The sequence below is a fragment of the Homo sapiens genome, chromosome 9 (assembly GCF_000001405.40).
Source record: "Homo sapiens chromosome 9, GRCh38.p14 Primary Assembly".
NCBI lineage: Eukaryota > Metazoa > Chordata > Mammalia > Primates > Hominidae > Homo > Homo sapiens.
This window is the reverse complement of record NC_000009.12, coordinates 14,579,685-14,723,863: the sequence shown is the minus strand read 5'-3', so window position 1 is coordinate 14,723,863 and position 144,179 is coordinate 14,579,685. Positions and strand designations below refer to the sequence as shown.

General features: G+C 36.4%; 2 protein-coding genes and 1 pseudogene across 33 annotated transcripts, besides 6 other annotated features; 2 read left to right on the top strand and 1 right to left on the bottom strand.

The window, feature by feature from the left end:
• Positions 106-1,043: an enhancer, noted in NCBI's record as "OCT4-NANOG-H3K27ac hESC enhancer chr9:14722819-14723756 (GRCh37/hg19 assembly coordinates)". NCBI's record gives its function as "activates a minimal SCP1, AML or CMV promoter by ChIP-STARR-seq in naive and primed H9 embryonic stem cells {active_cell/tissue: H9 hESC(naive and primed)}" and the evidence as "EXISTENCE:reporter gene assay evidence [ECO:0000049][PMID:30033119]".
• Positions 1,044-1,983: an enhancer, noted in NCBI's record as "OCT4-NANOG-H3K27ac hESC enhancer chr9:14721879-14722818 (GRCh37/hg19 assembly coordinates)". NCBI's record gives its function as "activates a minimal SCP1, AML or CMV promoter by ChIP-STARR-seq in naive and primed H9 embryonic stem cells {active_cell/tissue: H9 hESC(naive and primed)}" and the evidence as "EXISTENCE:reporter gene assay evidence [ECO:0000049][PMID:30033119]".
• Positions 1,131-6,538, top strand: CER1 (cerberus 1, DAN family BMP antagonist). 2 transcript variants are annotated; one of them, XR_001746419.2, is made up of 3 exons: positions 1,131-1,698; positions 3,478-3,878; positions 4,948-6,538. XR_001746419.2 is itself a non-coding variant. In NM_005454.3 (2 exons), the coding sequence occupies exons 1-2, from the start codon at positions 1,192-1,194 to the stop codon at positions 3,772-3,774; spliced, it is 804 nt and encodes a 267-aa protein (NP_005445.1). In that variant the 5' UTR covers positions 1,131-1,191; the 3' UTR covers positions 3,775-4,140. The 2 variants fall into 2 exon arrangements, 1 of the variants encoding a protein (NP_005445.1); NM_005454.3 differs by lacking the exon at positions 4,948-6,538 and having other exon boundaries at positions 3,478-4,140.
• Positions 29,927-30,427: an enhancer, noted in NCBI's record as "H3K27ac hESC enhancer chr9:14693435-14693935 (GRCh37/hg19 assembly coordinates)". NCBI's record gives its function as "activates a minimal SCP1, AML or CMV promoter by ChIP-STARR-seq in primed H9 embryonic stem cells {active_cell/tissue: H9 hESC(primed)}" and the evidence as "EXISTENCE:reporter gene assay evidence [ECO:0000049][PMID:30033119]".
• Positions 30,432-135,067, top strand: ZDHHC21 (zDHHC palmitoyltransferase 21). Of its 31 annotated transcripts, XR_001746285.2 has the most exons (13): positions 30,432-30,635; positions 33,479-33,527; positions 43,702-46,566; positions 49,479-49,677; positions 50,936-51,034; positions 61,538-61,649; positions 64,977-65,115; positions 83,852-83,968; positions 104,182-104,225; positions 104,766-110,864; positions 113,836-114,014; positions 120,965-121,146; positions 131,336-135,067. XR_001746285.2 is itself a non-coding variant. In XM_047423334.1 (12 exons), the coding sequence occupies exons 6-12, from the start codon at positions 49,524-49,526 to the stop codon at positions 104,896-104,898; spliced, it is 798 nt and encodes a 265-aa protein (XP_047279290.1). In that variant the 5' UTR covers positions 30,432-30,635; positions 33,479-33,527; positions 40,135-40,297; positions 43,702-43,831; positions 46,460-46,566; positions 49,479-49,523; the 3' UTR covers positions 104,899-112,793. The 31 variants fall into 31 exon arrangements, 17 of the variants coding, with proteins under 17 accessions (XP_047279290.1, XP_047279289.1, NP_001341054.1 ...); XR_001746284.2 differs by lacking the exon at positions 120,965-121,146 and having other exon boundaries at positions 134,245-135,067; NR_148715.2 differs by lacking the exons at positions 113,836-114,014; positions 120,965-121,146; positions 131,336-135,067 and adding exons at positions 35,561-35,617; positions 101,173-101,323 and having other exon boundaries at positions 43,702-43,831; positions 104,766-112,793.
• Positions 30,501-30,570: a silencer, noted in NCBI's record as "silent region_19776". NCBI's record gives its function as "represses an Ori minimal core promoter by ATAC-STARR-seq in GM12878 lymphoblastoid cells {active_cell/tissue: GM12878}" and the evidence as "EXISTENCE:reporter gene assay evidence [ECO:0000049][PMID:35858748]".
• Positions 30,651-30,790: a silencer, noted in NCBI's record as "silent region_19775". NCBI's record gives its function as "represses an Ori minimal core promoter by ATAC-STARR-seq in GM12878 lymphoblastoid cells {active_cell/tissue: GM12878}" and the evidence as "EXISTENCE:reporter gene assay evidence [ECO:0000049][PMID:35858748]".
• Positions 126,032-126,563: an enhancer, noted in NCBI's record as "H3K27ac-H3K4me1 hESC enhancer chr9:14597299-14597830 (GRCh37/hg19 assembly coordinates)". NCBI's record gives its function as "activates a minimal SCP1, AML or CMV promoter by ChIP-STARR-seq in naive H9 embryonic stem cells {active_cell/tissue: H9 hESC(naive)}" and the evidence as "EXISTENCE:reporter gene assay evidence [ECO:0000049][PMID:30033119]".
• On the bottom strand, positions 129,679-130,286 carry CDCA4P1 (cell division cycle associated 4 pseudogene 1; annotated as a pseudogene).
• Positions 135,068-144,179: the final 9,112 nt, after the last annotated feature.

Here is a 144,179-nt window from a genome sequence, read left to right as displayed (position 1 = left end):
ATCGGACTCTATTCTGGGGTTTCAGTTTTCTGGACGTGTTTCTTTTTCGTATCCTAGGCTGATTCATGATAGTTTTGAATGATAGTTATTTTTCAATTTTTCCTTTGATCCCCGAAGACTCTTATTTGTGTCAATCTTTATTTAGCCTGGCCATCAATTAGTGTAAAACAAGGGGAGATGATGTGGATTCAATAAGGTAAGAAACTGACTAGCCAGCGTCACACACAAAGTTATCAAACCTGGTTCTTAGAATCCACGTTCTCATGTCTGGCTCTTTGTTCAAAGGGAAAAAAAAATCAATAGGATGGCTGGAGGGAGACATTTCCCTATCCTCATTGAAGACTGATGAGCTGTCAGTCTATTACGTGGTATCCTGTTGAGGAACATGTGAACAATTGGAAGAGTTTATCTGATGACTGACCAGTTGTGAAATTTAGCACCCATTAATTGATTCTTAATGTGAGAGGATTAACTTGGGAATTGTGAGTTTCTACGTGTGGAAAGGAAAACATATTCCCTTTACTCAGTTACTGTGCAAAAATCAATAACCCCAATTTGCATGTAAGTAAGAAACAATATGTCCCTTGCTCAAAAAAATTAACATCCTTCTAGCTCTTCCTTTCTTCTCCTTACAACTTTGATATACTTCTTCGTGTGTGTGTGTGTGTGTGTGTGTGTGTGTGTGTGTGTGTGTGTGTGAATAGCCTTCCTAAAGGCCTGGGCTTTTTCTAAATGTATGCCTTTAATTTTTATCCAAAAACTTCTCTTACAGCAACATGTCTTGTCTATTCTATTCCAGCACAAGGCAGATGCACAGCAAATGTGAGCTGACTCTAGTCCTTCTTCTGAAAACAGCCATGGGAAATTTAGGCAAAGAATGTGTTGTCTTTGCTAATACTGCTCTTTAAGCCCCAGACATAGCTAAACTCTTAGCTAATTACCCCCTGGGTCCCAGGCTTTCACTGGGGCCTTTTAAAATACACAAAACCAAAGTGACGGCAGGAGGCCATTAGCACTACATAATTCAAGCAAACAATAAATGTGTTTATTCTGCCTGGCTACTGACCACCTGCCTTCCCATCCCGCCAGGCAGGTATCTATATATACGATTTCCTTTTTCCCAGTCCTGCAGAGAATGAGCCTCTCCTTTGGGCCTCATCATTTACAAAAGAAGCTTGGGCCCCTGACAGCATGCATCTCCTCTTATTTCAGCTGCTGGTACTCCTGCCTCTAGGAAAGACCACACGGCACCAGGATGGCCGCCAGAATCAGAGTTCTCTTTCCCCCGTACTCCTGCCAAGGAATCAAAGAGAGCTTCCCACAGGCAACCATGAGGAAGCTGAGGAGAAGCCAGATCTGTTTGTCGCAGTGCCACACCTTGTAGCCACCAGCCCTGCAGGGGAAGGCCAGAGGCAGAGAGAGAAGATGCTGTCCAGATTTGGCAGGTTCTGGAAGAAGCCTGAGAGAGAAATGCATCCATCCAGGGACTCAGATAGTGAGCCCTTCCCACCTGGGACCCAGTCCCTCATCCAGCCGATAGATGGAATGAAAATGGAGAAATCTCCTCTTCGGGAAGAAGCCAAGAAATTCTGGCACCACTTCATGTTCAGAAAAACTCCGGCTTCTCAGGGGGTCATCTTGCCCATCAAAAGCCATGAAGTACATTGGGAGACCTGCAGGACAGTGCCCTTCAGCCAGGTATGTGTTCTGGGGGGAGAGCAGGTAAGAGTTTGCAGGTGGTAGTGGACAGCTGGGATGGATGGAGAGTAGGGGAAAAGGCTGTCAGGAGCCTGACTCTAGCTTAACTACAGATTTGGTCCTTGGGCATTCATCATAGGATTTGGCAAAGATTAAGTTTCCTTCTGGCCTTTCCATTTTTTCTTGGCATTGTGGAAATGCTGCAAGAATGATATGATGATACTGTCAATATCAGTAATCATTCATTCACACTGAAGACACAGAGCTCTGTTTTATTTATTTATTTTTGCATTGGAGGTGATCTACTCAGAGATATAAGTCAGACTGTACCCTCAGTTAGGAAACTGAGAATTTAGAGTAATCACCAGAACTCCTCTGTAGCTATCTTTCTGCACTCTATTAATATGTGGATGAGCAGGTCAACTCCATTTGTTGATAAAGTGGGGTGCATTGGACTCCTTCCCAAATACTCTCATATCCATTTACGATGGTCTTAATCCCCATAGTCCATACTTAATTACTTTATAGGTTTATGAGGGACTTCTTTAATAGCTTGCTAAAGCTATCCCACAACCTCAAAGTACGTTGAGGTTCTCAGGCAAAAGTTGTCATATCATTTCTAGTATTATGATAGCAAAAAAGTGATTTTCTTTCACTTATTTTCTCATATGAGCTTTTTAAAAAATCAATCTTGATGTGAGATCATATCTCCTCCCCTTAGAAGTACCTTTCTCCTGATTCATGTTGTGTTGGCTGATTTGTAGTTATTATGATCAATTCCATGCTATTAAGACAAAGGGACATCCTACTGTCTACTTCCTCTGGCAATATCTACATTCCAAATGTTAAATTAAAATTGAGAACTTGCATTAGGTCCTTAAACATGAAGATATTGAACCAAAAACATGCAGGGTAGAGTAAAATTTTATAGTCGAGTAATGCTACCCAATTAAGCAAGCAATAGAATAGGGCAATTGACTGTTCAAGGCAGTTAAGTATTCTGCCTGAAAAGGCAAGGATATGTAGCAATGGCAAGTCAATTATCAAATAATAATGACTACTCTGTTGGCCATGTGCAATTAGAAAATTACCCCTAAGAATCAGGCAATCAAATTTCTTTTGAAATTCTTCTTTTGAATTCTATTGCTAATTAAATTAAAACTAAGATGTTTGACTCTTACATATTTTGAAAGGCATATAAAGCTAGGTGCTTGGAGTTATGAGAGGTAAAGGTGATGTAATATACAATGATTTGCAGGCATATGCATTGTAACTCTGCTTGCATACAACTTCATAGACTTGAATGTACTACAGGTCTTGCAGAATAGGATAGAATTAAACCTAGAATGTTCTGATCTATTCTACGATCAATGTAACAAATATGTATTGGGAGCCTACTATGCACAAAGCCCTGTGAGGAATAAAAAAGTAAGGCACATTACTTATGTAAGATAATTACCATTAGAATTTTTCAATCGCTCACATCCAATTAGACAAAATTGCTTAAGGTTTTGCACGAATAATGTAGAGTAAAATATTTTTTATGTTAACTTAGGGATTCCCTAAAGGCTGTTTAATAATTTACTCAATAAAGAAAATTTAATTGAGGTGGTTCTGTGCCCTTATAGATACCATCACTTGCATATTGCAAATTGTATCCAAAATTGGAAAGCTTTGAAATTTTTAAATTATCCTCAGATTTACAGTCCATAGCTTCTGCATTATGTGTGTTAAAGAAATAATTCAAAATAACGTAATGGAAATGTGTTTGCTTTTTAGACTATAACCCACGAAGGCTGTGAAAAAGTAGTTGTTCAGAACAACCTTTGCTTTGGGAAATGCGGGTCTGTTCATTTTCCTGGAGCCGCGCAGCACTCCCATACCTCCTGCTCTCACTGTTTGCCTGCCAAGTTCACCACGATGCACTTGCCACTGAACTGCACTGAACTTTCCTCCGTGATCAAGGTGGTGATGCTGGTGGAGGAGTGCCAGTGCAAGGTGAAGACGGAGCATGAAGATGGACACATCCTACATGCTGGCTCCCAGGATTCCTTTATCCCAGGAGTTTCAGCTTGAAGAGCTATCCCACTATTACCTTTGAAAAGCAAAACCACAACAGCAAAGATGCTGATTATTCAGTCTGAAAATGTTAAGTGGGTACATAACATTTTCAGGGAAAGGTGACTTGAAACGTAGTTTTAAATTAGAACGATAGAGGAAATGATATTAGTCTAGTTATTGGTACACGTTTGAGACCTTGTCTCAGCTCTGCCACTAACTAGCCGTAGAATGTTAAGTTGTAAAACCTTTCTCCATCTAAAGATTTTCATCTATAAATGACGGACCCGACCTAGATGATTGCTAAAATCCTTTCCACTACTAATATTCCGTGATGCATTTTCTCCAAGTTTGGGTAAAAGCCCTCCATCTAAAGAAGGAAAAGAAATAAGCGAGACCATAAAAATGGGCTTCTTTAATGTGTGTCAAATCACCAGCAAGCAAAGAAGCAAGATAGAGAGGGAGGAAGGAAGGAAGGAAGGAAGGAAAGAAGGAAGGAAGGAAGGAAGGAAGGAAGGAAGGAAGGAAGGAAGGAAGGAAGGAAGGCAGGCAGGCAGGCAGGCAGGCAGGCAGGCAGGCACGCAGGCAGGCAGGGAGGCAGGCTACGTGAAATATTTGTAGGAAAGATTCTCATACTTATAGTTACTTTTGCAACCCAAACAGTGTTTTACTTGACTTCTATCTGATGATTAAGTCTTTCCACAGATGTAAGGAGTAACTTGCTTGGTTGCCTCCTTTTTAACAATACTCCTCATATAAAGTACTTAATGTCAGGTCTCTGACTTTGAAGAAGGAACAGTGATGTTAATTTTAGTAGTTTATATAGGGAAGAGGAACAATCACTGGTAGCCAAACAAGTACCTATATTATGAGGAAGGAAAAATACATGACTACTACCAGGTTTAGAGATCAATCCAGAGATGCTAATGAAAGTAACCCCCAAAAATTCAATCTTCAGGCAAAATTATTTACTCACATGCATTTTGAATTAGGTAGTAAGGTTTCTATGTTTGAATGACTGTTTTTTGCTATTTAATAAAACTTTGTATTATAAATTTTATTCAGCAAGTACCAAAATTACAGGTTCTGAAAATATTCTGGATATTTTAATGCATTAAATTTTAGTATATGAAGCATTCTGAAAAATGTTCTTATATTTTTCCCTTACTTGTTTTGTCTCATAATTTAAAGGTACTATCAGGAGATAACCTAGCTGGAAGCATTTCTGGAATGTCTTCATAGACTTATGACACTGGACCAAGGGTTTCTTCTGATCTGTAAGCAGCCTTCTGTTTAAGTCTCTCAATCACCTCTCTCCTGTCTGTGTTAATTTTTACACATATATGGTACAGAACTGCCTTTTCCCAGCCAGACTGCTTTTTCTATTAAGTTATTCAAATTTTTGTTCCTAAAAATTATTTTAATAATTAGGTTTCTTTTACTTTTAGTGCACACACATACACACATTTCCCAGAATAACTGTTTTTTTTAAATAAATCAATTTATATTTTAATTCTATTCCTCTTTAATCACACCATCTAACATGACATTCCAAAGAAGCAAAGGCATTTATATTTAGTGTATATTTTGTAACACATCAACATGAATGTGAGTTACACAGATGCACACATGGCATTTACATTGGAATATATTATCATACCCTTTGGTGGTCAAAGGCAACCTAGCTGGCCAAGATATGCTCATAAGGATAAAATTGTTAAGCATTAATGATATCTCAGCTGGTCAATATATTTTGGTGCCAAAAGCTATCAAACAGCTGTCATGATTGCAATCGCCTAACCCTGATTATGAAAACCTATCTCTGCCAATTGGACTGTCCTTCTCCTCCTTACATGCTTGTAAATCCGTTTCATCCATCCTTGCAAATAGACTCTCAAGCCCAAACCCCAAACAATGATCTGTTTTATTCAAATTTTGGTCTGCGCTTCCCTTGCATGTAAATTCTAGATGGGATAGTTGATAGTGGTATCAAACCTTACATTTATAGAATAATTGCATGAAATTCAACAAAATTGCTCATATTCAATCATTTTTACTTACAAAAAAGGCAATTTACAAAGGTTGAACATAATATGTAAGACTGTAAGAAACCAAGAGGAAAAACACAAATATTGAACATTTATTAAGTGCCAGATACTGTGCTGTCTTTTACAAGAAGTTAACAATTTAATCCTCACAAAAACTATATAAAGTAGGTTATCACTGTATTTTATGGGTAAGAAAAGCAAGCCTTTAAAAGTTTCAGAATTTGCCTAAGAGCATTTGGAGAATATTTTCTATTTTGGATTAAAATATTTGCTCATTTGTTCTTTGTCAGTTTATATTGAACTCTTCCAGGTCTCTTGCCTATAGGCTTCAAAGCAAATTTCTTTTTACCACTTACCTAGCTCTCCTATCTGAAGGATTTTGATGTTATATCTCAAAAGAGAAATCATCTCTAGGTCAGGTTATCGGCCAAATATTTCCTTGACTCCGTTGGTCCTCATGGCACACCTCTTCATAAATCCTGGTCTCATTTTCCTCTCATATAAAATAAGGCTGGTAATAATTACCTCAAAATTATTGTGATGATCAAGTGTACATAACAACACTTCAGAGAACTTTAGATCCTGTAAAACTACAAGGGATTAATTTATTCTTTTCCGTTCAGACCTTCTATTTTTTAAATTTGTTTTGAGAAATTGAAAACACACGGAAAAGCGCAAATAATAATATAACACTGAAATTCATATAAACGAAATAAATAGTTACTATTTTGTCATCTTTTGCTTCTAGTCTTCTTTTAAATAAGCCATTTCAGATATAAGTAAAGTTCCTTCTGACCACAATACTGAGTCTTATTCCCTAAGCTTTTGCCTACAAAACACCACACCACTAAAAATTCCTGCTTATACTTTCAATTCCCTTCTATATTTTTGCTAATTTATATATACTTCCATAAACAATATGTAGTATTATTTTTTATATGCACTACTTTAGTCAGCATGTATTTATTTGTCCATCAACTATGTACGAGATACAGCTCTAGGTGCCATGAATACAAAAAGGGAACAAGTCAGACAAGATCACTGCTCCTATAGAGCTTACATTCTATTGGGGGAGATATGTAATTTGAAAATCAATCAATTCATCAATCAATCAATTCAAAAAGAAAAATATCAGATGGCTATAAGTGGTATGCAAATAATTAAAATATGCTAGAGATTGATTAGATTAAGTGGTCTCTGAGACGGTGACATTAAAGCTATGTGTTTTGAATTATGTACATGATATTCTCTATTAATTGTTCTATAATGGCATTTTTCACCACACATAATTCTTGTTTGTTTTTACAAAGTTTTGAGAGGTTTTTTTCCCATCTATATTTTATCTCCATTCTAGAAATTAAGTATTCCTTACAGAGAGTAGCTAACCTAGCTTTGATTTTCTCAATCTGCGCAATTTCTTTGACCTGTCAGTTTAATTCCTAAATAAGACTTTTATTTATCCTCTGAATTTTTACAGATAATTTAATTTATTCTATGCAAGACACTGTGCTAAGAACCTTGGGATATTCCAAGATAAATAAGACACATTTCCTGCCACGCTGGAGCTTACAATGTAGTAGCAGAGATAATGTATGCAAATTTTAAGGCAATGATAATAGTACATTTATAAGGACTACTAATTATTGAGTTCTTACTATGTGCTCAGATGCTTTATATTTGTTATCTCCTAGAAGTGGATATTTTCTACTCATTTTTTTTGACAAGGAGAATGAGAGTTGGAGGGGTTCATTCATTCAGTCCACAAATAGTTATGAATGTCTATGATGAGCCTGGTCACTGTGCTGGGGACAAAGAATATGAATAAATGAGTAGAGGATTATCTAAATATAATCCCTGACTTTAAGAATCCTACTGTCCAGGAACAAGTAACTGCATGTTTTTGCTACTTGTTTACTCTTCCATATATTCTAGAATGATGATCTCTCCATCACACCCTACCCCCAGTCTCAAACACCACTATCCCAGTGAAGCCTTCTTTAACCCTCAGACAAGTTTGGGTTCACGTCTAACATGATTTCATGACACTGAAACCTTTGTTTTATAGCACTCATATCAGCTTGTAATTATATCTTTATTCTGGCCATCATTAATTAAATTATAAGGTCCATGAAAACAGGTATCATATTGCAGGAGGTTTCTTTCAGGATTGTAATCAGTGTCTGGAAGGGGCCAGCACACAGTAGGTACTCAATAAATATTTTTTGTCTGTATGAAAGAAACAATATCAATAGGTATCATCTACTGAGGTTATGTCATGTGTCAGGCACTGTGCCAAACACTTTCTATACATCATTTTATTTAATCCTCATGAAACCTTATGAGGAATATTTATAGATAAAGATGCTAAGGCTCATATAAATAAACTTTCCAAAGTATCACTGTTAGGGAATAGGAGAAGCTGAATGACTCCAAAGCCTAAGCTCTTTCTTACTAAGTTATATTGTCTCAAGATAGCAAATATGGAAATATATATATAATATAAATATTTATGTATACATATGTATGCAAATATACGCACATATAAATATAGACACGCATATAGATACATACAAATCAAAGTTAAAGACCTAATACTAATCCATCCCCTCTCTGATTCCCAGAGCCCATTATTCATGCCTGTCTTACGGCACCTATAACAGTGAGGATGTTTCCAACTCCAGTAGCAGGAAATACAGCTCGGAATGTATTAAATTAAGAAGGAATGTACTATGTCTCTAACAAGAAGTCTGGAAGGCAGCCAGTTCCTTAGGTGGTCAAGTCAGCAGCTCTACCATTCCATCAAGGACTCGGGTTCCTTTCATCTTTCTGCTCTCTTACTTTCAGTGTGTCTTCTACAAGCTAAAACTCCTCTCAGTCACAACATGGCTACTGCAGTTCCAGGCATCATGCTTCACTATTCACACACGAATGTCTCTCCCACTTCCATCCCTTTAAAAAAGCTAAATAAAATCAGTTATGTCTAGGATAATTGAGCAGTGGAACAAAATCAAGGAATAAAGAGCAAATGGCTGTTAGGCCACAGCTGTTGCCACTTTTTTATTAATTAATTAAGTATTATTATTATTTTTATTATTATTTGAGATGGAGTCTCACTCCGTCTCCCAGTCTGGAGTGCAGTGGCACAATCTCGGCGCACTGCAACCTCCACCTCCTGGGTTCAAGTGATTCTGCCACCTCAGCCTCCCAAGTAGCTGGGATTACAGGGGTGCGCCACCATGCCTGGTTAATTTTTGTATTTTTAGTAGAGACAGTGTTTCACCATGTTGGCCAGGCTGCTCTCGAACTCCTGACCTCAAGTGATCCGTCCACCTTAGCCTCCCAAAGTGCTGGGATCACAAGCGTGAGGAACTGCACTCGGCCCACTTTTTAATTTATCATTATTTATTTACCTGTCTTATCTTTCCTTCTAGATTATAAACTCCTTAATGGCAAGTCTTTATATAATAACTTCTGTATACCTTAACAAAGTTTACATCTTTGTTACCCTTCTGTTCCTAATATATGCTGTATGTTGTATGCTTTATATTTACATACATACATAAACATATACACATATACATAAAACATGATTTTAATGTTTTATAAAGGGGTAAATGCTCAATACATGTAAGCTAAATGGACGAATTTTGGGAGACACTCTTAGAAGGATGGGTTAGTGTACATAGTGTGGGAAGCTTTGAATAGCAGCCAGCACATTTTAAGAATGTATGGGGAGTTTTTGAGCAAATTAGGAAGGTATGAGGTTTTTTTTTTGTTATTTTTTTGAGACAGAATCTTGCTCTGTTGCCCAGCCTACAGTGCAGTGGCATGATCTCAGCTCACTGCAGCCTCAGCCTCAAGTGATTCTTCTACCTCAAGCCTCCCAAGTAGCTGGGCTTACAGACATGCACCACCACGCCTGGCTAATTTTTGTATTTTTAGCAGAGACCCGGTTTCACCATGTTGGCCAGGCTGGTCTTGAACTCCTGACCTCAGGTAATCCGCCTGCCTCAGCCTCCCAAAGTGCTAGGATTACAGGCATAAGCCACCGCACCCAGCCGGTATGGGTTTATAAAAATAGTTTCAGAGGGGCTCATGAACCCCCCTGGAGTGTACACAGATGTGTGTATGGGCATACTTCAGGGGAGAAGGTCCGAAATTTTGAGGAGCTTCTCAAACAATTTCATGAGCCAAACATTTTACCAGCGGGTATAATAAATGAGAGAAAGCCTTGAGTCCAGTTGAGCCAGAGAGCTGGAAGAAACCTTGGAAATCATGTGCATAAACCTCTTCAATTGGAGCTCAGAAAAGTTGGGTTTCTATTTTGATAACAGAGGATGAATTTTAAATACACGTTAGTGGGTCCTGTTCACCTTGTTGAATCTAATACCCACATGCAGGAGTTTGCAGTGGTGAAATGAGTGAGTAATAGTACCCTGAGCAAAGGAATGGACTTTCCTGTAATACTAGTTTTCCAAAGCGAGGATTCATTTATCCACCCACATTTCCAGGGGAGAGTCAGATTTTCATTTTGTGGGTTTCCTCCCTCTTACACTGTTTTGTTCCTCCTCCTTTCCTCCAAAAGAAATAATCACCAAGGACCCACCTATGGGTGGGGACTTGGTTAATAATGTTTTTCAAGGAAGTATGACAACTTCTTCTTTTCTGCCAACTAAGGGAAACATGCCTCTTTCATGTCCCATATACAAAAAACAAGAATTTCCAATAAGCGTGTTTTATAAGTCACAATGACATTATTAAAAGGAAATCTGCAACCTGCCCAAACCTAAGACAAGAAATAGGTGAAAACTTAAATGGATAGACAGAGCCAACATCCTACTCCAGCTCAGGTAAATCACTGAAGGCATGCCCTCTTCAGGTCTGGGATCCACCAGATTGAATAGCGTCTTTGAACCTTGAAAAATAATGTCCTGTAGCTTTACAGGATTATGAAAACATAGTGTAAACTTATCATTGAAGGGGCTCCAAAATGTGCATATATGAGCAAAAAAAAAGACCCTATACCCCATTCTCCCACTTGTCCTTAAAGGAGATTATAAATCCTTTGATAGCCCTAAGAAAAACTGCAAATCGGGTAGAATTTTCTTTGGCATTCACTTTTCCTGCTTCTGGCCTCTGGTCTCCCCCTTGGGCTCCCTTCTCTTTCTTATCCTCATTTCAGGATATTCAAATTATCTTTAATGCCTCAGGGCTCCTAATTTAAGTCTATTCATCCATCCAGCCCATTGATGTATTAATTCAGTTATCGTTTATTTAGAGTCTATTGTGTCAAGCACTGTGCCTATTGGAGTACTAAGATGGCTGACAGGCTCCTGCCCTAGAGAAGACAGAATTTTCCTGGCTGAGAGTTTGGGTTTCATTCTATAGGCAAGTGCTTTTGAACCTTGGCTGTGTATTAAAACTACCTATGAGCTTTTAAAACACAGAGAGACTGTTCCAATGGGTGAAGATGGCTTTTGGGGATCAGCAGGCCTTAGTCTATATATTTTTAAAGCTTCACAAGTGATTTTGCTGCAAGGTCAGATAATGGTGAGGTAGGGAGCCACTGAAGAATTCTCACCACATGAATTCTGCACTCCTGAGCAGATTTCTTCTAGAAAGAAAATATCGTGCTGTTCTCCTAACCCTTTTTGATCCTCCTGTTGTTTTCCACTGAAACTCTCTTCCAGGCCCTTATAGATTTCAGTTCTACACAATTAAGGAGTGACATTACTCCTATCCATTAACTTAATTGCATTTTTAGCTCAGAGGAAATAAGGGTCTTTACCTATGTTGATTTTTCTCCTTAAAATAAGTTGCTCTTTAAACAATTTTCTAAATTGACATTAAATTATACACATTTACTGTTTATAACATATTGTTTTTTAGTAAATAACATTGTGAAATGACTAAATCTAGCTAATAACCATAACACATTACCCCACATAGTTACCTTTTTTTGTGGTGAGAATACTTTACGCTTTCAGCCATTTTTCAAGAATACAATGTACTGTTACCTGTATCCCCATGTTGTACAATAGATCTCTTGAACTATTCCTCCTAAGGGAAATTTTGTCTTTTGACCATCCCCCAACCTGTTCCCAGCAACCATCCCAGCTCCTGGTAACCACCATTCTACTGCTTCTATAAGATCTTTTCTTGTTTTAGATTCCACAGGAGTGAGATTGTGCGGTACTTGTCTTTTCATGCTTAGTTTATTTCACTCAACAGAGTGTCCTCCAAGTTCATTCATGTTGTTACAAATGACAGGCTTTCCTTCCTTTTTAAAGTTGAATAGTATTCCATTGTGAGTATATACCACATTTTCTTTCTTCATTTATTTATTGATGTACACTTAGCTTAATTCCATATTTTAGTGATTGTAAATAATGTTGCAGTAAACATAGGAACGTAGATATCTCTTTGACATCCTGATTTTATTTTCTTTAGATATATACCCAGTAGCGGGACTGCTAGGTCATATAGTATTTCTGTTTGTAGTTTTTTAGGGAACCTCCACATTGTTTTTCATAATGGCTGTACTAATTTACATCCCCACCAATAAATAACGTGGTAGTTTTTCCACATCCTCACCGATGCTTATCTTTCATCTTTTTGATAATAGCCGTTTTACTAGGTGTGAGGTGACATCTCACTGTGATTTTAATTTGTACTTCCCTGATGATTAGGGATGTTGAGTCTTTTTTTCAAATGTCTGTTGAAGATTTGCATATATCTTGTGGAGAAATGTCTATTCATATCCTTTGCCCATTTTTAAATTGGATTACAGTAGCTTCCCCCTTACCCACAGAGGATGTTTTTCAAGATCCCCAGTGGATTCTTGAATCAGTAGATAGTACAGAACCCTATTTATACTATTTTTAAAATTTTGACAACAGAGATGGCTGCTAAGTGACTAAAGGGCAGGTAGCATATATATAACATGGTTATGTGGGAAAAACAGATGATTCATATGCTGGGCAGATGAAGCCAGACAGTGCAAGATTACATCACACTTCTCAGGATGGCACATGACTTAAAAATTATGAATTGATTATTTCTGAATTTTTCCATTTAATATTTTCAGACTGTGGCTGACCACAGGTAACAAACCACAGAAAGCAAAACCACAGATAAGGGGGGACTACTATATTCATTTTCTTGCTATTAAGTTGTTTGCATTCCTTACATATTTTGAGTATTACCCTTTAACATATATATATTTTGCAAATATTTTCTCCCATTCTGTGGGTTGTCTCTTTACTCAATTGATTGCTCCCTTTCTATGCAGAAGCTTTTGTTTGATATAAACCCATTTGTCTATTTTTGCTTTTGTTGCCTGTGCTTTTGGGGTCATATCCAAAATAAATCACCGCCCAGACCAATATCATGGAGCTTTTCCCCTCTTTTCTTCTAGTAGTTTTATAGTTTCAAGTCTTACATTTAAGTCTTTAATCCATTTTGAGTTGATTTTAGTATGTGATATGAGATAAGGGTCTAATTTCATTTTTCTGCATGTGAATATCCAGTTTTTCTGACACCATTTACCTTTCCCCATTGTGTGTTCTTGGTGCCTTTGTCAAAAATCAGTTGGCTGTTGTTGCATGAATTTATTTCTGGCCTCTCTATTCTGCTTCATTTGTCCATGTGCCTCTTTTTAATGCCAGTGCCATGCTGCTTTGGTTACTATAGCTTTGTAGCTTATTTTGAAGTCAGGTAGTATGAGGCCTACAGCTTTATTCTTTTTGCTCAAGATTGCTTTAGCTATTTGGTGTCTTTTATGGTTCCAGACAAATCTTAGGATTGTTTTTTCTATTTTGTGAAGAATATCATTTGTATTTTGATAGAGGTTGTGTTGAGTCTGTAGATCTCTGGGCAGTATGGACATTTTAACAATATTAGCTTTTCCAGTTCATGAACATGGATTATCTCTCCATTTATTTTTCTTCTTCCAATTATTTCATCAACATTTTACAGTTTTAAATGTAGAAATGTTTCACCTCCTTGGATAAATTTATTCCTAAGTATTTTTTTTTATAGCTTTTTCAGATGGGATTATTTTCTTGATTCCCTTTCCAGATAGTTTGCTGTTAGTGTATAGAAATGACATTGGTTTTTATATGTTGATTTGTATCCTGAGACTTTACTGAATTTGTTCATTAATTCTAATGGTTTTTTTTGATGGAGTCTTTAGGGTTTTTTATATGTAAGATCACATTATCTGCAAACAAGGATAACATAATTTCTTCCTTTCCAATTTGGACCCCTTTCATTTATTTATCTTGCCTAATTGCTCTGGCTAGGACCTTCAGTAATATGTTGAGTAGAAGTGGTGAGAACAGGTATTCTTGTCTTGTTCCTGCTCTCTGGAGAAAAAAGCTTTCAAATTTTCTCCGTTGAGTGTGATGTTAGCTGTGAATTTTTCAGGTATGGCCATTATTTTATTAATGTACTTTCCTTCTATGCCTAACTTTTTGAGAGTTTTTATCCTGAAAAGGTGTTGAATTTTGTTGAATGCTTTTTTGCACCCATTGAAATAATCACATGGATTTATCCTTCATTCTATTAATGTGATGCATCACATTTATTGATTTATGTATGTTGAACCATCCTTATATCTCTGGGATAAATCAGCTTGATCATGGTGAATGATCTTTTTTATTTGCTCTTGAATTAGGTTTGTTAGTATTTTGCTGAGGATTTGTGCATCCATGTCATTAGTGATACTGGCCTGTAGTTTTCTTTTCTTGTTGTGTTCTTATCTGACTTTGGTGTCAAGGTAATGCTGGCCTGAAATGAATTTAAAAGTAGTTGTTCCATTTTGATTTTTCAGAAGAGTTTGAGAAGAGTTTCTATTAGTTCTTTAAACATTTGATAAGATCCAGCAGTGAAACCATCAGATCTTAGGCTTCTTTTTGATGGTACACTTTTAAACAATTTTTATTTTAAGTTCTGGGATACATGGGCAGAGGGTGCAGGTTTGTTACATAGGTAAACATGTGCCATGGTGGTTTGCTGCACCCATCACCTAGGTATCAATCCCCACATGGGATTAGCTATTTATCCTGATGCTCTCTCTCCCCCTGCCCCCTGACAGGTCCCAGTGTGTGTTGTTTCCATCCCTGTGTCCATGTGTTCTCATTGTTCAGCTCCCACTTATGAGTGAGAACATGTGGTGTTTAGTTTTCTCTTCCTGTGTTAGTTTTCTGAGGATGATGGCTTCCAGCTTCATCATGATCTACAAAGGACATGATCTAATTCCTTTTTATGGCTGCATAGTATTCCATGGTGTATATGCACCACATTTTTTTTATCCCATCTATTATTGATGGGCATTCGGGTTGGTTCCATATTTTTGCTATTGTGAATACTGCTGTAATAAACATACATGTGCATGTATCTTTATAATAGAATGATTTATATTCCTTTGGGTATATACTCAGTAATGGGATTGCTGGGTCAAATGGTATTTCTTATTCTAGATCCTTCAGGCAGTAATAAATAGCCTACCAACCAAAAAAAGCCCAGGACCAGACGAATTCACAGCTGAATTCTACCAAAGGTACAAAGAGGAGCTGGTACCATGCTTTCTGAAACTATTCCAAACAATTGAAAAGGAGGGACTTCTCCCTAACTCATTTTATGAGGCTAGCATCATCCTGATACAAAAAACCTGGCAGAGACACAACAAAAAGGGAAAACTTCAGGCCAATATCCCTGATGAGCATCAATGTGAAAATCCTCAGTAAAGTACTGGCAAACCAAATCCAGCAGCACATCGAAAAGCTTATCCACCACAATCAAGTTGGCTTCATCCCTGGGATGCAAGACTGGTTCAACGCACACAAATCAATAAACATAATTCACCACATAAACAGAACTAATGACAAAAACCAGATGGGAGAATTTTTTTTACCAATTCAATCTACTTACTCATTATAGGTCTGTCAAGGTTTTCTATTTCTTTATAATTCAGTCTTCGTGGGTTGTATGTGTCAAGAAATTTATCCATTTTTCCTAGATTATCCAATTTATTGCTATGTAATTGTTCATAATAGTCTCCTATGATTCTTTGTATTTTTGCTGAATCAGTTGTAATATTTTCTTTCTAATTTATGGTTGTATTTGAGTCCTCTTTTCCTTTTCTTATTCTAGCTAAAGGTTTGTTGATTTTTTAAAAATCTTTTCAAAAAGCCAACTCAAAATTGTTGATCTTTTCTATTGGTTTTTAAGTTTTAACTTCATTTGATAATGCTCTGATCTTTGTTACTTTCATTGTCCTACTAACTTTGAGCTTTGTTTTTGTTTTATAAGTTGTAATGTTAGGTTGTGTATTTAAGTTCTTGCTTCTTTTTTTGAAGTAGGTGTTTATTTCTTTAAATTTCCCTGTTAGAACAGTCTTTTGTGGATCCCATAGGTTGGTATGTTGTGTTTCCATTTCCATTTGTCTCAAGAAACTTTGTAAGTTTCTTTTTAACTTTATCATTGGCCCATTAGTTGTTCAGGATTATGTTGTTTAATTTCCATGGATTTGTGAATTTTCTGAAGTTTCCACTGGTATTGATATCTAATTTTATACCATTGTGATCAGAAATGATGGTTGATAGGATCTCAATATTCTTAAATTTGTTAAGACTTGTTTCATGGTCTAACGTAAAATCTATACTGAAGAATGTTCCATGTGCAGTTGAGAAAAATGTGTATTCTGTAGCTGTTGAATGGAATGTTTCATATATGTCTGTTGGGTCCATTTGATCTACAGTGTAGTTGAAGTTCCGTGTTCCCTTATTGATTTTTAGTCTGGATGATCTGTCAATTGCTGAACATGGAGTGTTAAAGTCCACTACTGTTATTGTATTGCAGTATATCTCTCCCTTTAGACCTATAAATATTTGCTTTATGTATTTAGATGCTCTGGTGTTGGGTGGGTATATATTTACAATTGTTATATCTTCTTGCTAAATTGATTCCTTTAATATTATATAATGCCCTTCCTTGTCTCTTTTTATGGTTTTTGACTTAAAGTCTGTTTTGCCTAATATACATATAACTACTCCTGCTCTTTTTCTGTTTCCATTTGCATAGCATGTCTTTTTCCATCCCTTCACTTTCGGTCTATGTGTGCACTTACGGTGAAGTGAGTTTCTTGTAGACGACATATCATTGGGTCTTGTTTTTTTTAAATACCTTCAGTCACTCTATGTCTTTCAATCGGAAAATTTAATCCATATATATTCAATGTAATTATTCATAGGTAAGGACTTACTACTGCTATTGTGTTGTTTTCTAGTTTTTTTTTCCTAGATCTTTTCTTTCTTCCTTCCTCACTTGTGGCTTTGTGGCTCTTTCACTTCCTTTGTAGTGAAGTGATTTTTTCTAGTGGTATGTTTCAATTCCTTGTTTTTTATTTTTTGTACATCTACCGTAGGTTTTTGTTTTGTGATTAACATGAAGCTTACAAAAAAACATTTTCTAGTTATTGTAGGTTATTTTAAGCTGATAAAAACTTAACTTTGATTGCAAAGCAAAACAAATCCTCACACTTTTACTCCACTCCGCCAACATTTTGAATTTTTTATGTCACAATTTACATCTCTTTGTACTGCATGTCTCTTGACAAATTATTGTAGCTCTTATCATTTTTAATAGTTTTGGTTTTTTACCTTCATTCTAAAGATGTAAATGATTTATCCACCACTATTACAGTATTAGAGTAGAGATGGTCCTCAACTTACAATGGTTTAACTAACAATTATTTTACTTTATGATGGTTTTATTGTGATGTAACCTTATCACAAGTTGAGGAGCTTCTTATGACTTATGATGGGGTTATGGGTTCTACAGAATGTGTGTCACTTAGCACCGTTGCAAAGTCAATAAATTGTAAGTCAAACTATGATGAGTCAGGGACTGTCTGCTGTGTTGCCAGCATTAAATGCGCTTTTAACCTGAAATTTTTTTTACTTACAATGGGGATATCGTAACCCTGTCATAAATTCAGAATACAGATGCTCCTGAAATTATGATGTGGTTATGATGTGCCCATTGTTTCAGGAGCATCTGTATTCTGAATTTGACTGTGTACTAACTTTTACCAGTGAGTTTTATGCTTTTAGGTGTTTTTGTGTTATTCATTGTCATTCTTTTATTTAAGCTCGATGAACTTCTTTTAGCATTTCTTGTAAGACAAGTCTGGTGGCAATGAACTCCCTCAGCTTTTGTCTCTCTGGGAAAGTATCTCTCCTTCATTTTTGAAAGACAGCATTGCTGGTACATTATCCTTGATTGGCAGGGTTTTTTTTTTCCCCTTCAGTAATTTGGATATATCACCCTACCCTTTCTTTGCCTGTAAGATTTCTGCTGAGAAGTCTCTGCTAGCTATACTGGAACACCCTTATATGTTATTTGCATCTTTTCTCTTGCTGCTTTCAAGATCATCTCTTTGTTTTGGATTTTGACAGTTTGATTATAATATGTCTTAGGGTATTCTTATTTTGATTGAATCTGATTAGAAACCTTTGACCTTCCTGTACCTGGATATATTTCTCCAGATTTGGGAAGTTTACTTCTATGATTTTTTTAAACAAGCTTTCAGCTCTTTTATCTTACTCTTCTTCTTTGGTTCCTTTGACTAGAACATTTGTTGTTTTGATGTCCCATATATCCCATAAGCTTTTTCCATTCCATTTCATTTTTTTTCTCCTGGAACTGCATAATTTCAAGTACTCTGTCTTAGAGTTCACAGATTCTTTCTTCTGCTTGATTAAGTCTATGACCTATTGCTCTCTACTGAATTTTTCATTTCATTCATTGTATTTTTCACTTCTAGGATTTTGTTTGATTCTTTAAAATTATTTTAGTCTTTGTATTACATTTTTCATTCTGGTCACTTGTTTTCCTCACTTCATTGCATTGATTCTCTGTTTCTTGAAGTTTGCTGAGCTTCCTTAAAATGATTATTTTGAATTATTTGTCCAGCAGTTTATGCATTTCCATTTCTTTAGAGTCAGTCATTGACCCTTTATTTTGTTCATTTGATGATGTCTTGTTTTTCTGATTATTATTATTATTATTTTTTGAGACGGAGTTTTGCTCTTGTCATCCAGGCAGGAGTTCAGTGGCGTGATCTTGGCTCATTGCAACCCCCACCTCCCCAGTTCAAGTGATTCTCCTGCCTCAGCCTCCCAAGTAGCTGTGATTACAGGCGTCAGCCACCACACCCAGCCAATTTTTGTATTTTTAGTGTAGACAGGGTTTTACCATGTTGGCCAGGCTGGTCACGAACTCCTGACCTCAGGTGATCCCCATGCCTTGACCTCCCAAAGTGTTGGGATTACAGGTGTGAGCCACTGCATCCAGCCTTTTCTTGATTATTCTTATTCCTTGTACTCATGTGTTGATGTGTTTGCATTTGAAGAAATATGTGCTTATTACAGTCTTCACAAACTGACTTTTTCTGAGAAAGTTTTGCAGCAGGCACACTGCTACAGTGTACCAGAAGCCCAGGACCGATGCAGCTGGCATAGCACTGGGAAACCCCAGGCTTCTGGCCTGCCGGAAGCCCAAGTCCCACTATGGCTGGTTCAGCTTTGCCTGAAGCCTGGGGCCTGCTGTGGTTGGTGTAGTGCTGAGGCACACCAGACGCCTGAGGACACTGAGGGTTCCCTGCTGCTGAGAGCTGTATGGAGCCCAGAACCACTAAAGTTGGCCTGATGGTGATAAAGACATTGAGTCCACCATGCAAGCCTGAAATCTGGGGTAGTATGGACATGACTGGTGCTGAGACTCATTCTGCAGGGTCTTGTGTAAAAGACTGTGGGGGAGTCTTCCTGGTACTGAATTTTACAATGGTAGGCCCAGTGTTGGGGCCCGGGAGAATGTCCTAAGTTCATTTACCTCTCTTTCCCCTAAGTGGACAGTATCTGTCTCTGTGCTATGCTGCTTGGAGTTGGGAAGGGGTGACACAGGTAATGTAAAACTCTCCTTTCTACCCTCTTCAATGTATCTTTTCTTATTTTTGTGCTACAACCAGGCACTGTGATCTCTCATATGTTTTTCTTAGCCCTTGTGAAGGTATTTTTGCATGTGGGTAGTTGTTCAAATTGATGTCTCTGTTGGGGGACAATCACTGGAGAGTACTACTCTACCATCTTGCTCCATCCTTCTTCTAAGTTGCACTTTTTATCACGTAGTCATTACACTTATTCTTCCATCAGTATTTAGCATTATAATTCAATAATTTTCAACTATTATTGGCCCTAAAACTTACTTCAGGCACTTACTGGCAATGCCTCTTTCTGGGTTCCATACCCAAGGATGCTGATTCAGTGGGTTTGGGGGTATGCTCAGATATCTGAGTTTTTTTCCCTTTTTAGTCATGAAGATTTTAAAACCAAGCTGAAAAAAAGTACCAAAAATACTTCTATACATTCTACCTTAATTCAACAATTTGTTGGCATTTTGTCATATTTGCTTTATATCTCAACTTGTATGAATGAGTGTATATGTGTATTCACTACATATTTCTGTATTGTTTGAACATGTGAAAGTAAATTTCAAATATCAAGACACTTCCACTTTTTTTTTTTTTTGAGACGGAGTCTTGCACTGTCACCTGGGCTAGAGGGCAATGGTGCGATCTTGGCTCACTGCAACCTCCGCCTCCCGGGTTCAAGCGATTCTCCTGCCTCAGCCTCCTGAGTAGCTGGGATTACAGGCACTTGCCACCATGCCCAGCTAATTTTTTGTATTTTTTTTAGTAGAGATGGGGGTTTCACTATGTTGACCAGGCTGTTTTCGAACTCCTGACCTCATGATCCGCCTGCCTCAGCCTCCCAAAGTGCTGGGATTACAGGCATGAGCCACTGCGCCTGGCTGACACTTCCACTTTAATACTCCAGCATGCATCTCCTAAGAATAAGAATATCCTCCTATATAATTAGAATACTATAATCACTCCTAAGATAATTAACAGTATTTCCAAACTATCATCTATATTTTGCATTTTAACAGAAGATTCTAGACCTAGTTGTCTCTCTCTCAAGTACAGTGGGACAAGTTTCAGATATTGTGACAGACCAATGGGGAAGATTTTGGGGGAGCAAGCAGCAGGTCTTATGAGACAACCCAAATAAGCCTCAAGTTAGCTTTGGGTTGACTTCACAAAGTTCATCAGACAAATGTGCTATCTTGCCAGAATGGCCACTGCACTTGACACACAGTCTAAGCTAACGCAGATAGGTCATGTGGCTTCTAGGAGCCACTCCTACACACTGATTTCAACTATAAGACAGGGGAAACACTCTTTCCTTCCCTAGGAAACTTCAAAGAAAATCCTCCTGCTCTCATTTTCATAATAAAAAGTTGACTGGTGAATGTACAAAAAGGCATCCATGTAATTAACTATATACCCTGGTTTAAGTGATAAAGTTTGCTTCAGTGTAAATGATCAGTCAAATTACTCCCCTCTGTGATTAAAGAGTTAAAATTGTGGCCCAGCGTCATGCTCCAGGGCAGCTGTAAGAAATAGAGATCATGGGCGTTGTAGTGTGATAATTCTGCATACTCTCTAATATTGTCTTCATAAAATAGCATCAGCTGCTGCTGCATATGGTATAACTTTAATATGCTCTTTTAATATTTACAGTATGCCTATAAAAGATTTCATGATGACAGTTGGTGGTTCCCGTGGTAATTAATAAATGACAGTACAACTGTGATCAGATGGTTTTAGGAAAGAGTCTCTCAGAATGCTGGCTTTCACAAATCCAGGCCTGGGGATGATTTCTGGGGGCAGGGTTTTCTAAACCTGAGGTTGACCCCATGTCGTTATTTGCCTATGTGGTTTTGTAGAGTTTTATCTCCAGGTTCTTCCCAAACAGCAAAAAGTGGGAAAGAAGACAGAGGAGTTAGTAAGAAGGTTGCCTGCTAGAGCAGATATGAATTTGGAAGTGACTTTTTTGTTTTTGTAATGCAGTTGTAGTGCAACTTACTCCTTGACAAAGAATATGTAGATATGTGTGAGTTTGGTAGGTCTTGCTACCTGAAGCAGCATAGGTAGTTAATAAATCCCACATGTGGTCAGTGTCTTCTAAGTAGTTGGTCAATCTTTTACCATTGATTCCACTGAATTCTTTGATAGTGTTTGCTTGCCTCAGGCCATTCATCACCACACTTTGAGCCCGTATTGCCTATGGGATTTTCTCACGCATCTCTATTTGCTGTTGCATCCATGTGAACCATGTTTTTTATCACCTAAGGCTGAGGCTTCCCACGATGTGTCAAAAGGTGAAATTCCAGGTGGCCTAAATTTTCCCATTTATTAGGTGTAGGTACAATGAACTCAAAGCAGGTATGTTGAATTATTATAGTATATTTGTAAACCAACAAAAGTTAATTCTATAAAGTGTTTTGGAGCCATAAGATATAACAGAAAGTATTTCTTTTGTTACTTTTGGTACCAGGATTTTCCTTGAAGGACTTGGAGATTCATTTCTGTATTCAACATTCTCTTCACCTGAGCAAAGTGAAGAAGTACTGTCTCCTTCTGCCTTTTCATCTCCTTTCCCAGAGCTCAGCACTCTCCTCTTTCCTTTGACTTTCTGAGAGCTCAGCACTTCCCATTCTGTGTCCACATGTAGCTGAGGGTAGCCATTAGATTGAAGCTCTCAGCTTTCCTCTTCACTCTTTCAAAATCTCCCACTTGGGTACTCTCTGGCTCTTCTTTTGCTTCTGACTTTGAAGATTAAGTAGCTATTCTCCTAGCAAAGAGAATCCTCTTATCTGGACTCTTGATTCTACTGGTGCTCTTGCCCCATACTTTAACTCTTAATTCTAACTTGTCTTTCTTCTCTTTTTATGATCTTATCTTAGAGATAACTCATGCTTCCTCATCCTAAAACACAAACAGGAGACAATCCATTAACTCATTTCAAAACCAGCTATGCCTACTGTCTCTATTTCTAAATAATCTCTCTTCTCAGTTTAATTACCTAGTTATTAAAAATCTACTCTTGAGTTTTCCAGGAAAATCCTGCTCACTAAATCTAATGGTCTTTTCTCATGCCTTATGTTCAACCTTTCTTCAGACTTTCAGATCCCTGCCTGTCCTCCACCAATTTCCTCCCCTCCCTGGACTTTTGCAAACCCTTTGGTATCAAAGACCAGATATAGATCCCTCCTCCAAGGGCCTGCCAATCACTCTCATTCTTCCTTTGTACTTTTTAGTTTCATTGTATATTAATTCAACCAAACTACTGGACACCTATAATGGATATAGAGTTGTGGGAAGCAACGGAAAGACAAACACAAATAAGACTGGATATGTTCTTTCCTGGAGCTCACTGTCTTCTGGGGAATATTTATAAGCAAACAGATCATTACAGCATGGTAAGATCTGTGATAGATGAGTCAAGAGAATCCTGTGGAAGCCCAATAGAAGGTGCCTAAGTTAGTCTGGTTGTTCAGCAGTAAGAGACTACCAGAGATCTGAAAGAGGAGTGCAGAGTTAGCAGCTGAGAAGGCAGGGAAAATGATGGGCCAGCAAGCAGTTTAGTGCTACTGTAACATACACTGGAAGGAAAAGCAGAGGAAGGAGTTGAGAGATGGCAGCAGAGATGAGACTGAAGAGGTCAGATTGTTAAGGAACTTTTATGCCACGCTAAGCTTTCATTTTACAATAAAGACATGGGTAGAGTGATGAGAGTGGTTAGGTTTGCTTTTATGAAAGAGTTCATGAGTGATATTGTGCAAAACAGATGGGTTGGGGGCAAGATTAGGGATAGGATGACTACTGCTGTAGTACAGGTGAAAAATAATGACAACCTGAACTCAGTGCTGTAGGAATGCAAAGAAATGAATGGCTTCGAAGGATCTTGTGGAAGTGAAATTGATCGAGTTTGGTGACTGGGTGTGAATGGATTGAGAGGGAGGAGACAGAACTTCTTAGTTTTCAAGCTTAGACAACAGATGTTTCTGAAATTGCAATACTAGGGGGAGAAATAGAGCTGGGGTGGTAATGAAAGATTTGTTTTTGAACACGTTGAGTCTGAAGGTTTGTGGAAACATTCTTCTGGGACCTGCCATAACTGGGATTTTCTCTTTGCTTTGGAATAGGGCTCTTTTGATTTTTAAAATGCCAATGAGGTAAAAATTTGTGGGACAGCAAGAGATAAAAGCCAGTGAAAGGCCTTTGTATACTCTTATTTCTTATCCAAAGCAATGTGCAAATCATATTTAGATGTTACCCACCACTGGCTTCAGCCTTCCACCTGAAGGTAATTGTCATAATAGTTACTGAGTCATTTCTCATGCCAGATTCAGGTTTAAGTGCTTGACATATATTGATTCCTTTGATCTTCATACAATCTAATATGATGACTATTATTATCCATTTTTTACAGATGAGGAAACGAAGGCATCAGTAATTAAGTAACACATACTTAGTAGTGTTAGAATCAGGGAACAAAACCAGGCAATCTCCCTCCACTATATCCTCCTCCATTCTGAGGCGAAGAGTTTCCAATCATTCACAAAGCAGGAATTCACAAACTCTGATTCATGGGGACCAAATATGGGCTGCTGCTCGTTTTTGTAAATAAAATGTTATTGTTGCATGGCCATGTCCATTCATTTACATATTGTCTATGGCGACTTGGCAATCCAATGACAGAACTGAATAATTGCAACAAAGACTAGACCACAAAGCTAAAGCTGTATCTGGCCGGGCATGGTGGCTCATGCCTATAATCCCAGCATGTTGGGAGGCCGAGGCAGGTGGATCACCTGAGGTCAGGAGTTCAAGACCAGCCTGGCCAACATGGTGAAACCCTGTCTCTACAGAAAATACAAAAATTAGCCAGGCATGGTGGTGCACGCCTGCAGTCCCAGCTACTCGGGAAGCTGAGGCAGGAGAATCACTTGAACCTGGTAGATGGAGGTTGCAGTGAGCTGAGATCATGCCACTGCACTCCAGCCTGGGCAACAGAGACTCCATCTCAAAAACAAACAAACAAACAAACAAAACTATATCTGATCCTTTAAAGAATGCATGCAAAGTGCGCTAGACCCCCAATTTGTCATTTCTCCCTTCATGTATGGGAGTGAACAAGGATAGATGTATGACCTTTGTTCTTATAGCCAAATCTCTGCAGAGATGTCCCTGATAACTTCCCAGTCAAGGCAGAAACTTCTGATTTTTTTTTTTTAATCATTTAGTCTTCCTGTGGCAGAAATTGTGGGCCAATGATAAAACCATTTACAACTTCCTTTGCTTTATCTGGGGTACAAAGTGACAACTTTCTCGCTAAGTTATTAATGAAGACATATATATATATATATTTGAGGGGCAAAGAGATTAAAAATAAAAGGGGCACTATCCAAGAGATTAGTAGATATTTTTTATTTTCCTTGCAAACAAACAAGAAGTAGTCTCTTAGAGGAAGGGAGACACAGAACCTTAACCTGATATGTGTGAGAACAGCAGTACTCTCTTATTTTTCATGACTGGTCCTACAGACTTCGCACCCATTTGAGCCATCATAACAAGTGTGTAGTGGGGCTTCTAGAATTTATGGCTCTGGAGCCCAATAGAGTGCAGGGCTGGATATATTGACTTGGAAGTAGTTGAAACATAGGAGATTCTTGAATCATTTCTTTCTCTATCTGATCCTTAAAGGTACTGTGGTTGTTTCTGCCCTTCGCTCTCTTCTCCTACTGCATCCCATTTCTTGGTGACCAAATCCACTCTTACATTCTCAATTGTTCCTGCTGGCAGAGATTCCCTGAAGCCATATTGCAACCTTGAACTTGCTTCCCTAGTTCAGCCATAGACGCCCACTTTATTTATCTATTGCTAGGACATTTGTTTCCTTTTTGCTATTTTCTTTATAATGAACTCTCTCAACAAAAATCTCAATCTCCGTCCTTCATGCAAAGAGGTTGGCACCATCAAAATTGTCCTACTTTTAATATGTTATTTATATTTTGATAGGGAAGGACTTTTTAAATCACTTTTCTATACCCATTTTACTTCCCTATTATCTTGGGACTCTGTTAATTCTATTTACTTAAATTAAGCTGTTGTGAATAGACTCTACTCACAATTTTTTTTTAGAAAGCACCTGTTTCCTCTGCTTTCTACATCAATCCACATTTCTTCAAAAGATGAGGGATGAGGATGACCTAGTCAAAGCCTTGCTTCCTCCCATATTGGAAGAGTCCCTGTGTGAACTTATGAGCCTTATTACTTGTAATGGAAGCTACTTTATTGTGCTATTGACACGGAAAGGGAGACTCTTTCTTGACTTTGAGTCCTGGGGAGTGGAAAACTTTCATCATCAAATGAGTTGTTAAAACCTAGAGGATTACACCTGTAGCCTGACAAACTCATATTTATTGCCTTGCATAGAGAGATGTCACTCCTAGGCAAGAGGGAGGAAGGAGGCATCTTTTGTAAATTGAACTTCCATTGAAGAATTTTGAGGAGCATCTAAGGGAAGCAGGTATCCATTTTGGATTGGTTGTTTTGAGGTGGGATTAGGAAAAGAGAGATTTAGCCAGGATTGGATGCTGTCATGAGGGGATGATGGCTGAGCAATTGGGTATCTCTAGTAATAAATGAAAATAGCCAGCAGTCAGGGGCATCATTGGTGAGAAGTCAGCAATCACCTAAAGAGGGGATCATTATGGCACTTTATAACTGCTGCATGACCTTGGCAGAAAGTGTTTCCTGCTAATTTTGCAGCTGGCTTTATCTGTGTCTGTCCTCCTTGTCTGATTAGTGGCAGGGCTTCTTTTCTCTTTTCAGTCCAAATTGATTCTCACTCTTTTAATCCAAAAGAGATTTTAACTCTTTCAGCATCCTAGACTCAACTCATCAGAACATTCACTAGGATGCGTTTTCCTACTAGCACTTAACCAAGTGTAAGAATCTCAGGTTCATCATGATTTAATTGAATAGAAACTTCTAGAGCCACCATCAAACAATCCAAAGTTGAGGTAAAGCAATGTGGCCTAACAGGTTCCAATGTAGTATACTTAGAACCTTTCCAGATGCCCCACTACTCTGCCTTTTGATAATACCACTGCCCTCACTAATAGTCTTTTCCAGCTTGGAGCAGGTCATCACCTTTTGCCAAAAGCCTAAGGACTCTTCATTGGGAATAGCATTGTTTCTGAGGCTCACCATGCTTGGAATCTGTTCCACATTTCCAGCCCTCTCTCTTTCCATGTATCCTACCTTTGAGCCACACCAGAGGGATTCTTGCACTTTCATTTCTCTATGTTTTTGCTTACACTTTCCTCTGTCCTGAAATTTCTTTCCCTCCTTTCCCCCAATCAAAATCCTATTCTCACTTGCCTGATACAGGAACCATTCTCCAAGAAGCCACCCTTGAACTATCCCATGGAAATTACTAGTTTCTTCATTAGCACTTCCATAAAACTTTCCTTGTAACTCTGTTTAGCACTGCTATTGTTTTTTTCTCCTAAGCACACAGTCGTTTTTGTTTGTTTGTTTTGCAGTTTTCCTTGATATTTGGGGAAAAATGTTTATTTTACCTACTCTCTACATTCTAGGGATATTTCTTAGCCTGAAGTTCCTGGCTTCGCTGTGATCCTTTGGAGGCATAGGAAGGTGGGGCAACTTGTGAAACTTCATATATATAAATTTCATATATATAAATATATATGTTCCTGTATGTGTGTGTGTATATATGTGTGTGTGTGTGTGTGTGTGTGTGTATTTGTGTATATGTGTACTTTGCTGGGGTCCACAACTTTCATCAGATACTCAAAGAGATGTGTAACCCAAAAGAGAAGAGGTTAAGAACAACTTTTAGAATATTAGATTGTTATGGCACAGGCACTCTGCCACTCAAACAGATGGGAGAGACAACTATAGGCAACCAAGAAATCATGAATGTGCATCAAATATGGGTGCTTAAGGCATGGTACCCAGCTGGGCAGGTGGAGAATGCCATCCATCCAAAGCTGCCAAGGGCTATTAGCCAGTACTGATTAAACTCTGGACTGCACTGATTTTTGGAAATTGCACTAAAATCCAGATCCTCCCTAGTCACGGCACAGAAGCACAGGAGTTGGCTGTGTTTACCCTCATAAATGCCCTGAGTGTGCCTTTGTTAGAAGCTTGGTTGGCAGTGGCAGCAATGCTACTTGTCCTTGTCTACTTTTTCTACTTCCAGATAAATATTAGTTTGATTAATAATCACATTTCAGTTTGTCCCAGGCCCCATGAAGTAGATTAGAATTCTGGAGGGAAAAAATATGGTACGATCTATATCGTCTTTCCATAATATACCCAGTAAATAGAAAATCTTTTCAAAAGATTACCTGATGCCACATCTCCCTCACCCCCTTATTGTTACCCAGGTGCCTGAATGTATGGGTTGCAATACAATATAACCAATGATTAGCATGAATGATAGAACCAGATGACTTGACCTTCAGTGTAAGGGATAGGCAGGCCTTTGATTATACTCATGAAATGCCCATGCTAAAAAGGTTCATGTTTTTAAGGATGTTTCTCCTGCCTCTTCTCTCCTATTCCCTTGCTTAAAAATTCTCTGTGGAATTGATTTGGCTGATAAAAGACAGGCTAACTTATTTTAAAAAGGGACTGAAAAATCCATGCACTTCCAATTGTCATGTGCAATCATGGACCTGTCAACTAATTCTTATTTTGGCAGTTTTGAGATCACTTGTCACAAATTATTCCCTCTCACAGGGGTATCTGAAGAGAAAGCAAAATAATATGCAATTCATGTAGCTGGATTCAGGTGGAGGGGATTCTACTTTTAATATGCAATTGGGTAGCTGGATTTGGGTGGGGGGGGGATTTTACATTTAATATGCAATTCTGGTAGCTGGATTCGGGTAGGGAGGAGTCCACATTTAATATGCAATCAGGTAGCTGGATTTGGGTAGAAGGGATTCACATTGAATACGCAATCAGGTAGCTGGATTCCGGTGGGAGGATTCCACATTTCCTCTTCCTTCAAAGTGATTGTTTATATGAAATATCTCCTTCTTTTCAAACAGAGAAAGTTACAAAAATCCTACTACATCAAATGATTTATGAAAAATAAAGGTAATTCTATCAAAAGCAATCGTGACTAGTCTTTCAACCTCGCTATGCATATATCGGGGAGTGTATTTGTTAACCTGAAAGGCAATAAAATCTGCTTATGGGTAAATCAATTCCTACCACTGGGTTCTTTTGGGAATATCTAGTAATCTAGGTCAGTAATTCTAAAACTTGAGTGTGTATTAGGATCACCTAAAAGGCTTGTTACATCACGGATTGCTGGGCTACACCTAAACAGTTTCTACTACAGTAGATCTGGGATGGGGCAAAAGAATATGGATTTCTCACAAGTTGACAGGTGATACCGATGCTGCTGGTCTAGGGATCCCACTTTGATAACCACTGACCAAAGTTTTTAAGGTCACAAGGTGTTTATAATTAGTTCAGAAACCAGGACACAACATGTTTAAAAATCCTTAGCAATACAAGGTAATATGAGGCCCCAAACAGGCAACAATGTGCACTATATAAGGGCAGTGGTGAGAGAACTCTGGTTTGGCAAGATTTCCACTCTCAAATCTGGATAGGGTTAAGATCATCAGAGAGCAGGGCATTCTAGAATGGGGAAATGAACCAAATTAGTTGGAGCTAAGACTGGAGAGGTAGGTAGGGATGTGTCTGTGGAGGGCTTTTAAGCACATCTTATAAGGAATACAGATTTTATACAACAGGTAATATTTCTTCCACCAACACACTGTCTCCTCCTGTGGCACGTGGGCAGAAAGATCTAGCTCCACATTACTGCAAACGGTTTAACCTTCCCCAAATACTGTTCAGCCGGAGTGAGGTGGGAAAGTTAGTAGATCTCTGGTGTTTGGTGAAGATACCAAGTTAGACTGAGAGGTGGATTACTTGCATCGCTGAGTCCAAAAGTTGTCGGCTTTTGCAGGGATGGGAAAGCAGGAAACTTTTGGAGGTCTCCCAAAATATAAGAAAAGATTGTTTGGGTGTGGATTTAGGTTGAGGACAGGAACAGGAAATATCCTGGGATGTCTGAGGCAACCCAATAGAGGGTCTGAAGTGGACGAGACCATGCACTACAGTGCAATGCTTTTCCATCTTTACGGTGCACCCCAGGAGTCACCTGGTGATCTTGCTGAAGTGCATGTACTGATTCAGCAGGCCTGAAATTGTGCATTTCAAAGATTGTGAGTTCCCAGAGGATGCTGATGCTGCAGACCGCGCTTTGAAGCAAGGTACCATGGGACATCCCAGAACACCTGCGGGGAGAGAGGCCTGCTGGCCACATCCCCCGAAGAAAGGATACATGCAATCTTTTAAGCTAAGGCCCCCATCCTGTCTCTCGGGAGAGGTGAGCAGTGAGGATATGGGGACAATGAGAAGGACGGCTCAAGTAGGGCTGGGGAGGGGCAGAGGCGCCCAGGCGCGCCAGGTGCAAGCGCTCTGGAGAGTGCGGTCTGCCTGGGTCCGCGGCTCTGGGGCTGCGGCGCGATTGCAGGAGTTTCGGCCCTCAGCGGCTCCCATCGCGGCTCCCGGGAGCTAAGCGAGACGGCGACGGCGGCAGTCGTCCCTCCCCACGCGGGCGCGCGGGCATGCGGACACCCACTCGGCCGGTCCAGGCCCTCAGGCTCCCGGAAGCGGAAGGGGAGAGCGGCCCGGCCTGGGCGGCGGCGCCGGAGGAGGCGGAGGTGGCGCGGCAGGAGGAGGGGAAAGAGCTGCTGGCGGTCGGGAGAGCGGCGGCAGCGAGAGGCGAGCCAGCGGCGACGGTGAGTGTGCAGGCGCGGGGGCGAAGCGGCCGCCCCCACCCCCATCCCCATCCGCACCCCCACCCCCATCCCCGGCCCCCGCTCCGCTCTGCCGGGCCCGCCCGCCGCTCCTCCGCGCCGGGACGCCCTCACCTGTTCCTGCACGCCCCCTGCACCTGCTCTGTTTGGAACCCGGGGGTTTCTCGGTGCCTCCCCGCCCCAGGCCTGGCCTTTTTCAGAGCGTCTTCTGCTAGAGCTACAGCCCCTTGCTAAGTGCTCCTCCCTCAACTGGGGGTGGGGGGTTCCTGCTCTAGTCGAGACGATGTTGGCTAGTTATTTATTTATTTATTTTAAATCTGTATCCTGAGTTTCTCGCTTGTAAACTACAGTTTCTCTCCCCGCACCCCCGTCTGGAGACCTGCACTGGGATCCCGGGTTTCTCTGTGCTATTCCAGAGCTTTTCATTCATTCCAGACTTCTGGTGTGAAGCTGCAGAGAGGACAAACAGTTTGCTCCTTTATTGACCTTCTCACTCCTCTCCTCTTGATCCAAAGAGGTTTTCGGAAAATGGCTTATGGATGGCAGCAGTTTGCACTTGTTACTGTTCACTGTAACAGGTCGCTGGATTGTAACTGCAGAGTCCATTTAAGTTACGGTCTTTTTCAAGCTATATGTGGGTCACATTTTAAGATCCCTTGAGAGTCAGGGTGGATGTCTGTATCACCAGGGCTGAGAGGACATGACCAATTATTACTTTAAAATATTGCAATATAGCAGTCTCTAAAAGTAGAAGAGAAAAAAAAATCAAGGTCATTGTGGGCGGGTCATAAATTATATTGTAAAGTTACAGTCCAAAGGCGACTAAGGATAATTAAGTGCAATTTAAAAAGATGTGTTAAATAGGTCCTCAGCCTACTATGCTAATATATGCACTTTTAAAAATTCACTGCTTTCCTTGTGGTAAGAATAATATTAATAACAGTCACCATTTGATGACTGCTTAGTATGCGCCATTCCTGGATTAAAAGGCTTTTGGTGTAATATTAAATTCTTCCAACTCTTTAGATTTTACTTATTTTAAAGGTAAAATTCGGAGAGATGCTCTGTTTTTCCTTAGTTTGTGCCATCTCTTAAAAGCAAAAAGATATTTGAAGAATTGAGGTGAGAAATCCACTGGAAAGAAAGAGCCAAATGAGATTTGGTGTCGTGGAAAGAAAAACTAGATTCTAGTCCCATTTCTGTCACTATCCAGCTGTGGGTTTACAGGTAGGGCAATGACCCATGTTATTTTCTCTATACCATCAGAGAGCCAGACTAAATTATTTAAGGCTTATTTTAGCTTTTCCATGCTTACTTGGAAAATGTTTTTAAATAAGACCCTTTAACGTGGTTTGAAGGTACATTAAAAACATATACGAAGTATTAGTAAAATATGAAAATATAAGTTAAAATGTATAATTCCATAATTGTTTTGGTGTAGTACTCTTCCAGAATTCATCATTTTCGATGGAAACAATTCTATTAGATCCTTTGACACTACTGAGATTTCTGTTAACATACTTGAGAAGCTGTAGTTGGAATAAATGAAATAGAGCGTCATTTAAAGAAAATGATGAGGACCGTGTCACTTTTGCCTACGAGGTACTTTGTTTAATAAGAGAAATCTAAGCATTTAAAAATGCAGACATATAATCAGCTTAACAGGAAGTTCTGAGACAAGAATCAATGAATCATAACATGTACTTCTTATTTGCCTACTGCCTCATTTCTTTAATTCGTAATGACCGATTCAGAACCTGTGGAAAAATGCATGAATAAAATAATGGTTTTATAAAATGTGACCCACATATAGCTTGAAAAAGACCGTAACTCAAATGGTCTCTGCAGTTACAATCCAGGGACCTGTTATAGTGAATAGTAACAAGTGCAAACTGCTGCCATCCATAAGCCATTTTCCCGAAAACCTCTTTGGGTTGAGAGGAGAGGAGTGAGAAGGTCAATAAAGGAGCAGTTTATTGTTTGTCCTCCTGCTAGTCTTATTATATAGTGGTTTAGTAAAGAAACTGCTTGAGAAGTTGAGTAATGTCTCAACATGGAGCTGTTTTTCTGGAATTGTAATTGAATGTGACTCAGTGAAAACTTTTTTAGCATAGGAGGTGACACAGTGGCAGTATCAATACTACCAGGCAAAAGAGGGAAGGCAGAGGAAAGGCTGTTTTTATTGCCAAGAGTTTGTTCCCTAAATTCAGTTTTACTTTTATATTAAGGAATGTAACCTTTTATGTTGTTTTAGTAAAACATTAGGGCTCAGATTCAACTTTTCACATGCATTAAATATAATAGGCAATTTAGCATCTAGTAGAATAATCAGTGCTTAAATAACTCTTATTAAAGGTAAAAATACAGGTGAAATTGTAAAACAGTTTTTATTGTTGAAAGTGATTTGTTAAGAATTCTTGATAAGTCAAGTCAGACTAGTTTAAAAAGCACATTTTCATAGACATGTGAATCATCACTGTGCTCATTGATAGGTCCCTGAACAAAAATACCTTAGTATGATGGTACTTTATGTGTTTGTTTTGCTCTTTAGACCTAACCTAGGCAAAATTGTGACATTTTTGAAGTTTGCCTTCTGCCTTTCAAGCTGCTTTTTCCTCTGTGCTATTTCTCTCAGGGTAGATTAACCTTCTTCCCCATTTCAGAGACTCTCTTAACCGATGTGTTGCCCCTTCTACAAAAGGGCAGGTTGGGTAAAATTGATATTTTACCATTCACTGGTGAATTTTATTTTAAATCTAACCTAAAATGCTCAAGTGTGATGTCAACCAAGCTTCTGATTTTAAGCTTTTTATCTGTAATTACAGAATGAAGAACTTTTTCACTTACTGCAGGATTTTCAGCTTCAGCAAGCAGGTGAGGAGAGATTTTTCTTATGGTGTTAGTGTTCTTAAATCATGGCTGCTTTGGTAAAGCCTGGTGTGAAGGAAATCTAATTTAGTCTTCTACCCCCAACCCCCCACCAATCTCTCTTGGTGTGGTGGGTACTAGAAGGTAAGTAGCAGGCTTCCCTTCCTTCTTGGAAGAACATACTTGATTCATACCCAGGAAAAGCCTGGGCCTCTTCATTTCTGGCTTTTACTGTATCTGAAGGTTTTTTCCTTGTGCTGATTTTGGAACAAAAGTTACCTTTTTAAATCCCTGTCCCTATCCTACATTTAATCTTGCCTTTTCAGTCCCTTTTCCCACTCCTATCTCCCTAATGAAAATTCCCACAGAGACCTTTTGTACTGACTGAAACAATATTTGGTGGTCTTTAATTCGTATCACCCCACACCTCCCAAGCTATTTTTACTTTTTGTTAGAAGATTCTAATGAAGTGAGCTTGAGCCAGGGAGAATGGAGACTGAGGCTGCAGTGGGCTGTGATTGCAGCACTCCAGCCTGGACAACATAGTGAGACCCTGTCTCAGACAAACATACCCAAAAAACAGTGGCCCAGTTATCTACTTTCTCTAAAGTTAAAGCAAGTTAATGCAAGCAGGGAAAAATAAAGGTAAATGCCTGTATTAGCAGTACTAATACTACTAGTAGTAATACTACTAGGATAGTGTTAGCAGTATTAATACTGCAGTGTAGTACTACTAATACAGTCATGTACATTTATTTTTCACTCATGAGACTGGTGCACACAAAAACAAATTTATGAGAAGAGCAACAGCTTATGCTCAATTTTGCCCAGAATGTAATTTAAAGACTTAGTCTACAGAGTGGATTCTTGAAACCATTGATAGTGCAAGTATTTTATGCTTTGACACTTTGTCCACCCACGTTTTTACAAAGTCTTCCTGGAAAACTCAGCAATTGATTCAGAATCCCTGCTTGCATTATACATTCTTTATTAGCTTCTGAGATCAAGTACTGATTTTCTTTCACACTTTATTCCTTTGCTCACCAGTCCTGCTTTTACTTGAATGTGATTTAGTTTAGGGGCTTCAGTTCATTCATTCTATTTTAGATCAAATCTCTATTTTCGGTTTTCTTCTTAAAGATCCCCCTAACCAACGTGTAGAAATACAACTTCAGCTAGTATGATACTAGCCGAAGGGCTGTAATATTTGAAGTTTTTTTGACTAGTTCACAGACTTTAAAAAAGTAGATAACGGGGCATTTTTTGTTGTTCTTGTGTTTGTTTTGTTTTTTGTTTGAGACAGGATCTCACTCTGTTGACCAGGCTGGAGTGCAGTGCAGTCACAGCTCACTGCAGCCTTGGTCTCCATCTCCCTGGCTTAAGCGATCCTCCCACTTCAGCCTCCCAATAAGCTGGGACTACAGGCATGTGCCACCACACCCGGCTGGTTTTCTGTTTGTTCGTTTTTTGTTGTTGTTTTTGAGACAGAGTCTCGCTCTGTCACCCAGGCTGGAGTGCAGTGGGGTGATCTCGGCTCACTGCAACCTCCGCCTCCCGGGTTCAAGCAATTCTCCTGTCTCAGCCTCCCGAGTAGCTTGGATTACAGGTGCCCACCATCATGCCTGGCTAATTTTTGTATTTTTAGTAGAGATGGGGTTTCACGACGTTGGCCAGTTTGGTCTTGAACTCCTGACCTCAGGTGATCCACCCGCCTTTGCCTCCCAAAGTGCTGGGATTACAGGCATGAGCCACTGTGCCTGGCCCCCATTTGTTTGTTTTTTAACTAGTGGCTAGGTCTGGCTGTGTTGCCCAGGCTGCTGTGGATCTCCTTAGCTCAAGCAATCCTACCCCTACTCACCTCCCAACATGGTATGATCACAGGCAAGAGCAGGCCCTGGGGTATTGTTAAACTGTTTCATTACTTTTAATGATGGGGACCTAGAAACGTTGTTTCATTCTGGAGTTTGTAAAACTAGAAGTAAAACTTATCTTTCACTTTCCCTTCCTCTGCTCTCTCCTTCGCTCCCCTGTAAAGTTAGCATTTTGGAGGCGCTGCTTTGCCAGTCAATTTCTCATTTAAGCGTGACAGCAACTGTGTAAGTTGACATTTTTATCTCCATTTTACAGATGGTCAAACTGAAGCTTGAAAAGAAACTAAAGCTTGGAAAGTGAATAAGAGACTATGTCATAATTTCTCTTTTAACATCTGTAGAAGATTAATTTTTTAATCTGTTGATAATCAACTGAATATCTATGTGATATTTAAAAAATTGAATTCCTAATTGGCAATGAGAGCTTGATTTTTATGGAGAATTATTTAACTGCCACACTTGACTAATTTTCAGAGTAGAATGATATCAGAAGTCAAAAAGTTTTATAAATACGTTTACAGCTGTAACTCTGCTTTCTAAATTCATTTGGCTGTAATTAATAAGTTTAAAATTTCATATATTCATCTAATAAGCATTTTCTCTTGGCACTGTGGAAAAAAAATTGGTATGTTTGAAAACTTAGCTTGTAAATTGTTAGATTGTATTCTTTCAGGCGTAGCAATATTAAAAATATTTAATGACATTTTATAGTTTTGAAACTTTGAAATTGTTTTGTTGTTCCAATTTTTTGAATGTTTAGGCCCAACGTTACTTTTGTTTTGTTTTGTTTTGAGACAGGGCCTTACTCTGGCACCCAGACTGGAATGCAGTGGCACGATGATTTCTGCTCACTGCGGCTTCTGCCTCCTGGGTTCAAGCTTCAAGCGATTCTCGTGCCTCAGCCTCCCGAGTAGCTGGGATTACAGGCGGGCGCCACTATGCCTGGCTAATTGTTGTATTTTTGGTAGAGACGGGGTTTTAACATGTTGGCCAGGCCAGCCTCAAACTCCTGACCTCAGATGATCTGCCCACCTTGGCCTCCTAAAGTGCTGGGATTACAGGCATGAGCCACCATGCCCGGCCCAGCATTACTTTTATTACCACATAGATGAGATTTCATTTCTCAGAGGTAGTGGTGTTTATCTAGTACTGAAATACGAATCTCATTTCAGAGGCTGTGTCTGCAGTGTAGCTCTGATAACTATAAATGTAAAGTAGGATTTTTCTTGATTTTAAGCCAGCAAGTGACTGGGATTTGACTCATGGGTGATTGGCCTGTGCTATAACCTACTAACGTTACTGACAGAAACTACTATTTTGCTGAAACATTAGGAAGCCACTCTCAAGTCATAGACTTAGTAGCATTATTGTTTTTGGCCATCTTTCAAAAATGTTTGGTTGTACCACATTTAATTCTGTTTGAATTTTTTTCTGAAATAATTCATTTATTTGCCATTGGGGTAGCAGCTCTTTAACATTGTTTTTTTTTTTGTTTTTTTGAGATGAAGTCTCGCCCTGTCGCCCAGGCTGGAGTGCTGTAGTACAGTCTCTGCTCACTGCAACCTCTGCCTCTTGGGTTGAAACGATTCTCGTGCCTTAACCTCCTAAGTAGTTGTGATTACAGGCACACACCACCACGCCCAGCTTATTTTTGTATTTTTAGTGGAGACAGGGTTTTCCCATGTTTGCCAGGCTCGTCTTGAACTCCTGACCTCAAGTGATCCTCCCACCTCGGCCTCCCAAAGTGCTGGGATTACAGGCATGAGCCACTATACCCAGACTTTAACTTTGTAATTCTGTGTTTAGTCTCTAAAAAGCAAAGGTGCAACCAAGGAGCCCACTTTAAATTAGCTTAAAAAGTTAAGAGTAGAAACAAAGTTCATTTGACGATCTAATAACTATGGACCATAGAAAAGTTGACCCTGGGAGGATATACAGGTTCTGTGCCCCCCACAAATGTATAAAGGGAAAAGAAATGTAATAATTTTGATGTATTTTTTACATTCTCAGTATTTAATAGTCTGCTGTTGCTGTGGTAACCAGCACACTTAACACACTTGTAACTTGGCCTTTGTTCCCTGTCTTGGAGAATGGTTCCACCCTTCACCTAGAGCCTAAGTGTGAAACTTGGGAGCCATCCTAGTCTGCCCTTTGCTCCCAATTGATCACTAAGTCCTGTCAGTTTTATTTATTTAAATTCTCCCAGATCTGCCCCTTCTCTTTTTTTTAATTTCTTCTTTCTTTTTTTATTTATTTTCTTTTTTTTAAATTATACTTTAAGTTCTAGGGTACATGTGCACAACATGCAGGTTTGTTACATAGGTGTACATGTGCCATGTTGATTTGCTGCACCCATTAACTCGTCATTTACATTAGGTAGTTCTCATAATGCTATTCCTCCCCCCTCCCCCACCCCACGACAGGCCCCGGTGTGTGATGTTCCCCTTCCTGTGTCCAAATGTTCTCACTGTTCAGTTCCCACCTATGAGTGAGAACATGTGGTGTTTGGTTTTCTGTCCTTGTAATAGTTTGCTGAGAATGATGGTTTCAGGCTTCATCCGTGTCCCTACAAAGGACATGAACTCATCCTTTTTTATGGCTGCATAGTATTCCATGGTGTATAATGTGCCACATTTTCTTAATCCAGTCTATCATTGATGAACATTTGGGTTGGTTCCAAGTCTTTGCTATTGTGAATAGTGCTGCAATACACATACGTGCGCATGTGTCTTTATAGCAGCATGATTTGTAATCCTTTGGGTATATACCCAGTAATGGGATGGCTGGGTCAAATGGTATTTCTAGTTCTAGATCCTTGAGGAATCGCCACACTGTCTTCCACAATGGTTGAACTAGTTTACAGTCCCACCAGCAGTGTAAAAGTGTTCCTGTTTCTTCATATCCTCTCCAGCACCTGTTGTTTCCTGACTTTTTAGTGATCGCCATTCTAACTGGTGTGAGATGGTATGTCATTGTGGTTTTGATTTGCATTTCTCTGATGGCCAGTGATGATGAGCATTTTTTCATGTGTCTTTTGGCTGCATAAATGTCTTCTTTTGAGAAGTGTCTGTTCATATCCTTTGCCCACTTTTTGATGGGGTTGTTTGTTTTTTTCTTGTAAATTTGTTTGAGTTCTTTGTAGATTCTGGATATTAGCCCTTTGTCAGATGAGTAGATTGCAAAAATTTTCTCCCATTCTGTAGGTTGCCTGTTCACTCTGATGGTAGTTTCTTTTGCTGTGCAGAAGCTCTTTAGTTTAATTAGATCCCGTTTGTCAATTTTGGCTTTTGTTGCCATTGCTTTTGGTGTTTTAGACATGAAGTCCTTGCCCATGCCTATGTCCTGAATGGTATTGCCTAGGTTTTCTTCTAGGGTTTTTATGGTTTTAGGTCTAACATGTAAGTCTTTAATCCATCTTGAATTAATTTTTGTATAAGGCTTAAGGAAGGGATCCAGTTTCAGCTTTCTACATATGGCTATCCAGTTTTCCCAACACCATTTATTAAATAGGGAATCCTTTCCCCATTGCTTGTTTTTGTCAGATTTGTCAAAGATCAGGTGGTTGTAGATGTGTGCTATTATTTCTGGGGGCTCTGTTCTGTTCCATTGGTCTGTATCTCTGTTTTGGTACCAGTACCATGGTGTTTTGGTTACTGTAGCCTTGTAGTGTAGTTTGAAGTCAGGTAGCGTGATGCCTCCAGCTTTGTTTTTTTTGCTTAGGATTGACTTGGCAATGCGGGTTCTTTTTTGGTTCCATATGAGCTTTAAAGTAGTTTTTTCCAATTCTGTGAAGAAAGGCATTGGTAGCTTGATGGGGATGGCATTGAATCTGTAAATTACCTTGGGCAGTATGGCCATTTTCATGATATTGATTCTTCCTACCCATGAGCATGGAATGTTCTTCCATTTGTTTGTTTCCTCTTTTATTTCATTGAGCAGTGGTTTGTAGTTCTCCTTGACGAGGTCCTTCACATCCCTTGTAAGTTGGATTCCTAGGTATTTTATTCTCTTTGAGGCAATTGTGAATGGGAGTTCACTCATGATTTGGCTCTCTGTTTGTCTGTTGTTGGTGTATAAGAATGCTTGTGATTTTTGCACATTGATTTTGTATCCTGAGACTTTGCTGAAGTTGCTTATCAGCTTAAGGAGATTTTGGGCTGAGACAATGGGGTTTTCTAAATACACAATCATGTCATCTGCAAACAGGGACAATTTGACTTCCTCTTTTCCTAATTGAATACCCTTTATTTCCTTCTCCTGCCTAATTGCCCTGGCCAGAACTTCCAACACTATGTTGAATAGGAGTGGTGAGAGAGGGCATCCCTGTCTTGTGCCAGTTTTCAAAGGGAATGCTTCCAGTTTTTGCCCATTCAGTATGATATTGGCTGTGGGTTTGTCATAAATAGCTCTGATTATTTTGAGGTACGTCCCTTCAATACCTAATTTATTAAGAGTTTATAGCATGAAGGGCTGTTGAATTTTGTCAAAGGCCTTTTCTGCATCTATTGAGATAACCGTGTGGTTTTTGTCTTTGGTTCTGTTTATATGCTGGATTACGTTTATTGATTTTCGTATGTTGAACCAGCCTTGCATCCTAGCGATGAAGCCCACTTGATCATGGTGGGTAAGCTTTTTGATGTGCTGCTGGATTCGGTTTGCCAGTATTTTACTGAGGATGTTTGCATCGATGTACATCAGGGATATTGGTCTAAAATTCTCTTTTTTTGTTGCGTCTCTGCCAGGCTTTGGTATCAGGATGATGCTGGCCTCATAAAAGGAGTTAAAGAGGATTCCCTCTTTTTCTATTGATTGGAATAGCTTCAGAAGGAATGGTACCAGCTCCTCCTTGTACCTCTGGTAGAATTTGGCTGTGAATGCATCTGGTCCTGGACTTTTTTTTGGTTGGTAAGCTATTAATTATTGCCTCAATTTCAGAGCCTGTTATTGGTCTATTCAGAGATTCCACTTCTTCCTGGTTTAGTCTTGGGAGGGTGTATGTGTCCAGGAATTTATCCATTTCTTCTAGATTTTCTAGTTTATTTGCATAGAGGTGTTTATAGTATTCTCTGATGGTAGTTTGTATTTCTGTGGGATTGGTGGTGATATCCTCTTTATCATTTTTTATTGCGTCTATTTGATTCTTCTCTCTTTTCTTCTTTATTAGTCTTGCTAGCGGTCTATCAATTTTGTTGATCTTTTCAAAAATAAAAAATAAAAAACCAGCTCCTGGATTCATTGATTTTTTTGAAGGGTTTTTTGTCTCTCTATCTCCTTCAGTTCTGCTTTGATCTTAGTTATTTCTTGCCTTCTGGTAGCTTTTGAATGTGTTTGCTCTTGCTTCTCTAGTTCTTTTAATTGTGATGTTAGGGTGTCAATTTTAGATCTTCCCTGCTTTCTCTTGTGGGCATTTAGTGCTATAAATTTCGCTCTACACACTGGTTTGAATGTGTCCCAGAGATTCTGGTATGTTGTGTCTGTTCTCATTGGTTTCAAATAACATCTTTATTTCTGCCTTCATTTCGTTATGTACCTAGTAGTCACTCAGGAGCAGGTTGTTCAGTTTCCATGTAGTTGTTCGGTTTTGAGTGAGTTTCTTAATCCTGAGTTCTAATTTGATTGCACTGTGGTCTGAGAGATAGTTTGTTGTAATTTCTGTTCTTTCACATTTGCTGAGAAGTGCTTTACTTCTAACTATGTGGTCAGTTTTGGAGTAAATGCGATGTGGTGCTGAGAAGGGTGTATATTCTGTTGATTTGAGGTGGAGAGTTCTGTAGATGTCTATTAGGTCCTCTTGGTGCAGAGCTGAGTTTAATTCCTGGATATCCTTGTTAACTTCCTGTCTCGTTGATCTAATGTTGACAGTAGAGTGCTAAAGTCTCCCATTATTATTGTGTGGGAGTCTTAAGTCTCTTTGTAGGTCTCTAAGGACTTGCTTTATGAATCTGGGTGCTCCTGTATTGGGTGCATTTATATTTAGGATAGTTAGCTCTTCTTGTTGAGTTGATCCCTTTACCATTATGTAATGGCCTTCTTTGTCTGTTTTGATGTTTTTGGTTTAAAGTATGTTTCATCAGAGACTAGGATTGCAACCCCTGCCTTTTTTTGTTTTCCATTTGCTTGGTAGATCTTCCTCCATCCCTTTATTTTGAGCCTATGTGTGTCTCTGCACGTGAGATGGGTCTCCTGAATACAGCACACTGATGGGTCTTGACTCTTTATCCAATTTGCCAGTCTGTGTCTTTTAATTGGGGCATTCAGCCCATTTACATTTAAGGTTAATATTGTTATGTGTGAATTTGATCCTGTCATTATGATGTTAGCTGGTTATTTTGCTTGTTAGTTGATGCAGTTTCTTCCTAGCATCTGTGGTCTTTACAGTCTGGCATATTTTTGCAGTGGCTGGTACCGGTTGTTCCTTTCCATGTTTAATGCTTCCTTCAGGAGCTCTTGTAGGGCAGGCCTGGTGGTGACCAAATCTCTCAGCATTTGCTTGTCTGTAAAGGATTTTATTTCTCCTTCACTTATGAAGCTTAGTTTGGCTGGATATGAAATTCTGGGTTGAAAATCCTTTTCTTTAGGAATGTTGAATATTGGCCCCCGTTCTCTTCTGGCTTGTAGAGTTTCTGCCAAGAGATCTGCTGTTAGTCTGATGGGCTTCGATCTGCCCATTTTTAGTATGCCTCCTGTCTTAAGTGTCACTACCCCACCCACTTACACACACACACACACACACACACACACCATTCCCCTTATAAGTTACCATTTTTGGGGTGCTTACTCCATGTGCCCTCATCATTTCTCACGGGGTTAACAGTCAACCTACCTAGTTGCATGTAGTCAATGTCAGTGCTTTATCAGTCCACCAAAATTCAGCCCTCAGATTGTGTCTTTTCCTCCTAAAATGCAAATTTGATCATGGCATTTTACTGCCTAAAATCCCTCAGTGGTTTTCCACTGTGTTCCAGGTGAAATCCAAACTCACTGGCATGGTTTAACAGTGATTTTCAATCTGAGGATCTGCCTGTGGGTCATGAAATTGGTTTAGTAGGCTATGACCAGCATTGTACATTTTTATTAAAGTAAAATAAATAGGTTGCAGTGGTACCCAGCTGTAGTGCCAGTGACTCAGGAGGCTGAGGCAGGAGGATTGCTTGAGCCCAGTGTGCTAGGATCGCACCTGGGAATAGCCACTGCACTCCAGTCTGGGCAACATAGTGAGACCGAGTCTGAAAAAATAAAAAAGAGTAAAATAGAATAGCAATATCATCACGTGTCATATGTAGTAAGGGTAAATATCACTTCCTTAAACTTTTTTAGTTATTCATATATATCTGTGCGTACTAGTAATGTTATAAAATTTATTAGAGTTGGTTGTGGTCAAAAGGATGAACATCTTACCCCATTCTGTATGCAGTGATTCTTGTTATTTCAGTTTACTCAGATTTTCTCTGCCTGCCTTTATGCCTTTGCTTATTCTGTTGTCTTGGTCTGAAGAGTCTGCCTTCTTCATCTAGCTACCTCACAGGGTTTGTTGTCTTCAGGAATCTTTTCCTGATGGCTATTTACCATAAGAAATACATTTTGTAACACAACCTATGAACCAGTATCCTTACCATATGAGATAACAGTTTTGTCCCCTTGCTCTCTGTCTTAACTTGTCTTACTGGTCTTGTCTGTTTGCTAGTCTGCCTCCATTGAAGATAGAGCCTCTCTTTTTCATCTATACCCTGTGTTAAAGCATAGTAGGTATAGTGTATAGTAGTTAAGTGTTGATTGAATTAATAAAATAGTGAATTAGTATATGTTATATACAGTACTTTACAGTATGTTTTTTTAAGCTTGAATTGTAGAAACTGACTTATGTTTGACTCTCTTAATGGCTTCATTACAGGAGGATTAACTTTCTTAAAGCATTTTAAATTAAAACTTCCATTTTAAGCTGTTTATGAACTGTGATTAGATTCTTCTACCAGAATCTATCGTTATTTTGTGATTTGTGGTCAAGGAAGTGTGTGATGAAGTCCAAATACTGGACATATAATGCTTATTTGATTTTATGGGAAGTATAATGCTTATTTGATTTTATGGGAAGTGGGTGGTTTTAAAAGACTCTCAGATATAATTGTAATCAAATGCAAATTCTGAGGGGATGGGTGGGATATGAAAGCACAGAATCAAATGGAGTTGAATTTCTTTTTTGTTATTTCTAAATTTAAGACGTTTGTCATTGGCATTTCCACAGTTAGAATATTTAGTTGCTTATCGTTTTTTTCTTTGTGAGAAATCATTGTTTGTTAAACCATGAATAGGTTCTCATGGAGAACTGTTATTGAAGAGAGATCCATTTGGTGGGATATAATTAAAAAAAATGAATCAAAAGAAAATCTCTAAATGCAGATTCCAGAAAAATTACAGCACATCTCAGTGAATTTGCAAGTGGTAAGTTTGCTTTTGATTTTACATGGTGATATATTTTGGAATTATGGGCCATAGTATCCTTGGAGTCTTATGCTTAGATGCACTTAATTGTCAGTTAGCAAATGTAGTTACTTTATGTTTATTTAAAAGTTTTTATACTAAATTTTAACCAAACCTGTTTTCTTAAATAAGACTTTTTCTATAGAGAAAAATAATCTGTAAATAATATGAGTTTCAGAAACATCTTTCTGAATCGTAAGTCTTATATGGCTTTACAGCGAATCCTTCTGTACTTCATTTTTAAAAATATTAATTTTAAAAGCATTTACTATAAGGATAATATATAGTGACAAAGAGGCCTAAATTAAACAGTTAGTTTGTAAGTTTAGTGTCTCTTAGGTTATCTTTATTTTTAAGTTAATTGAAAAGAATTTAGAAGTACATGGTTGTTGATAAACTTAGAAGAACACATAAATATTTGAAAGCCTTCCTTTTCACTACTCCTTTCTCTTTCAGCCCATTGAGAACAGTTTGGCTGGTCTGTTTTCTTGCAGTCTTTTCTTCCTGCACTTGTGCAGAAATTACTTATGCACATACCTGCATATTTTTTCTAACAAAAATGTTATATAAACTATTCTATAAGTTGCTTCCCGAACACTTAATTTTGAAAAATTTCAAACAGAAGCATTGGAAGAATTTTGTTTAACATCGGAATACCTATGACTTAGATTCTTACCTAACATTTTAACAAATTTCAGCACATACTCATCTGTCTTTCTGTCCACTATGTTATTAATATGGGGGATTCATTTCAAAGTAAATTGCAGATGTCAGTATGCTTCCTCTCTACATAATTCAGTATACATATTGCTAACTAGATCTCTGTATTGGTTTACAGATTCTTAAAGGTAAATTTACGTACCATGACATGCAACAATCTTAAGTGTACATATGCTGAGTTTTGATAAATTCATCTTTGTAACTCAGACTCCATTATCAATAGAAACATGCTTGTTAGCACCACAGAGAGTTCCCTCATGCCTCTTCCTGGTCTGTCTCTATCCCTGTCTCTTTCCAGAAAAACCGGTTACGGTCTGTTCCCTCTCCACTCCTAATGGATTTTGCCTATATCACTTGCTTTATTCACTCAGCAGTATGTTGTGGGTAGTTATATGCAGATCTAAATCTGCCTTCTTTTCTGCCTTAAAAAAAATTGCAATAGCTTGGAAATAGTCTACACTATGGGTGTATTAGAATTTATTTGATCATTCCCTTTTCTCTACATGGACATTTAGATTGTGCCATATTTTTGTGATTACAGAAAGTGCTGTATCCTTGTACATCCTTGTCTGTATATATACAGTCTCAGGAGTACTTTTTAGGTAATACTAAAAATAAAACTGCTGTGTAAAAGAGTTTTACCTTTTGATACATACTGCCAAATTGCCCTCCCAGGATGATTGTATCAGCTTACATGCCCACCAATAATGTATGAGAGTGTCCTTTTTTTTCTGTGCCCTCTTAACATTGGATATCATCTTTCTAAAAGTTTTTCAATACAGTAGATGAAAAATGTACCTTGTTAATTCCTAATCAGTAATGATTAGCCATTGGATTTTTTTCCCTTTGTGAATTGCTTCTTTATATATTTATGTTGTATGCCTCTTGTCGGTCATGTGTTGCAGTATTTTTTCCAGGAATGCTTTGTCTTTTAACTTTGCTTTTCATGTGTTTTGGGCTTCAGATGTGTTAATTTTTATGTGGTCAGACATGGTTGATTGGTCTTCATTGTGAAGGCCTTCCTTATTCCAAGAATATAAAACCACTTGCTATTCTAATAGTTTTCCTTTTAATGAAATTTAGAAGAAAAAGATAAATCATTGTGAACTGAAGTGCCAGGAAAAATTTCAAATGGAGAGTGAGATTCAAATTGGCCTTGAAGTCTGAGTTGAATTTAGATGAGTAAGCAGAATGGTAGGCACATTTCAGACAGGAGGCATGGATGGAATATCGTCGAACAGTGGTAAACAGGACCGCTTAGGCTAAGGTGAAGAATCACGTAAAACTGTAAGCATAGACATACGTGTTCGGATAGATTTCTTGGTAATTATTTTGGCTAATCTTTATGCTTTTCTAAAATCTACATCTTGATGTTATAGTTTTCTGTCATTTTCATGGTGACTTGAATATTCTTCTTGAGGAGAATATATGGTGAAATACAGTTGCCTGAAAAGGCAAAAAATAGTGGTATTCCTTTGGAGTAAGTTGAACATTATAAATATTTACTCAGTCTGGTTTATTAGAGTTAAATTATAATTGTTTTTAAAGTTTGTGCTGTAGTAATTTACATCATTTAGTCACTGTAGTCAACTATAGTTACCAGATAGCAATCTTAAAAAATGTTGAAGTACCAGTATATCCACTAGTTACTTAATCAGAGTTTTGAGTTAAGAGCTCACCATTTAATATACAAATTAGTATGTCAGAATCTCCAGCTAATGAAAGTATTTTATGAATGCTGTCCTTAAGACCGAGTAACAGCATTGTGTTCAGTTTGGTTGTTGCTCAGGATGTGTAATAGTTTCTCTTCAGCCATAAGCCACGCCTGGTAGATATTAATTGAGTGGAGAGATCTTGCACCTCTTCCAGTTATGCATTTGTGGTTTGTCGTCTGATTTGGAGCACTTGGAAGATCACTGTTTTGTGTTCTACGACCCAATTGAGAGGATTATGTGGAGCTAAGTTTTACCAATCAGGTATTAAAAAAAATATATTCAACATCTTATTTGTTTGTTGTTTTATTTTTCTATCCTGTGCTCACTTTTCCTTAGGGATGCTTGCTCTTTTAGAGAGTGTCATCTATGTATGTTTACATCCAGGAAAAATGGACATATTTTAAACTATACTTTTCACTATGTAATTTTTTGTTGCTGTGAGAGATCTCTTCCAGTGATGAAGAAAAATTTGTTCTCTAGTAGAGGAGAATAAAAATAGAGTTCAAAAATTAATATTTGATAATTTTGCCAGTCGTTTTGCTGGCTCATGTACTTTTCTGCTTCTAATGTTAATAAATTTAAGCTACTCTCATATATACTTAGTGAAATTCATGTTCTGTTTTTAGTCCTGAATAGAACTGAAAAATTAAAGAAAGAAAGGTACATAAAATTAATAATATTGAACACGTTGAGAGAGCACTTGTCATTTCTTTTAGCACTTGATAATTGGCAAGACTAAAAAATTAACATTGTCTTGAATGTTTCTCTTTTTAACTGTGTAGATAGCTTACCATTTGTATTTGAGATTCCTTTATTAAAATGATTCTTAGCAAATTAAATAGCATGCTTTATCCTGTCTGACTTTCTTCATTTTAATGATACCAATCTGTCTTTTGATTTTTAAATTAAAAGATAAATAAATGAAACTTTTATTAGTTTAGTGGCCTGGGCACTATTTCTGTTTTAGAATTCATACACAAGTTAGAACATACCGGATTTAAACTATTAAGTGGTATTACATTTGAGTTCTTTTTTTGTTTTGTTTTTTGTTTTTTTTCTGCTGCCCCAATATTTGCAGGAACTAGGGATGAGAAACTGGGGGTATTCCTTTAAAATCAAGTATTCCTTAATCTCTTTTTCTTTGTTTCAGTAGCTTTATAGCTTTGAAGAACATGGGCAAGGCCTCTAAGGGATGGTGCCCTGAGGCTTTTCAATTGATTATGAATTGTTCTTAGAATGAAGTAGACTGGGATATAGGCTGAAAATCTGGGAATCACCCTTGACACTTTCCCCTGTAACCCCTAATATCTAATCAACCAGAAAAACACACTGGTTCGATTCTAGCAGTTGCTCCTTTCTGCAAACCTAATTTTGGCTTTTGCCTTCTCTTAGCCTAATGGACCTCTGTCTTTAATTTTATCATTCACACCAGAGCTTCAGTAATTTATTCACGGTACACATTTCGTCATGTTAATCCCCTGCTTCAATAGCTTTCCATTGCCGAAGAATTCAGTCTTAGCATTCTAACATGGCATCTTTATGTCCTTCATGATATAGGCCCATATTTCTTAGCACTCACTCTCCACAGAAAGCTTTATGATTTGTGATGGCAGGTTGTAATACCTCCCACAATTTCTACTCTTGCTCCTCCTATTCCTTCTGTTTGCAGTATTCTTGTCACTTTTCATTGCTTAGATAACTTTTACTAACCTTCTAAGACTGAATTCAGGTTTCACTTCTTACAGTAAGTCTTACTTGATTCCTCGTTTAACTGGTCCCATCTTCTGTGCCCCTACTAACATTTTGTTTTCAAATCTGGAACTTACCATATTATATTAAATCTTTTTTCTGATTCTTTTTCCCATTAGACTGTTCCTTTAAGCAAAGACCATGTCTTCTTCATCATTGTATCTGCAGTGTCTAGCAAGTGATAGGTGTGTAGTGGAGGCTCAGTGAATATTTGTTGAACTAAGTGAGTTCAACTCATTGTGGTAACATTGAAGTGTTAGTGAAGCTCATGGGTCAGTGCTTCCTAGACACCAGTCAGCTGTTTTCAGACTCTTGCAGAGCATTTTACAACATTTTATTGTTTTTTGAGTTTTATGAAGAATTATGATTCAGTAGATGTAGAATGGGGTCTGGGAATATGTATTTTTAAAAAGCTCCCCAGGTGTTTTTGGTTTTCTTACAGGCTAGAGAACCGTTGTCCTAGTTTATTATTATACCATTGTATTTTACGTAAAAGGTACCCCCTAGACTTTATACAGCAATTTATTATTTCATCCTTGGAAGTTATATCTACCAAAGTATGGATGTATTTTTAGTCACTTTTTTGGTACCATATTTATATAGAAGTATTTTAAGTCCTTAAGTGTCTCATTGAGAGATCTGTTGGCATATTGTTAACACTCAACTAAAAAAAGCCTCATTTAAACAGGAGTCTTCTTCAGTTGATCATAATGAGATTTGTTGGGCTTCATTCTATGAATTTTAGTATTTTTGGCAATTTGTAATTAGTTTTCACTTTTTATTGTCATTTTTCAAAATACTTAAAAAATGTTTTATTGTAGTTTAAAATTAAACTAGAGTGCACAAATCTGAAGTATACAGCTCAGTGAATGTTTACATATGTAGATACACATAAAGTACCACCCAGGTCAAGATATGGAACGTTTCCCAACCCCTCGTTCTCTCATGTTCCTTTTCAGTTAATATACACCCCTGCAACCACAAGGTAACCACTGTTTTGACTTGTGTGACCCATCAGTCTTCTGATTAAAGCTACTAAAAATTTTTGTACATAATCTTTTGGTGGACACGTGTATTCATTTCTTTTGGGTTTACACAGGAAGTTGCTGGGTTAAGGACAAACTTGTGTTTTAAATTCAGTAGATGATTCCAGTTTATACCTGTGATAGCAGTTCATAGTGAAACATTGAAATTATTTGAAGCTTATGATAAAATTTGAATATCCTGAAACTTCTGTTTGTTTTCCCAAGTATTTATTGTAAAAATATATATACAAAGAAATATCAATAAATATATCAACTACAGAAAGAAAATGTCAAATATGCAAAGAAAACTCAATGTCATTTTATAAAAGTTGCCAGAAATACAGGTTTTAGTCAAATTTTTCTATGTAAGTAATTATTTTCTTTGTTCCTTCTCCTTAGGATCATCCTTCCTTGTGGGTTAGCAGGCAGTTATAAGATTGCAAAATGGGTCTCCGGATTCACTTTGTTGTTGACCCACATGGTTGGTGCTGCATGGGTTTGATTGTCTTTGTTTGGTTATACAATATTGTTTTAATTCCCAAAATTGTCCTCTTTCCTCACTATGAAGAAGGACATATTCCAGGCATATTAATAATAAGTAAGTTTCTTGATCTTTATTTTCTTGTATAATTATTTTTCTCATTGTAAACGTTTTTGGGGTGTAGTGCCACTATGATAACTTTCCTTTTAATATATTTAGTATTTTAGCAGTGCTGTCAATATTCAGTTATTTACTAATTTATGAACTTATGGAAATAATGGCCTTTATAGATTTGCAGTTAGATAAAAGTGATATCTCCATTTTTAACTGCAAAGTGCATGAAGACCATTTTGTTAAAAATAGAAAACTGACACAGTAGTGATAACTTGCATGTCTCTCTGTATTTTTATTATTGCTGTTTTGTACCTAATTACAAATGTAGATGTTTTAAGAATAGAGACAGTATACATTACTGAGAAGTGAGAATTTCATAAGAAAAGTATTGATTACGAAGTTGATTATGATAACACTTGGAACTTCTGGATAGTTATTAGTCAATTGGTGATGGCTTGCTTATGATTAAAATAAATTGAAATTATATATTTTACATGTACATGGCATTTACAGTTTTCATGCACATTACCTCATTTTGACCTCACACGAACCATGGGAAATTTTATATATATATGATAAAACTGACCGGTACTATGCAGTCAGTCCTGGATTGAGCACTCAGACTATTCCCTTTACATGTACAGTATGTTTTTTTTTTTTATCGCCCCAACAGAATTTCTCTATTCTTACTAATTTAAAAATGTAGAATTATGGTGGCCAAATCTGTTTTCCCTTACTATTTTTGTTTTCTGGTTATTAATTTTAAAATTAAAAAGTTTCTAAGTCTTAATTATCAAACTAATCATTTTAAGATCCATCAAAAGGGACAGTTGAACATCACTAATTCAGAGTAATATTGAAGATACCCAGTTAGTTAATGAAAAAGTTTAGTTGTAGAATTTAAAATGGTATTTTGATCCTTTCAAATATAGAACATGCAGTAATTAAACGGGAGCCTATTCATTTATGCCATTATTAATAGGAAGTCCCTGTTATTAAGGGATCTGATTTATAAGAACTTTGAGTTACTATCATGTAAAATAATAATTAAAATTAGTAATGATTAAAATTAGGACTATTTAAGATAGTCCTCCTGACAGTGTTATTTGGTGAGTGAAATCAATTATTTATTTTTTAATCTTTTGAAATTTTTTCTCCTGATGGTGTTTGTTAAAATATACATTTTAAACTTTAAATATGATTGTTGATAAAATGTTTTGAAGGGTAAGTGACTAATTTATTTAATTTATTTATTTTAAAGTATTCTATGGCATTTCCATATTCTGTCTGGTTGCCTTAGTGAGGGCCTCCATAACTGATCCAGGAAGACTCCCTGAGAACCCCAAGATCCCACATGGAGGTATGGTACTCTGGATTTATCAGTTTTGCTGATGCCAGAATTACTGTCTTTATTTACATATTTTATTGCCTTTAATATATATTGGTTATAAATGTCATCTAACACCACTTTGATGTCTTTGCTTGTATGTGTCTTTTCCAAACTTCTCTACTTAAAATTGCAACCCTGCTCCCCCTGCACCCCGGCAGTTTCACCACACCCCATCTCTTGGCTTCTGTATCACATATCATATGATCCTCATGGTAATTGTATGAGGTAGGTAGGCTGGGTGGTCAGGAGCATAGATTGTCCTTCCTGGGTTAAACATCTGGTTGTTGGTGTGCGATCCAGCCCAAAGACCCAGAACCTTGTCTCTGTCATCTTATTACCATGGATCTATGTACAGAGATAATTTTAGCTTTTTATTCACCTTTGTTACGAATCTGGGGAAAACTTAAGTCATAATGTACTTTTTGGTGCTGGTTACCTGATTCTTTTGTAAATATGATTTTAATTTAGTAAAAAAAAATACAAAATTTTAACAGTGAAAGATAATATTGAATGCCTAGAGAGTTGAAACTGTAGAATAGTGACATTTATTCAGGAATGTTTAAAGGTTGAGCAGTTTCATATAACTGAATTCTTCAAAAAAGGGATCTTGAAGTCCTAATACTTTGGTGATTTTAACTATTTTTTTATTGAATTACTCTGAAGTATTTTACATGCGTTTCTGCTTTTTTAAAACACAATGACTTCAGTATATATGTGACCCACTAAATATGAGGCAATTTGAATATAAGGAAATGTTCCATTTTCCCATGAGAAGATTCCCAGAATTTGACTTTATAAACTTTTGAGCATATAGATGAAACAGTCAAATGAAATAGTTACATGTTTGTTTATATTACTTGAATTGTTCATGTGTGTATTTGAAATAAAACAAAATGAACACCTTCAGTTAGAAATATTTTTATCACTTTCATATTTTATGAAATTTTATTCAAGTTCTTAACTATGTTTAAAAATGGTTTATTGAGTATAATTTACATGCCATATAATTTACCCAGTTAGAGTGTACAATTCTATGGGTTTTTGTATGCCCACAGTTGTGTAACCATCACTGCAATCAACTTTAGAACATTTTAATCGAGTTTTTCACTTGAATGTTCGACATGTGGTTTTGTCATTACTAGAGCCATGTTTTTTGACATAGCATTACAGTGGAAATTCTTTCAAGTTAAAAAAAATGCGTCCTGTTTTGATGCAGTCTCTCAAAAATTTACCCCAAGCTCTAAGGATTCCTGTATTCAGTAATCAGGGTCATGTATTCACTCATAGTTTTAGTTTGATCCTCCCTCTTACATTGCTTTTTAAAGGTGATCTGTGAGAGACTTACTGACATTTATTTCCTACATTGACAACTGATTCTTGTTAGGGAATCTCTGTTAGGACCCAAACTTTGTATTGATTTAGGTAATTTCAAGTAATGTTTTTCTTCTCAAAGCATTACATAGTGATTTTAAATGTATTAATTGAGTGAGGGTCCCTTAAAATGAGAGTCTTTTAAAAGACTCATGTAGAAGGTGATTCCTTCCTTTCTGAGGGTCAAACAAACCAAGCATTGCATTATATTCATTCAAGCATTCACAGCATTAGTAAATCTCCAGGTTAAACAAAATGATGTATTTACTCACATTAAACAGCCTCAGTCATGGAGTTTGCCTTTTTTTTGGTTTTGTTTTATATTTTGATTTTTCTCTCCCTTAAAAATGTATCTGTTAGCTTTTAATTTTTTAAAGCTATCATAAATTTTCAGTTGAATTCTTTTTCTCATAGTCTTTTTAAAAACATTATTACTTGGCTAGTACAAAAATCACTAGACATCAGAATGTATCAGTCGCCAAGATCCTTTGTGGACATGAGTAAAGGAAGGAAAGGGAAATGACTAAGAAAGGCTTTAGAGATATGTAGGGTGTGTTAAGATGGATGGATTTTTTTTCTTGCTACACAAGGCAAAAGCACCTTCTAGATGATCAATTAAATTGCTGGATTTTTGACAATAGTGATTTCTCCTCTGTTCCCTAAACATATAGATATGTATGTGTTCATATAGATATGTGAAACTGTGAGTTTTTACAGGTATTTCTCATTTTAGATACTTATGTAATATCTTCATGTTATCAAAGGAATGACTCAAGTTCTTTCTTTAAATCAATTTATGGTCCAGACCATAGATTAGCAAATAAATTCTTCTTTACTATAAAGGCCCGTAGTAAATATTTTCAGCTTTATGGGCCATACAGTCTCTATTACAACTCCTCAGCTCTGCCACTGAAACACAAAAGCAGCCATAGACAATATGTAAATGATGGGTACATCAAACTTTGTTTATGGACCCAGAAATTTGAATTTTATGATTTTACATGTCACAAATTGTTATTTTCAATAATTTAAAATTGTAAAAATTATTCTTAGCTCATAGGTCATACAGAAACAGGTGGTAGACTGGATTTGCCTGCAGACTGTAGTTTGTATCTGTGGTCTAGATTACAAAATTGTAGGCTTTCTCTAACTATTGCCAAGTGCTCTCTTCTGAGAATACATTTTAGATATAAAATGAAGAATTTATTCTCTAGGATATTATATGCTGATTTCTCAGAAATTACCAATAATGAATACACCGTGTTTATGTTTTAAGTGGCTGATAAAAACAAATTTTTATATCGCCTTTTAGTGAAAATTGGCTCGTTGTGGAGCGCCTCCTTCCTGTCTATATTCCTTGCAATGTGTGAATTCAAAGTTTTTTTGTTTGTTTGTTTTGTTTTTTTTTGTTTATTTGTTTTTTTATTATACTTTAAGTTTTAGGGTACATGTGCACATTGTGCAGGTTAGTTACATATGTATACATGTGCCATGCTGGTGCACTGCACCCACTAACTCGTCATCTAGCATTAGGTATATCTCCCAATGCTATCCCTCCCCCCTCCCCCCACCCCACCACAGTCCCTAGAGTGTGATATTCCCCTTCCTGTGTCCATGTGATCTCATTGTTCAATTCCCACCTATGAGTGAGAATATGGAGTGTTTGGTTTTTTGTTCTTGCGATAGTTTACTGAGAATGATGATTTCCAATTTCATCCACGTCCCTACAAAGGACATGAACTCATCATTTTTTATGGCTGCATAGTATTCCATGGTGTATATGTGCCACATTTTCTTAATCCAGTCTATCATTGTTGGACATTTGGGTTGGTTCCAAGTCTTTGCTATTGTGAATAATGCTGCAATAAACATACGTGTGCATGTGTCTTTATAGCAGCATGATTTATAGTCATTTTGGGTATATACCCAGTAATGGGATGGCTGGGTCAAATGGTATTTCTAGTTCTAGATCCCTGAGGAATCGCCACACTGACTTCCACAATGGTTGAACTAGTTTACAGTCCCACCAACAGTGTAAAAGTGTTCCTATTTCTCCACATCCTCTCCAGCACCTGTTGTTTCCTGACTTTTTAATGATCGCCATTCTAACTGGTGTGAGATGGTATCTCATAGTGGTTTTGATTTGCATTTCTCTGATGGCCAGTGATGATGAGCATTTTTTCATGTGTCTTTTGGCTGCATAAATGTCTTCTTTTGAGAAGTGTCTGTTCATGTCCTTCGCCCACTTTTTGATGGGGTTGTTTGTTTTTTTCTTGTAAATTTGTTTGAGTTCATTGTAGATTCTGGATATTAGCCCTTTGTCAGATGAGTAGGTTGCGAAAATTGTCTCCCATTTTGTAGGTTGCCTGTTCACTCTGATGGTAGTTTCTTTTGCTGTGCAGAAGCTCTTTAGTTTAATTAGATCCCATTTGTCAATTTTGTCTTTTGTTGCCATTGCTTTTGGTGTTTTGGACATGAAGTCCTTGCCCATGCCTATGTCCTGAATGGTAATGCCTAGGTTTTCTTCTAGGGTTTTTATGGTTTTAGGTCTAACATTTAAATCTTTAATCCATCTTGAATTGATTTTTGTATAAGGTGTAAGGAAGGGATCCAGTTTCAGCTTCCTACATATGGCTAGCCAGTTTTCCCAGCACCATTTATTAAATAGGGAATCCTTTCCCCATTGCTTGTTTTTCTCAGGTTTGTCAAAGATCAGATAGTTGTAGTTATGCGGCATTATTTCTGAGGGCTCTGTTCTGTTCCATTGGTCTATATCTCTGTTTTGGTACCAGTACCATGCTGTTTTGGTTACTGTAGCCTTGTTGTATAGTTTGAAGTCAGGTCGTGTGATTCCTCCAGCTTTGTTCTTTTGGCTTAGGATTGACTTGGCAATGCGGGCTCTTTTTTGGTTCCATATGAACTTTAAAGTAGTTCTTTCCAATTCTGTGAAGAAAGTCATTGGTAGCTTGATGGGGATGGCATTGAATCTGTAAATTACCTTGGGCAGTATGGCCATTTTCACGATATTGATTCTTCCTACCCATGAGCATGGAATGTTCTTCCATTTGTTTGTATCCTCTTTTATTTCCTTGAGCAGTGGTTTGTAGTTCTCCTTGAAGAGGTCCTTCACATCCCTTGTAAGTTGGATTCCTAGGTATTTTATTCTCTTTGAGGCAATTGTGAATGGGAGTTCACTCATGATTTGGCTCTCTGTTTGTCTGTTGTTGATGTATAAGAATGCTTGTGATTTTTGTACATTGATTTTGTATCCTGAGACTTTGCTGAAGTTGCTTATCAGCTTAAGGAGATTTTGGGCTGAGACAGTGGGGTTTTCTAGATAAACAATCATGTCATCTGCAAAGAGGGACAATTTGACTTCCTCTTTTCCTAATTGAATACCCTTTATTTCCTTCTCCTGCCTAATTGCCCTGGCCAGAACTTCCAACACTATGTTGAATAGGAGTGGTGAGAGAGGGCATCCCTGTCTTGTGCCAGTTTTCAAAGGGAATGCTTCCAGTTTTTGCCCATTCAGTATGATATTGGCTGTGGGTTTGTCATAGATAGCTCTTATTATTTTGAAATACGTCCCATCAATACCTAATTTATTGAGAGTTTTTAGCATGAAGGGTTGTTGAATTTTGTCAAAGGCCTTTTCTGCATCTATTGAGATAATCATGTGGTTTTTGTCTTTGGTTCTGTTTATATGCTGGATTACATTTATTGATTTGCATATATTGAACCAGCCTTGCATCCCAGGGATGAAGCCCACTTGATCATGGTGGATAAGCTTTTTGATGTGCTGCTGGATTCGGTTTGCCAGTATTTTATTGAGGATTTTTGCATCAATGTTCATCAAGGATATTGGTCTAAAATTCTCTTTTTTGGTTGTGTCTCTGCCCGGCTTTGGTATCAGAATGATGCTGGCCTCATAAAATGAGTTAGGGAGGATTCCCTCTTTTTCTATTGATTGGAATAGTTTCAGAAGGAAGGGTATCAGTTCCTCCTTGTACCTCTGGTAGAATTTGGCTGTGAATCCATCTGGTCCTGGACTCTTTTTGGTTGGTAAACTATTGATTATTGCCACAATTTCAGCTCCTGTTATTCGTCTATTCAGAGATTCAACTTCTTCCTGGTTTAGTCTTGGGAGAGTGTATGTGTCGAGGAATTTATCCATTTCTTCTAGATTTTCTAGTTTATTTGAGTAGAGGTGTTTGTAGTATTCTCTGATGGTAGTTGGTATTTCTGTGGGATCAGTGGTGATATCCCCTTTATCATTTTTTATTGCATCTATTTGATTCTTCTCTCTTTTTTTCTTTATTAGTCTTGCTAGCGGTCTATCAATTTTGTTGATCCTTTCAAAAAACCAGCTCCTGGATTCATTGATTTTTTGAAGGGTTTTTTGTGTCTCTATTTCCTTCAGTTCTGCTCTGATTTTAGTTATTTCTTGCCTTCTGCTAGCTTTTGAATGTGTTTGCTCTTGCTTTTCTAGTTCTTTTAATTGTGATGTTAGGGTGTCAATTTTGGATCTTTCCTGCTTTCTCTTGTGGGCATTTAGTGCTATAAATTTCCCTCTACACACTGCTTTGAATGCGTCCCAGAGATTCTGGTATGTTGTGTCTTTGTTCTTGTTGGTTTCAAAGAACATCTTTATTTCTGCCTTCATTTCGTTATGTACCCAGTAGTCATTCAGGAGCAGGTTGTTCAGTTTCCATGTAGTTGAGCGGCTTTGAGTGGGATTCTTAATCCTGAGTTCTAGTTTGATTGCACTGTGGTCTGAGAGACAGTTTGTTATAATTTCTGTTCTTTTACATTTGCTGAGGAGAGCTTTACTTCCTACTATGTGGTCAATTTTGGAATAGGTGTGGTGTGGTGCTGAAAAAAATGTATATTCTGTTGATTTGGGGTGGAGAGTTCTGTAGATGTCTATTAGGTCTGCCTGGTGCAGAGCTGAGTTCAATTCCTGGGTATCCTTGTTGACTTTCTGTCTCGTTGATCTGTCTAATGTTGACAGTGGGGTGTTAAAGTCTCCCATTATTAATGTGTGGGAGTCTAAGTCTCTTTGTAGGTCACTCAGGACTTGATTTATGAATCTGGGTGCTCCTGTATTGGGTGCATATATATTTAGGATAGTTAGCTCTTCTTGTTGAATTGATCCCTTTACCATTATGTAATGGCCTTCTTTGTCTCTTTTGATCTTTGTTGGTTTAAAGTCTGTTTTATCAGAGACTAGGATTGCAACCCCTGCCTTTTTTTGTTTTCCATTTGCTTGGTAGATCTTCCTCCATCCTTTTATTTTGAGCCTATGTGTGTCTCTGCACGTGAGATGGGTTTCCTGAATACAGCACAGTGATGGGTCTTGACTCTTTATCCAATTTGCCAGTCTGTGTCTTTTAATTGGAGAATTTAGTCCATTTATATTTAAAGTTAATATTGTTATGTGTGAATTTGATCCTGTCATTATGATGATAGCTGGTGATTTTGCTCGTTAGTTGATGCAGTTTCTTCCTAGTCTCGATGGTCTTTACATTTTGGCATGATTTTGCAGCGGCTGGTACCCGTTGTTCCTTTCCATGTTTAGCGCTTCCTTCAGGAGCTCTTTTAGGGCAGGCCTGGTGGTGACAAAATTGGTCAGCATTTGCTTGTCTGTAAAGGATTTTATTTCTCCTTCACTTATGAAGCTTAGTTTGGCTGGATATGAAATTCTGGGTTGAAAATTCTTTTCTTTAAGAATGTTGAATATTGGCCCCCACTCTCTTCTGGCTTGTAGGGTTTCTGCCGAGAGATCCGCTGTTAGTCTGATGGGCTTCCCTTTGAGGGTAACCCGACCTTTCTCTCTGGCTGCCCTTAACATTTTTTCCTTCATTTCAACTTTGGTGAATCTGACAATTATGTGTCTTGGAGTTTTTCTTCTTGGGGAGTATCTTTGTGGCGTTCTCTGTATTTCCTGAATCTGAACGTTGGCCTGCCTTGCTAGATTGGGGAAGTTCTCCTGGATAATATCCTGCAGAGTGTTTTCCAACTTGGTTCCATTCTCCCCATCACTTTCAGGTACACCAATCAGACGTAGATTTGGTCTTTTCACATAATCCCATATTTCTTGGAGGCTTTGCTCATTTCTTTTTATTCTTTTTTCTCTAAACTTCCCTTCTCGCTTCATTTCATTCATTTCATCTTCCATTGCTGATACCCTTTCTTCCAGTTGATCGCATCGGCTCCTGAGGCTTCTGCATTCTTCACGTAGTTCTCGAGCCTTGGTTTTCAGCTCCATCAGCTCCTTTAAGCATTTCTCTGTATTGGTTATTCTAGTTATACATTCTTCTAAATTTTTTTCAAAGTTTTCAACTTCTTTGCCTTTGGTTTGAATGTCCTTCCGTAGCTCAGAGTAATTTGATCGTCTGAAGCCTTCTTCTCTCAGCTCGTCAAAGTCATTCTCCATCCAGCTTTGTTCTGTTGCTGGTGAGGAACTGCGTTCCTTTGGAGGAGGAGAGACGCTCTGCATTTTAGAGTTTCCAGTTTTTCTGTTCTGTTTTTTCCCCATCTTTGTGATTTTATCTACTTTTGGTCTTTGATGATGGTGATGTACAGATGGGTTTTCGGTGTGGATGTCCTTTCTGTTTGTTAGTTTTCCTTCTAACAGACAGGACCCTCAGCTGCAGGTCTGTTGGAATACCCTGCTGTGTGAGATGTCAGTGTGCCCCTGCTGGGGGGTGCCTCCCAGTTAGGCTGCTTGGGGGTCAGGGACCCACTTGAGGAGGCAGTCTGCCAGTTCTCAGATCTCCAGCTGCGTGCAGGGAGAACCACTGCTCTCTTCAAAGCTATCAGGGACATTTAAGTCTGTGGAGGTTACTGCTGTCTTTTTGTTTGTCTGTGCCCTGCCCCCAGAGGTGGAGCCTACAGAGGCAGGCAGGCCTCCTTGAGCTGTGGTGGGCTCCAGCCAGTTCGAGCTTCCCGGCTGCTTTGTCTACCTAAGCAAGCCTGGGCAATGGCGGGCGCCCCTCCCCCAGCCTGGCTGCCGCCTTGCAGTTTGATCTCAGACTGCTGTGCTAGCAATCAGCGAGACTCCGTGGGCATAGGACCCTCCGAGCCAGGTGTGGGATATAGTCTCGTGGTGCGCCGTTTCTTAAGCCGGTCTGAAAAGCGCAGTATTAGGGTGGGAGTGACCCGATTTTCCAGGTGCGTCCGTCACCCCTTTCTTTGACTCGGAAAGGGAACTCCCTGACCCCTTGCGCTTCCCGAGTGAGGCAATGCCTCGCCCTGCTTCGGCTCGCGCACGGTGCGCGCACCCGCTGGCCTGCGCCCACTGTCTGGCACTCCCTAGTGAGATGAACCCGGTACCTCAGATGGAAATGCAGAAATCACCCGTCTTCTGCGTCGCTCACGCTGGGAGCTGTAGACCGGAGCTGTTCCTATTCGGCCATCTTGGCTCCTCCCCCCGAATTCAAAGTTTTAACACTGGGATGTTTGGGAGCATTGAGCTAAGTAGGGGAGTGGAATATGATATGCTTGTGACATTGTAATATGCTATAGATTAAATGAGTTTTTATTTCACTTAGAGGTAAATAGTACTAGTTTAACTATGTAAATTAAGCTTTAGTACTGTTGCTCTTGCATGATTTATTTTCATTAAAATAACTGTAAGAGATGAAAAAGTATTTTCTTTTAAAATAAGATTTCAAGTATAAGAGATAATTTCTCAACTTTCATATTATTGGAACAATTAATTTGATGTAGGTTTTATTCATACTTTGTTTCTTCAGAGATGTCTGTAGTGGGAGTATTTTCCCAACGCTTTACTATATAAAAGTCCAGCATGTTGATGTTGCTCCTGACCATTCAACTAAAGTAATGGAATTCAAACAGAGAATCTTAAAAAAGAAGAAAAAAAAGAGAAAAAAAAGAAATAAAAATATCAATATTGGTAAAAAAAAAAAAAAATCTGTAATCTGAAAAAAAAAAGAAAATTGAATATTGTCTACTATTATCTTTCACTTTTATTTAGAATCTTTCATTTTTTGATTTTAGACTTTTCATATGTCAGCAAGCATTTAGTGACTACCTAGTATGTGCTAGGGTCCTACTCTTCATGTACTAAAATTCAATCTGAATATAGGAGTTAGGCTAATCTTACTATGTCCATACTTTTAATGAGGTTATGGGATAGTATAAACACAGATGATGAAAATTAAAAGAATTTTGTAAAAGAAAAATTCCATTCCAATATATTTAAAAGATACATTTTTGTATAATAAGGCAATTGTCTTTTCTAGGAAGATGACTCTTCCATAGTTTTCGCGGACCTAATTAGGACAGTTTTTAATGAAAACAAAAGCCTTTTCTCTTATGCAAACTTTGTGTTTTTGGCACAGAGCTTAATCGTGTGCTGTTTCACTCCAGATTAGAGGAAATTGCTAGTTGGTGGTAGTTCAGTGTTTTATGAAGAACTCCTTTATTTTCATTAAAAATAGTAGTTGTCTTATAACATTTTTCACTACTGAAACTATTCTGATACCTCCCAAACCCATATGACATCCTTCTCTAACCTGTCCCATACACACTCTTAAATGAATCTACTGATGTTTTTTAAAATTAAATGATTTAGGGAAAGTGTATGTGGAGGGAAATGCCATCTGTTTTTCGGATGAGTTTATAGGGTTGATTTCAGTTTACTAATCAATTGAAACCAGGGTCAGCATTATTTCTTCTTTAGAGCCTTTAGAAAATGAAATTTCTAGAAATCAATTTGTTTAAATAAAATTGTTTTAGTATAATAATTTGGTTGGGCTCTAGGGTTTTGTCATTGGATTTTACTTATATTCTCACAGTATACCCAGAATCCAAATACATTGTTTTCTGTCTCTTACTTTGACTATAACAATAGTGTCTTATTTTTTTAGTCTTTTAAATTAGAAACACACAAAATAAGACATATGTAGAATAGAACAGCAGCATTTATGGCAAACACATTTATACCAAAGGCTTAGAAGAAAAATCTCTTAGAGTTTTATGTTGAAGGCTTCCTATAAAATCTTCTAAACAACTGTTGGTAAATTTCAGCATTACCCACTTGCCTTCATTAAATGGATTTTAATTTCTTTTCTTTAGAAAGGGAGTTCTGGGAATTATGTAACAAGTGTAATTTGATGAGACCAAAGCGTTCCCATCACTGTAGCCGCTGCGGCCACTGTGTGAGGAGAATGGATCATCACTGTCCATGGTAAGAATAATTCACTTCTAGCAAAGAAAAGAGGGGTGGGTAATAAAATGTAAATCTTACAACTTGGCAGCTTTAAACAACAGTTATGTTAAAGTTATATAGTTTTACAATATCTTAATAAGGATATCTTTATTTAGATTATATGGTTCTGTCAACTCCCAAAGTCATTTTTCCACAGAAATCCTATCTTTTCTAACAGGGAGAGATTTGAGCCAAAAAAGTAAGAATTAACTGCAGCCTGATATACAAAAGGATTAAGGTGGTTGTATTAAATGAGGCAATGTATATAAAACATTTACTACAATATCTGACAAGTAGGATGTACTTAAATGGTAGCTATTTCTAATTGTAATAAACCATATGCATCCGAATGTTTATATCCCCTTTTCATTTGTTTAATTAATAACATTTCAGACACCCTGATAACCTCTTCCTTACCCCTTAAAGCTTTTTAAGCATTATGTATTGGATATAGCTACTACCATTATGTACTTGTTGGAAGTATGTGAGTGATAATTAGCTGATTCTGCAGAACTGCTAACAGTTTTGGTCAATAGGGGGCTCTCTTGTAATATTTAAAGAAAATGTTCAGTTGAGAAATATAATCTTCGAAAACAAATGCTGCGTGAATTCTGTATTGTATCTCATTTTAAAGCTGTCACAAAAATCTGTGAACAAGATATTGTATTTAATTCTGTTTTCTTAGCATTGGCTCTCTGTATAAATATTTAAACTGGTATAGTGTAGAATTTGACAAATGTATCTGTATACATATATGTAGTATTTATGTTTGTATACACATACATGCATATATGCAAATTTACATAATGAGCCTCTTAATTTATAATTGCTTTTATTTAAAATTGATGCAAGTGGAGTTTAGCTTTTTCTAATGTTAGTCTATTTAGAGTTTTCTTTATTTTTGATAACTTATTTTGATAGCACAGTTATTCAGCAAACTTCTGGTGGAAATTTGTTTTTTTGCATAGACTGTTTAAAAAGAAGATAATTTCCTGAAATAGGAAAAAGTAAGAGCATTTTCGATAAAAGCATTTTGTTACTACATAAAAATTTTAAAAATTTCTAAATCTGTCAACAAGATAGAGTAGTGTATGACATATAGTTGATATTCAAAACTGTGCCTTGAATTTAAACGTAAATAATTATTTGGGAATTACTTGGGAATAAAGATTAATTCCCAAGTAATTTTCTTAAGCTCAGTGATCTGTTTGCTCTCACAATAGTAATAGATTTTTAGAAAGCTACGTGAAACATGTATTCAGATAATTGCTGATCATACAGAAAAGCTCAGTTTTTAAGCGCTTCTTATTGTAGAGTTTCTTATTCACTAAAATACAAATGTTCATGATGGAAGTGGATATTGATGCTTTTTTTTTCAAACGAATGCAGTAGTAAGAAAGAACTAGGAAAGACTCACTTATTGGTGACCAAATAAGGTGCTATTTAACCTTAATTCTAACGTTGGGGTGATTTCTCTTTCTGGGCCTCTTGCTTCCATAGTTTTAGTCAACTTTTCAGAAGTTGGTAGCAGTGAGGGGGAAGTACAAAGGATTGGAGGATCAGAAAGGAGAGTAGACAAGGGACCTAAAGAGATTCAGGAATTTTTATCATTGAATTTCCTGATAGAGCACTGCTGAAATGTTCAGAGAGCAGGGGAAATGTACAGTGTAAATTGGAAGCAAGGAAAATTTTTGATGTTTTCAGAAATTGCACTACTTAACTGCCTAAGACATTTTTAGGTTTGGAGGTCAATTCTCACGTTGCCTCAAGGTTTTCTGTATTTGTGGCTCTGATCATTCTTTTTTTTTTTTTTTTTTTTTTGAGATGGAGTCTTACTCTGTTGCCCAGGCTGGAGTGCAGTGGCATGATCTCAACCTCTGCCTCACTGCAACCTCTGCCTCCTGGCCTCAAGTGATTCTCCTGCCTCAGCCTCCCGAGTAGCTGGGATTACAAGTGCATGCCACCATGCTTGGCTAATTTTTGTATTTTTAGCAGAGACGGGTTGTCACCATGTTGGCCAGGCTGGTCTCAAACTCCCAACCTCAGGTGATCTGCTCCCCTCGGCCTCCCAAAGTTCTGGGATTACAGGCTTGAGTCACCGCGCCTGGCCTGATCATTCTTTCTAAGTAGTGCAGATGTTACAAAAAGAACTCATATAGATTGAATACCTTAGTGCTTCTTAAAGCTGTTCTGGTTAAGAAGAATGCTGTGATCATAGACATTGTTTCTCAAACTTCCTGGGGACAGGAAAGATGGAACAATGATAAGTCATCTTTCAATCGGCAGCTGTTGAAGAGCACTTTTGAGTGTATATTAATACATAAGCACACTTCTCTTATAATCCTGCTTGCAAATAACAAAGCACAGTAGATTTTCTTGTTTACAAAACATGCACTCTTAAATCTTAAGAAATGCCTCTCTAAGGTTTTTCAGTTCAGGTCTGTATTTGACTTTAAAAAATGGTTTAATGACAAAGTTAAAAAGAGCGATTTAAGTTAGGACCGAAACCTGTTACATCGTTTCTTTTTCAGTGACAGTATAATACTATTTTGAAATGAAAACATTTGTGCAAAGTCATTTGTAGTCTTGAACTAGGGTTTTTTGCTGGAATTTTAGGATACTTTGACAATTTGGATACAATAAATTTGGAACAATAAAATATTCAGCTTAAATTAGCCTTGAAAATTTTTTATTGTAACATTAATCCTCTTTCCTAGTTAGGGTTCACTGTTGTATTGGTGGAAGTATAGCTGTGTGTATTTATAAATAGTTTTGAATACATTTTTATTTTCAGCAACCAGGGGTAGATTTTTAAAATGAAAAGTGAATGCTTAGCAGTTATGTCAGAGTGGTATGTTTCAGCTGGTTTACTTCAGGGCATTCAGATTGCTTTTCACAGCTAGAATGCCCTAAAGGAAGAGCAAAATACAGGGAAGCAGGGTTCTTGCTCTCTTGGCCCCTATGTCTTCTAACTCTACATCCTCTGGCCAGAGGCTTAGCTCCTTTGTTCCCTGTTTCCATATCAGTGACACAGGAGACTACCGTCTGCTCTTCCTGTCTCGCTGAGTTGTTATGAGTTGAAGGGGGATCACATATGTGGACTTCCTTTGTGAAGTGCTTTACAAATATAAGATGGTATATTTATAGTTTTCTCTGTATAGTTTGTTTTTACCTTCAAGTGGCCATAGCATATCTCCATGAAGTTAAGCATATGTGATATTATTTGTTTTTAATTTAGTCTTATTGATCCTGAGGTGAACTTCTTGAAATTTAAAATATTGTTTCTTTTTCATTTTTTTTCTTTAGGATTAACAATTGTGTTGGTGAAGATAATCATTGGCTCTTTCTGCAGTTGTGTTTCTACACTGAACTTCTTACTTGCTACGCACTGATGTTTTCTTTCTGCCACTATTACTATTTTCTTCCACTAAAAAAGCGTAATTTGGTAAGAAATGTTTATATTGGGAGGCCGAGGCGGGCGGATCACGAGGTCAGGAGATCGAGACCATCCTGGCTAACACGGTGAAACCCCGTCTCTACTAAAAATACAAAAAATTAGCCGGGCGAGGTGGCGGGCGCCTGTAGTCCCAGCTACTCGGGAGGCTGAGGCAGGAGAATGGCGTGAACCCCAGGGGGCGGAGCCTGCAGTGAGCCGAGATTGCGCCACTGCACTCCAACCTGGGCGACAGCGAGACTCCGTCTCAAAAAAAAAAAAAAAAAAAAAAAAAAGAAATGTTTATATCCACTAACATTAGAGCAGTTGTAGCATACAATTATTAACATGTGGTTCCTTTAAGTACAAAAGATTGGAAACAAAACAACAAAAGATTGGAAACAAAACAACAAAAGCAAACTCCCAAATTGGTGAATTTTGAACTATATTGGGATTGAGAAAGTGGGCCCTAGTCTGACATTTCCTTTTAATGAAATTCATTTATGGTTATTTATTAGTGTTGAGCTTAGAAAGCAACACGTTGAATCTTTCAATACGTGTGTCTTGGTTTAAAAATATCTACAATAATGAAAAACAAAGACAAAATGTTCTTGTTTCTTTTCAGGAATAAAAATGCAGAATGTAATTTTTAAAGGTTCTCAAATAGTTACGTTCTTGAGAAAGAGAACTTTTTTTCTCCCTGCCTTTCATCAGTAATGATATCATGAATTTGCAGGATGCTTTAAAAAGTTATCCACTGAGAATATAATGCATGCTAGGACTATAGTTTTAGAAATGTTTCATCTTATTTATAGATAAATTTCTGATATAATTGGCATTAAAGTTAGATCATGTAAAAGAATGTACATATTCCCTGGAGTAATCTGTTTCAAATAATTGAGCCTAATAAGAAAAGCATTAAAATAAAATTCCTCAGTAAGATTAAGGTAATAATTTTTTTAAGCGACAGAGAAGTAGAGTTTAGTGGTGTTAATGAAAAACAAAGACAGGCTAAGAGGTAACGAATGCATTGTAGTATAGTGCAGTATTGGCAAACTATGGGCCTTGGTTTAAATTCAGCCCTCTGCCTGTTTTTGTTAAAAAAAAGTTTTACTGGAAAACAGCTACTTTCTTTTGTTTATATATTGTCTATGGCTGCTTTTGTTTTATAAGAGCAGAACTGAATAGTTGTGGCAGAGACTGTATGGTCTGTAAAGCCTAAAATATTAACTGTCTGGCTCTTTTACAGTAACTTTGCCAGCCTCTGGTAGTGGAAAGATCTTGTCTTTGTAAACAGACATACCTAGGATTAAAGCCTGTTTTTTCTTATTACATGCATAAGTTTTGACACATTGTTTAACCTCTCTGAATGGTAATTTTCTTCCACTGAAAATGTGAATAATAATGAGATTAAATGAAATAATATATGTAAACTTAGCTGGTATATAATAGACATTCAATTTATGTTACATTTGATTTTAGTGAAAACTCTCAGAGGGAGGAAACAATTTTTCTTTGGCCTATTAATTTTCATGAAAATTTTAGAGACCGTTTTACAGTAACCATTTATTACTGGAAGATTGATGACCAACTAAGGAAATTCCAATAATCAAATGAAGTATTAAGACGTTTGAAATTACAAACTAATTTTCTTCTCCAAATGAAAGGTAGAAACTGGAGAGAAATTAATGGCAATTAGACAGTCACCTTTTTTTAAAATGGAGAAATGGATTATGGGTTATATTTGAATATACGACATATATGTGTATATTTACATGCATAATGAATGTTGGAAAAAGATCAGCAGCATAGTAAATGTTTATTAAGAGATTAAAAATATCAGGAAGAAGAAAGTATATAAAAAGTGAGTATAAAAAGTGGGTTTTAAAAAGTCAAACCAGATTTTCCTTAGAGCCATCAATTGTAGATGCAAGCAGGTGATTTTTTTAAATAAAAATCATAATAATATGTTAGTAGCATTTTAGCAAATGAAAATCAAATCATTATGTTGGTTGTTAGAAAGCTACTTTAGGAATGAAGCAGTACATTATAAATAATTCTAGGGATCTGACAGTTACTTGTGTCTAGTAGTGCTGAGCAGAAATCGTTCTCTTAGCCTAAGTCTTATGGTTTCCTTGTTGTATCAAGCGGTGTACTTTTATAATTACCACCATATTAGCAGTAATGAAATGAAAACTCAGATTATGTTATGAAATTTCCAGGACCATTTTGCTTCCTATTGAGGAATCGAGTAATTTTTAGTTTTGTTTATGATATATTATCTCAATGTTTTAGTTTTGTTTATATGTTATCTCAATGAATGAAGTAATTCATACATATTATCAAGTTAGGTATATGGAGAGAAGAGCTTTACCACAGTATTTCCCATTGTAAGAAAAGACAGACAAATTTAAATACATAAAATTGAATGTTTATTAGCACTGTTCTAACCTACTTAAGTTTAATAGAGTAAAGCTAAATTCTAGGACCAGAATTATAACTAAACTTGAAGAAAGTATTTTATAATCTATGTAGCTCTAAATATTCCAATGATCTGAAGCAAATGAATGTTCAGTAGTTAGTCAATATACATTGAAATGAATTCCAGTCATTTCATTGATTTAGAAGTTGAGAGTTTGAAGCTACATTATAGACACATCCAAATTTCGTTATACCTTTTTGGTGGATTGATTCTTGTATCATTATAAAATATGCCTCTTTATTCTTAGTAATGATTCTTGCCTTCAAATTTTTTTTCTGTTATTAGTTTAACTATATCAGTTGTCTTTTAGTTAGTGTTTTCATGGTATATCTTTTTCTGTCTTTAATACTTTCAACCTATCTTGATTACTGTGTCTCATAATGTGCCTTACAGACAGCAGATATTTCATTAAAAAATTATCTTTTAATATGAAACATTTAGTAAATATTTACTTAGTATAACTGGTATTTTGTCATTTTCCTATTTATTATTTGACTTCATCTGTTCTGTGTTCCCATTTTTCTCCTTTTCTTTCCTGTTTTGGAATTTCTAATTTAAAAAAAATTCCAATTTTCTATTTCTAATGGCTTTTTCTTTTACTCTTTTTATAGTTTCCCCAAAAGTGAAAACATTATTCTGATTTTTTTGAAGTATAATATAAGTTAGTACTTTACCATTGTGCACCTAATGAAAGCAGTGGTCTTGGAACACCCTCTGTCATCATCATTTTTCATATTTTGGGGTAGAAGGTAGATGTAGAAAAAAATCACATGATAACAAGACATTATTGTTGTTACATATACATTATGTGTTATATTGTTATACAAGTTATATGTTACCTATAGTCAGTATTTGTTTTGAGTTATCTACATATTGGTGCTTTTTCTAGTACTCTTTATACCTGAGCCTCCTCTAGGCTTATTTTTTCTGCTTTTAGTGCAAGTCTCTTGGAACAAATTCTCTCAGTGTTGGTTCCCTGAAGATGCTTTTATTTCTCCTTCATTTTTGAAGGATTTATTGTTTGGCACAGAATTGTAGATTGGTGGTTACTTTCGTTCAGTTTTTAAAAGATGTTATTCCATTGTCTTATGGTTTCCATCATTTCTGTTGTAAAGTCAGTTGTTGGTCTTACTGTTACTCCAATGAAATATGTTTTTCTTTAGCTGTTTTTATGATTTCTTTTGGTCTTTGTATTTTAGCAATTATTCTGTGATTCTATGATGTGCTTTGGTATTGTTTTCTTTGCACTTTTTTCTGTTGGAGAGTTTATGTAACTTTGAATCTGTGGCCTGATGTCATTCTTAAGTTGTGGAAATTTCTTGGCCTTTGTCACTTCAAATATTACCTCTGCTCAATTTTTTCTCCTGCAGTTCTGGGATTCTACTTACATGTACGTGAAGTCTCATTGTGCTGCATATGTTCTGAATTTATTTCTTAACTTTCCTTTTTTATTCCCCCTCTGTGCTTCATTCTGGATATTTCCTATTAATTTATCCTCTGGTTTACTAATCACCTCTTCTGCCATGTCTAACCTACCCTTAAATCCTTCTAATGAGTTCTTAATTCAGTTATTATATTTTTCACTTTTAGAATTTCCATTTGATACTTTCTTTCATTGATAATTTCTGTGGTGAAATCATCTATTTTGTCATCTATTTTTTTAAACGTGTTAATCACAGTTTTTAATGTCTGTGTTTGATAACTTTAACTTTGAGATCCCCTTGTGGGTCCGTTTCTGTTGACTCTTTTTTTCTTCTCAATTTCCAGATATTTGGCCCTGTCTTCTGACATGTCTAAGTTAGAATACTGAGCATTTTGCATGACAAATTGTAGAAAGTGTGATTGTGTTCTTTCCTCAGATTTGATTTACTCTTTTTTTTTGATAGGATATAAGAGAAGCCTCATTTTTATCCAATCAGGGGTTTGTATAACAAGAATTTCTAATGCTAAATAACAGAACATTGGTCTTAATATAGCAGTTTTTGGAAAGATGCTATTTATTGCATTTATTGGTATTTTGTAAGGAATCTTGATTGCTGGATTTGTCTTTGTGAAAGACTAGTTTCAATTTGCCTTTATTCCAATAGTCTAGTCCTTCGGGGTCTCAGCTGAAAAACTGAGGTGTTTATTGTGGATTGTGCCCTACAGTTACTGTTTTCCTGGCCTTGGAGATTTTGCAGGATGTTCTGAGTCTCCGGTTCTACTTGACTTTTCATTCAGTACTGAATGTGAATTGACAGGTACTTTCAGATAAAAAGCAGTGCAGAATATATGGCTCACCTTAACGCCTGTCTACTTTCTCTGAGATTTTGGCCTCTTAAGTTCTGGGGAGTTTGGCTACTTGCCAGTATCTTTAAACAGCTGTGTATTTATTAATTAATTGGATTTTATCTGGCTTTTAATAGTGTTTTTGGTGTGAGTGTTGGTCTCATACGAACTGTTTCCTCATAGGTGTCAATGGCAATAGCATTTTGTTTAAAAAATTTCTTCCCAGGTGATTTTAATCATTGCTGCCTAATTGCATAACTCCAGGAGGCAACACTCACATCATAGTCTATGTAAACAGTATCCTGTGGAGTTGTGCAGTGCAAAACTTCTGTGGCCATAAGGTCTGAGAAGTGCTGTAGAGTAGGGAATGAGACTCATGGTGGACTTCATAGGTGAGATAGAGATTAACCAAATGGGGAGATGAAGGAGGTCATTGCTGGGCAAAAAAAACAACAAAACCCTTGAGGCTGTAACTGGAATAATTGGTTTTAAGGGCAAATCTTTAGTAAAATTCCAGCAGTATAACAAACTTCTCTAAAGCTAAATAATAAAATAATGTTCTTACTTCAGCAGTTCTTTTGTAAATTACATTTACTGTGTTTTTCATAAAGGTAGAAAAAAATTACCAATAATTTCAGAACCAAAGTCACCATTATTACCATTGACATTTAAAAAAATAATGTTTTATGGTGGAATATTCTTCAAAAAATACTGCCTCATCAGTGTTTTTTGCAAGTCTTTTCCTGTGTTTCTTTCATTTTTCTCTAAAACAAGCAAAAATCTGTATCCAGCTGTTGATTATGTGTATAAAACTATGTGTGAATAAAGACAGTATCAGGAACTTCATCTTATTATCCTTTCTATTATTCAGGATATGGAATAAGATCCCCGAAGGTCCCTAACTATCTTTGGATATTGCATTAATGATTATTATACATATTTTTTGTGGGAGTAATGATGCAGTTAAAGCATGTGGTGGACTTTGACCCTGTGTTCTTCTGTCAGCCAGACTGAAGCAAAAGCTGTAGTCTGCATTTTCTTTCTACCCTTTCACGTAGATAGGTGGCAGCATAGTATCTTTTCTAGCCCATCTTTAAATTCCAAAGCTGAATGGAATTGCCTGGGTCAGAAGAGAAAGTGTTAACTTTCTTGTTTTTCTTTTCTTGTTTTTTAAGGCGAAAGTGTTTATTCATTAAACAACAACAACAAAAAAAATGAGTTGCACTTTGACCATTGATGTAATGGCACTTAACCTGTATTCAGTAGAAAACTGGTACGTTGTATGTTATGCTCATGGTAAAGACAGTTGAGAGAAAGCAGGTTGTTCACAAATTCTGGGAAATGAACAGATTGGGAGCCTGATTTTCTTCCATTTCTCTCTTCTCCTCGCCTTCTGTTTTCAGGAGAGCTCTTTCTGAGCTGGATTATTTTAATTTCTTTGCAAGTGCCCCATTGTTTTTTATAGTAACTTAATGCTTTTTAGATTTCTTCTTAATCTTTACTTTTAAAATATTCTTTTATCACGAACGTTCAAAGATTTATATGTTTTTACCATGTGAAGTTTTGAGGAAATACTTGAATTTATCTTTTGTTGAGGAAGTAAGGACTAAGATGTGCAGGAGATAAGGAATTTATAGTTTATCATGAATCAATGCCCAAATTTAGGATTTATTTTTTAAGCTATAGATATTGATTTATATTCTGAGTCTTATACTAAAAAAAGGCCTGTGAACCTAAAAAGAATTAGTATTTACTATCTTTATCAGAAATAGTAACTTAAAAAATCCCCAAATTCTCAGTGTAAAAAATGCATGTCTAGAAAAATTGCAGAAACTTGAGTAATAGTTTTGTTTTCTAAATAAATGGAGATAAATTAAACATTTTTTGTTAGAATCACTAAATCAATAAAGATTATAAACTTTGAGATGTTTGGAGAAGTTTTTCAGATGTTAGACATTAAATTAGTTTGCATCATTTGCATTTATCATTCCAGTATAATGTTGAATTTTACTTAAAACCCCTCTCGAAAGTAATGTTTGACTTTAAATATTTATTGGCATGAAAATCATTGTCTAGGTTCTAAAACCTGTAGATTGGGTAATGATTTGGCATTTAAGTGAATAAAATAGATGGATTTTGAAGAAAATGAACTTTCATTTTTTACCAAGGTCCATATTTGACTATTTCACATAGTTACTTTAAATGCTTATAAGCAGATGCCTAGTCATTTGGTATATTATGAAACTCTATTTCATTTTATTGGATACTGGTTATTTACCAAAACTAGAAAATTACGGTTTTCAATTAAATATGAAGGAAAGTACCACTGTATTTAAAGAGTATACCTTCTTAAATTTATTGTATGTTTATCCATGAATATTTTATTGGTAACATGTTTTCTTTTTATATTATTCTGGATTTGTGTATTACTTGGATTAGTGGAAAATGTCTACTCCTATGAAATATTTCTGAAGGGATAAATAGTATGGTTGCCATCTTACAGGTAAGGTAACTGAAATTCAGAGAAGTTCAATACCTTGTCCAATCACAAACTTGCCACTTGACAGAGGTGTGATTTGGGCCCATGTCCCTAAGTCATGTGCTTGCTATTACTAAATCCTATTCAAACTCCCATTCAATACTACTTTTTGCATTTTTCCCCCAAGGAATTTTTTAGCAATATTATTGTAGGATTAATAATATTAAATATATTTAAAAATACTAAACATCATAATATCTGCTCTTCAGAGAAAGCTCAGTGAACCTCCTGATTGGTAGATTAATATTTTGCTGTTTTCATTGAGGCAGTCTGTTATATCTTATAAAGGCATCGCAGTGGGTTAAAAATATTTTTTTAAATATGTTCCTGCTGGAAATCAGCTGCAGGCAAAGTTTACTATTTCTCTACATGAGAAAATACAAGGTTTTTAAAAAAATAATTTGTGGCTATTACTGTCAGAGATTATACAGCTAATCTTTGATGGTATACCACTTTAATTCTAAAATTATGTCCTTTAGCTTCTTTTTAGATGAAGTGGATTCTGATAATTTCTAATTGTTGTATACTTATTTTTATGTGAAGGGGAAAAGCATACTAACTGCGTTTAAGGCTATGAGAGCAGTGGGTGACAGAAGGGGAAGAGAGGAGAGAGAATTTCAATAAAGGAAATGCTGCCAAAATTCAGAAGAGGAAAATAAATAATGTTTAGCAGCCTAGCCAACTCTTCTGCTAGGAAGATACATTATTATTATTCCAATTGGCTGATATCTAATAGTGTTGCTAGGGATTTGATGTCAGAACTGTTCCTACAGAATTATTTGCCTAGCCTTTTGGCTAACAAAAAAAAGAAATAGCCAGAAGACTTGGCTGCAGGTAGCTTTGAATATTTGTAAATCTTTTCATAATTTATTTTAATCTTTTTGTGTAATCTGTTTTAAAGTCGCCTGAGTACTTCTGCTATTTAAAAAAATATTGTAGCCTTAATAATAACTTTTATTTTCTTAATATCTAGAAGGTCATTTATTTTGTTCACTGAAGAATGGAAAAAAATTGCTAAAATACACATTTAGCTTTTTAGATTTTTGGAAAGAATAGCCAAGAGTCAAGAATAGCCAAGAGTATTGTGGAATTAAAATTGATATGAGATGAAAATTATTTTTAGTGCTAATATAAAAGTAATTTGGCTTTTTTGTTCCTGTTTCCTGAGATGCTACTAGAGATATTCCTTAGTAACATTTTTTATTTTTTTTGCTTGAAAAGAATAATGTCAGATATAGTTTATATTTCTAAAGAAATAAGAATAATCTATTTATTCTAACAATTGCCAATTCCATTTGTCAGTATATCTCTACGCTTTTAGTGAGAGATGGAACACAGAAACCTTATAATAAATCTTAATCCTGTCCTACAACACCAGGTTGACTGAGTATATGTCCTCATTAAACATGTTTCCATAGTCAGTTATAAATATTAATAGCATTTAACATAGAAAATTTAGCAGTTTTTATTTCTCTGTAAAACTGTTACAGTTACTGTGAATTTAAATGGTTAAAACCTGGCAGCAATTTTATTGTCTTACTCTTCTTTTACTTTTACCAAACACTGTAGCACTGCATTAATTGGTGAATGTAGTAAGGAAGTATGTTATCCTGTTCTCTTATTGGATTGCCCAAACTTTTCTAGAATTTTTACTGCTAAAATATGGTCAGGCAGACAAAATAATTTTTCTGGAATACTTCACCCTCAGCCATGAACCTGACAGTCAGATGCTAGTGAAATACGCTCTGTAAGACAATTGCATACATATGATTACCAAAATTTAGTAGATAATTCTGAACACTCAATGACAGCCATTAGGGAGGTATAAATAATTATTTGTTTCACTTTAGATATTAATTGCCATTAGGATGTAATAAGACTGAGAAAAGTACATTTTACCTGAGCGTTGGGTTGGGAAGTGGAGGGGTTTTATGTAGAATAAGCTTGTAACTTCTTTTCTTATGTTTTAGAATATAATAAACTTTAGCTAAGGGTCATTCCAAAAAGTGCTCATACCCATACAGGTATCATGGGATTTTATTTTAGGATTAAATTAAGATTGCTTATTTTAATGTGAGAGTATTTGCCTTATGAACCTACCCTCAGCATGTGAAGTTGGTTATTTAGTTATTTTGAAAATTCAAATCTGTATGCTTTAGATATCTCAGATGTGATCTAAGCTGTTTCTGTTATTTTTATTTTTTAATTTTATGATTTTTACTGTCTCCAGGTGTTTCTATTCTTTTAACAACAGAGAAAAACAAAATCCTTTACCAGTGGGTACAGTGGTTCTCAGTTGGGAGGAGGTTGACTTTCCCCCACAGAAAACATTTGGTAATGTCTGGAGATGTTTTTGGTTGTCGCAGCTAGGGGAGTGCTACTGGCATCTAGTGGGTGGAGGCCAGGGATTCTGCTAAATGTTCTGCAATGCACAAGAGTGTCCCCTGTAACAAAACATTATCCAGCCGAGTGTCAGTAGTGCTGAGGTTGAGAAACTGTTCAGTAGGAGGAAGATCACAAAGAAAAAAAAAATTTTTACTTTTCAGAGTAGTCTTATAAAAACACAGAAAAGTACGTATAAGCTGTGGTTTATAAATAAAAATTGCTTCAAACTCATTGATAGGAAAATTGTCATTTTATATATAAAATTTTATTTGTAAAACACAGTTTTTTTATTTTAATAAATTGTGAGGAACATTTATTAAGTCATTCAGTACATATTATTGAGTGTCTATTCACTTCCCCTTCGTCTAGGCTCTAAAACAAAGTTCCTGTGTTTAAGGAGCTTACGTTCCAATTAGAGAAGACAGGCAATAAACAAATATATGGTAAACAATATGAGTATTATGACGTATAATAAAGCAGGGTACAGGGGTGGATATAGTCAAGGAAGACCTTTCTCTAGTGACGCTTGAACAGAGACCTGGAACTCAAGCAAGTCACTGTTGTTGACATTCTCAAGGAACAGTAGGGAGACCAGTGTATCTTGAGTGGAGTGAGTTAGGGACAGAGCAATAGGAGATGATGAGTTGAGAGTAGTAAGGGCTGTGATTGGACTGGAGACTTTATTAAGATGGTTAGTGGTTGGGACTTTGTAAGCTGTTGGAGGGTTTTGAGCCATTACACAATCTCATTTACATTTTAGTAAAAAAAACCTGATTGCTATGAAAAATAAAGGACAAGGATAATAGCAAGAAGACCAGCTACTAGGCTGCTAAAATACCGTCCAAATATGAAATGATTATTAGTAGTGGTAGAAGCGTTTACAAGTGGTCTATTATAGTTTGAAGAGCTAACAGAATTTGGTGATAATTTGAATGTGGGCTGTGAGATAGAATGCGAAACGTCAAGGATATTTCCAGGGCTTCACCGCCCAAACAACTGGAAGAATGGAGATACCAGTTACCGAGAGGGGGAGCCTGACGGAAGAATAGTTTCTGGGAAGAAGTTAAAGATTTGGGTTTTACACATGTTTACTCTGCCTGCTTAACTTCCAGGGACAGATGTTAATTAAGCAGCTAGATACAAAAATCTGGATTTCAATGGGGTGGTCTGAGCTAGATAAATAAATTTGGGAGCTTTCAGCATAAAGATGATATTTAAAGACATGGAAACTGACTGGAGATTTCCTAGAAGTAATTCGAAATAGAAAAGAAAAGAGTTCTGAAGACCAAACTAGGCACTCATCAGTTTTTGAAGTTGGAAAGACGAAAGGTAATAAGAAAGGTGACTAAGACTGCAGCCAGTGAAACACGAGTAGAATGGTGGTGAGAGAGGGTCAAGAAACGTGGTGGTAAATTGAAAGAGAAATTATCATGATGGACTGTGGAATATAAACAAGTAGGGAGTTGAATATATTCTGGAAAGCCAATGACATGGTGGTTGGGCCAAGGAATTGGAGCTCCCGTCGGGGTTGAGAATTTGTTAGCATTGATAGTCAACAGGGAGTTAGCTCAAAAGAAAGCATGTGGTATTCATAAGGTGACATACTTGAAATTGTAATTATGTTATGAGTTACAGTTCTTAGAAATGATAAGGTATAGTATATAGTCTTAGAATTTGAATTGAGATTAGGATATAAGTTTATAGGAAGATATGAGCTGAAGGAATTCACAGATCAAGTATTTAATTATTTGTTAGATCATAAATAGCCAAATCTGACTCTTCTTTTCATTTAGCTTGCATTAAGAGGTGGTGCCCCCCACTGCCTAGTTTTGTAACATTTAAAAATTTTTAAATGATACAGTTCTAAAAGATTATGAGATAGGAGTATAGGAATATTATTAATATTTCATGAGAGTGACCCTCTCCTCCTCTGCTGGTTTATGTGTGAGGACATAAGTATGTTTATGTACATGTTGCCTATGTGTTTCTTTTTCTGTGTTTATTGCTGCTATTATACATGTGAAACAGTCCTTGTAGATACTTTTCTCTGTCTCTTCACATGTTGAGGGAAGAGACAGTTCTTTGTCCAATTTTCTTTGTTTTCATTCATTCATTTAATAAATATTTGTTGAGCTGGAGCTGATTCTACATTCCAGGCACTCATGATTGAACAAGACAGGCAAAAGTCCCCATCTTCAAGAAACTTGCATACTGCTAAGAGAGACAAAACAACAAATAAATAGATATATATCAGATGGAGATAAATACTATGAAAAAAATAAAATACAGCAAGGAAATAGGGAATACTGGGATTTTCTGTAATTTGGTCAAGGAAAAGGTCTCTGATAAGGCGATATTTAAGTAGAAACCTGAAGAAAGTGAGGGGAGTATGCTTGTGGTTGTCTGGGGAGTTTTCTGGGAAGAACAAATGCAGCAGTCCTGATTTGAAAGTTCGCTAGCTATGTCTGAGAAATAGCAAGGAGGTCAGTGTAGTTGTAGGTGAGCCAGGAAGAAAGTGGTAGATGAGATCAGAGAGGTGGTCTGACTCTTCCTCTCCTTTTTTCCTGTCTCTCACATCCTTTTCTGTGTCTTATTTGACAAATTTTTGTCTCTGTTTTTTATAGGCCATTTATAACTAACTTTTATGTTTTATATGTATTTTAAGAGTTTGGTTTTCTAAAATTAATAAAAGTATTTTTATATTCTGTATTTCACTGTTACAACTTTTTGTACCTTTTATATTGTAAAATGTGATACACATATGAAGGAGTGCATAAAAATAAAAACAGTTAAGTGAATCATCCTGGTGTTTCTTTTGGGCAACATTTGGAAGATTTATCCTTTTTGTTACTTTAGATACAGTTTATTTTCATTGTTGTGAATCCTCATAATATTTCATTTAATATAAAGCCATTTATTCGTTCTGTTGATGGACATTTACTTTGTTTCTAGTTTTTGGAGGTTATAAATAATGCTATTGTGAGCAGCCTTGTTTATTCCTCCTGCTGTCCATGTGCATGTGTTTCACTTAGATGTATAGCGAGAAGTGCTGGTGTTCGAAGGTTAAGTGGTATGTTCCTTTAGATAGTGTTAAACAGTTTTCCAAAATAGTTGCACCCATTTAAACTCCTACCAGTAGAGTATATGAATTCTGATGGCCTCATATCCTTACTAATACTTAAATCTTCTTAACATTAGCCATTTGGTATGTATGAGCAGTACTTCATTGTGTTTTAATTTACATTTCTCTGATGACTAATGATACTGAACCTCTTTTCATATATTTACTGATTATATGACTGGCCTATTTGGCAAAGTGTGCCTATTTAAGTATTTTTCCCATTTGACTTTTTCTTGGTAATTGTAGGGCGTTTTAGATTAGTCCTTTTTTTGGAATGTGTTGTAAACATCTTCCACTCTTTGGTTTATCTTTTCACTCTCTTAATGGCATTTTTTGGTAAACAGAGGTTTTAAATTTTAATGTACTCCACCTTATCAACCGTTTCATTTTTGAGTAGTGTTTTTTGGGTTCAGTTTATAAAATATTTTTTATCCTTTCTAAAACCAATGTAATTCTCCTTTATTATCATCTAGGTACTATATTTTTCTGTCTTTCCCATTTCTACCTGGAATTGAATTTTGTGATTCTCATGAGATAGAAGTCAGGGTTTCAGTTTTTTCATAGATGAATAGTCAATTGATTTAGCACCATTTATTGAAAAGATAATTCTTTCCCCTCCACTCTGTAGTGCCATCTTTCTCCTAATCATGATTCATATGTGTGTGTGTCTGTTTCTGTTTCTTTTCTAGTCTGTTGATCTATTTGTCTCTCCTTGTGGAGAGACAATACCACACTGTCATTACAACTGTGGTTTTATAAGAAATGTTATCTAGTAGAACAGTAGTTTTTAACCTTTTTTTAAATTCCCATTTTCCTCCTATGGAAATTTTCTCCTCTCACCACCCCTGTGAAGTTAAATACTAAGAAAAAAGATTTTGTCAGATAAGATTGTGTAGAGCCACAAACCATAGTGATAGCTAAGACTTTTTTTCTCCCTCTAAGAACCAGTTTTCTCCCACTTGGGAGCAAAACTTGCCCTGTCGAGAATACATGCAGTAGAACCGACTTTCCTACCTTGCTCTGTTTATATGAGCCTCATGGTATTCTTTGTGTTTGTTTTTTCCTATGAAATAAAGAAACAGCTTAGCAATTTCTACAGACTAAAGCAAAGTAAATATATATATATATGTGTGTGTGTGTGTGTGTATACATATGTATGTGTGTATATATATAAACTCCCACCAGTTGTATATAGTATGTAATGTGGTTATATATAAGCAACCTGATCAAATTGAGTTTATCCTAGGAATGAAAGGTGGTTTTTGCACTAGAAAATAAGTCAGTATATTTTATCACATTAACAGATTAGAAAAAAAATTCAAATAGAGCATCTCAGTGTATGAAGACAAAGATAAAATTCAGGATTCATTCAGGTTACACACTCTTAGTAAACTAGAACTTAGGAGAACTTTCATAATCAGATAAATGGTCTTTCTTCCCGACCCCCTTAAAAAAAAAACACACAAAATCAACCAACTATAGCATGCTAAGATGAAATGTTGACTTCTTCCCTCCAGGTTGGAGACAAGGCATTGATGCCCCCACTATCACCATTATTATTCTTAAATATACTACTAGAAATTCTAGCCAGTGCAGTAAGACAAGAGAAAGAAAGAAAAGGTACAACTGCTGAAGGAAATAAAACTGTCATTACACATAGATGATGTAACTGTATAAATGATTTATCTATAGATTCTTTTGGGTTTTTAAGAAAGTATAAAAAATGTGACTATGAAACAATATTTTTAAAAATCTATTTTTATATGCTCACAAACAAACCTTTAGACAATGAAATTAATAGCAAATGCCATTTATAATAGAATCAAAAAACAGGAAATTGCTGAATTAAATCTGACAAAGTGCAAGTCCTTTAGAAGAAACTTAACGAAAGGTAATGGAGAGAATATATTATACGTGAATGTATGCATGAGTATGTGTTGTAACTTGAAAATGTAACTTTAAAATTTTTATGCAAATACAAATTATCTGGAATAATCAAGACGTTCTTGCAAAAGAGTAAGATGGGATGACATGGCCTACCAGGTATTGAGACTTATTACAAAGCCGTAATAACTAAGACATTTGTCACCGTTGCAGGGATAAACAAACCAAGGGAACAAGAGTAGAGAGCCCATGCATGTATGGATACTTGATCTCAGGTCACTGAAGAAATGACAGCTTTTTAGATAAGTCATTCCGGAACAGTTGAATATTCATATACAAAAAGTAAATTCAGATTCCTATCTTTCACTGTGCACAAAAAAATTAAATAATAATTCTATGTGAATTAGTGACCTAAATGTGAAAGGCAAAACTTAACAAAGCTTTTAAAAGGCTTTACAAGATAATATAGGAGAATGCCATTATTACTTCAGCATCAGGAAAGATTTCTTAAATAGGATATAAAAAGCACTAAAGGAAAAGATTGATACATTGGACTACGTAAAATTAAGACTTTAGTTTATAAAAAGGTGCCATCAAGAGAGTGAATAGGGTAGTTTCAGAGCAGGAGAAGATATTTGCAATATGCAGCTGAAACATAGCAATATCCAAAATGTATGAAGAAGGAGTTAGTAACCTTTACCTTTAGGGTAGGGGTGAGGGAGAGCCAGCAATGGGGAAGGAATACACAGGAGGCTCTACTTGGTTTCAGATGTTCTAATTCTTGAGAGGATACTGTTACTTTTCTTCTTCTTCTTTATATATATATATTTTTTTGAGACAGAGTCTCACTCTGTTGCCCAGGCTGGAGTGCAGTGGCACGATCTCGGCTCACTGCAACCTCCACCTGCCAGGTTCACGTGATCCTCCTGCCTCAGCCCCGCCTAGTAGCTGTGATTATAGGCATGCACCACCGTACCCTGCTATTTTATTTTTATTTTTATTTTTTAGTAGAGACGGGGTTTCGCCTGTTGGCCAGGCTAGTCTCGAACTCCTGACCTCAGGTGATCCACCCACCTTGGCCTCCCAAAGTGCTGGGATTACAGGCGTGAGCCACCGTACCCAGCCCAGTGTTACTTTTCTTTAAACTGAACACATGTGTTTTATGAATTTATCTGTATATGAGCACATTTTTTAACAAAAATGGAAGAAATGTAAACAATAAAGAAATACATTTATTGATTATATTAGTTTGCTAGGCCTGTCTTAAGAAAATACAACAAAGTGGGTGGCTTAAACAACAGAAATTCATTTTCTCACATTCTGTAGGCTACAACTCCAAGATCAGGGTGTCAGCAGGTTAGTTTTCTCCTGATGCCTCTGTCTTTGGCTTGCAGATAACCACCTTCTCTCTGTCCCCACATGGTCTTTCCTCCGGGAACATCCATGGTGTCTCTCAGTGTGTCCAAATTTCCTCTTCTTATAAGGGAACCAGTTGGATTGGATTAGTGCCCACCCTAAGGGCCTCATTTTATTTTAGTCACTGCTTTAAAGGCTTTGTCTCCAACTACAGTCATATTCTAAGGTACAGGGGTTAGGGCTTCAACATAGGAATTTTGGGGGACCTAATTGAGCCCATAACACTGATTATGTAGTAAAGATCTCGGATAGCAAATGGGTTCCTGTGATTTGGATAAAAATTTTTAAGCCAATTTTTGGATTCAAAAAGTGTTAAATCTAAAAAAATCTAAGACAGAAGTAAAGATGTACTCTAGAGAACAGTGTTAAGTGACTCAAAATATGGATTTAGTGCTGATGATGTTAATTATGCATGTGTGAACTTGGAATACAGTTGTTTTTTTGAAAATGTAAAAGTGATAAAAAGCAATTTCTAGATTAAAGTTTTTTTACTACTGTATTTTACATAAATACTTTAAATATAAATGTATAACCAAATGAATAAATGTAATATTATAAGTAGATCTTTTAGTCTCATCTCCATCCTTGACATTTATAAATTGTAGTTGGCCAAAAATTATTTTAAAATCTTTTCACTGGGAGTAGAGTGGATGGATTTTATTTGGTCATAGATGGTAATTTTAGTACAGTAAGCTCTGCTATAATGCAATATGTGCATTCCTAAAAATCACCTCACTGTGTAAAACCGTGCATTAAAACCACAGGGCTTACCACTCCGAAACTTTGTCTGTGACACTTAAAAGGATAGGAATATAATAAAAACAACAGCACTCTTTTATATAAATATTACGTGATTAAGAAATACATAAATACTATGATAAACATGGCACTTTACCTTGAGAAAGACCTGAAGTTTTCTTATGGAAGTGAGCATCAGGAGGGTTGCAGAATGTGAATTATTGTGAAGTGATGGAAGGGAGGGTCTGTGAAATTGGAGGGAAAGTTGTAATACTAGTTGTGGGTGGGTGTGGCTCATAGCATGGAAGAGAAACTGAGGTGGCTGGTAGATGTTTGACGGGTGAGTGTGTTTTGTGTATTCCTACATATTTTGGTTCATCTGGGTACAATTTTTTGTGTTCATCTAGGATTTTTTCACAGATAAAAGTATGCATAAGAATGATTGCCATGGTCAAACTTGTTTAATGTATCAATTATGTTAGAACAAATTTGTGTTTTTAAATAGTGTTAATGCAGAATTTACTTAATTTTTTATGTCATCCACAGGCCCATCATTTTGGTTTTATATGTTTTATAGGGATTCTATATTGGGTTCTTTTTACTGAAGTTTTGAAATGATTGCCTAATATTTACCTGCTACATAACGTTTTAAGTGTCTTGCTGAATTCTAAGTTTTTCCAGGCTAATGAATAAGTAATGTGGATGTGGAATCAGATTTTTGCTTGAGTCTGGTGGTGACTCAATATAATACACACAGAAAAGTATCAGTTCTTCTGTTTCAAGCAAGCATACTATCTCTGGTGGCCTTCCTATTTTTGAAGTTGCTGTTAGGATACTTTAATCCTTAACATGAATCAGTATAAAAGAAAGCATGTGGGTGGTTGTGTTTGGGTGTCCTTTCCATCCACTTGGTGCTTTTATTTTCTGTGGTTGTTTTATTCCACAGCTTAGCAACAGCAGATTTCCAGGAGAAGTCTTAGTTCTTCATCTCTCTCTCCTTCCTCTGGTCTGGTTGGTTGGTAACAGTGAGAGTAAATGAAATGCTTTTTGTTTTTCTGTCTTCCCACCACAGTGTCTTTGGTTTACTTTTAGGACCCTCATTTTCAATCTCTGAGCCAGAAGACCTGCCTTTAAATCACAGCATTTCAATTCCTCCCTCCTATCTAGGCATTCCTTTATGTTTCTACAGTACTCTGCATGCATCCCTGTTATAAAATGTATCACATTGTTTTGGAATTTTCCAAAGTTGAGCTCTCTTTCTAAATAAACTGTACTTCTTGAGGCCATGGACCATATTTTTATCATTTATACATTTCTGTTACGTAACACAATGCTTGGCAATGGTGGTTGGGTGACTGGATGGAAGAATGAATGAAGTAGGCTTGAAGAGAGCTGTACTTATGATCCTATTATATATGATTTCTCTTCATTTTGTCCACGTTAATGATTTCTAGATATCTTGGTCACTTGAACTTTAGTAATATGAATCATGCTGTGTATTCAAACTTTTTAGCAGAGAAATAATAAAATTCCTTTTGTAAACCAAAGATTGTACAACCATCTGTGTTTTGTTTTGTTTTGGGTTTTTCTTTTCTTTCTTTCTTTTTTTTTTTTTTTTTCCCCAAAATAGGTTCAAAAAACAAACAAGGCTAACTTGCACCTAAGATTGAGGAGTTTTGATGCAGTAGAGTAGTAAACTCCTGTATTTTCCAGCTTGCTATTGTAAATTAAAATACCTATTTTTGAAATTTTAAAATATTTATACATTGATTTCAATAGAAGTATAAAAGAGGGAGAGGTAGTTCTTTTAAGATAATAAGGAAGATGTGTTATGGCTCAATTCTTGATTATTATTGCGACTGTAAGCAATGTAAGCAACTCTGAATGGTTTTTAAGACTTTCTTTTTCTTTTTAGGACCTCTTTGTTTTTAGACATGAATTGGCCATAATGAGACTAGCAGCCTTTATGGGCATTACTATGTTAGTTGGAATAACTGGACTCTTTTACACTCAACTAATTGGCATCATCACAGTAAGTATATTTTTAATGTAAAGTAACATTTATGAATATATTACCTAATTATGAATGTAATTCTCAAAAGTTATAGGAAGTTTAGAAATCAAAGGAGAAAATTACCCATGCTTTTTAATACTTTCATGTGCCTATGTAATTTTAAAGTAGTTATAATCAAGTACAAAGTATACACAATTTTGTATCCTGTTTTTAAAAGCTAACAAATACAGTGTTTTTATATGACTATAGACATCACGTTTATAGTTTTTTATTGATACACAGTATCTTACGTATTTATGGGGTACATATGAGTATCTGTTACATGCATATAATATATAATGATCAAATCAGAGTATTTGGGGTCTCCATCACCTTGAGTATTTATCATTTCTATATATTAGGAACATTTCAAGTCCTCTGTGCTAGTTACTTTAAAATATACATTGCTGCTGACTGTAGTCACCCTACTGTGCTACTGAGCATTATAACTTATTTCTTCTGTGTGTTTATAACCATTAACCACACTCTCTTCGTCCCCCGCTCCACCCATGCACCCTTTCCAGCCTCTTGTATCTCTCATTCAATTCTTGACCTCCATGAGATCAGCTTTTTTGGCTCTCCCATATGAGTGAGAAAATATGATATTTGTCTTTCTGTGCCTGGTTTGTTTCATTTAACATAATGACCTCCAGTTCCATCCATGTTGCTGCAAATGACAGAATTTCATTCTTTTTATGGCTCATAGTATTATTCCATTGTGTATATATACCAGATTTTTAAAATTCATTCATCTGTTGATAGACACTTAGGTTGATTTCCTATCCTTGCTCTTGTGAATAGTGCTGTGATAAACGTGCAAGTGCAGGCATCCCTTTGATATACTGATTGTTTTTTTTCCTTTGGATAAATACCCAATAGTGAACTGCTGGATCTTATGGTAGTTCTATTTTTAGTTTTTTAAGAATTCTCAGTATTCTTTTCCTTAGTGATTAGGCTAATTTACATTCCCACCAACAGTGTACAAGAGTTCCCTTTTCTCTGCATGTTTGCCAGCATCTGTTACTTTTTGTCCTTTTAATAAAAGCCGTTCTAAGATGATATGTTATTGTGGTTTTGACTTGCATTTCCCTGTTGATTAATGATGGTACTTTTCATATACCTGTTGGCTATTTGCATATCTTCTTTTGAGATATGCATATTCATGTCCTATGCCCACTTTTTAATGGTACCTTTTTTTTTTAATTGTTGAGTTCCTTGTATATTCTGGGTAGTGTCCCTTGTCAAGCAAAAAGTTCAAGTGTTTTGTCTCATTCTACAGGTTGTCTCTTCAATGTGTTGATTGTTTACTATACAGCTTTTTAATTTAATAGAGTCCCATTTGTCTGTATTTGTTGTCTGCATTTTTTGAGGTCTTAGCCATAAAATTTTCATCTAGACCAAGTCCTGAAATATTTTTCCTAAGTTTTCCTCTGGTAGTTTCACAGTTGTAGGTTTTATGTTTAAGTCTTTAATACATCTTGAGTTGGTTTCTGTATATGGTGAGAAATGGGGTCCAGTTTCCGTCTTCATTCTTATGCATATGGATATCCAATTTTCCCAGCACTTCTCATGTATTCAAAAGACTGTTTTTTTCCCCCAATGTATGTTCTTGATGCCTTTGTCAAAAATCAGTTGGCTGTAAATATATGAATTTATTTCTGGATCCTCTATTCTGTTCCCTTGGTCTGTGTGTCTATGTGTCTGCTTTTATACAGATACTATGCTATTTTGGTTACTGTAGCCTCATAATATACTTTGAAGTCAGGTAATGTGATGCCTCCAGCATTGTCCTTTTTGCTTAGGATTTTTTTGACTATTCGGGCCCTTTTTTGACTTACAAATTTTAGGATTGTTTTCTCTAATTGTATGAAAAATGATGTTGGTATTTTGATGCTGATTATATCAAATCTGTAGATTGCTTTGGGCAGTGTGGTCATTTAACAATAATTCTTCTGATCCATTATCATGGGATAGCTTTCCTTTGTTTGTCTCTTCCTTTAATTTCTTTCATCAGTGCTTTGCAGTTTTCCTTATAGAGATCTTTCACCTCCTTGGTTAAATTTATTCTTAGAGTGTTGTTGTTGGAGCTATTGTAAATGGGATTGTGTTTTTTCTTTCTTTCTCAGTTCATTATTGGTGTATAGAAACGCTACTGATTTACTGATTTTTGTATGCTGATTTTGTATCCTGTGACTTTACCGAATTTAATTATCAGATTGAAGAGTTTTTTGGTAGAGCCTTTAGGTTTTTCTTGATATAAGATACCATCAACACAAAAGGCCATAGATGGTGTTTATTATATTGTAGTATGTTTCTTCTGTGCTTAGTTTGTTGAGAGTTCCAGTTCCTTCCTTTTCAATTTTTTGAAATAATTTGAGGAGAATTGGTGTTAGTTCTACTTATTTTAACACTTGGTAGAATTTGCAGTGAAGTTGTCTGGGTCCTGGACTTTTCTTTGTTGGGAGACTTTTTATTACTACTTTGATATTGTCACTTTTTATTGGTTTGTTCAAGTTTTCTATTTCTACCCAATTCAGTTGTGGTAGGTTTTATGTGTCTGGGAATTTATCATTTACTCTAGGTTTTTTGGTTTGTTGGTATATAGTTGTTCATAATAATCTTTGATAATCTTTGTATTTCAATGGTATCAGCTGTAATGTCTTCTTTTTCATGTCTGATTTTATTTACTTGGGTCCTGTCTCTTCTTGGTTAGTCTTGAAAGTGGTTTATTCACTTGTTTATCTTTTCAAAACACCAACTTTTTGTCTTATTGCTTCTTTGCATATTTTTTTTAGTCTCTTTTGCTTTTACGTCTCATCTGGTCTTCATTATTTCTTTCCTTCTACTAATTTTCGGTTTGGTTCATTCTTGCTTTTCTGGTTCCTTGAGGTGCATCATTAGACTATTTGCTTGAAATCTTTCTACTGTTTTGATATAGGCATTTATTACTGTAAACTTCCCTCCTAGCACTGCTTTTGTTGTAGTCCATAGGTTTTGGTATGTTTCGTTTTCATTTTCATTTGTTTTAAGAAAGTGATTTCCTACCTAGTTTCTTTCTTGGCCCACTGGTTGTTAAGAACCACGTTGCTTAATTTCCATGTATTTGTATAGTTTCCAAAGTTCCTCCTGTTATTGATTTTTAGATTTATTCCACTGTGGTCTCAGAAGATACTTGATACAATTTAGATTTTTTTCATGTTTCTTGAGACTTGTTTTGTGTCCTAACCTATGGTCTATCTTGGAAAATGTTCCATTTGCTGATGAGAACAATGTGTATTCTGTAGCTGTTGGTTGAAATGTTTTGTAAATATCTATTAGGTCCAGTTGGTCTAGAGAGCAGTTTAAATCTGATGTTTCTTTGTTAACTATTTTACTAGATCTGTCTAATGCTGAGAATCCTGTGTCCAAGTCCTCAACTATTACTGTATTAGAGTCTATCTTTCCCTTTAAATCTAATACTTGGTTTATATATCTGGGTACTCTGGTGTTGGGTGCATATATATTTAGAGTTGTTATATCTTCTTACTGAATTGATCTCATATAATGGTCTGCTTTGTAACTTTTTACTATTTTTGACTTAAAGTCTGCATATCTGATATAAGTATAGCTAGCTATTCCAGCTTACTTTTGGTTTCCATTTGCTTGGAATATCTTTTTCTGTCTCTTTACTTTCAGTCTATGTGTCTTTACAGGTGAGATGAATGTTTTGTAGGCAGCATATTGTTGTGTCATGTTTGTTTGTTTATTTAGTCCATTCAGAAAGTCTATATGTTTTAAATGTAGAGTTTAATCCATTTACATTAAAGATTATTATTGATATGTGAGGCTTACTCCTGTCATTTTATTAATTGATTTCTGATTGTTTTATATATGCTTTGTACTTTTCTTTTTCTTTTATTGTTTATCATTGTGGTTTGATGGTTTTGTGTAGTGGTAACATTAGAGTTCTTCCTCTTCCTTATTTGTGTGTTTGCTCTGCCAGTGGGTTTTTAATTAATTTTTTATAAAAAAATTGAGACAGAGTCTTGCTCTATTGCCTAGGCTAGAGTGCAGCATTGCGATCTCGGCTCACTGCAACCTCCACCTCCCAGGTTCAAGCAATTCTTGTGCCTCAACCACCCAAGAGTGGGTTTTATACTTTCATGTGTTTTTATGATGGTAGCTATCATCCTTTCGTTTCCAAGTGTAGGACTCTCTTAAGCATTTCTTGTAGGACCAGTCTAGGGATGATAAAGTCCCAAAGCTTTTGCTTGTTATCACGTGCCTTTTTCCTTTATTTATGAAGGATAATTTTGCTGGAAATAGTGTTTTTGTCTGAAAGTGTTTTTCGTTCCGCACTTTGAATGTGTTATCCCATTTTCTCCTGGCCTATAAAGTTTCTGTGGAGAAATACACTGTTAGTCTGATGCAGATTCCTCATATGGGACTTGATGCTTTCTTTCTTGCTGTTTTTACAATTCTCTGTCTTTGACTTTTGATAGTTTGATTATGATGTGCCAAATCGGAGAAGACCTTTTTGCATTGTATCTGTTTGGGGATCCCTGAGCTTCCTATACTTAGGTGTCTTGATCACTTGCTAGACTTGAGAAGTTTTCAGCTGTTATATCCTTAAGTAGGTTTTCTAGGTTTGTTGTTTTCTCTTTATCTTCTGGGACATTACAAATTAAAGTATTTGGTCACTTCATGGTATTCAATATGTCATGTAGTCTTTGTTCTTTTTTTAAATGCTTTTTTCTTTATTTTTGTCAGACTGGGTTATTTAAAAATACCTGTCTTCAAGTAATGAAATTCTTCCTTCTCCTTGATCTATTCTATTATCGAAACTTTGAAATGTATTTTGTATTTCATTTAATGAATTCTTCAGTTTGTTTGGTTCTTTTTTATTTGTATTTGTTTAGTAAATTCCTCATTCAGATCTGGAATTGTTTTTCTAATTGCTTCATATTTTCTGTATTATCTTTATCTCAATGAGCTTCTTTAATATTATTTTGAATTATTTTTCTGGGATTTCATATATATCTTTTTGATTGTAATATTTTATTGGAGAATTATTGTATTTCTTTGGAGTGCCATATTTCCTGCTTTTTTATGTTTCTTGTGTCCCTATGTTGATATCTATGCGTCTGTTGTAACAGATGTTTTTTCCAATTTTTTGAATTTGCTTTTGTGGGAGAGGACTTTTTCCTGGACATGTATCTTTGTGTTGGCTGGTTGGGGCCCTTTGGTTTTGATTCTGGGAATGTGCAGTATTATAGTTGCTGTAGGATTTGTTTGGCTGTGAATAGCATCAGTGGTATCTGTGATTTCATCAGTGGCTTAGGGTGTGGTTGTTAGTGGATGTTGTGGTGAAATTTTGCTAGGGACCGGGTTGCCAGGTGGGCTTGTCCTTAGTCCTTAGTGGTGGCAGCAGCAAGTGGGCCTGTCCGTGGGCACCAGGGTGGCATTGGCACTGCTGTTAGCAGGTCCACACAGACCAATTCTTGGGCCTCCACGTGGCTTGTTCAGGTGTGGATAGTGGCAGCAATGCGCCAGGCAGGTGGACAGGTTCTCGGGTCCTGGGAAATGGGCATGGCGTGGGTAATGGCAATAGTATTGGCAGAACAAACCTCTGCCTCCCAAGTGGTTTGTGTAGGCGTTGACAATATCAGCAATGGGCTGGGTGGGCCAGCCCTCAGACCTGCAGGTGGCATGTGTGGGTGCCAGCTGTGGTGGTAGTAGCAGGCTGGGTGGCCCTGACCTCTGGCCCCTGAGAGGAGTGTTCAGGTGCCAGCAATGGTGGACTGGGCTGTAGATGGTCCCCAGGCTCCTGGACAGTGTGCTTGGGTACTGGAGTTTGGGTATGGGCAGACCTAGCCTCAGCTACTGGTGTTTGGGGTTGGGGAGACCTAGCCTCAGGTCCCCTGGTGGTACATTCACCCAGTGGCTGTGGTAGGCATTGGTGGGGTGATCTCCAGGCCCAAGGCAAAATGTTTGGGTGGGGATGGCATCCATTGCAGCCCTGCTACTGGGGAGGACGGGGTTGCTTTCAGTGGCTGCAGCTGTATGCAGCGGGCTGGGGATTGCACACTTTGCTTGTACTTCAGCCTGGCAGTGCCAGCCCACAATGGCTGCTGTGGGTGGGGGTTTGACATTGGGGCATGTGAAAATGCACCCTGGATTTGCTGCTGGGATCAGCAGGGTGTTTGCCAGTAGTTTGTGCTTCAGCCTTGGTGGTAGCAGCCAACTGCAGCAGTGGCTGTGGGCAGGGAATATCAGTGGGGCTCCAGAAATGTGGAGATGCAGGGGCTGTTGGGCTCACTGGCAGGATACAGTCTGGTGAGGGCTGGACTCTTAATATGGTGCCTTCCTGGAGCTGCTTAGGGCTCAAAGGCTGTGCGGGACCCAGCATGATCCTCCTCTCTGGAGCGGTACCTTCATGTATTCTCCAGGTAGCTCCCATTAGTCTTGAGACTTGTGAGGGTTTAGGGGCTTTCCTCTAGCTAGGATGCAGGAGTCTGCAGTGGGAATGTTGGGCAGTAGGGGTCACTGACTTACCCTTTTCCTGCACTGGGGAGCCTCTCCATGTCCCCAGCCAATTTTGACTAACCAGGCTGCCTTGCTTTCCTGTCAGTCCTTGCTTTAGGATGGTGTTTCCATTCACTTCTCTGTTGATTTCCAGTGTTCTCTCTTAGATGATATATTTTACGTGTGATTATCTACTCACTATTTTGGTTCTTCTTTGTGAAGGAGGTGAGTACCAGTTGTTTCTAGTCAGCTATCTTGAAGCCCACCTACACGTTTTTGTGTGGACGTACATTTTCATTTCTTTGGGGTATATAGAAGTGGAATTGCTGAGTCTAATGGAAACTACATTTATCTTTTAAAGAACTGCCACTGTTTTTCTAAAGTTGCTGCACCATTTTGCATTCCCACTAGCAGTATTTGAGGGTTCTAATTCCTCTACAGCCTTGGTGACAATTGTTATTACCTGTCTTTTAAAAAACGGTAATACCTCATCATAGTTTTAATTTGCATTTCCCTGGTGATCTAATGAGGTCGAGTATCTTTTCACATGCTTGTTGTCCATTTGTATATCTTTGGAGAAATCCTTTGACCATGTTTTAATTGGGTTGCCATTTTACTGTTGAGTTAGAAAGGTTATGTATTGTAGGTATAAGTCCCTTTTCAGATATATTATTTGCAAATATGTGATTTGCAAATATTCTCACATTCTCTTAGTTATATTTTCACTTTATTAACAGTGTCTTTGAAGCACAAAATTAGTACTTTTTATTGTTTCAATTTATTTTTTTCTTGGGTAGTATATGCTTTTTGTGTCATATCTAAGATACCATTGCCTAATCCAAGGTCAACAAAATTCACTCCTATATTTTCTTCTAAGGGTTTTATTGTTTTAGCTTTTATATTTAGTACTATGATTCATTTTGAGCTAATTTTTGTACATTGTGTGAAGTAGGGGTCCATCTTTATTCTTTTACAGTAGATACCTAGTTGTCCCAGCACCATTTCTTGCAAAGACAATTCTTTCCACCATTGAATAGTCTTGACACCTTTGTTGAAAATTAACTAGATATTTTCTGGACTCTTAACTCTATTTTATTTATCTGTATGTCTATCTTTATGACATAGAGATATCTTTATGCCAGGACCACACTTTCTTAATTACTGTTGCTTGATAGTAGTTTTGATACATTTTTACTGAATATATTCTGATAAACACTTAATTTCTTATCCACAGTATATATGCTATACAGGCATACTTGTTATATTGTGCTTTGTAGATAGTGTGTGTGTGTGTGTGTGTGTGTGTTTGTGTGTGTTTTAACTAGTTGAAGGTTTGTGGCAATGATGCATTGAGTAAGTCTTTCGGTACAATATTCCCAACAGTGTGTGCTTACCTGTTGTTTCTGTGCCACAGTTTGGTAATTCTTGTAATATTTCAAACATGTTCATGATTATTATATCTGTTACTATGATCTATGATTGGTGATCTTTGATGTTACTATTGTAATTATTTTGGGGCACCACAAACTGCGCCCGTATAAATGGCAAACTTAATTGGTAAATGTTGTGTGTGTTCTGACTGCTGCATTCACTGGCCATTCCTCTATCTCTCTTCTTTGGGCCTTGCTATTCCCTAAGATACAATAATGTTGAAATGAGGCCAAATAATAATCCTATGGTGGCCTCTAAGTATTTAAGTGAAAAGAAGAGTTGCATGTCTCTCACTTTAAATCAAAAACTACAAATGATGAAACCTAATGAGAAAGGCATGTTAAAAGCTGAGACAGGCCGAAAACTAGACCTCTTGTGCCAAATTGCCAAGTTATGAATGCAAAGGAAAAGTTTTTGAAGGAAATTTAAAATGCTACTTCACAGAACGTACAAATGATAAGAAAGTGAAGCAGCTTTATTGTTGATATGGAGAAATTTTTGGTGGTCTGGATAGAAGATCACACAAGCCACAACATTCCATTAAACCAAGCCTAATCCAGAGCAAGGCCCCAACTCTTCAATTTTATGAAGGCTGTAAGAGGTGAGGAAGCTGGAGAAGAAAAGTTGGAAGCTAGCATAAGTTTGTTCTTAAGGCTTAAGGAAAGAAGGCATTTCCATAACATAAAAAATGCAAGGTGAAGCAGCAAGTGCTGATGTAGAAGTTGCAACAAATTATCCAAAAGATCTAAGATGATTAATCAAGGTGGCCACACAAAACAACAGATGTTCAGTGTACACAAAACAGCCTTCTATTGGAAGAAGATGCCATGTAGGACTTCTGTGGCTACAGAGGAGAAGTCGATACCTGGCTTCAAAGCTTCAAGGTACAGGACAGACTGACTCTCTTGTTACGGTTAAATGCAGCTGGTGACTGTAAGTTGAAGCCAGTGCTCATTTGCCATTCCAAAAATCCTAGGCTCTTAAGAATTATGCTAAATCTACTCTGCCTTTGCCCTAGAAATGGAAAAACAAAGCCTAAGTGACAGCCACATCTGTTTACAGCATGGCTTGCTGAATATTTTAAGCCCACTATTGAGAACTACTGCTCAGGAAAAAAAGTTCCTTTCGTAATATTACTGCTCATTGACAATGCATCAAGTCACTCAAGAGCTCTGATGAAGATATACAAGGAGGTTAATGTTGTTTTCATGCCTGCTACACCCCTTATGCATGCCATGGATCAAGGAGTAGTAATTTCAACTTTTAAGTCTTACCATTTAAGAAATACATTTCATGGGCTATAGCTGCTGTAGACAGTGATTCCTCTGATGGATCTGGAGAAAGTACATTGAAAACCTTCTGGAAAAGATTTACCATTTTAGATGCCATTAAGAACATTTGCGATTTATGGGAGGGGACCAAAATAACAATATGAACGGGAGTTTGGAAGAAGTTGATTCTAAACTTCATGGTTAACTTTGAAGGGTTCAAGACTTCAGTGGAGGTGGTAACTAAAGATGTGCTAGAAATAACAAGAGAAATAAGAAGTGGAAGATGTGACCGAATTGCTACAATCTCATGATCAGTGTTGAATGAATGGGAATTTGCTTCTTATGGATGAGCCCAAAAAGTGGTGTTTTGAGATGGAGTTTACCCTTAATGAAGATACTGTGGACGTTATTGAAATGACAACAAAGGATTTAGAAGAGTATATGGACTTAGTTGGTAAAGCAGTGGCAGTGTTTGAGAGGATTGACTCCACATTTTTTAACGAAGTCCTACTGTGGGTAAAGTGCTATCAAATTGCATCGCATGCTACAGAGAAATCGTTCATGAAAGGAAGAGTCAACCTATGCAGCAGACTTTATTGGTTTTTTTGCTTGTTTGTTTGTTTTGGGATGGAGTCTCTCTCTGTCGCCAGGCTGGCGTGCAGTGGCGTGATCTCGGCTCACTGCAACCTCTGTCTCTCGGGTTTAAGCGATTCTCCTGCCTCAGCCTCCCAAGTAGCTGGGACTACAGGTGTGCACCAACACGCCAGCTAATTTTTGTATTTTTAGTAGAGATGGGATTTCACCATGTTGGCCAGGATGGTATCGATCGCTTGACCTCAATATCCACCTGCCTCGGCCTTCCAAAATGCTGGGATTACAGGTGTGAGCCACCGGTTTATTGTTTTAATTTTGACAGCCACCCCAGCCTTCAGCAGCCACCACCCTGGCCAATCAGAAGCTGTCAACTTGGAGGTAAGACCCCCTACCAGCAAAAATATTACATCTCCCTGAAGGTTCAAATGATCATTAGCATTTTTTATCAATAAATAATTTTTAATTTAAGGTAGGTATGTACATTGTGTTTTAGACATAATGCTGTTGTACACTTCATAGAGTATAGCATAAACATAACATTTATATGCAGTGAGAAACCGAAAAATTTTTGCTACCGGCTTTATTGCAATACTCGCTTCATTGTTTAGAACCAAACCTGCAATATCTTCGAGGTATTTCTGTAAGTTATTTATGGTTTTTGTGTATCAGGTTTGATTCTGACTCTCTTCCCTTCTATCAACATGTTAATTCTCAAATTGCAAGGGTTTTTTTCTGTAGTATTGAACGTTACATTTTATTAAGGTAGAGAGATTTGGTTATGAGGTGATATTTCTAAAACCGAGTGGAAACCACATTTGTTGAATAATGCTCCCTCCAAAAGTTTCATCTCTTTCTGCATATGTGTAGTAACCTCTCAGAGCACTGTACCAGACACTGCTGGTATCTATAGCAATTACACCTCTGTAAAACAATCAAAAAAGAATTGTTAAGAAAGAGAAAGCAAGAGAGAGGATATATTCTATTTGTTATCCTAACCTTTAGTCACTTTACTTTCTCTTGAATACGAGTACTTTTTAGAATTACAATGAATTTTTAAATCTCTTTAGCTGGGATTTCATAGTGAACCTCAAGCGTTACCCTTTTGGGGTTTAAAAAAGAAATTAAAAAGGGTTTCCAGAATATACTCTTCCTCACATTGATTTAAGATTCTTTGAGGCTTGATTATTTAAAAGTCTAATGCATTCGGTGTTTAATTTTAAATCGAATGAATTAAATTAGCACTTAAATACTATTTAATATTTTAATTAAGTTAAAATATAGATGATGCTTACTTTATAAAATAAGTTTGCTGTTTTGTGATAAAATTAAGATTACAAGAAATTATACATCTGCACATGTTTTTGTCATAATTCGAATCCATGGATCTCTCTTTACAGTGTTAAGTGACGAATTTGTCAGGTTGCATAAGAAAGAAGTGGGAGAAAGAATCACAGTAAATTTAATCCTTCCATTGCAGTCTTACTTTTTCCCTACTCTTGCACCCTAAAGATCCTAGAGGCATTTTGGGAAACTACTGATACGGATATCATTTCATTACGTAAACTATTTTATTGCATAGCTTGAATATAGACCTACTAGACATCAAACAAGCAAAATAAGTGTTGTCTCTTTGGGATTTAGCTTGAGGTTTCAGGGAAGCAGCATATCACTTTTCAGTAATTTTTTACCATTATTCATTTTTACTTGGAATAAATAAATCATTTATCTCATCTTCCTGTTGATAGTGAAAGATAACAGGATAATCATAGCAGTGATAATCTGATGTCATTTTAGACCTAGCAAGAGTAGATTATCTGTGACCCAGATAAAATAATTAGAAATTACTTTAACTTAAAAATAGTGGATTCTAATCTCATTTTCAAGGTTAAAAGATTTCAACACAACCAGATGTTTCTGTTAAATAGACTAATCTGAAGCCCAATTCAAAAGGATTACCTGTGATTATTTTTCGATTTAATTTTAAACAGGATTTAAATATACGTTTTTGTGCGTTTTTACTACAATTTATATTGGAATAAAAATGTTTTCAAATCAGTCTACTTCGAGGCATTTTTTATTAAGGGAAACAGGTTAGTCAAATTATTTTTTAGACTTCAGACTGTTTAGCCTGTTTTTTGGTTTTTTTTTGCTGTTTCTGAATCAAATGGATAGTGATGTTATTTAATGTAATTGATGTTGTCTGAATTATTGAGCAGTAGTTCACACATAGCCAACAATAATGTCCATTCTGATGAGCACCAATACTAATAGTGCTGGGTGATTGTATTTGTCATGTTCTCAGTCACTGGGCTTGGAGAGAGTTAATCAAGAAGTGCTGTAACAGCTGGTACAGCGCATTCTGGTGAGGTTCTGACAGTGAGCTATTGTGTACCATGACACTGCTCTGACAGTTTATCTAATTTTTATATACAAGCATTTTTGTTTTCTGGGCTCTGTGGAGTTTATATAATAGTGTAAGCTTTTGATGATGTCTCTGGAGATTTTCTCAGTTGTGGTGAGGTTGGGGGTAGGGTGAGACAGATGTATTTAGTTGCAATTTTGTAAAAGACTAAATTCTCAAACAAAAAAATAGTGATTTTTGCATTTGGTTTCACAGGTGCTATTGTTGGATTCTATTTGAATTGCTGAAGATAGCTTAAATCAAAGCTTTTCAAATTAAGAAGAAAATGTTTTCCCCCCTAAATACTGGCTCATATTTAACTCAGCAAGTTAATGTTTACTTAAATAAATACAGGAGAAATCATAAATGCAGGGGTGACAGTTTTAACTTGGCTACCTTACTCACTGAAAAGTATCTTGTGTTCCAAGTGTGAAATCAGTTTAAAGGAGACTGTCTAGTAAACAGCATTTTACGAATCAGTCGATTTACTTGCCTTTTAATCTATACACAGAAGTGTAGTCCTCAAATGATTAATTCCTATAGTTAAATTTTGCCTAGTATTCTGCCAAATTATTTTGAATTAATAGCATTCAGTACACTCTTTATAACAATTATGTTTGATGTACTCAGCTCCAGGTCAGCATTGCAGACATGAACATCATTGCTAATTATGCTGACCCCAGCTCACATATACTTCTATAAAGGGAGCTCTGTAAGGCATTTTTGTCTTCCTCTGAATTTTTGCTTGATAAAAATAAAATAAATGTATTTCTAATGTAGTATTCCCAATTGTAATATTATATGAAAGATTTTATAGCTTTTTTAAAACCTAGAAAGTTAATTAAAATTTAAAGTGTCCCTTCTTTTTAAATATGCTTTTAATGTCATATAGTAAAATTGGGTATAATATTTTTTAGAATTTTGTATATGATAAGTTTATAAAAAACTAGGTTCCCCCTTGCCAAGGGCATTTGCTTAAATACCAAGTTATATTTCATATTTACATGAAATACTCTTTTAAAAAAATTATCAAAATTATTTTGATAATTATGGTGTGTGGAATTGGGCTACTCTTTAGCATATGCATGTTCCTATGTAAAAGCATATTTATATTGCATAATTTCTGTTTGCTCAGTGTAATAAACTGCTTGTAAGTATTTTTGATAAAACTAATTAAAAAGAAATCTTTTTCTATAATTTATTTATATGTCCTTAAATCACTACTGATTGCTTGAGTGATTAAATAGATGCTTAAAAAGTGTTCGTAAGGAAACTAAACATTTATGGGTTTTCCTTTTACTAACAATTTTTCCTAGATATTCATTTTATTATTTCATGATCTGAATCCACACAAATATTTAATCTGACATTAAAACATAGGACTGCAGAAAGCAGTAAATCTTATATTTATGGTTTGCTTATGGTATTTTGGCACAATAATTTATGTACATTTTATTGATATATTATTATTCCCTGAATCTCAGCCAAAGGGGCATGTTAAATGCCCATCTTATTTCTACTAATAACCAAAAATCTTATCAAAGTATAATTTTGGTGTTAAAAGTGTAAGAGTAGTTAAATTTGAGTTTTGATTATAAACAGTTTTTCAGCTGTTCCAAATATTCTGATTAGTGCGAGACTTATTTCTACAAAACATTATTGTATATAATCATCCTTGCTGGCTTCCTCTCTATGTTACTATATAATTATTTCCTGTATACTTGACTACTTTTACTAGATTGTAAGTTCCATGATGCTAAGGACTGTGTCATAATAGATACTTGGTAAATTTTTGATAGATGGATAAATGAATGAATGAATCATGGTTTACATATTTAGGACTTGTTTTTTCAACTGGATTATAAGCTCTTAGAGGGCATAGGATTTTATATGTGTAGTCTCTTGTAGTCCCTATTATTTTATTTTTCATTATAAAACCACTTGTTTGTTTGTTTAAACATAATGTTGAAAAGTTACATTTTGAGGTAATTGAGGTATTTCTTTCCAAGCCCTCTCAAAAAGTAGGTAGTAGGCAGTATCACTAAAATCTTAAGACTGCCATTTATTGAGGAGTTATAAGGGGTTTTGACATAATTAACTCATTTAATCCCCACAAAAACCTATGAGGTAAGCGTTATTATTTGGAAATGGAGGTATAGAGTTTTAGCAATTTTCTTTAGATTATACAGTCAGAAAGTGGCATTTAAGATTAAGAGAAGTGTGAGGATTATTTTGGAAAGAGATTTTCAGTGTCTATAAATATAAGATCTGTTGCCTTCTCACTTTTGTTCTATGATTGATTCGATGTTTATGTGAACTTCAGATCCCTGATAAAAGACATAGCTGGTCTTTTGTTGGAAATGGGTGCTTAAAGAACCATTCATTTCAAATGAGGAAAGTAGAAGGAAGACAGAGCTAAGATTAACAGGACATTTCCCTCTTTTGATTGAAAACAAAACTAAAAATAAGGAATCATGCTATTTCTGTTCATGTCCAATTAGTTTAGTGCTGCAAATTTATATTAAGTTGACCATTTTGTACAGTATGTGCTGCTAAGTGCTATGGAAAAATTTAAAGTTAAATGAGCTACTGTTCATATACTAATCAGAGGTGCTAAGAAGTGAAATGAAAGTCTTTCTTAGAATTAATATAAATTAGTAATAGATAAAGCAGGCAAAGTTTTTCTCTAATTGTGAAAAACTTGCCTGAGTAGTGTTTTTAATTTTTAAATTTTTGATTGATATATAATAATTGTACATAGTTATGGGGTACAATGTGATGCTTCAATATTTGTATACATAATGTAATGATCAAATCAGTAATTAACTTATCCATCACCTCAAACGTTTTTCATTTATTTGTGGTGAGAACATCCGAAATCCTCTCTTCAGGCTATTCTGAGATGTACAGTACTTTGTTGACTGTAATCACACTGCTGTGCAATAGAACACCACAATTTATTACTCCTTTCTAATTGTAACTTTGTACCCATCGACCATCCTCTTCCCCATCCTTCACTTCTTTCTACCCTCCCCAGTCTCTGCTAACTACTGTTCTATTCATACTTCTGTGAGATCACCTTTTTTAAGATTCTGCATATGAGTGAGAACAGTCAGTATTTGTCTTTCTTTAACTGGCTTATTTCATTTATGCATGTGATCACAAATGATCGTACTTCATTCTTTTTTTGGCCGATTAGTATTCCATTGTGTATATATACCATATTTACTTTATTCATCTGCTGTTAGACACAGGTTGATTCCATATCTTGGCTATTATGAAGAGTGCTGCAATAAACATGGGACTCTGACATACTGATTTTATTCCTTTGAATATACAGTTGTCCCTCACTCTCCATGGGGGATTGATTTCTGGACCCCACAGGGATATCGGAATCCATTGAGGCTCCTGTTCCTTATGTAAAATGGTGTAGTATTTGAATATAACTTATGGACATCTTCCCTTGTACTATAATTCATCTTCTAGATTATTTATAATACCCGATACAACGTAAATACTATGTAAATAGTTGTTAAACTATATTATTTTAATTCATATTATTATTTATTTTTTTAAATAGTTTTTCTTAAAGTATTTTCGATCCATGGTTGATTGAATCACAGCTACAGAACCCACAAATATGGAGGGCTGACAGTGTACCCAGTGCTGTGATTGCTGGATCATATAGTAGTTTTGTTTTTAACTTTTTGAGGTGCCTCCATACTGTTTTTTATAATGACTGCATGGATTTACACTTTCCCCAACAAGAGTAAAGGTTCTTCCCCAGACTGTGTAAGGGTTCCCTTTTCTCCACATCCTTGCCAACATTTACCTTTTGTATTTTTGATAATACCCTGGGATAATTCTGATTGGGATGACATGATTTCCCATTGTGGTTTTTGATTTACGTTTCTCTGATGGCTAGTGGTGTTGAACATTTCTTCATATACCTGTTGGTCATTTCTATAATCTTTTCTCTGTTTTAGAATCAGATTTTTTTTGTTTTCTCTCTCTTTTTTTTTTTTTTTCTGTTGAGTTGTTTGTGTTCCTTATGTATTCTGGGTATTAACCCCTTGTCAGATGTATAGTTGCAGAGATTTTCTTCCATTCTTTAGGTTGTTTCTTCAATGTATTTTTTTTTTTAAGAGACAGGATTTCATTCTATCACCTAAGCTGGAGTGCAGTGGCATGATCATAACTCACTGCAGCCTTGAACTTCTGGGCTCAAGCAAACCTCCCACCTAAGTCCCCCAAGTAGCGAGGACTACAGGCACATGCCACCATGCCATGCCTGCTAATTTTTTAAAGGTTTTGTTTTGTTTTTGTAGAGACAGGCTCTCACTATATTGGCTGCACTGGTCTTGAACTCCTGGCCTCAAGCAATCCACCTGCCTTGGCCTCCCAAAGTCCTGTAATTACTGGCGTGAGCCACCGCACCCAGCCATTCACTATGTTGTTTCCTTTGCTATGCAGAGCTTTTTTGTTTGATGTAATCTCATTTGTCTGTTTTTTTTTTTGTTGTTGCCTTTTTTTTTTATGTCTTACCTAAAAAATCCTTATCCAGGCAATGTCCTAAAGCATTTCCTCTATGTTTTCTTCCAGTAGTTTCATAGGATCAGGTCTTAACATTGAAGTTTTTGATCCATTTTGAGTAGATTGTGTGTATAGAACAGTGTTTTAAACTCTAGATTAAATCACCATAGAGTCATTAGGTAACTACGTGTAGCAGACTTGGAAGCATCAACAAGACCTATAATAATAAAGAATGCAGGGGATAATTGAGGTTAGATTGAACTGTCTTCAAGGAGTCTAATGAAAAGAATTTTCTTACTTTCCTCAGGTCTGCAGTTTGGCAGGTCTAGAAACTCCATTTTGAAATTGTTTGCAGGGTTAAACAGGTCCAGAGGCAATGGCTCTTACTTCCAGACTCAAAAGAGATAGTCATATAACAGATTGTTTATTCCTTTATGTGCGATTGTCAGGTGTGCCAAAGGACTCTTCAGCACATTCTTTCTCCTGTATGACAACATATGTGGCAAAGTGTTGCTTGGTGAGAATGAACTCAAAACAGGATGAGTTAGTTGGATGGATTGTATCATCAAGCGCTCTATGCCAAGAGGACTGGGTTCTCAGGTCTGTTAACCAGGAAACCTCTGGTGATAAATTCTTGCTCTTTATCCCACCCCCCTGCAACCTCTCATTTTCCTAACATCAAGCCAAGAGATATCTCTTTCTCCTTTTCTCTTAGGAACTTCCCCGCCCCCCCATTCCAGGTATAATTTTACTACTTAGGATACAGTGGTAATAGTCAACATAATTTTTTAGACTAGACCTGAAAAATAATTTCTTATGTAAGATCACCCATCAGAAGATAAAATATTAGATAAAATAGGTAGGGCCTATATTTCTGTATGTCTTGCTGTTTCTAGTTCATTATTTTTAAGAACATCCAGTTTTTAAAATAGTAAATCATCCTCATATATCTCTTGGTCATGTAGACTGAGGAAAGTCTTAGATATTTTGATCATTAGACTGTAATCGAGGTGTAAATATTTATAAATAAAAGTGTTCTGGTAGACGACACATAGTAAAAACTTGTTTGTTATCATTCCTGGACAAGTGAATTTCTCTGGATAGCTGAGTTTTACATATAACTGAGGACTTATATTTTGTATTTAAACTCCTTGAGGATAATAGTTATCTTATTGGTCCTTTCATGATGAGCACTAACTGTGTTGAGTCTTTAGTATTGAATGAAGTTATCTGCACCAAAATATTTTTTAGTGGTTTTTTTTAATTCCAAAAGTATATTTAACTTAATTTGACACTTGAGGATAACTTGTGGTTTTTCATATTCTTCATAGTAGTAACCCCTGTCCTCTTCTAGTTTGCTGTTTCTGTCCTGCTAGTGAATGTGATAACCTAATTTGTATTGCTCTGGGTGTGTTATATGTAAGCACCAGTGCAAAAACTTGATGACATGTTTGGTTGCTAAAATACAAATTGTACTTATAACAGTATTCTGGATAACAGAGTTACAGACAGATGAGCATTTGCCATTTCTAGAGGAAAAAAAATAGCCTATTTGGGCCAGCCTCACAAATCCTACTCATAAAGTAATGGTAAGCATCACATTGTTTGAAAGAATAACCATGCTTATGATGATTTAATAGATAGTATTTTAGTTATTTCCCAAAACAGATTCAAGAAAGGTATCAAAAACACTTGAAAATAAAAGCTTTTTCTGTATGAAATCTAAATCTGAAATCTTTAAAGTTGATTTTTTTAATGCCACAAATAAATCCTTCAGGATTATAAACAAGTTGTAATTTCTCCATAGTAAAAATTGCCCTTAATCTTAGCTGGTGAGAGTAGTCTGACCTTTCATTTGCCTTATATACCATGGAATAGTTTATAGTTTTTAAGTGTTGTCCACATCTGTGATCTTAGGCCATTCATATACCTTTCCTAATAGCTATTCTATTTCAGCTTTCTCGTTGACTTCTATCTCATCTTTTTCTTCGTACTTTTGTGTAAGTTGTTTTAATTGCTTTGGAACAATGTGTTACTATCAAAACTCTAAGAAACCATTAAAATGACTTACTTCCTTTACAGATGTGGAACCTGAAGCCCAAATTTCCTCTAAGACCCTAATCAGTGTTCTCATATGTTTGTAGACTGTGTTTTCATAAAGTAAGACATTTTGAGGAAATTGCAACGGAGCAGAGAAAGGTTAATTATTAATACAATTGTCACTGGATACCATTAATTACACAGCTTGATAGGAAAACTAATGAATATAGAATATGTAGCTAATCTATAACTTTTTAAAAATTCCTGGAAAATGTGTAAATGAAACTATGTTGTTGGTTATTAGTTATCTTAAAAATAGATCCATTTTCTCTGATTTTCTCTTACATAGGCTAACTGTAGTTATGCAACTATTCTTAATGAGAATTTAATATTATGAGCTATTAACATCTCTAAAGAGTTGTTTTTGAGTGAAGGTGCTGTTTATTAGCATCATTGGAAAAGTTTTGCAGCCAAATAAGTTCTTGGGATTTTACCTGTAGCTGCAAGAGTTTGCATGAATAGTACTGCTTAAATAAGTCCACCTATGTATAAACAAAGTGTTAAGGTAAAGTAAGGGATAAAAAGAGGAAAACTTCTCCAGCTTTTGGTGTATTTGAATGAATGTACTCTTTTGCACTGTTTCAAAATATATTTAAAATACAAATAAATATCTAAAAATAAGATTGTGTAATTTGTGTTTTGATTATTTGGCTATTGCTTATAACAATTTGCCAGTCTAATGATAAGTCTTCTGATAACAGAAACCAGCATTTCTGGAAGCAATCTTCTGTTTGTTGAAATTTTTTTTTTTACATATTTGTGTTAGAGCCTTACAGAAAGCATACAATTAGGGAATTGTATTATCAAAAAAGTTATTTTTTCCGCTAAGAAAGAACTCTGGTCAGTTTAGTTTTCAGAATAATAGATGTTGTAATATGGCAAATTCATAGATTGCCTTGTTGAGTTTTGTTGTTGTTTACAGAAACCCAGAACCAGTAGCACCCTGACTCTTAGGCAGTTTTCTGTTCATTAGTTTCTTTCATATGTCATTTTAGTATTTATTTTTTAATGCATATTCACTGACAGTTAAATTGAAAGTAGATTGTAGACTTTCAAAGGAATTGTCAAGAAAGCAAGTGTAATAAAAGGTTATATTTTAATGAAGTGATACTGTCATAATTTTTGTGAGGTTTTAGTATTTGAATAGGTTTTTTTTTGCATAGTATAATGTTGATTTTGTTTTTCCAAGGGGATTCCAGCAATGTATGAAAGATAATTTAAAATTCATAATACTCATATATAAACTGTTTAAATCTATAGAATATTTTTGGAATAAGATTAAAAACATGATAGAGTGGATACAGAATAAAGACTTAATAACTTTCTTACATCTGAATATAATTTTTTATTTTTAATAGGATACAACATCTATTGAAAAGATGTCAAACTGTTGTGAAGATATGTAAGTATAAAACTGAAGTGTATAGTATTATTTAAAATTGGAAAGAACTGGACATACTTGAGAAATATGTGCATATGGTAGATAGATAATATAATGATGGCTTTTTCTTGGTGCATTGTCTGAGGCCTGTGCTAGGCAAGCTACCCCAGTCTTACAGTAGGGGTTTTCCAGCCATGGTAGTTTTCACACTAAAATGCTGATCATTCTTGTGCCTTGTCTAACTAAAGTAAGTTAAATTATTTGTCCTGAAAGTACATCAAAAGAGATTTGCTACTGTGTTGTTGACACACATTCTGTTAATCCTGAGATTTTCCTCTGCTTCAAAAGTTGCGCTCGGTTGATTGACGACACAGATACAATATCTGCTATCCAGAGTTAAAACTCAGCTGCATGCCATAATGAAAGAAAAGCTGTATTTATGATGCTGGGACACAATTCATCAGAGTCCAGTAATGGATCCCCAGCCAATCTGTATTGTTTTAGCTGACTGAAGTGCACCATGGGAGTGCTGTCTTTCACTAATAATGCTGTCTTCTGTAGATCGAGGCCCCGAAAGCCATGGCAGCAGACCTTCTCAGAAGTTTTTGGCACTCGTTGGAAGATCCTGTGGTTCATTCCTTTCAGGCAGAGGCAACCACTGCGAGTTCCCTACCACTTTGCCAATCATGTCTAAACAGATGGATGGTGGGCACAGATGGGTCCTCCATGCTGGCAATGCGTTACAGGTTTTATGATAATAGAACTATGACAGTCTTCAAGTCAATTAAAATCCACCCACCAGTCTTAGGCATCATAATGTGCCCCAGGCTTTATTTTAATAGTGATCTTGATCCTGTTGTGGGACTAATACAAGATCTATATTTAAGTTTTAAAGCATGTTTACTTTCAAATTAGCTTTCCACAGGGATTTCTTGAAATGCTTTTGTTATTAAACTCAAAAGGCAGTGATTAGGATGAAATAATTGTACATAATTTATTTTAGTACTGACAGTGTTACAGATTCTAATTTATGGTAAATTTCAGATGTTTATTTAAAATTTTCACTTTTAAACAGTAACCAAATCTAAATTTAATTATTCAGGTTTTACAAAAGTTGATACACCTTCTTATAGTATAGGTAAATTTTCTTTTTCAAATCCAATTTAAAATAACCTTTCCTTTTAAATGTGCTGCAACGTTTTTAAAAATGCAGCAGCATAGGAGTGAACAACAGCAACACAAAACGGGCATTGGTTTCTTAGGAGTGGCTTGCTTACGTTTTCTTCTTTTTTCTTCACCAAAACCAACATGAAAGTACCACTGAAGTAAAACACCAACTACCTACCTTACTATAAAGGAAATGTTAAAATTTTTTTCACAATAATTTTTTCAATTTTCACTATTACTGTTGTAATTATTGATTGTGATTAAAATATTTGCTCCCAGGAGAACTCCTGACCAGTGGGCATGTATTCCTATTTTATCCTAAGATTTTAATGAGCAAAAAGGGGAGAGAATTTGCAATAACTTCACAATTACCTTTTCTAGTGCAGTTATATTAGAATGCATATGTTTTTAAAATGCTAGTATAACTAGATAGTATATAATGTACAGTATAAAGAGGAATATTGTGCTTTTGAAAAGAGTATACTTTTTACTTTTATTTATGTACTAGTAGATGTAAAATTTCACATTGAAGGTTTATATATATTGGCCAACTCATATAGAAATTTTATTTATAGGAAGCTACTACTAAAAAAAGTCACTAACTTTGTGTACCTATAATCCCTAAATTAAAATTAAATTTTAATTGGCTGGCTGTAATTTGCATTGAGAGACCTTTTACTAGTAGCTAGTGTTAGGAAGTGAACCTAAAATAAGAAAATATAATGATCTGTGTTTATCATTAGCCTTGTACAAATGTAAATTACTAATAGTGATGTTCTTTTGCAAGGCATAGAACATTTGTATGAAAAGACATTTAGTATGCTTTGAAAAAAACTCAGCTTTTAGTTTTTTTCCATTAGAATACTGCAAAACCCATATATCTTTTTAAAAAATTTATGTACTCACAGTCTTTCCCTTGAAGAGAAGATTGAAAAAGTCTACTGTTCATAAACCATGCTAACATTTTCCTTTTAGCTAGTTTTGAAAGTAAGGAACAATACCTGGGAAATAATTAAACAGAAGGTTACCATTGTCAGCCAGTTGGCTATACTGTGGTTAGTTCTTTCAGAAATTGTAAATATCTTGTAGCATATTCTGAAATAATAGAGTAAGTTCTTCTCAGAGATGTTAATATCATGTTTTTCATGTTCTAATTAGAATACTTTATTACTTACAAACTCAGAAATACGAACAGAAATACAGCAGACGAACATATTTATTGGTACTGAAAAGAGACGTAGTAAATTAAATAGAAGAAATATATTTATAAAGCTTAGTGAAACACAAAATTAGAATGTTCATGTCAGGCACAAGGGTTTGGATTTTGTGCAAGCTAATTTGGCCACATTTGGCCTGGTGACAGAACTGTTCATAAGGAAGTAATATATAGATAAGGTAGGTAGATATCAGTTGAATGCCTTATATTGTATACATTCCTTTCAAATAAAGACCTTGAGAAAACAGCAGAGCCAAGTGAAGATCACCTAAAGAACTTTGTGGCTAATTTATACTTCATGTAGTAGCAGTGGGTACTGGGCAGGGTCTCTTTCCCACTCTGATGATTTGTGCTCTTATTTTTCCTAGATTTACCTCATCTAGGGCATATTCTTTTCCCTCTTCCTCTTTACCTTTCCTGGTCCTGATCCCTCTGTACTCAGTTCCCCTAAATTATTGGACTACAAACTAATATACTAGAAAAGCATACACTTATTTTATTTGAATGCAGAAATGCTATCTATCAGTATATATACATAAGAATGTATATTACAGTATATCTATATATACTTAACACTGTAACTTTCAGTATTCCCCAGTTAGCGTACCTAACTCTCCTGTGGGTTTTGTTAATTCTTATTAGACTACTAGAGAAAAACCAACTGGCAGTTTGCTAAGCATATCTACTGGTGTTGTTTCTGCGCCCTCTTTTGGCTAATTGATGTAATTATACTGGCTCTAAAGATTTACTGCCCCATAAGTAAATAGTATAGCCACATTCTGAACATATCAAAAGTACAAACTTAGGAGGAGTGTATGTACAAAAATGTAAAATTTTATGAAAATGAACATGTTTTTATGATGTTATTTCTAGTTCATAAGAATGTGATGACTGCTTTGCTTCATTTATGTACGTTCCCATTATATTCTTGCTGTCAATCAATCACAAATTTATATCAGATTAGGATAAACTAAGCCATTTTATGTATTTTATTTTAAACCTTATTTTGGCAGAGTAATTCCTTAGAATTGGAAAAGCTGTTACTTTGAAATTACCAATTTATTACAAAACATAGAAATGTATTGTAGCTACAAAGACAACCAAGCATTTTCTGTGTTTTAATGAATATCTAAAAAACTACATTTAGTTTATTTTACTCAGTTTTGAAATGATTTTTTTACTGGCTCTATTGCCTTAAAATAACTAAGAGATTAATGATTCTTTGTATAATTTTCCTTTTCTTTGTTCTTTTTTTTACATTTCGCAGAGTTATATCTATAGTTTTAGTAACAATTTCTTATGTATTCTGGATAACTGAAAACAACTAAAGGTGTTGGGCATTAGAAAATAATTGTGAGCAGTAAGATTACTGATGTAATATGTATGTTGGACTGAAGTATTTCTTTATAAACATTCTATTTGATTTTAAGCAAAATGTATGTTAAAGCATGTTTTTACATCAGTAAAGTCATTTGTCGACCTTCTGGAAATGAAAGGTTTTTACCTAGATACTGTAAGTTACACCTCCTTAACAATCATATTTGTCATTGTTGTTTTCTGCAAACAAAAATGTTTATGGGCTTCATGTAGGCTTAAGATTGTAGGCAAAAATGGACTGAGTTCAGGACCCTTCAAGCAGTAGGCATTCAGTTACAGAGCAGTTGGTACTTTGTAACCCAGACTTACAGTTTAAAAATATCAAGTTAGCTGATGTTTCATTATAATAAAAATACTATTTTGCTTAAGAGTTGTATTACAAATATTTGTGCTTAACATTAGAAATAGCTGTTTTAAATTGTAGTTAACATATTAACTTTTTCAGAAAAAAAGCATGGTTTATTTTTAATAATGAAATAGAGAACATAATACGTAATGTTCAGTATAACAGCTGAGTTAAAACATCTGCCAGGATTAACATCAGTGCGTTTTTGCCAATGCATAGAGGCATTTTTCTCTAAGTATGATGGCTAATGATAACTATTCTTTGTTACACATTCAAGTCACTCCCATACAAGTAACTAGTGGGTGATATGTTTCACTCCAAAGGGTGTATTAATTCTGAATGCTAATCATGAAGACTTAAGTTAGGACAACACTTCAAACCAGGAAGTGTGAACTGATTTAGATTATAGCTACACAATTTTCTGTGTGTTAGATCATGGGGTAGTTTGAGTGTTTTCACATGTATTGCTATAAAATCACAATGTACCAAGCTCTGGTTTAATATGCCATTAATACTAATTAATAGAGCTGCTAGTCTCTCTCTGGACTTTTCTCTAGTCTCTGCTTCTCTTGCGCTTCCTGTATCAATAGATTACTTAGCTCAAGTTTACCAAGTTTAATAACCTATAGTTACTTTATTGAATAAGTTTCTGACATGACCTCTAATATACATAGATATATCTAGAATTTATTTGATAAAATTCACACATACAAACATTGAGTAGTTTGCTAATAGATACAAATATTAGATTTTCACACAACTCTACTACTGCTTTAAAAATATAAGTATTGGTAAGTGTAGCAAATAAGCCATGTACATTTAATGTGTTCTACTTGCTAGTATTAACTGTATGATTAATGAATGTGTTATTTAATGCCCAAGTTTGTTAACTTTTATTCTAGAAATCATCCTCTGAATTTATTATAAATCACAGATTTCATTGTGCTCTATATTTAGTCATTCTCAGTTGAATTCTAGAATATTCCACAGTACAGTATAAGAAAGTATTAGAACCAACTTGCTTGAACTATTTTGAACCAGTGTTGTAATTCTATATGTTAATCAGTATTTAGCATTTCTGCTCCTTTTGAGATGATGATGGTTTAACTTCAGGAAAGTGACTTTTCTGACTTCTTTTATTATCATTGTGCAATTTTTAGCAACAAAACTCACTATATCTTTGTCAGTTCTTCAGATGTTACAATACTGCCTGCTAATTTGAAACAGAAATAACAATGGTATTTTAAAAAGTCATTGATATTACTGATACTTTCCATTATCATTATATTTTTTACTATTATTATGTTCTTTTTGCCTTGTCCACCCTAGAGAATAGGTACAAATGAGTAGTGAGTATCCACAAACTTACTAAGATGGAGAGAAGGCTAGATGGTGCATGAATAATCAGCATCTCAGCAACAGAGTTGACTGGAGCCAGTTTCTGACATCAGAGAATCTCTTTGCTGTAATCATTTTAGCCTTATCTCTTATTTATACCATTTTTATGGGAAGAGTTGTTAGTGCATATAAGCATTTAGTTTGAATTATTTAACTTAAAGAATTTATATTGCGGTTTCTCTTCAGTTGGTCAGATGCCTTTTATAAATATTTTAGTTTTAAATATAATTGTGTAGAGTATGATCATGTGAAGTGTTAAAAATAATGTGGAAAACTCAGCTATTTAATGCAGAGGAGAAATGAATAGGTTGACCAAAGTTTGAAAAAACTGGCACCTTTTCTGGAAATCTCTTATTGCAAAGAAAAGATACTGAGTGTATAGAAAATTTTGTCACCAGAGGAAAAATAAACAATATATAAGGGTGGCTTTCACTTTAACATTTGGGATATTTTGGAGTTCTTGATACCTCGAAGGTCTCCATTTCTATTGGTATTTTGAATATCTGTAACATGTAATGTCGTTCTTATAACAGTTCAACACTGATTTTTTTGGTATCGATAGCTTTATATATAAACAAAGATGCGGACAAAATAGCTTAACAGAAGTTGTGGGCTTTTTTGTGGCTTTGCCTGCCTGTTTGACCAAATACAGGGTTTAATTGTTTGCAGGCTGTTAACTAAAGGGAAAGCTTACCTGCGTATTGCAAGCTATATATTCTTGCCAGTATACATTGGATGATATTTTAACCTACTGGTGCCTGAAGTTCGTGTTTTATAACCTCAACAACTATAAAACATCCTGGTGCTATTCACTTTAGCATTGAGTGACATTTTTAATTCCTGTACCAAAGAGTTAATTTTCTTTTTGGTTGACTGAGTTTTCTTCTCACATCGTTGTGTATTTATAAAGTAGAATTTAATGTTACTAAGAACAGTTTGATTAACAGATCTTATTTTTTGCATGCTGCTCTGGCAATTTAATGGATTTTAAATGTTTCTCATTTGGATTTTTTTTTAGGTAGGCATGTATGGATTTTAATTTTGTATTTTAATATAGCTTGGCTACTTTAAAAGGTAGTTTGATAGGCTGAAATTACAAAAGATAATTGAAGCACTTTTCACAAGTTGTTTTATTTCTGCAACAATGAATAAAAAGGTAAGAACTCTAATTTATATAAATGAACTATATAGCTTATTGGGCACTTTAGTGAATACTGAAACAAAATACTAAGATGAAGAGTTAAGGTTCGTTCTCATTACAAATCGAGTTCAGCGTGTGTGTGTGTGTGTGTGTGTGTGTGTGTGTGTGTGTAATCTTTAGTGGCTTTAAAGAATAATATTGCCATTTGTCTACTTTGCAAATAAAGATAACAGAACACCTTTAAAATATATGTATGTGTACATATGTGTGTGTAGATATATAGAGAGAGAGATACGGAGAGACAGACAGACAGAGAGAGAGACAGAGAGAGAGATGCTTTCCCAAGAGGAAATGCATATGTACCTTGATTTAAGCAAAACTGATAACAGAAAATTGAACTTAATGAAAGAAAAAAGTCTGGATATGGTTACTCACTTTACATAGAGTAAGATTTTTAAAACTAATTTTGCTTAGTAGTTAATTTTACAAAAATGAAGAGAAACACCCTTTAAGTGTACTCGTAATTTAAAACACCTTTGAAATGTAATTGTCCAAATGTAATGCTGCTATGTATATTATTTGGGTTCCAGATTTTTCCCTTTAAAATTCTCAAAACACTCAGTGTCCTTACAACTGCAGCTAAAATGGTTAATCATTCTGGCAAGAAGGTGACAGTGTGTATATTGGAAAGGCAGACATTCACATTTGAAAATATTTTGCATTATTGTTAGCTAAAATCAACCTCTCCTTGAATGTAGATACAATATATGGTTTTGCAGTCAATTCTGAATGGAAAAAAAGAATCAAGTCTGAAATTTATGTGAAATGTGGCTTCAGATCATTTGAACGATATGTAGAAATCTAGATGAACATATCATTAGAGGTGAAAGCAAAATTTGAAAGCCTAATGAGATGAAGCAACATTATCTCTCTCTAATCTGCCAACAATATTCCCTAGATTGTGTTGCCACTGTATTGATTCTGAGTAATTTGGCTTGTTTATGCGTGATTTAAATGCATGTGGCTGAATGCAGTAATTTTTCAAGTTATTGAGTAGTAGAGAATTCACCACTATTCACTGTCTCCCAGAGATGAACATATAAAAGAAAAAAAATTCTACTTCATATATGTAAGAATAAAGCAACTAAATGATACAAAAGTAAAAACTTCCACCAGAATCAGAGATATTCCGACAAGTGAATTGTGAGTCTAACACGGGAGGACAAAGCTAGGCTCTTGCAAGGACAGAGCACACGTGGATCATGCTGTATGAGCTCACTTTGTGTCCCTGGAATTAGTGTTTTTTTGTGTGTGATCTAACTGGCAAGTTTAATGAATAGCCAAAATCTATGTTATTCTTGAGGCTCCTAAAATTATGTGTGAACCCCAAGTTCTGTCTAGTATTATATCCCTAAAATGCTTTTAATAGTGGTATGTTACAAGTGGCATAAGAAGATCCTGTTTTTAAATTTGTCAGGCATTTTATTATTCAGTACATAATATGTATAGATCTGAGTGCTGTTTTCCTTGCATTGTCTATTATTTTTACCTTGTCTTTCCCCTAAGAGAATTTGAAGAAAATCTTCACCAATATTTCTAGTGTTGATGGTAATTAGGAAAATAGTAGTTGAGAGATGTAAGAATAGTTTGAGAAGAGTGAGTAAAATGGGTGAAATGACAAGTGGGAACCATGTAGCTGAGATGTATTTGTTTAGATGAAAAGTCTACACTGGTTCTTAATGTGAAAATCAAACCATGTATCTACCTTAAGAACAATGTTGTTGTTTTTAATTTATTGTAGCGATTTAGTTTTTTTCACGTAATATTTCTATTTTCTTTGCAGATTGTTTTTAATTTAAATTGTGGAATTTTTACTTCTCAAAATGTATTAAGTACTGTATTTTTTGAAATCTTATTTTTAAATAAATATTTTTTAAAAACGTAGGACTGTTTTTATCCTCTTACCTTTCTTACTTAGGAAAATTAACCCAAATTCTAGATTTCAGCACTACCAATGTAATAGGTCACTTTTAAAAATTTTATACAATGTGGATAATTATTCATGATTACTAGCCTTAGGATATTGTTCTGCCATAATCACAAAATTCATTAAGTATTCAAAAAGAACTAGGTGTACATACTAGGGCTGAAATTGACAAACGCAGTATTTCTAGTTAGGCATGTTTATCTTAGAGATGACGCAGATGGCTGGATTCAGTCACCCAATTTATTTAACATTTATTGTGGCAGACACTATTTTATAGCAGTATTTTTTCTTGAGGGGAATAATTTACTTACAGTAAAATGCAGAAACTTTAAGTTTACACCTAGGCACTATTTTAGATCTGGCAATATTGAATTAAAGCCTGTGCTCCTATGAAGTTGGCCAAAAAAAATCATCAGCTCTGAAAAGACAAATCAATCAGCAGGTCTTAAAGACAGTGAGTTAGTAGAAACTGCCCTGAGATTGAAAGACAGAGGTTTAACTTTATTTTTTAAATTCTTTTAAAAATTTTATTACCAGAAAAGTAATTTTGAAAAATATTCTAGATTAGTGATAAATTATTTGATAGATTTGCAAATAAAACTATAAATTTTGCTTTATTGGTAAGTCAAAGCAGGTTTGTCCGAAAGTTTGCCTTCTGATAAACTTTTAAGGATTATAAATCTTTAATCTTGTTTATTTTGCAATTTCCTTTGTTTTGATTCTAAGTAGCATTTATAATAATATTTTCTTAGTGATGATAAGTTACAACAGTTCTCAAACTTTTTGGTCTCAGGACTCCTTTACATTTATAAAAATTACTGCAGGCCCCAAAGAATTTTTGCTTATGTAAGTTATGTTTATCAGTATTTATTGTAATAGAAAATAAAACCGATTAGGATCTAGGAGAATTTGAAACAAAATGGGAAAAAATTTAAATAGTTGCTAATTCATTTAAACATAAACTCATTACATGTTAACATAAATAACATTTTTGTTTAGAGACCCATGATTTTATGTTTCTGCAAAGCTCTCATGTCTGCCTTCATAGAAGAAAGTTGGATCTCATACTGCTTCGCATTAGACCAATTGAATTGTTATTTTGTTAGAAGTATCTGGAGAAGTCTGATCTTGTGCAGATAATGTAGTTGGAAAAAGGAGGAGTATTCTGATCTTTTCAGGTAACTGGATATTTTCCTCTGGTACTACACTAAAACTCAAGTGATGGTTTCTTAAAGTTTAGTTAGTTCCAATGTGGAGTCAGAAACAATACCAAGGAACTTTTCGTGTTCTTAAAATCCACTGGTCTCTTTTTCACTTTGGAAAGTTCTTTTAGCCATACAAAATTAAGTTCATTAATATTACCACTGGTCTTGTCAGAAAAGTAAGTATTGCTTTTAGCCATACAAAATAAAATTAAATTCATTAATATTACCACTGATCTTGTCAGAAAAGTAAGTACTGGGAAGCGGTTAAGTTTGTGGTGACAGATTACATTTTTCAGAATTCTAATTTTCATGTGAAAGCTTGAATTTTTTTATTGGCAACCACATACTGTCAGTAGTTGTCCTTGAAGTGACAGGTTACCTTCACTTATTTTTGAGAAAATGCTTGCCAAATACCCAAGTCTGAAAAACTGGTTTGTCAGTCATTCCTTCAAGTATAAAATGGTGTTCCATGAAAGAAAGTGGCTAGTTCAGCTTGCAACTCAAACAGTCACACAAGTGCTTTTCTTTAGTAATAATACAATTAAATTCTGGAATTCACCTGAAGTGCTTTATGTGTACTTCCATTTTGTCAAACAATATTTAAAATGTGCTCAAGAACAAGCTTTAGTAAAATTAATGGTTTTTTGCTGTTTCATCAGTATTAAGTGAAAATGGCTTGTCACCTTTTTTAAGCGATAGTGTGGTTTAATCTAGTTAATTTGGCTTTGTTTGGGGAGGAAACAATTGGGGAAGGTGGAGCAGAGGAACATACATTTGAGACTAGATTCATTGACTCTGATAAGTGAGAAGAAACGTCCACTGCTAAAAATAATTGGAATGTGTATCTGTATATTCCAGCTTTTGAACACTTAAAATATGTATCCTTTACAGATTCACACCTACTTAGCCTTGTTATAAAGAGGCAAAAACTAAAAATACGTGATTGTATTATAAGAGTGCAAAATCATTTGAGAAGTTGCCAGATACTGTAGATGAACAAATGCATACAAATGCTGCTCTAGGCTGACCAATTACCCATATGAGCAGCAATTATATTAGCGTGCAAGAGCAATTGGAAGGAAAATTGGACCCTGTAGACATCCAGCTGAGCAAACAGTACTGAGGAAGGATAGAGGATATGTGTTAGCTTGAAAAAAAAAAATACATCTAAGCTAACTTAAAAAAATATTTGTATCAGTCACAGCACATTCTTTGTATGTCCTCTGGATGACTAGTATTTTCAAATTAGGCCCCTTCTCCAAACAAGAAAGCACCTCTGTTTAAAGATCAAACACAATAAAAATAGCAGTGTGTTTTGCATTTTTTAAGAAAGCCAGACTATTGAGGAAATTAGGAACTTGGAATATACAATTCCAAGCACTCAGATACTACTGTAGACACGTATTTGAGTGTGTCTTTAGTAGTAAGTTTAATTGTAGCATGGTTTGGGTGATATTTATCTTTCTTAGTATTGAAATTTACAACTTTAAAAAATTAGACATGTTCCCTCCTCCCCAAAAGTAGCTACTGGCCATAACTGAATGTTTGAGTACCTAGTACGAGATGGAGATTTTATAGTTCCACATTGAAACTATAGATGCGTAATCCTAGCTGAAGTCAGGACCAACAAGTTAATGAAATTTGTTTTATAACTTGTGTAAGCTTTGTAGCTGTAGAACACATATCCTCATTATGTTAAACAGGTTCATATTTTAATGGTGTCTAGAAGTAACCAGTATGAAGGGTTTTTGGATGGTCTGCACTTGTAACTTGATGTCTGGCTTTTAGCGAGTTTTTCAGTGTTCAAAAGCATTTCAGATATTCTCATCACGGAAAAGTACCCACAATGTGGAAAATACTGATCCAGTCAGTGCACGATACTGTGCTGTGAAGTGCTCTAATTTTTGTCATTGATTTTTCATGTACATTTTTTACGTTTGAAAGTCTCCAATAATTTGGGTAATCGCTGTGGTAGGAACCTTCTAAGAGGGTCTTCAGTGATCCTCACTTTTTGGTATTCAAAGCCCTGTAGAGTCTTCTTTTTCCTCCTCAGAGGTGAACGCTGTTTTAAACATGGTATGTAGCATACTGATAGATGTTTTTATACTTTATGTAAACATGAAAAATTGATCAGTTTTTAAAATTTACATAACCCTTCCACAACAGCCCTGATCTCTTGTCCTTACTTCCCCCCCGCCCCCAGCCCATAGCACTTATCACCGTCTAGAACAAAATGGAAAAAATTGCCGTTACCAAAATCTTCACTCCCACCCTCCTCCCCAAAAGTAGCTACTGGCCATAATTTGGTGTGCATCATTGCACTCCCCTTCCTTCACATTATCATATGTGTTATATATGATATTCCTATCATATAATGATATATGATTATCCCTATTAACATATAATAACTTTTTTTTTGGATACAGGGTCTGCCTCTGTCACCTAGGCTGGAGTGCAGTGGCACAATCTCAGCTCACTGCAGCCTCCACCTCCTGGCTCAAGCCATCCTCCCACACCCAGCTAATTTTTATATTTTTTGTAGAGTCGGGATTTTGCCATGTGGCCCAGGCTGGTCTGCAACTCCTGAGCTCAAGCAGTCTGCCCGCCTTGGCCTCACAAACTGCTTGATGATAGGCATGAGCCACCATGCCCACCCTCTTCTGTACAGTTCATATCAATAAACTATTATTTAACCATTCCTCTGTAGTGGGCATCATGTAGATTTTTTTTTTTTTTTTTTGCTATTAGTAACAGTGCTATGGAGGACAGTCTTGTGCAGAAATATTTGTGCCCATTTGTTAGTATTTCTGTAGGTAAAGTCTAGAAGTGAAATTGACAAGTCAGAGGATGTACTTATTTTTAATTTTGATAGGAAGTACCAAAATGTCTTCCAAAATTCTTTACACACATTCTCACATGAATACTATTAATCTTTAAAATTTGTAGCAAAGTAATAGAGGTGAACGTCTGGTTTTTTTTCTCTTGTGTATTCTTTGTTTATGGTTTTTGACTAGGTTACCTTTGCTTGTCAAATGTTAGTAACTTTTTATTAATATATTTCCTGGGTATTATTTTTTAATCTATTTAATAGGTTTCTAAAATTTAGCCCAGTCACTTGTTTTTCTTTATGGTGATTGTTCCAGTTGCTTTTGCTATATAACAATCCCAAACTTAGTGCCATAAAAAAACCAACCATTTTTTTATGGTCACAGTTTCTGTGGGTCAGGCATTCAGAAAGGGCACAGCAGCTTTTCTGTCTTCCATGGTGTCTGAGGTCTTAGCTGGAGGACCGAAAGATCCTGGAAGATTCTATGGCTGGCAACTGCAATCAACAGAAGCCTCGTTTACTCGCATACCTGATGGTTGATGCTGGCTGTCAGCTGAGAACTCAGCTTGGGTTATCATCCAGAACACCTACATGGACCTCTACATATAACTTTGGGCTTACTTACAGCATGATGGCTGGGTTCTAGAAGACAGTGGCCCAAGACAACCAGAAAGAAACTATGTCACTTTTTGTCACCTAGCTTCAGAAGTCACAAACCTGTAGTCCCAAGCTTATCCAGAGTCAGCGGGAGAGAACATAATTCCATTTCATGGGAAGAGTGTCAGAGTCACACTTCACAGGAAAAGTATATAGGATGGGAGATATTGTTGAGGACATCTTTGGAAATTAAATTTGCCCAATCATCATGTTGTATGGAAGAATTAAACTACCTTGAAATTTAGTACTTTTTATTATGACTTCTGGGTTTTATTACCTTGTTTAGAAAGGTCTTTCCTAAATCAAGATTATGTATTTTCCTTCATTTTTCAAGAAAACTTTGATATTTTTGTTTTTTTAACTATTATGCCCTTGAATCCATTTGAAGTTTATTTTCATAAACCCCAGTGTAGCTTTATTTTTACAAACTTCAATGTTTTGTACATTTTTGGAAACTTGTTTCTGTAATATTGTATAGTGAGAAACTAAATTATTTCAGATGGACAAAATATTAACAACACATAAGATCTGACAGTATAAAACTCCTAAAAGAAAACATAGGGGAAAATCTTCATAACATTGTTGACTTCTTGGAGATAACACCAAAAGCACAAGCAACAAAAGCAAATATAGACAAGTGGGACTGCATCAACTTTAAAAGCTTCTGCATAGCTAAGGAGACTTAATAGAATCAAATGGCAGTCTATCGAATGGGAGAAGGTATTTTCAAACCACATATTTGCTAAGAGGTTAATCAAAATACAAAACGAGCTCCTACAACTTAATAGAAGAAAAAAATCCATATAAAGACTGATTAAATAATGGGCAAAGGACTTTAATAGATATTTCTCCAAAGAAGACACACAAATGACCAACAGGTACGTGAAGGGATGCTCAACATCACTAATAGAGAGATGCAAAATTACAACGAGGTATTATCTCACAACTGTTAGAATGGCCATTTGAAAAAAATAGTGTTGGTGAGGATGTGGGGAAATTGGAACCCTTATGTACTGTTACTAGGGGTGTAAAATGGTGCAGCTGTTTTGAAAAACAGTATGGAAGTTCCTCAGAAGAATTAGAAATGCTATATGATTCAGGATTCCCACTTCTGGATATTAAAAAAAAAAAAAATGAAACCAGGATCTGGAAGAGATATTTGCACTCCCCATTTCATTAATGCAGTATTCATAATAGCCAAGAGATGGAAACAACCTAAATGCCCATTGATGGTTGAATGAATTTAGAAAATTTAGTATATACGTACAATGGAATGTTATTCAGCCATAGAAAAGGAAGGAAATACTGTCAGATGCTGCAGCTTGAACCTTGACAACATTTTGCTAAGTGAAATAAGCCAGCCACAGAAGGACAAATACTGCATGATTTCACCAATATGAAGTATCTAATGTAGTCAAACTTATAGAAACAGTAGAATGGTGGCTGCTGTGGGGAGGGGGAATTGGGGAACTGCTGTTCAAAAGGTATAGAGTTTCTGTCACGCGAGTTTAAAAAGTTCTAGAGCTCTGTTGTATAACATTATGCTTATAGTACTGCACTATACTTAAAATTTAACAGTACCGTACTGTATATTTAAAAATTTACTAAGAGGATTGATCTCATGTGCTTTTTGCCACAATAAAAAGTAATGTGAAGTATGAAAAATAATAACTGGAGAGTTTACTAAATTTGTGTAATTAAAAATACCAAGATTAATTACATGCTAATGTTTTGCTTTTTTCAGTTTTCTCACTTTGTTTTCTAAAAACATGCAATGTTACAGATACATCTAAGTCCTCAACCTGCAGTTTTCCTCCCTAGAGGTAGCCGCCATCCTAAAGTCAGTGTGAATTATTTTCATGAATGTTTTTGTGCTTTTATGATGTATGTAGCATCCATAAATGATACTATTTTCAAATTTTACATTTATGTAAATTTTAATCAGCATCACATTTTTTAAACAAAACATCTTTATTAATGTAGATTTGGGCCATTCATTATAAATCCCACAGAACAATTATTTGAATAAACTGTAGTTTATATATTATTCACTAAGTGGATTATTTCCTTTGTTATTAACTTGTTCAAAGAGAAGTGAAATAGTGGAATGGTAAGGTATGTGCATCTTCAACTGTAAAAGCTTTCCCAAATTGCTCTTTAGTCAAACCAATTTACACTCCAACCAACATATATATTGTTTCATCTTCCCCCACATCCTCACTAACCCTATGTAATGAGTTTTTCCTATTTGTTATTGATACATATTTTTGCTGCTTCCTGCATCATTTGTCAGTCCAATCGATTTGCCAGGAATCTAATGTAATTTTCTGGAAAAAGTCTTTGTAAATATCGAGAGAAAAAGTGAATAAAAACATGACTCTAATAACTCAATAATTCATGAAGGATATATTTTCTTAAGGCAAATCAAGGGATGAGTCAACATCTACGACTATAAATATGAATAAAAAATTATGCTCTTATGAGGTAGCCAGAGATAAACCACATTACTGAATACTTAGAGTTCGACCCCTCTAAAGTTCAGGATCCACTTGATTGTATTTGTTTCTTAATAAAGAGCAGCGATTCCCTTTTTCTAAATATTTCACAGGTAGATAAATTTGTAAAGTCCTTATAAAAATAAGTATTGCCTGTTGAGATCTTATTTTCATATTTTATTTATCTAGCAAATCAAGATTAGCTCAGTAATTTATATATCACATGAGGGTAGATTAACGAGCTTTGGTTGCGTTTATGTAAAAGTGGTTGAATCCAAATCTTTCATGTTACGGTTGTGCTTGTTACTGGGTCTTCATAGAAGTAAAAACCACACTGGGGAAAAATACCACAACAATTTTTTGTTTAGCACATTTTTTCACATCTGATTTGCAGTGTCATTTGTGTCCTTGAAGTATAGCATGCATTTAATTCTTCCAGTGGTTATCTTAAAAATTTCAGGAGGATTTACCTATATATTTCTAATTGTAATATTCATGTAAGAAATGGTACCTCAAATAGGAGGTAACTCCTCCTATTTGACATAAGAATTTATGTTTTTATTTCCTATCATACTTTTAAAAATATAATTTGGAGTTTAATACATTATTTTCTGTCTTCCATTTTTAAAGTTCACTTTATTGAGGGATAGTTTAAACACAACAAAATGTATTCATTTTAAGTACATTTCAGTGAGTTTTTAGAAATATGTATATCCATGTAGCTATCAACATATTCAAAATATGGAATATTCAATCACCCAAAAAGTTTCCTCAGGCCACTTTACTGCTCCCCCTCAACTCCCACCCCTCCAGGAAACGCGGACCTGTTTTCTGTGACTGTAAGTTAGATTTGCCTTTTACAGAATTTCGCATGAATGAAATTCTCCCTTTTTTTTTTTTTTTTTTTTTTTTTTTGAGATGAAGTCTCTCTCTCTGTTTTCCAGGCTGCTGGAATGCAGTGGCATGATCATAACTTCACTGTAACCTCGAACACCTGGGCTCAAGCAGGCCTTCTGCCTCAGCCTCCCGAGTGGCTGGGATTATAAGTGCAATTCACTGTGCCTGGCTTTTGTCCTTTGTTTTTCACTGGCTTTTGCTCAGCATATTTTTGAGATTCATTCATGTTGTGAGTATGTTTCTTTTCGTTTCAGCAATTTAAAAATGTCATCCCATTTTTTCTGACCTATAAATTTTCTACTGACAAATCTGTTTGTCTGATGGGGATTTCCTTATATGTGACTTGATGCTCTTCTCTTGCTGCTTTTAGATTTATTTCCTTTGGCTTTGGCATTTGACAGTTTGACTATATGGTGTGTGCATTGGAAAAGACCTGTTCAGGTTTAATATACTTGGGAATCACTGCACTTTGTCTATCTAGATGCCTGTATCTCTGGCAAGACTTGGGAAGTTTTTAGCTATTATTTCATTAAATAAGTTTTCTGTGCCTTTGGCCATCTCATCTCATGGAACTCCCAAGATGCGAATACTTTGTCACTTTATGAGGTCCCTTGTGTCATTGTAGGCTTTCTTCATTTTTTAAATTTGACTGAATTATTTCAAATGACCTGTCTTCAAGTTGAGAAATTCTTTCTTCTGCTTGATCTAGTCTATTGTTGAAGCTCTCTATTGAATTTTTTTATTTCATTCATTGAATTCTTCAGTTCCGATATTTCTGTTAGGTTCTTTTTATTATTATTATTATACTTTAAGTTCTGGGATGCATGTGTAGAACATGCAGGTTTGTTACATAGATATACACTTGCCATGGTGGTTTGCTGCACCCATCAACCCGTCACCTACATTAGGTATTTCTCCTAATGCTATCCCTCCCCTAGCTCCCCCACCTCCTGACTGGCCCTGGTGTGTGATGTTCCCCTCCGTGTGTCCATATATTTTCATTGTTCAACTCCCACTTATGAGTGAGAACATGTAGTGTTTGGTTTTCTGTTCCTGTGAGCGTTTGCTGAGAATGATGGTTTCCAGCTTCATCCATGTCCCTGCAAAGGACATGAACTCATCCGTTTTAATGGCTGCATAGTATTCCATGATATATATGTGCCACATTTTCTTTATCCAGTCTATCATTGATGCACAACTGGGTTGGTTCATAGTTTTTGCTATTATGAATTGTACTGCAGTAAACATACATGCACATGTGTCTTTATAGTAGAATGATTTATAATCCTTTGGGTATATACCCATTAATGGGATTGCTGGGTTAAATGGTAATTCTGGTTATAGATCCTTGAGGAATTGCCACACTGTCTTGCACAATTGTTGAACTAATTTACACTCCCACCAGCAGTGTAAAAGTGTTCCTGTTTTTCCACATCCTCTCCAGCATCTGTTGTTTCCTGACTTTTTAATGGTTGTCATTCTAACTGGCATGAGATGGTATCTCATTGTTGTTTTGATTTGCATTTCTCTAATGACCAGTGATGATGACCTTTTTTTCATGTGTCTGTTGGCTGCAAAATGTCTTCTTTTGAGAAGTGCCTGTTCATATCCTTTGCACACTTTTTGATGGGGTTGTTTTTTTCTTGTAAGTTGGTTTAAATTCCTTGTACATTGTGGATATTAGCTCTTTGTCAGATGGGTAGATTGCAAAAAATTTCTCCCATTCTGTAGGTTGCCTGTTCACCCTGATGATAGTTTCTTTTGCTGTGCAGAAGTTTTTTAGTTTGATTAGATCCCATTTGTCAATTTTGGCTTTTGTTGCCATTGCTTTTGGTGTTTTAGTCATGAAGTCTTTGTCCATGCCTATGTCCTGAAAGGTATTGCCTCAGTTTTCTTCTAGGGTTTTTATGGTTTTAGGTCTTACAGTAAGTCTTTAATCCATCTTGAGTTAATTTTTTGTATAAGGTGTAAGGAAGGGGTCAGTTTCAGTTTTCTGCATATGGCCATGCAGTTTTCCCAACACCATTTATTAAAAAGGGAATCCTTTCCCCATTGCTTGTTTTTGTCATATTTGTCAAAGAACAGATGGTTGTAGATGTGTGGCGTTGTTTCTGAGGCCTCTGTTCTGTTCCATTGGTCTATATATCTGTTTTCATACCAGTACCATGCTGTTTTGGTTACTGTAGCCTTGTAGTATGGTTTGAAGTCAGGTAGCATAATGCCTCCAGCCTTGTTCTTTTTGCTTCGGATTCTCTTGACTATACCAGCTCTTTTTTTTTGTTCCATGTGAAATTTAAAGTAGTATTTTCTAGTTCTGTGAAGTCAATGGTAACTTGATGGGGATAACCTTGAATCTATGAATTACTTTGGGCAATATGGCCATTTTCACCATATTGATTCTTCCTATCCATCAGCATGGAATGTTTTATCATTTGTTTGTGTCCTCTCTGATTTCCTTGAGCAGTGGTTTATAGTTCTCCTTGAAGAGTTCCTTCACATTCCTTGTAAGTTGTATTCCTAGGTATTTTATTCTCTTTGTAGCAGTTGTGAATGGGAGTTCATGCATGATTTGGTTCTCTGTCTGCTATTGGTGGGTAGGAATACTTGGGACTTTTGCGCATTGATTTTGTATCCTGAGACTTTGCTGAAGTTGCTTATCAGCTTAAGGAGATGTTGGGCTGAGTCAATGGGGTTTTCTAAATATACAGTCATGTCATCTGCAAACAGAGACAATGTGACTTCCTCTCTTCCTATTTGAATACCCTTTATTTCTTTCTCTTGCCTGATTGCCCTGGCTAGAACTTCCAATACTATGTTGAATAGGAGTGGTGAGAAAGGGCATCTTTGTCTTGTGCCAGTTTTCAAAGGGAATGCTTCCAGCTTTTGCCCATTCAGCATGATATTGGCTGTGGTTTTGTCATAAATAGCTCTTACTATTTTGAGATATGTTCCATCAATACCTAGTTTGTTGAGAGTTTTTAGCATGAAGGGGTATTGAAATTTATCTAAGGCCTTTTCTGCATCTATTGAGGTAATCATGTGGTTTCTGTCATTGGTTCTGTTTATATGATGGATTATGTTTATTGATTTGCATATATTGAACCAGCCTTGCATCCCAGGGATGAAGCCCACTTGATTGTGGTGGATAAGCTTTTTGATGTGATGCTGGACGCCCCTCCCCCCACTAAGCTTGAGCATCCCAGGTTGACTTCAGACTGCTGTGCTGGTGGCAAGAATTTCAAGCCAGTGGATCTTAGCTTGCTGGGCTCTGTGGGGGTGTGATTCACTGAGCTATATCACTTGGCACCCTGGCTTCAGCCCCCTTTCCAGGGGAGTGAACAATTCTGTCTTGCTGACATTCCAGGCGCCACTGGGGTATGGGAAAAAAAAAAAACTCCTGCAGCTAGCTCAGTGTCTGCCCAAACAGCCATCCATTTCTGTGCTTGAAACCCAGGGCCCTGGTGATATAGGCACCTGAGGGTATCTCCTGGTCTGCAGGTTGTGAAGACCATGAAAAAAGTGTAATGTCTGGGCTGGATAGCATTGTCCCTCATGGCACAGTCCCTCACAGCTTCCCTTAGCTAAGAGAGGGAGTTCTCCAACCCCTTGTGCTTCCCAAGTGAGGCAATGCCCCACCCTGCTTTGGCTCATCCTCTGTGGGCTGCACCCACTGTCTAACCAGTCCCAATGAGATGAGCCGGGTACCTCAGTTGGAAATGCAGAAATTACCCGCCTTCTGCATTGATCTCACTGGGAGCTGCAGACCAAAGCTGTTCCTATTCGGCCATCTTGCCAGCCCCATAAAGGCACTTCTTACATGGTGGCAGCAAGAGAGAATCAGGTTCTTTTTTTATGTTTATCTCTTCGTTAAATTTCACACTCAGGGATGGGTGAGGTGGCTCACATCTGTAATCCTAGCACTTTGGGAGGCCAAGGCAGGAGGATCGCTTGAGCTCAGGAGTTCGAGACCATCCTGGGTGACATGGTGAAACCCTGTCTCTACAAAAATAACAAAAAAAAATTTAGCTAGGCCTGGGATGTCACATGCTTGTGGTCCCAGCTACTTGGGAGACTGGAGTGGGAGAATCACCTGTGCTGGGAGAGGTTGAGGCTGCAGTGTGAGGCATGATTGTGCCACACTGCACTCCAGCTGGGGTGACAGAGTGAGACCCTGTCTTAAAAATAAATAAATACATTAATTAAATAAATAATAAAAAATATATTTCTCATTCAGATCATGAATTGCTTTTCTATTTTTTGTATTGTGTTCTCTTATATTTCACTGAGCTTTTTAAATATCATTCTGCATTTTTTCCAGGCATTTCATAGATATTTTTTTCTTGTTGGAATCTTTTGATGGAGAATCATTGTGTTCTTTTGGACATGTCACATTTCCTTGCTTTTTCATGTTTCTTGTGTCCTTACATTGATATCTGCACATCTCATGTAATAGTTGCTTTTTCCTTTTTATGGATTGGCTTTCATAGGGAAATACTTTTTCCTATAGATGTATCTATAGTGTTGGTTGGGTAGGGTGATTTGGTTTTGATTCTGAGTGGGCACAGTAGTATAGTCGTCGTATTATTTCTATGGGTGTAATCAGCATCAGTAGTGTCTGTCAGTTCACAGTGGCTTAGGCTATGGTTGTTAGTGAAAGTTGTGGTGAGGCTTTGCTGGAGATGAGGACACCAGGTGAGCTAGTACTCAGTCACCAGTGGTAGAGGCAGTTGGCTAGGTATGTTGGCCCTTGGGTCTTTGGGCAGCATACATGGGCACTGCAGTAGTAGGTCTAGGTGGACTAATCCTTGAGCCTCCAGGCAGCTTGCTCTGGGCTGGTTGTGGAGGCAGTGGGCCAGAGAGGTCGGTGGGCCCTTGGGCCTTTGGTCAGTATGCATGGCTTTGATAATGCCAGTAGTGGTGGTAGGCCAACTCTCAGGCCCCCAAGCAGCATGTGTGGGCACCAGTTGCGGTGGCAGTGAGCTGGGCAGGCAAGTTCTCTGGCCCCTCAGTTGTGTGGAGGGGGAGGGCATGTTGATGGTAGTGGGTAGAGTGGGTTAATTCTCAGGTACCCAGATGATGTGTCTGGGTGTTGGTAGGCTGGGTGGGTCTGTCTTTAGACCCCCAGAAGGTAGGCACAGGTGCTGGTGGTGGTGAGCAGAGCAGGCCTGTTGTCAGGGCTCGTGTTGCTGTGTGTGGCTGCCAGTGGTGGCAGGTAGGGCAGATCAGTTCTCAGGCTCCTGGATGGTGCACTTGGATGGAGGCAGCAGTAGCAGTGGGTGGGACAGACCTTACCTCAGACCCCCGGATGGTATGTGCAGGTACCAGCAGTGAGGGCTGGGGCAGACCTGTCCTCAGGCCTCTGCGTGGCACTGGGGCAAGCTGGTCCCTGGGTCTCCTGAAAGCACATGCAGGTGTGCGGTGACTCTGCTGCTAGGGAAGGGACTGCGTTGTTCTCAGTGGCATTGGCCCAAGGCAGGCCGCTCTCAGATTCTGAGGAGTGTGTGCTTCAGCTCCCTTTGTGCCAGAGCAGCCTCCCTGGTCCACTGCACTGTCCATTCCCTGGGATGTAGGATACTGCTTGGGCTAGAGTGCTGGATACCCAGCCACACTGCTGAGTCCAGCCAGCATTGTTCTGCTGCAGCCCTCTTGGTGGATGTGGTGGAATGGCAGCAGGGCTCCAGGGACGTGGAGATAGAGAGGGTGTTGGGCCCTAGGGAAGAATGTAGTCTGGTGGGAGCTGAGCTCTCAAATGGCACCATGCTATAGTTGCTTGGGTCTCGGGGTGTGTGGGACACATCCAAAACAAACTCCCTCTCTGGAACAATGCTGTTGCATGGACTTCAGGCATTTCCCTATACTAGTCTCAGGGCCTGTGAGGGCTGAGGGGCTCTACCTTGGCTAAGATTGCAGGAGTTCACAATGGAAAAGTGTACTGGGGGATCTCTCACTTACCTTTTCCCGGCACTGGAAAGTTTCTCCTGGCTTTGAGCCTATCCCAACCATGCTGGCTGCTTCACTTCTCTCTCCTTCCATGCCTCAGAAGTTCTCTGACACTGCCCTGCTGAATTCCAATGTTCTCTCTAAGATGCTGTATTCAATGTGTGATCTTCTACTCACTGTTTAGGCCCTTTCTGGAGGAGACAAGTGCCACGTACCTCTAGCCACCAGCCAGTAATTTATTCTATTAGGAATTCTGGGATATTTTGTTCTCTGTTATTTTTTTTTCTTTCAGAATTATTTGCTTTTTCTTAATCAGAGAGTTCCAGTGCAATTTCCAGGAATGAAGCAATAGACAAAGGAAGTCTTCCTATCTGAATCCAGGCATTTGTTAGTCAAGCTCTTGCTAGTTTTCATCTTTTCTCTGCAGGGAGGACCAGGAGATGGTACCAGGTCTCAGTCCCCACTGCTTTTCCTACCGGACCAGTGAATACTCTCACTGCTCTGCTCTTGGAGAGGTGGCCAACAACACACACAAGCAGCATGTAGGTATGTGGAAGGTTTTCTAGGGATGCCACCCATTTCCAGGTAGCCATACCCATCTTACACACACTCCTTCAGGGCACTGAGCCCCACCTCTTCATACCAACAACCTAGCGGCTTGCTTGGGGCGCAGCCTCATGTTGCCACTGAAGAGTGATGCTGTGGCTACCACCACTACTGAAGGATGAGGTGAAAAGACACGGGGGGTCATACTCATTCTGCTGTTCCATTTTGTTGCTGAGCCAAATTCCATTGTATTACCAATCTTCAATTTGTTATCGATTCATTTACTATAAACATTTGGGTTGCTTTCCATTTTGTTCTATAAATGAAACTGCCATGAACATTCACATACAAGTCTTTGTAAAGACATGTTTTCATTTCCCTTGGATAAATGCCTTAGAGTAGAATTACTGGGTTGAATGGTAGGTTTATGTTTGATTTAATAAGAAACTACCAAATTTTTCATGATCATGCCATTTTACACTCCCACCAGCAATGTATGAGTGTTCCAGTTGCTCCGTGTCTTTTCCAGTACTTGGTATTATGGGACTTTTCAAGTTTTAGCCACTCTAGTGTATCTGGTTGTGATTTTAATTTACATTTGCCTGATGGCTAATGATGTTGAACATCTTTTATGTGCATATTGACTGATCTTGTATTTTCTTCTTTTGGAGATGTCTTCTTTTTTTTCCTTCATGGCATTTGCAGCCAATGGAGATGTGCTTTCAAATCTTTTGACCATTTTTAATTGGGTTGTCTTCTTACTGAGTCAAAAGAGTTTGTTATATATTCTGGATACCATTCCTTTGTCAGATGTATTTATATTTTCTTCCTGTTTGTTACTTACATGCCTTAAAATTCACCTGTTATATTGTGCACAATTGAATATTTTGTAGTAAATGTATAGTTGTACAACCTTCACCAAAATTCAGTTTTAGAACATTTCCATCACCTTAGAAAGACCCCTTGGACTCTGGCAACCACTAATATGCTTTTATAGATTTGATTTTTCTAGGCAGTTACTATAAATGGAATCATACATTATGTAGTCTTTTATGTCTGACTCTTTTCACTTAATGTAGTGTTTTTGAGGTTTATCTATGTTGTACCATGTGTCCGTAATCTATGCCTTTTTATTGTTGAACAGAACTCTGTCTTATGAATATGCCACATTTTGCTTATCCATTTGTCAGTTGATGAACATGTGGATTGCTTTCAGTTTTTGGCTATTATGAGTAATACTGCTTTGAATTTACATAAAAATGTGTGGACATATGTTTTATTTATCTGGGGTAGATACCTAAGAGTGGAAATCTGCATTGAATGGTAAATTTATATTTAATTTTTTAATAAACTATTAACTAGTTTTAAAAGTGTATGTCACATTTTACCTGACTACTAGAAATGTATGAGTTTTTCAGTTTTCCACATCTGCACTAATAACTTATCTTTTTTATTATAGCCATCCAAGTTAATATGTAGTGGCATTTCATTGCGGTTTTAATTTGACATTCTCAAATGGCTAGTGATGTTGAACGTATTTTTATGTGTATGTTTATTAACCATTTGGATATCTTCTCTGATAAACTGTCTATTCAAAATTTTTGCCCACTTATTAAATTGTTTACTTATTATTATAAGAATTATGTGTTCTGGATACAAGGACTTTATCAGATATATGATTTGCAAATATTTTCTTTTAGTTTGTGGTTTGTCTTTTCATTTTCTTAATGATATCCTTTGAAGCACAAAATTTTTGATGAATTCCAATTTATCATTTTTAAAAGTGATCATGCTTTTGATATTATCTAAGAGGTCTTTGCTTAACCCAAGGTCATGCAGGTTTTTATCTAGAAGTTTCATAGTTCTAGGTTTTACATTTATATCTACTGTGATCCATTTTGAGTTAATTTTTATGTATACTGTGAAGTGAGGGTCTAAGTTTTCTTTGTTTCGTTACATATAGATAATCCGGTTGTGTCAGTATCATTGGCTGAAAAGACTGTCTTTCCCCATTGAATTGTTTTGGCAAATTTATTGATAATCAATTGATCGTAATGTAATGCTTATTTCTAGCATGTGAATTATGTTCTGTTGTTCTTATCGTTATAACAATACCACTCTGTAGCTTTATATTAAGTTTTGAGTTCAGGTAGTATAAATCATCCAGCTTTGTTCTTTTCTTTCAAAATTATTTTACCTATCTTAGGTCCTTTGTATTTTCATATGAATTTTAGGATTATTTCATCCTCATTGGTGCTGCTCACCATGCCCATTGCACCGTGACCAGGTCATAGTAGGAACTATCTACATCTGAAAAAAGCTTTTCCATGGAACTGGGGTTTTTATTCTCCAGATTTTCAAATATCTTATCTAGCAATTTTTGAAAACTTCCTCTATTTGCTTGAGGGCTATCCATTTCTTAGATGCTGCTCTGTGGGTTCCTCGATTACTGTGCTGAGGTGACCAGGGAAAGTTCAGAAACTAGGCCCTGTTTCCCCAAGCTGTCTCCCAAGCCAGGAACAGGGTACATCCCCTCCTGCTCCCAGTTAGTGGCTCAGGGAGCTCTTCCCACTTAGTGGCTCAGGATCTCTGCAGAGACCAGGTGGTCTAGAAGCACTTGCCCTTCACCCTGGGGCACCGCCATCCACCATTTTCCATCCTGGGTCATCTCTCTTGAATCTGTAGGACAGTGTTGGTTATGAGGACCCAGTGGCAGAGGTTGGGCTGGACCAGCATGTGGCAGAGCTGTAGCTTAACTAGGGACATGTCCAGAAGTGACTGTCATTGAAGATTATAGAAAGGGACAGTCTCAAAACTGATCAGGGCTCCTTTCATGTCTTCCTTGTAGTCAACGCATTTCCTCTTTAATCCTTGAGCAAACATTGTGTCATGTGTCATGATGGTTGCCTGCCCAGCCCAGTCCACTGTCATCGTCCCACTCACCACCACCGAGTAGGGTGTGACATCTGGCCAGCACAGGGTGGAGAAGATCTATTCAGATTTTTTGTATTTCCTGTTAAGCCTGTTTTGGAAATTTATGTATTTTCTAGGAATTCGTCTCTTTTATTCACGTTATCTAATATGTTGACATAAAGTTGTTCATAATAGTCCCTTAAAATCCTTTCAATTTTTGTAGTGTCAGTAGTGATGTCCTCTCTTTCATTCCTAATTTTGGAAACCTATCTTCTTTTTTTGTTTTGTTTAGTTAGTGTACTTAAAGGTTTGTCAATTTTGTTAATCTGTTTAAAATACATACTTTTATCTTGATTTTCTTTATTGTTGTCATTTTCCATTTCCTTTGTTTGTGCTATGATTTCTAATTTCCTCCCTATTTCTTTTTTTCTACTTGCTTTGAGTTTACTTTTTGAGATGGAAGCTTAAGTTATTTGGTTGAAACCTTTATTTTTTCTAATATAGATTTTTAAAGCTATAAATTGCCCTCCCTGTACTACTTTAGCTGTACCACATAAATTTTGATATGCTGTGTTCTTTTTTATTCAATTAAAACTATCTTAATTTCCCATTTGATCTGTTGTTTGATCATGGATTGTTTAGAAGTATGTTGTCTAATTTCCGAATGTGGAGATGTCTCAAATTTGTTTCTGCTGTTGATTTCTAATTTAATTCCTTTGTGGCTGTAAAACACACTTTGTATGAGTTCAGTTATTTTAATTTATTAGGATTTATTTTATGGATTAGCATATGATGTATCTTGAACAATTTTTCATATGTGCTTGAGAAGAACATGTATTCTGATAGTAGTAGGTTACAGTATTCTATAAATGTCAGTTAGGGCAGTTGGTTGATGTGTTTGTTGAAGTCTTTTATATCCTCACTGCTTTTCTGTTTAGATTTTCTGTCAATTATTGAGAATGGGGTATTGAAATCTTTAAATATTGTTGAATTGTTATTTGTTCTTTTAATTCTTTCAGGTTTTGCTTTATGTATTTGAGAGTGCTCTTGTTAGGTATGTATAGATTTATAATTGCTATGTGGTCCTGACTGTATACTGTACTGTTGGGTTTATAACAGAAAATACATGTACAAGTCAATATCACTTAAGAAAATCCTTCATGAAGCAGTAAATATGTATAAATATATATATTTTAAAAGAGAAAGAGGAAGGAAGGAAATGGAATTATATCGAAACAAAGTTTCTGTATTTTACCGAATTAAATAAGTATAAATCCAGAATAGATTGTGATGAGTTACAATGGACATTCTAATTGTTACACTAACTGCTAAGAAAATAAGCCAGTAAAATATGCTTAAAATCAATAGAGGAATTAAAATGTTACACTAAAAATAGATGTTTAATACAAAAGCAGGAAGAAAGGAACAGAGAAAAAAATATATAAGACACAGAAAAACTAATTGTAAAAATGGCATGCAGACATCCAATTGTACCAATAATACTTTGATGTAAATGGAGTAAAAACCTCAATAAAAAGGCAAACATTTTCAGACTGTATAAAAAGCAAGATCCAACTATATGTCTGTAAGATAAAATTTAGATTCAGACATAAATAGGTTGAAAATAAGAAAATTAAAAAACAGATATCATGCAAGCAGTAATCATAAGAGCTAGAATAGCTACCTTGGTATCAGGCAAAATAGATTTTAAGCTAAGAAATATTACTAGATAGAAGAATATTTTATAAGAGATATACTGAAAGGTTATAATTTTATATCAGTAACTTTTACTGTTTCATGAAGTATTTTTGTGAGTGAAATTGGCTTTTTTCTTGTAGTTTTCATGATGGACAATACGATGATTACTAGTAAAGACTGATGTTATGTCTCAATTTGTATGAAGGGATCATGGACCAGTTTTAGAACTGCTGACTTAAGCCATTTACATTTCATATAACTTCATGATAATTGTGTTTAAGTCTGTCATCTTGCTGTTTGATTATTATTCGTCTCATGTCTGCTGCTATCACAAAATACCTGCGACTGGAGAATATATAAAGAACAGAAATGTATTTATAGTTCTGAAGGCTGGAAAGTCTAAGATCAAGGCTCCAGCAGATTCAGTGTTTGATGACCTTCTTGTTGCATTCTCAGTGGCAGAAGGGACAAAAGTGCTAAAAGGGACCAAATTTACTCCCTCAATCCTCTAATAAGGCACTAATCTGTTCATGAGGACAGATCCCTCATGACCTAATAATCTCCTAAAGGTCACGCCTCTTAATACCATTATGTTAGGAATTATATATCAACATGAATTTTGGAAGGGACAGAAACATTCAAATTATAGTGTTCTATCTGTTCTTTGTTCCCTTTTCCTGCCTTTTTTGGAGTAACTCAGTATTTTCCTTTACCCCATTTTATTCCCACTATTGGTTTATGAGGTATACCTCTTTTAATTTTTAATGGTTTCTGTTAGAATTACAATATGCCATATCACAGACTACCCTTAGATATTACTGTGCTACTTCAAGTATAATGTAAAAACACACAACATTTTGCTTCTATTTCCCCCTTTGTTCTATTGCATATTGTTGTATATTTTTCTGATATATGTGTTATAAACTTCCTGATACATTATTATTACTTTTCTTTTGCCAGTCAGTTATCTTTTTAAAAAATTTAAAAGTAGGAAAAATATCTTTCAAATTTCCCCATATGTTTATCATTTCTGGTGCTCTTCGTTCCTTTTGTAGATCCTAGTTTTCATGTAGCATCTTTATCCTTCTGTCTGAGAATTTCCTTTTACATTTCTTGTGATTCAGGCTTGCTGATGATAAATTTGCTCAGCATCTGTTTGTCTGAAAAATTTTTCTTTCACCCTCATTTCTGAAGCATATTTTTGTTGAATATAGAATTTGAGGTTGGTGGAGTTTGTCCCCTCCCCACATTCAGCCCCTTCCATTCTATTATTTTCTGGTATTTATATTTTCTGGTGAGAAGTCTGTGAAATTTTTTTCTTTTATTCAATATGTCATTTTTCTCCATTTTAGAAATAGTCCCATTATCTCTGGTTTTTAGTAGTTTAAGTATGATGTGTCTTGGTGTGGTTTTCATTGTGATTATCTACTTGAGTTTAAATTTGAGTCTATTATTTTCATCAGATTTGGAAAACTTTGGTTGTTATAACTTCAAATATTTTGTCCAATTCCTTACTCCTAAACACAAGTAATATGACTTAGTATTGTCACCTAGCTTACTAAGACTCAGTTCATATTTTCCAAGGCTTTTTTTCTGCCTGTCCTTTTGTTTGAATAGTTTCTATGTTTCATGTTCACTCTCTTTTCCTCTGCAGTGTCTAATCTGCTGCTAACCCTGCTGCTAACCGTGAAATTTTCATTTTAGATATTGTATTTTTCATCTCCAGAAGTCATATTTAGTTTTTCTTTATATCATTCATTTCTCTTTTAATTATATACATGTTTTTCTTTAAATACTTAAACATGGTTATAACAGCTGTGTTTTAAGCTCCTTGTCTGTTAATTCCATCATCTGTCATTTTTGCATCTGTTTTTATTGACTAACTTTCTTCCTCATCATGGTCACATATCCTTGCTTCTTCCCATATTTAGTAAAGTTTAGTTGGATGCTGGATTGTTTTAATTTAGCATTTTGGAGTGACTGCTTTTGCACTTGCCTTTAAAAGTATTGGACTTCGTTTTGATAGTTGAATTACTTGCAAATCAGCTTGATCATTCTGAGACTTGTTTTTAACTTTTGTCGAAAAGGCTATGCTACTTCAAGTATAATAAAACCTAGTTTTAGTTTTATCCTATAACTAAGGCATGTGTTCAATTTGAATGTCTCCAACCCTGTGTGAACTCTGAAAATTGTTCAGCTCCCAATTTCGCAGTAATTTTTTTTTGTTCAGCCTTGCAGTCTCATCCTACTCAAGTGTGGCTCTGTATCCAACAACAGTCTTGGAGATCTCATGAAGATTTCTGAAACTTTTGCTCTGCAGGATACCTTCCTTTGTGGTTATGTGCCCTGAAAACTCCAGCCTCCGTGTCTTCAATTCAGTGAAACTACTACTCTGCTTGGATTCCCCTCTTATACAATGGTCTACCAAGTGACTGCAAACAGAAATCTAAGGGAATTTCAGGAGTCACCTCATTTATTTTCCTTTTTTTCAGGGATTATAGTAGTACTATACCACCTGTCAGCCAATGTGTGAGAATGGTGGTTTCATACATTTTCTCCAATTCTTTCTTGTTACAGGAGCCTCCATTACTTTTCAAACAGTAATGCAGTTGCAGTTGCCTCTCCTTTTCTTCATTATGTGTTTATCTCTGGCAGTTTGAGCCAAGAGAGGGCACGGAGAAGTACAATGACTAGAGAGCACTTCTGTTGAGGCTCATTCATTGACCCCTACCCCAGTGCTTTATGAATGTGTGCTGCAGATGTCATACAGCATCACAGCTTCTTCTCTAATTTATGAGCCATAATTTTTTTTTTTGTATTTTTATTGTATTACCTGCTTGGTTGCAAGAGGATGATGAGGAGGACTACTATAGGATAAATTTGTTTTTATAGAGCAATTTCTCATGGGTCACGAGGGATAGTACTCCATTTTCCTCACTGATATCGGCTTGATCATCTGAGTCAGTGGGCTCATTGTGGAAACATATGGAATCCTTTATGCTTTTTCTCAGGCTGCTTCTGTTACATGAAATAAAGCCAGAGTTGATTGTGAATTGAAGCCTCTGTAGATACTTTTTAAAAGATCTTGTTCCGTCAGCCTTATAACTAATCATCATCATCATTACCACCACCATCATCATCTATACTTTATTGAGGAATCTCAACCCATTGGAGCAAAGATATAAAGCTGTTTTTGTAAATAATTGTGCCCTGTTAACTCCCATTTGTGCTACTGGATGATGGCTCCCTTAATGACATTTTGCTTAGATTCTGTAATGTTTTTCAGTCACTTTTCTTTATCAAAACATTTATTCTGATAGTTAAGCCTTGCTCATGTTTAATTTTAATCTTTTTTTTTTTTTTTTTTTGAGACAGAGTTTCGCTCTTGTCGCCCAGGCTGGAGTGCAGTGGCGCAATCTTGGCTCACTGCAACCTCCGCCTCCCGGGTTCAAGCGATTCTCCTGCCTCACCCTCCCGAGTAGTTGGGATTACAGGCACCTACCACCACGCCCAGCTAATTTTTGTGTTTTTAGTAGAGAAGGGGTTTCACCATGTTGGCCAGGCTGGTCTCGAACTCCTGACCACAGGTGATCCACCCGCCTCGGCCTCCCAAAGTGCTGGGATTACAGGCATGAGCCACTGCGCCCGGCCTAATTTTAATCTTTTGTACAATTCAAAGCCCTGTTTCACTCCTACACCTAAGTCAGACTAGAGTTGAAACTCCAGAGCTGCTTTCTCATGCAGAGATTCAAGTAGGAAAGAGGAAGAGGCCAAAGGACAAGAGCCAGGTTCTTCCCTATTGGCTGTTTCTGCTTCTCTTACCGGCACCAGCTGACTGTTGACATCTTCTGTGTGGTTAGTTTCCTCTTACTGGCTCTTTAATCATCTCTCTGGAGAATGCTGGGAGAGACAAAAGATACTCCCCTCTGCAGATCCCTTGATTTGAGGGATCAGGCTTCCACTTGACCTCTTTCCTCTCCTTTGACTCCAGTGAAAGACAGTCCACCCGGCAACATCTTGTAGCTGGGATGCTTTTGCATGGTAGGTGAGGCTCTTTATTGAGGTATAGGTGAAATGAAAAATGTTCAGCCTCCCCTAGGTGGTATCCACCCAGCTCGTGGAAATTTTATTCTTTCTATGAAAACAGTGGAAATGTAAGCAGCTTCTCAGCCAGCTCTCTCAACTCCACCATCTCTTCCTCACTCATTTCTCCAAGACCAAACAATACAACACATACTCAACAGGCCTGGTGCCTTACCAGCTTTCAGAGGAAAGATGACCATTAATCTCTTGGTTAATGAAAAGTGAGGGTTTGGTGAACCTACAGAACTTAGCTAGAATTTCTTTTAGGGTCTTTCTCCCTTAGCTTTGAGGAGAAGCATCAGGTATCCTCCCCCATGGGAAAAGGGAGGTTATAGACTCTTCTTATGAATATTCACTCACAGGCAACACACCTTTGCCAGTTTTTCCTTAATTTTAATAGGTTGGCTGGTGTTGGAGTTGGGGAAGATGGAAACCGGCACCTTGCCGTAAACCTAGAACATTTTGTGCCATCAGTTTATGCATTTGCTGCAATTCCAGGACAATGGGGAAAATCCTGTTTTATACTAACAACAACAACCATGAAACTATACTACTAGTAGCTGACATTTACTGACTTCTTATTAAATGCCATGCATGGTACTGAGAGCCTTACAGGCATTACCTCCTCAAATCCTCAGGACTATGAAATCATCCCTTATTATCTCTATTTTCCAGGTAAGAAAATTAAGGTCACCGGCTATTCTGTAGTAGAGCCAGAATTCAAACCTGGAGTCTGCCTTTTGAGGTACTAGTGGTGTTTTCCCCCCAGATTATGTATTTTGGGCATTGATACTACTGAGTTTCCATCTTTAGGTGCATCTTCGCTGGTATCAATTGGAGGAACTGGAGAAGATGCACTGGCGCTGTGAGACAGAAGTCATTCTCAGCCAGGAGTGTCATTTTCTCCTTGGAGTCTCTAACTTCAGGATTCTGTGATTTGGCCATAAATAATAAATATGGTTTAGTAGAGGTTAATAAAATGTTTGTTGAATTACTGCCAACTTTATTCTAGGTCCTCGTTTCTTTGGTTGTTCTTTTAGGGACTAACTGCCTCTCTGGGAATTAATTTCCCAATGTGGATTTGAATTAATTCCCCCAGGCCACAGAATTGTAATCTGGAAGAGTTCATTCAGCAAATGGCACCCAGCTTTTCTCACTCTGGTTTGCCAAAGAGACTGTGAGGCTTTGTTTGAACACAGGCAACAGTGCTGGACGGCAGATGTTTACAAATAACATTTGTTTAATTGCTTAGGTACTTTATAATATATTTTTCTCTTAAGCTGTGGAAAACACATCCTTTATCAGCTTTAAATCAGAGTAACTTTGGAGGGCCATTCTGGCTGCCTTTTTTCCTTGTGCATTGGTCCAGACAGATGCAGTGAGGAAAAAGAAGAGAAAGGGGAAGCTGTTGGCAGTTACCCTCAACTTTGCCTCTTTGTAGCAGCAAGCAGCAATATAGAAATGAGTACCCTTTCCAGTTTTGCTCCCCACCCCCTGAGAAAAAGGCACCCAAACCAGCAGAAAAGCACTCAGAGCCATCTAGCTGAAAAGACAGTCAAGGAGGGGGATTGTTTGGTGGCAGCCCTCTGTAGAAGTACACCTTACAGCATCTGTAGTCGGTTTCTGAATTCTGCGAATTTCTCAGGGACCTGGCATGGCCTTTTTGGCTGGTACAAGCACTAGTAGAAGGTTTATGTGGGCATAATAAGAGTGCCCAAGGTGGCCTTTTACTCTGTGCGCTGTGACTTCAGTCCCTTACAAGTGCTGCAGAGCGCGTGACTATTGCACATTGAGAGGATGCGGGCATGTGGTAAGTTGGTCTAGATTTCAGATGCCTTCATGTTTCTAGGGGAAGCCCGCAAGAGGAAATGGGACTCTCAGAACCACCTTCAGAGATATATTGTGGCCACAGACTCTTCTCGCTCTAGCCTCAGCATGCCAAGCTTTAGGGCCATTCTCCTCCACCCTTACATCATTTCCACAGATGCTTCTGAAAGTACCCACAGCCAGGACTCACCAGAATTTGATTCAGTAGGGCTTCATGTCAAATGGGAATTTGCATCCATGTATCAATCCATAACAATTGAGATGTTCAGCTATGGTCAGTGTAACCACTACATTAGTGCTTTCTAAAATATGTCACTAAATATATCCTTTGTATGTAACAGTTACGAGAAGGTTCTCTAGAACTAAGATTCCAAACCTGGCTCTGCCACTTATTAGCTGTGTGACCCTGGACAATACACTTAAACTCTCCGTGCCTTATTTTCATAATCTCTGATATGGGGATGGTAGTATCTACCTCATGGGGCAGTTTGGGGATTAGATGAATTATCACATGTGAAACACTTAGGATGCAGCAATCTCTCAATACATTGTTATGATTTGCCTGTAGAGGAAAGAACATTTGCTTTGAGGTTTGTTTTGCTGGATTCACATAGAAAAACAGAGAAAATTTCCTTGCTCTACATCTGGCCATTACATAGCAAGAGCCTTTGGAGCTACTCTGGAGTGCCAGTATATTGTTTCCTTTTAATTCTTGCTTTGATTTATGTCTCTCCTTCAAAAAACAAGCTTTCTTATACAACCCAGATTTTATAAAACGTTTTTATTTTCAAATCAATACAATTTATTTAAAAATAAAAAATAAATCTTAGGAACTACTTTGGCTTCTCCAGGAGTCAGTCTGATAGTAGACAAGGCACCAATCCTCCTGTGACAAATACACTTATTCTAGGCAAATACTCTTAGTATTTTTTAAGTTTAATTAGCTTCAACAAATATTTGTTAAATACGTACTAGACGTGAGGCACTTTTGGTAAAAGGAGGAAATAAGGGAAATAAATCTAACCTTTATGGAGCAGCTGCTTTATGCCAAATACTATTGTAAGAATTTCATAATCACCCTGTTTAATATCTGCAATGGATGTGGTTAGCTGTAGTTTACAGATAAAAACCCTGAGACTCAAGAGTTTGTTGCTCTGGCATTTATAAAATCCCAGGCTCTCCTCTTTCCACTGTGCCATACCATCTCAGAAGATTCAGAGATAAAGATGGAACAGAGTCTGACCTAATGATGGTGTTTTATATTTACACAGTCTATTGTGGTTTATAGCAGCATGCATGTCTACATTCTGCATTCTGATTTGAATACAGATCCCGTAACTGCTGCCCTATCCTGTATTCCAGCCGACGTTTACAGAGTTGATCATAACCTATGTTTGTAGGGACCTTGATGCTATCGGAGTGCTTTTGTCCTACTTCACATGTTTATCATAATCTTTTGAAGGAATTAATGACAATCCTAGTGATGGCAATATTTAGTAACCATTTACCATGTGCCAGGCACTATGCTAAGAGTTTTCCACATTGTCTCATTTAACCCTTAGCGTAGCTGGTAGATCATTTTCACATCTCCATTTTATAGATAAGGCCACTACAAGCATTATTGCAGTGCAAAAGTTAAAACTCACATCCAAGTCTATCTGCCTCCAGATCCCCAAATCTTAATCACTGTTATACTAAAATATTATATGTATCTAATTAATGAAGAAACCAAGGCTCAAAGGGGTTATGGGCTTGCCCTAAGTATGTCAGTTAGGCTGGGAATCAATCCCCCATCTTCTGATGATACACTTCTGATCAATAAAGCACACAGATGCAATAGTAAAAGGCAGAATAGTCAACAAAATAGGAAAAATGGCAGATGTGTGGTCCAGTGGGGTCAGGAAAGGCTTATGAAGAAAGTGAGCTGGACCTAATAGGATGAATAAGATTTCCAGAAATTGATATAACCAGGAAGGATATTTCAGATGAATGGAAGAGGATTAGCAAAATGAGAAGACATGGATAGTACAGAAACAAAAACATGCTAGTGTTAATTTACCACAATATGAGGTGTACCTAGGGTGTTGGGACATGAGTCTAGAAAGCTATGTGTGCTTCTGTGCAAGTCTGAAGTATTAGCTCCTACATTGTTGGAGAATGGGGAGCCATTGAATGTTTTTGAGCAAGGAATGTGTCATGGTCAAGGCCACACTTTCAACAAAAATCAATTCTAAAAATTGATACATAATCATTGTTCATATTCACAGGGTGCAAGTGATGTTTTAATACATGCATGCAATATTTAATGATTAAATTGGGATAATTAGCATATTCATCACCTCAAACATATATTTTTGTGATGGGAACATTTCAACTCTTCTAGCTATTTTGAAATATACAATAAATTATTATTAACTATAGTCAGCCTACTGTGCTGTCTAACACTAGAACTGAGTTCTTCCATCTAACTGTATGTTTGTATCCTTTAACCTCTCTTCATCCCTTTTTGCTCATTCTTCTCAGCCTCTAGTATCCATCATTCTACTCTCTACCTCCATGAGATCAACTTTTTTAGCTCCCACATATGAGTGAGAACATACAATATTTGTCTTCCTGTGCCTGGCTTATTTTACTTAACGTAATGATCTCCAGACCCATTCATCTTGCTGCAAATGACAGGATTTCATTTTAGTATTCCATTGCGTATGTATACACACCATATTTTCTTTATTCATTCATTTATGGACACTTAGGTTGATTCCATGTAATGGATATTGTGAATAATGCTATAGTAAACATGAAAGTGCAGGTATTTGTTTGATATACTTATTTTCCTTGAAAAAATGCACAGGAGTGGCATTGCTGGATCAGTTTTGTGAGACACCTCTATACTGTTTTCCACAATGGCTGTGCTAATTTACATTCCCACTAACAGTGTATAAGAGTTCCCTTTTCTCCACATCCTCATCAGCCTTCATTAGTTTTTGTCTCTTTGATGGTAGCCATTGTGAGGTGAGATGATGTCTCACTACAGTTTTGATTTTTATTTCCTTAATGATTAGGATGTTGAGCATTTTTTCATATACCTGCTGGCCATTTGTATATTTTCTTTTGAGAAATATTTATTCAAATCCTTTGACATAATCACACTTCTTAATGTGATTATTTGGTTATTTGCTGTTGAGTTGTTTGAGTTCTTTGTATATTCTGTATATTAGTCCCTTGTTGGATGAATGTTTGTAAGTATTTTCTCCCATTCGACAACTTCACTCTTCAATCTGTGATTGTCTCCTTTGCTTTGCAGAAGCTTTTTAGTTTAACATAGTCCCATTTGTATATTTTTGTTTTTGTTCCCTGTGCTTTTAAAGAGTGGCTATAAAATCTTTGCCTAGGCCAGTGTCCTGAAGCATTTCCCAAATGTGTTCTTCTAGTAGTTTTATAGTTTCAGGGCTTACATTTAAGTCTTTAATTCATTTAGTTCAATTTAATGGCTTTTGTATATGGTGAGAGCTGGGGATCTAGTTTTATTCTTCTGCATATAAGTACGCAGTTCCCAGAACCATTTATTGAAGAAGCTGTAATTTCCCCAATGTACATTCATGGTACCTTTGTCAAAAATCCGTTGAGTGTAAATGCCTGGATTTATTTCTGCATTCTCTATTCTCTTTCATTGGCCTGTGTTCATTTTTATACTAATACCATGCTGTTTTGGTTACTATAGCTTTGTAGTATATTTTGAAGTCAGATAGTTGATGCCTGCAGCTTTGTTCTTTTTGCTCAGGATTGCTTTGGCTGTTTGGGGTCTTTGTGGTCCTATGCAAATTTTAGGATTGTTTTTCTATTTCTCTGAAGAATGTCATTGTTATTTTGTTAGGGATTGCATTGAATCTGTACATTGCTTTGGGTAATGCGGTCATTTTAACAATATTAATTCTTCCAATCCATGAGCATGAGATGTCTTTCCATGTTTTTGTCCTCTTCAATTTCTTGTATCAGTGTTTTGTACTTTCCGTTGTAGAAGTTTTTCACCTCCTTGTTTGAATTCATTCCTAGGTATTTTGGGGGTGGGGAGTAACTGTTGTAGATGGGACAGCTTCGTGTCCCATTTTCAGCCAGTTTGTGTTTGGTTTATATAAATGCTACTGATTTTTATGTGTTGATTTTCTATTCTGTAACTTTACTGAATTCATTTATCAGTTCTAAGAGTTTTTTGGTAAAGTCTTTATGTTTTTCTCTATATAAGATCATGTTGTCTGCAAAGAGGGGCAGTTTCCTTCTTTTCCAGTGTGGATGCCTTTTATTTCTTTCTCTTCCCTGATTGCCCTGGCTAGGACTTCCGGTAGTATATTGAATAAGAGTGGGGAGGCTGGGCACTGTGGCTCACGCCTGTAATCCCAGCACTTTGGGAGGCTGAGGCGGGTGGATCATGAGGTCAGGAGTTTGAAACCAGCCTGGCCAACACAGTGAAAACCCCATCTATACTAAAAATACAAAAATTAGTTGGGTGTGGTGACGAGCACCTGTAATCCCAGCTGCTTGGGAGGCTGAGGCAGGAGAATCGCTTGAACCCAGGAGCTGGAGGTTGCAGTGAGCCGAGAACACGCCACAGCACTCCAGCCTGGGCGACAGAGCTAGACTCTGTCTCAAAAAAAAAAAAAAAAAAAAAGTGTTGAAAGTAAACTTACTTGTCTTTTTCCAGTTCTTAGAGGAAAGGCTGTCAGTTTCTGCCCATTCAGTATGATGTTAGCTGTTGGTTTGCCATATATGTCCTTTATTATGTTGAGTTATGTTCCTTCTATGCCTAATTTTTGAAAATTTTTATTATGAGGTGATGTTAAATTTTAGCAAATACTTTTTCTGTATCTATTGATATGATCATGTGGTTTTGGACATTCATTCTGTTGATGTGCTATATCACATTCATTGATTTATGTATGTTGAACCATACTTGTATCTCTGAAATAAATTCCACTTGTTCATGATGTATTATCTTTCTGATGAGTTGTTGGATTTGGCTTGCTTGTATTTTGTTGAGGAGTTTTGCATTTATGTTCACCAGGCACGTTGGCCTGTAGTTTTCTTTTTTTGTTGTGTCTTTCTCTGGTTTTGGTGTCAGGATAATTCTGGCTCCATAGAATGAGTTAGGAAGAATTCTCTTACCTTCACTTTTTGAAATACTTTGAGAAGAATTGGTATTCTTCTTTGCAAGTTTGGTAGAATTCAGCAGCAAAGCCATTCCGTCCTGGGCTTTCTTTGTGGGAAGACTTTTTATTGCGACTCCATCTCATTCTGTATTATTGATCTATTCAGATATTGTGTTTCTTCCTGATTCAATCTTGGTAGGTTGTATGTGCCCAGGAACTTATCCTTTTCCTCTAGGTTTTCCAATTTGTTAGTGTGTATTAATAGTTGCTTATGTTAGTCTCTAATGATCATTTGTATTTCATTGCCTCATTTTTCATATATGATTTCATTTATGATTTATGTTTTCTCTCTTTTCCTGGTCAGTCTAGCTAGTGGTCTTTCAAGTTTGTTCATCTTTTCAAATAGCCAACTTTTTGTTTTGTTAATCCTTTGTATTGTTTTTAAGTCTCCATTTCATTTAGTCCTGCAGTAATCTTTATTATTTCTTTTCTTCTCCTAACTTTGGGTTTGGCTTGTTCTTGCTTTTCTAGTTATTTAAGGTTATTTATTTGAAATTGCTAGGTAGTTTATTTGAAACCTTTCTACTTTTTTGATGTCGGAATTCATTGCTATAAACTTCTCTCTTAGGACTGCTTTTGCTGTATCCTGTAGGTTTTGTTATGTTGTGTTTTCATTTTCATTTGTTTCAGTCTTTTTGATTTCCTCCTTAATTTCTTCCTTGACCCAGTGGTCATTCAGAGCCATGTTGTTTAATCTTCATGTATTTGTACAGTTTCCAAAGTTCCTTTTGTTATTGATTTTTACTTTTGTTTCATCGTAGTGCATGAAAATACTTGGGCCGAGCACAGTGGCTCACGCCTGTAATCCTAGCACTTTGGGAGGCTGAGGTGGGCAGATCACCTGAGGTCAGGAGTTCAAGACCAGCCTGGACAACATGGTGATACCCCATCTCTACTAAAAATACAAAAATTAGCTGGGCATGGTGGTGCATGCCTGTAATCCCTGTTACTCAGGAGACTGAGGCAGGAGAATCACCTGAGCCCGGGAGGCGGAGGTTGCAGTGAGCCAAGATCTCGCCACTGCGCTCAAGCCTGGGCGACAGAGCAAGAC

Coding starts and splice junctions, on each gene's coding strand:
- CER1 (NM_005454.3), top strand. CDS start 1,192: ATGCATCTCCTCTTATTTCAGCTGCTGGTACTCCTGCCTCTAGGAAAG. Junction 1,699..3,477: donor GGACAGTGCCCTTCAGCCAG/GTATGTGTTCTG, acceptor TTTGCTTTTTAG/ACTATAACCCACGAAGGCTG.
- ZDHHC21 (NM_178566.6), top strand. CDS start 49,524: ATGGGTCTCCGGATTCACTTTGTTGTTGACCCACATGGTTGGTGCTGC. Junction 49,678..50,935: donor TCCAGGCATATTAATAATAA/GTAAGTTTCTTG, acceptor TTTATTTTAAAG/TATTCTATGGCATTTCCATA. Junction 61,650..64,976: donor ATGGATCATCACTGTCCATG/GTAAGAATAATT, acceptor TTTTTTCTTTAG/GATTAACAATTGTGTTGGTG.